This window comes from Benincasa hispida, chromosome 3, assembly GCF_009727055.1.
Source record: "Benincasa hispida cultivar B227 chromosome 3, ASM972705v1, whole genome shotgun sequence".
Classification (NCBI taxonomy): Eukaryota; Viridiplantae; Streptophyta; class Magnoliopsida; order Cucurbitales; family Cucurbitaceae; genus Benincasa; species Benincasa hispida.
This window is the reverse complement of record NC_052351.1, coordinates 11,760,943-11,905,121: the sequence shown is the minus strand read 5'-3', so window position 1 is coordinate 11,905,121 and position 144,179 is coordinate 11,760,943. Positions and strand designations below refer to the sequence as shown.

The window sequence follows — 144,179 nt, the reverse complement described above, 5'->3', positions numbered from 1 at the left end:
TGAAGCAATGGGTGTGAAAGTTTATGGACTTGACGAACCTGGTGAATATTCCTCTAAAAGTGAGATATCCTGGGATAATATTGCTGGTTATGATCAACAAAAACGGTAGGCCCTGCTGTCTAATGCATACTTTTGTGGTTCTCATTCAATATAGGATATATATACGGATAGGCATTGACAATGAACCAGTACCCTGTAATGCAATAAATTTTGGCTTAAAATTGGAACTTATATTAAGGTAAAGAAGAAAGGCAGTCATTCTTTCCTGGACGCAAAATGGATTATATGGTTGCTCTTACTTCTCTTAAAATTCTGTGAATGTTTTGAAATTAGTCTGCAGTGTGTGTGTGTGTATTTTTCCCTCTCTCACTCTCTATAGGGACAAAGAGACTAATGATTAAAAGATTCAAACTCCACCAGGAGTGAATAAGAAAAGCAATAAATAGAAACGATTACATAGGAAGAATAAAGGCATCCCAATATAAACAAATGTCATATGAAGAAAAATCAGCCAAGAGAACACCACGGTGAAGCCTTGAAGCGTGCAAGTTCAAACCGATCATACTAAGACAGATGCTTGTCTTAAAAAATTCTCTTATTCCTTTCCATCCACGATGCTAATAAAAGAGTCATGATCATATTTAGGCATAGTAACTTCGGTTTTGAAGCCAAAAAATGACCAACAATGACCTGAAGAACATTATCCTTTTAACACATTTGAGAAAATCCGCTTTGTGTTTGAAGAGAGAAAGAAGCCTGAACAAACACTTCAACGAATAGGAGCAACCAAATAAGATAATGGACAAGATAGCCTCCATCCTCTGGGCTAAGAGGATAGTTTGCGATGGCTTATCCGTTTCATTTTATTATTTTCTGATCTCTATGAAATCATGAAGGTTTCATTGAAGATTATATAATCTATGGTCTCTGCTTCATGTTTATTGTTTGTAGACATAGGCCATCTATGTTTGTTTCCGAGAATAATGTTTTTCTCATTTCATTTGCTCATAATCTTATTGTAGTGAAATAGAAGACACAATACTGATGACTCTACATAATCCAGAATTATTTGATGATATTGCTCATGGGACTCGGCGCAAGTTTGAATCAAATAGACCTCGGGCTGTTCTCTTTGAAGGGCCTCCAGGTTGGTTACCGAATTGAGAATGTCTGTGAATATGATAATATTTCAGGAAATAGACCACCTTTACTAGGTTGTGCATATTCCTTATCTTAGCCTGTCTTTCGTGTGCTCAAACTCTTATTTTCTCGTCATATGGTTGCCAACTGCCCATAGTTACAAATATGAGAGAATGAAAATCAACTAAATAATTTTATGAAACTTGCAAATATTTCTTTTTTGGTTTCTTCTGTCAGGGTTAAGAAACTACCATTCGTTTGGTATAAGATTAACCATGCAATATGTTAATATGTTATAGATGTTACATTTGGTTTAAAAACCAATGTTAAGGAAAACATGCAATTTATAGAATTTCAATTCTTCCGCTGATTCTGTTCCTTTAAATCAGAGGCAAGAAAGCATTTCAATTATCATTAGCGAAATATATGTTCAGAGAGGATACGAGATCTTCCAAATCTTACGAGGGAGAACATCACAAGTGCATTAGTATTTTCATTTTGTTCCACCGATATTATCTCGATTCCCTTCTCTCTGTCCCCACTATCTTTTTCGGACTAAACGCACTATGGATTAATTTACTTATTTTTCCTGATGCCCAAGTAAAAATAGGATTTGCTGCTCTTAAAATAGGGTGACGAGTGCTACATTAGTAGAATGCAATTATCCTCTTCCGAATATTTTTTCTTTTTTTTAAAAAAAAACAAACAAAACAAAACAAAAAATCACCACATTTTAAACCTTGCTTGCCATTGGCATTGAGATTCGGCAGAGTTGTGAGATCCGTATAGTTGTTTTTTGCCTTTCTATCTTAGAAAATTTGGATAAGTTATGAGCGCAGCTTACATGTATTATCTTTGGTTCAGGTACAGGAAAAACATCTTCTGCTCGTGTAATTGCAAATCAAGCTGTAAGTCATTATATGCTTTTTGGTACTCATGATTGATCACAAAGGAGATCGGACAAAAAAAAAATGGTTGATAGAGAAAATTTGTTATTTTTGCTAGTCGCTTTGAGGATGAAATCATTTACCCTATCCTACTGACTCTCTATATACTTTCAATGAAAAGTACAGTGTAGTTTAAAATATTGTTGTCATGTTGCACTTTGTGTCTCAGTGGGTGTACTCAAATATGTTTTGCATTTCATCTAATCTTTTTCATTCCTAGGAAATGATGTCTGCTTGCTTTGCAAAATAGAGTTTTCTAATCTAATCACGCAAAATGGTCTTGGACCTCATAAGCTGCTGATAGCGTGAATTTAGTATGTGATACGTAGAAGGAACCTAAAAAATTGTACCCTCACGTTTTGTGTCAGGGCGTCCCGTTGGTGTATGTACCACTTGAGGTTATTATGTCAAAGTACTATGGTGAAAGTGAACGTCTCTTGGGAAAAGTGTTTTCACTTGCTAATGAACTCAGTACGGGTGCTATCATTTTCCTGGACGAGGTAAAGGGCTTGGTGGTCATCGCCTGATCATCAACTGTTTTTTTTTAAATCATATTATTATTATTATTTTTTACCACATGTGGAGTGGGAAAATCAGACCTCTAACTTCAAGGCTGATTATATAAGTATTATGCAAGTTGAGTTATGTTTGATTATTTTTATATTTATTTACAATTCACATATGCCTTCCTTCAGATTTTATGATTTATGATCCCCACTCCCCCCCGGTTCTTTCCCATTTCAGGTTGATTCTTTTGCAATTTCTCGAGACAGTGAAATACATGAAGCTACTCGAAGGGTATTATCAGTATTATTGCGTCAGGTAAAGATGAATTTTACATGAATCCATAACTCCACAAGTCATGTGCCCTCAACGCATCTATGAATTAACTGAACATAAATGTTTTGACTCAAACATTTTGCATGCACACCAAGAGCCTAATTTGGATGTCAGTCAATTGGAATGTCATTTGTCATTCACGTAATAAACGTATCGACGTGTCTTGTTTTTTTAGCAACATAGTTTAATTTACAATTTTGTGCAGATTGATGGATTCGAGCAGGACAGGAAAGTGGTTGTAATTGCTGCCACGAATAGAAAGCAAGACCTTGATCCTGCTTTAATTAGGTATGCACATCTGTACAGTTTTTTTATTTATCGGCATTGATTCCGCCTGTACATTAAAAGAAACACACACACACAACCGAAGGCGTGGTTGCTGAGTTTCTGAACTGATTTCCTTTTCCTGAATTTTCGTTTAGTCGGTTTGACTTGATGATCACGTTTGGGTTACCTGATGAGCGGAACCGTGAAGAAATAGCAGCTCAGTATGCAAAGCAACTAACGAAACCTGAATTGAACGAGTTTGCAAGAAACACAGAAGGGTAAGTTAATCGTAGGCCCGAAACTATGGTTTCTTTCGGTAGTCTAGGTAATGTTTGTATTTGTCTGCTAGCCTGCCAATGGACAACATACAATACAAGCCTCCTTCAGTAGAATATAGTTTTGTCGACTTCTTTGTTTCTAGGGCTGTAGTCATAACAATCTCTAAGTCTACTTCACTTTGCATGTATTTTCAGAATGTCTGGAAGGGACATCAGGGACATCTGTCAGCAAGCCGAGCGGTCATGGGCATCAAAGGCATACTACCCATCCTTTATTTCATCGATCCTTTAAGCGTAGAGTTCCTTTGTGGTATTTATAACCTCTCTTTCTGGGTTTCTTTTTACAGATAATTCGAGGGAAAGTATCGAAAACTGGAGAACATGGAATTCTTCCACCACTTGAAGAATATATCGAGTGTGCCATGAGCAGGCGCAAAGCTTTGCAAACTATTGATAACCATGAAATCAAGGACCCCAATTTCCGCACGAAGAAAACTCAATTAGCTTGATTAACTTAATCGACTCAGCTAAGCTAGTTAGCTCGAAATTATTTTTCTTTTTTGCTAGGCTTTTATATGCCAATGAAGCAGTCATACTCATAGGATATAGATAGAAATGGAAAAATATTTCAACAATCCGATCTTTGTTGATCGATACAGTTACAGTTATGCCCTTCATAATACTCCTACGATTCCCATTAACCGTAGCATAGCAGCTTCAAAAGGTGATCATGTTGAGTTGAATTAGACTTAGCAGCAGAGCTCCGTTCCTGTATCAATCAACAAAATCATACAACAGTTTCTAACTACTTGCTGATTAGTTAACGAGGGCTGGAGTTTCTATTCTACCTTTCTAAGGAGGCCGAAGAGGACGGGTCTTCTTCCTGAACTCGCTTCCTTTTCCGGTTGTTGGGGCTCTGCCTGGCCGATAGAAACGAGGCGATCTGGAGCTGACACTGAAGCAGCATGCGAGTCATCTCCGCCTCCGATTCCAGCCTCCTCTTTTCCTCCTCAAGGCGGATGATCTCCCTCGCCTTGAAAATCTCCATTTCCGCCGTCAGCAGCGACCTTGTTAAGATTTGCAGGCTCTCTGCCAGGCCGGCCAACCGTGTTTCCTGGCCGGAGCTTCCCGAACCTTCACTTGTAGAAATATGGGAATCTTCATCCTCAGGATGTGGAGGAGCATCGGAATTCCCAATCGGAAGCTCGCCGGTTGATAACCCTGCTCCATCACTTCCATATTTTTGACGTTTCTGGTCGTCGCTGCACTTGATCGGTTTGGTTCCACCTGTCTGCTCTTCCATTTTCAGCTTTTTTCAGAACCACCAGCTTTCGGCTAGAAAGGATAATTTTGAAAAGCTAAAAGTGAGGTGCCAACAACCAGTTGTACTTTGATAAGATTCCTATATTTTTCCACTAGGTCGAGTGATCAAACGGAGAGCCTACTATTTGCGCACCTAATTTATAGTTATGAACAGTCTCTTTCCAACTTTTTTTCAGAATTTCTTCTTTTTCCCCCACTGGTGCAAGTTCAATTACAGACCTTCAATGACTTGCCTTTCTCGGCTGATCAGACAAACTAGATTTTTACTGATTCCAAAAGTTAAGCATGTGGTCAATCATATTTGGGTTTCCGACATCAATACAGTATTTGGGTAAATTTTGGTTTAGGGTTGTTAAATTTCAATGAAGTAACCCTGCCAATGACATTGGAATATTTTGGTTTTAGCAGTGAATGGGCCTTGAGATGGTTTCAGCTGTGCTTTTAAGTTTATAGGCCTAGCAAGAAAGATTGAGATTTGTCCTATAAGAATAAGATTGCATCGTCTGACCAACTTCGTGAGTTCTTGTTCACAAAATTGACTATGGAGTTAGCTTGGACACTTACAAGTTTCTAGCAAAGTTTAAGAATTGAATTTCACAATCCATCACATCTACAAGGTGGGGATTATCTTGCAGGAACTAAAGAAACAAGAAACGCTGGTGGGGATGAGGCTTGAGTAGAGTCCATTATTTCAAATCTTCCCGTAGAGAAAGACTACTCTAGATTTGTGGATGAAACATTACCATCATCCTCGGCTCAGCGTAGGTTGACTGATGCGACAACCCATGATACGACATTTTATTTAGCACCGCATGATCAGTGCCCATTACTGCCTTTTCATTAATGTGTCTGTCTGGCCCAGAGGGTGCCATGAAAAATATGAACTGCAATTTGTGGGATTTTCTTGTACGTTCAATCTTACTTTCAATTTCACCTTTTTTAAGCAAATTAACCTGCTCTTTAACACACCATTTCTAGAAAAACCGACTCAAAATTTCAGTCAGAGTTGGATTTGGTTTTTTTGGTTCTTTCTTTCCCATTGACACAATGGGGAAGAAGAACAATCCTTCTTGCTTGAAGAAAGAATAGATTATGAGTTGACATACTGATGCTGTTTCAGAGGCTTCTTCATGTTCATATTCTGATGAATTGCAAAAACTGGGTCGAAGGAATACCGAATAACCACACGCAAATTTAATCGTAGTGGCACTAATTAGACAAGAGTCACTTCATTGTCGGCCAACAGAACAATTTGTGGTACCATCTTTAAAAATCTCTTTTTTTTCCTCCTTTATTTCTTTGTTTGGAGGGCTTGGTCGAACAAGGGCCCTTTAATATGCCTGAAACAATGTGCTTGCCACTCAATTTGAGCAATATACCTTCCAAAATATCAAAAGATACGAACGACTTACAGTCACAATTTCCCTTGATTTTCTGATTTATTTTCTTCCAGCTTTTTGATAATTCACCTTAAGAAAGAAACACTAACACCATATGGAAAAACAGAGGTGAGATATCAAGAACAGAGGGCAGTCTAATCATGGAGAAAAACCAAACATCCACCACTGCCAAAACAACACTGAAACTCACAAAAACACAAGTCTCTGAGGCTATATTTTGGTGGAAATGAGAAGTCTCAATTATTCCAAAAAAGAAAAGAAAAAAAAAACAATGGAATCACATCCAGGTTGTGTTATCCCATCGCACTTTTATTTTTTGTTTGTTGTATTTTTTACCATTTTTTAGGCAAGCATGCATCCAGTTCTCAAGTGACATTCATTAATAAGAGGAAGATGGTTTGTCATTTGTGTTAATGGAAGATGATGATGATGAAATGTGGGGCTTTTCCTTTTCTGTGGTGCACAGAGACAAGCGCAAAAGAAGGAGACTATGACCCACCATTTTTTTTTTTTTTTTCCATTTCGTTTGTTTTTTTCTTCTGAAAATTGTCGCCCTTTAAAATGCCTAAAGTATAGATTCAATTATTAAATCATGATCTTCAACTAGATATGGTATTGTTTTCAAAATGGTCACCAATAAATGCCTATCGCTGGGGGGAAAGGGGAAAGAATGACAGAAACAGTTGGAGTTGGAGGGTGATTTTCAAAGAATGACTTTTTACTTCACAATCAATGTCAAAAATATTTTTTTAATACAAAAAAGAATTTTTCTTTTTTTCTTTTTCTTTTTCTTTTTTTTTTTTCCAAAAAAAACTTGGTTTGTAAGACTTCTATGTTTTGGGTAATACAAAGCAAGGTACATTGAGTTTTACTCAACATTCAATAAGCATCGAGAAAATGAGCACATGAAGATTGAGCTAAACTATGTTTATGTTGGTCATCAATATGTACCTTAATCTTTGATGCATTTCGTGATATTTAACTTCACTTTAACCCGTATTACAATTTACTTTCAATACACTTTTGTGTTAAAAAAAATCATTCAAAATATATTTGTATGCACGTCCTAAATTATTAAACAAATATTAGATGCAAAATGTGTGTGGTTTAGCATAAAATTGTATGAAAGTCGATATTTATTAAAATTTACAAATTTTGAGAGAACCTTATAAGTTGAGCAGAACTCAAATTGGCTTTTTCGGTCTTTTGTTTTTAACAATTTTTTTTAATACAATATTAGATTGGGGATTCAAACCACATATTTCGTGGATGTCAATTGAGTTATACTCTCTTGACTCATTTTTAACACGTTAACATCAAATAACATTACACAAAAAGCAAATATATATATATATATATATATATATACACATGTCCGTCCTCCCCATCAACATGAAGCTTATAATACGACACAAATCTGAACGACAGAACCTCTCGGGAAATTGAACATTTTTGGGGAAAAAGTAGGAAAACTCTAAAACAAAAAACTGTTTGAAAGGGCAGATGCATGGGAAACTAAATTACTCTTCAAAGGCAAAATGGAAATTACAAAAGAAAGTAGGGGAAGGACAATTTTGTTTCTGTATAGGCAGTGGTTAAATCAGCCATATATGGACGAAATTGGGAGACAATATTGATTGTAGAAATTTGGTATTTTTTTTTTCTAACTATTTATCTTTATATTTATTATCTCATAACTCTGTGTGAATTGAGGGTTAGATTCTGAGTTGGTCGCATGACTGTGTGAGGAAAACGATCTCATATAAGAAGACAGGAAATGGGTCGAGTCAATTCAGTTGCTTAAATTTTATGAGGTAATATTCCCAATGAAGTCAAGTTTAAAGTAGTTGTGTAATCTTGTCAATATATTTCTATGTATTTTATTATTATTATTATTATTATTATTATTTATAGACATTTTGTTTAAATACTTAGGGGCCGATTTGACACCAATTATATAAGTTGGTAATAAAGAACGGAACTTCAATAGGAAACACTATTTGAATTTTCAATTTTATAACTTTATACTTCAAACATAGACTTAATGACTCCAACATTCTAATTCCAGATTTCATAATTTAATAAGGGAGTGTTTGGTTCCCCAACATGAGTTGCTTTGAGTTGGTATTATCAAGACAGAACAGACGTAGACAATTTTGGAAGATGATTTTCTAATTTCTTAGATGATCATTTATAGTGTTGATAGCCAATATTTATACATATAGGCCCTCAATTAGGGCACAAACAAATGAAAAAAATATTTAGGATACACATGGCATTCGATAAATGGAGTATGAGAATATTCCTCACAGCGGGATTCTAGCGATAGAAGCTTGAGGATTGATTTTGATATTTTCTTTCTCCAATTGTTGACTATATGGAGAATGACACGTGGGCTATGCTGACTGTGCCTTAGATTTTTCTTCATGCTAATTGTGCTTGCTTGTTTTCTTACTACCCCTCCCCCACCCCACCTCTTCAAACGAGAAAAGAGTTCCACTACCTCGAGTTTGGAACGTAGATACTAAAACTGAATGTGTGTGAGCGATTTACTAAGACAATCTGCAACCTGGTCACTTGAGAGGACATATCTTACTTCAAGCAGCCCATTCAAAATTTTGTCTCAAACATAATGTACATCGACCTCGATGTGTTTGGTTCGGACATGGAACATGGGATTAGAAGCGAGGGCACCGACGCTGATGTTGTCACACCAAATTACAGGTTTGTGTTTGGATTTGATCAATAGTTCTCTTAGAAGTTGTTATATCCAACTGATTTTTGCTGTCGCATAAGCAAGACTTACATTATATAACATCGTTAATAGTAGAGACTAACATTTCATCAGGATGATCATAGGTGAATGACCTGAATCCTGAGTGAGTTGTGAACGAGCCTATGAAGGCGGTCCTTTGATTTGCATGGGTAGAGTGGTCAGTTCGCCGACTCAATATGCCTACCATTTTGGGGATTCGTCTAATTGGAAAGTTGGGAACACAGTTACACAAGACGAAATTCACTCATTTCCTGATGTCGGGGTAAGTAGATAAATTGCTCCCTTAAAGGTTGATCCCAGTACTTGAACAATGTGGTGCTTGTTGGGTTAATGCCTGGGTCCTTAGTTTATAATTGTAATGTACAAACAATTTTATTTATTTAATAAAATATGAGATATTTTATTCGACATTTAGTAGCATTAACCCACAAACCAGTAAACTAACATCCAAGGTTATATTTTGTAGCTTAAACATGTATGTAGAGACATACAAGTTGATTATGTTTAAGTGATAATCAAAATGGTTTGTAGTAGATAGATAAGATTGGGTACCTTATCCTGGTGATACTACGAATACGGTCCGCTTTGTAGATGCTACAACTGTTGTAAAGTGCTACAAATGATATGATTTTGATCATTCATGTAGAGACGTGAACGAGCTATTCTATACAAAAGAGTTTGTATAAGACCGGACCACGAAATGAATAATCTCATTATATAACACCGTTAATAACAGAGACTTACATCTTTCCAAGATTATCATAGGTGACATGACCTGAATCCTAAGTGAGTGTATGAACTCCTGCCTATAAAGGCGATCCTTTGGTTTGTATGGGTGAGAGTGGTTAGATTGTTAACTCAATAAGCCAACCATTTTGGGGATTCGTCGAGCTGGGAACACAACTACAAGACGAAATTCACTCATTCCCTAATGTTGGGGTAAGTAGATAAATTGCTCCCTTAAGGGCTGATTCCGGGGCTTGAACAATGTGACGCCACACCCTCTCTTAGTCCGATAGGGGTTTGGTCATAGTTGAACTATGACTTATTATTCATTAAAGTGATCAGGGTACTTAAAGAGTTAGATGTAACTACTGGGACAAAACAGTAATTTTGACCCAGTTATACTTACGAGCAATTTGTGAAGGGTCATTGCGTTATTGATTGGTTATATTCAATGGAAACAAAAATATATTTGTAGTGTGGAGAGTGCGACTGTTGGTCTTTAGTGGAGTGATCGGTAGTTAATGGATATTGAATAATTTAATTAAAAGAGTTTATTTAATTATTTAAGTACCATTGGAGCTTCAATCTACAAGTCTATAAGGTCAATAGGGTTTATTGAGAATTAATTTTGGATTAATTTGAATTGTTCAAATTAATTGAGGAAATTAATTATATGTGAAATATTATGTGTTTGATATATTATAATATAAAGTTTATTTTGAGAGAAATTAAATATTTGAATGTGATTCAAATACTAATTATATGGATGAGATTCATAGAATTAAATTTAATATAAATGTGATTTATATTAAATGTCATGTATTATTGAGAGAAATAAAAACTATAGGTTATATTGTATTTGATACAATATAAAAACTATAGGTCATGTGTTATATTTGATATAACATATAGTTATATATACATATAATAAGTTAGTTATTATATAATTATTTAAACTAATTTAATTTAAATTTAAATTTAAATTATAAAATTAAAAAGAGTGAGTTACTGTTGGGGTTGATGTCGTAAATCTCGTAGGGTTCTGTAGTTTGTAATTGCATTATACAAACTTTTTATTTATTTAATAAAATATGAGATGTTTTATTTGACCTTTGGTAGCATTAAACCCATAAACCAATAATAACATCCAAGGTTATCATCTATAGTTTAAACATGTATGTAAAGACATATAAGTGGATCGTGTTTAACTGATGACCTAAATGGACTGTAGTAGATGGATAAGGCTGGATACCTTATCCCAGGGACACTATGAATATGACCCGCTTGATAAGCAACAATTGTTGTAAAGTACTACAAATGATCTGATCCTGATCATTTATGTGGAGACATGTGAGCGGGGGTGTTCTATGCAAAGAAGTTTGTATAAGACCGGACCACGAAATGACTAGTCTCATTATATAACACCGTTCATAATAAAGACTTACATTTCACCAAGATGACCATAGGTGACATTGCCTGAATCTTGAGTGACTTTTGAGCTCCTGCCTATGAAGGCGGTCTATTGATTTGTATGGGTGAGAGTGGCCAAATCGACTCAATAAAAATACCATTTTGGAGATTCGTCTGATTGAGAAGTTGGGAATACTGCTACACACGACGAAATTTACTCCTTCCCTGATGTCGGGTAAGTAGATAATTGTTCCTTTAAGGGATTATTTCGAGGCTTGAACAATGTGACGTCACACCATCTCTTGGCCCAAGAGTGGTTTGGTGATAGTTGGACTATGACTTATTATTCATTAAAGGGATCAATGGTACTTAAGAAGTTAGATGTAACTATAGGAGCAAAACGGTAATTTTGGTCTAGCTGTACTTACGAGTAATTTATGAAGAGTTATCGCACTGTCGACTAGTTATCTCTAATGGACATAGAAATATATCTGCAATGCAAAAAGTATAGTTATCGGTCTTAGTGGAGTGTCTGGTAATTAATGATGTTGAATAATTTAATTAAAGAAGATTAATTAATTATTCAAGTACCATTTGAGCTTCAATCTACATGTCCATGAGGTCCCCTCTATAGCTCAATAGGGATTTAATGAAAATCAATTTTGGATTAATTTGAATTGAGATAATTAATTATATGTGATATAATTAATTTAACTTAATTATATATTATATAATTAATATAATGTATTTGATACATTATAATATAAAATTTATTTGAGAGGAAATAAATATTTGAATGTGATTTAAATATTAATTATGTAAAATTGATTGGGGCATTTTTAAATATAAAAAACTGGGCTAAACTATTTACAATCTGGAGCAAAAAAACCCTAATGAAAGTTGTAGCCCAACCAAAGCCCAAAAATGGTGTGAAATACCAAAACAGTCCAACCTGATTAATTCAACTGATTTTTTCCTCCAACATTTCATCTTCCTTTTCAACCAATTAACTATTCATCTCCTCTATCGCTGACTTCGATCATTCTTCTTCTTCTTCTTCCACCACGTTGCTTCACACCCACTTGGTTCTTTTCCATCATGCTACTTCATGACACTTCTTCGATCGAAGTTGCTTCATCTTTCCCAACATTTTTCCATTTAGGTCCTTTTCTTCAATCGACTTGGTTCACTCCTTTTTTTCCCTCTATTTACGTCCCTTTTTTGTCCGTTGTCTATCAGTGATATGAACATTTTCTCATATATTTTATGTGTTGTCTATCATTCATACCGCTACCAATGTATATGCATTATGTTTTCTTAGATACGTTTAGTTGGGCCACTTATAGTTGGTGTTTTTATATTTCTTTTATAGATAGTGTTTTTATCATTCATAGGCTACTTACAACTGTCATGCTTTAGTATATAAAGATACAATAGACAGTTGTCGATGATAGAAAGTTATAAATACTATCACTGTTTTATCATATTTCATGGTATGTAATAGACAATGATAGAATTTAGATTTCCATTAGTGTCTATCGATGATAGACAATGATAGACACTATCACTGTCTATCACATTTCATGGTTTGCAATAGACAGTAATAAAATTCAGATTTCCATCACTATCTATCAATGATAGACACTGATAGACTTCCATCACTATCTATTGATGAAATACGGTGATAGAAGTCATTAAATGATAATAGTGAGTGACAATTTATGATAGAATATAGACATATATCACTTGTTTATTGCTAATACTTGTATGTTTAAACAGGTGGAACAAGAACATGAACATCAAACAATAATGCAAGAACAAAACAAGCATTTAAAGATAACAATATGCATCTCATTAGGTGTAATACAAATTATTAAAAACCAATTAGATGATAGGAATTTAAATACTTTTAGAAATGGTCCTTTTGGACACTTTCTAAATATAAAAATTGAGAAAATGCCCACAAGATTCATAAACTACCTTCGAAGAAGACAACGCATCACAAATAAGCAAAATGTCTTGGCTTTTAACTTTAATGGGCATATAGCAGACTTTGGATTAAAAGAGTTTTGTTTAATCACAGGTTTAAGTGGTACTCAACTACCATAAATAGATTTAGAAGAAAAATAGCAAATTTCTAAACTTAGAAAAATAGTCTTTAAGAATGATTATTCGATTGATAGAAAGGACATTTAAAAAAGCTTTAAGTTCTTAAATGATTCTGAAAGTGATAGTGTCAAGGTTAAGTTGGAAAACCTCCTTCTCTTAGAGTTCTTTTTAATCCTAAGGCAAGGACACAATGTTGTTAATTGGAAACATGTTGGCATATTGGACAATGAAGAAGAATTTAAAACTTATCCTTGAGGATGATTGTCATATAACTTGACATATCAATTTTTCAAAAAGCCTTATTCTACTGAAAAGGATTATGTATGCCTTCAAGGTTTCCCTTTGGCACTAGTTTATTGGGCATTTGAAATAATACCAAAACTTTCAATAATAGATATTGGATTTGGAAAAAAAAATTTGCAATCAAAGTTCATAATATCATGGGAGTGCTTGCAACCTGATTATTGGAGAAATCTTGAAGATAATATCTTTCAGGGAAATGATGTATGCATTTTCTATAATTTCATAGCCTCGTTTTTATTACTTGCAATGGTTTCAAACAAAAAACAGATAATAGTCTATTACTGATAGATAATGATAGACTTCTATCATTGTCTATCAGCAAAAACAATGATAGACATATATCTAAAAAAAAAAAAAAAAAAAAACTTGTTAGTATTTTCCTGTTTGTGATCTAATGATTTAACATGTGTTTAAACTTGTAGTTTTGTATAATTCCACTAGTTCCAACAGAAGAAGAATCACAATCAACCACCATCAAATATTTGATAGATTTGAAAAAAAAAAAAAAAAAAGGAAAAGATAGAAAGAGAAAGAAGAAGAAGAAGAAATAAATGAAGGAAGAGATTTAATTGAAAGGAAAAGGCATGGGAAAAATATAATGGAGGAAATAAAAAAAAAAACTGAAAAATGGTCAATAGAGGGTAGAAAAAGAGCAGAAAAATTTGAAACAAGGCCAAGAAGTGATCATCAGAATGTTACAAACTATCATCAGAATGTGTTATTTTATTTTTAAATATAAACATATATTTACTAACTAAACTAAAATTATTTTTTCTTGTAGATTAAACTTAGGAATGAAGCAAAGGTTTGTTTACAAGTTTTTGTACTGATAGACATTGACATATCACTGTCTATCAACGCATTTTTCTTCCATTTGTTTTGTGTCTTTTATTATAGGAATCTCATTCTTTTCGTTATCTTTGTGTTTGATTTATGTTTTTTGTTTTAGAAATCTTATACACAAACACAAGAGATTCAAATACAAGATCATTTTCACAATATTCAAACTCTACCTTTGGAAACCCAAAGACACAAGAATTAACAACAGTGTTCGAGGAAGAGGATGGAAAGGAAAAGGTTTGCTTCGTCGCTTAAGCTATGTGTTTCCTCTGTTAAGCTACATATTGTCATGAAAGTCAATTAAATAGAAGTCAATGAGGTCAATCATTGCCCAACAGTGATAGACACTAATATAATTCACTGCCCAACAGTGATAGACATTCTTGATAGAAATCAATGAGGTCAATCACTAAACTTATGGAATTCTATCAGTGTATGGTATACTTCTATAACTTCCTTAATCCTCCTGTTTTCAGGAAAAAGAATTTGAAGTTGATGAAGATATGGAAAAAACTGATCATTTTCAGCAAAAGGATAAGGTAAATATATAGACGCTATGAAAGAAAATAAAGCGATAGGTTGTCTTCTTAAGTATTATAGAATTTTAAATCTATTGCAGCAAGTTGAGCTTGAAGAAGAAGAAGAATTTGATCTATCTGATAAAAAAAGAATAACAAAAAAGGGGAGAAGATCAAAACTAAAAATCGAGAAAAACGTAAATATAATTAATTAAGGTTAATGATATTTATAAAATACTATCAATATCTAACACTATACTATTACTTTATTTATTACAGCCTGTTGATAAAGGAAAAAATGTTGTTGAACAAGAAGAGCATGTTGAAGAACAAGTTGTTTAGGAAGAAACCGAAGAAGAAAATGAGAATGAAAAAGAAAAAAAAAGAATTGAAAAAAAAAAAAGAAAACAACCAACAGAAAAGAAGGTAACCAAGAGTTGTTGTTGTCAGTCATATCTAACTAGAAATTTGTACATATTAGTTGATATAATGATGAATAGAGTGATAGTGGTCTATCACTATCTATCAACAGTATATAGTGAGAGATTTTATGATAAATCGATTTGTTTGTCACAAATATGTTCATATATTTATTGATACATATATATACATAGTTGATTATATCATGATATGTAGTTTTCAAATTTCTAACATTTAACTTTCTTTCTTGTTACTATTATTTAAGGTTGTTGAAGTTGCAGGAAAAGGAAAACGTACAAAGTTTAGACCAAAAGTATTAGATGATGACAAGAAAATTGTCAATGTGAGGCACAAGAGAGAAAGGAAACAAACAGCAAAGGAAAAGGAAATGAATAAAGCAACTCCTAAAAAGAAGAAAAAGACCGAAATGACTTCATTAATGAATAGTGCTCCAAGCTTAAGCTTAAACATCTCTCGATTAAACTCTCAAACTCAATCTCAACTTTCTCGATCTGAATCTCAACCTTCTCAAACTTAATGTTAGAACTTGATTTTAGAATGTTATTGAAAAAGACTACAATACTACTAACAATGAACTATATTATTTTGTGAATGTTACAATACCAGTGACAATGAGCATTGATGATAGAACTACATCTATAAGAATTTTAGTTTATACTAATGATGTTATCTGTTATGATTGTATCGTTTTTATAAACTTTTGTATATGTGTTGGATAAAATTCTACCAGGTACATGATGAATAAACCACTATCTAATATATGTCCAATGTAATTTTATTAGGTACATCATGAATTCTATAATTGATAGACAATGATAGAAGTCTATAAATGTCTATTAGTAATGGTCTATTAAAAAAGAACATGATTGTAAGCTCCATCTCACTTGGGAAAAGAACTGCTTGCTGGAAATTCTTTTTAATTGTGAGTTCAATCCAAGAAAATATGCAATGTTATTTTAGGTCATGACAGACCTTTGCTCTCCTTGAGTCCTCTCGACTTCATAAGACATCCCGATATTTATACAACATCTACTACTTTTTGCATTATTTGTTGGACCTATTTATGGAGCTTTCTTTCTGGTTTATTCTGTGTACGGAGAATGAGGAAGTTGAACCACCATTTTTTGCTTGAGCTATTTATAATAGTTTAAGTAGTCCTTTCGAGCATTTTTGCAAGAGTTTGGATGTTGATATTGTCAATTTTCTTAACTCAAACAATTTTTTTTGGTTTGACATAAATATATTAAAACTGCTATCAGTGTCTATCAATGTTTAAATATATATTATATGCTTCTGAACTTATCAATTCCATAGTTTACTGATATACATTGATAGACTTCTATCAGTGTCTATCAACTCTCAACTTAATTAGTATAATGCTATAATGCTTCTAGTTTTGATGCCAAAACTGAATCAACCATGCATAATCCTAATATTGTAATAACTTTTACATAAAATATGAAATGAATATATAAATTTTAATAAACAAAACTGATATATTGTATCATATGGTAAAGAAGAAACACTGACTTTCAAATTGACCATTAGACAAGTTCAGTATCAATATCCATGACCAGTTCATCAAGTATCTCCATTTTTAGAATAGCAGAAAAATAAATTACTCTCTATCAGTGATATAATCTGATTGAAAGATATCAGTGGATATCAACACAATGGTATATCTGTATGTATAAATAATAGACACTGATAGAAACATACCAAACATACCAAATATCAAATAAATAAAAAGTTGTAGAAATCTATCAATGTTAGGGTGATAGACAGTCACACTGAATATCATTTTCCTATCAATTTTATAAAGAACACTTACTATGAAACTTCTTGATTGTTCATGTTGGTTGCGTAATATATTCTCTGCCCAAGGAGTCAAAATTGTTGTCATTGACAAACTAGCATTCCTTTGATCATGAAACCATTTTTGCAGTAAACCTCTAATTGCATCAAGTAAACTTGCAACCGGTAAGTTCCTATTCTCTTTCAAAAAAGAATTTACACACTTTAAAGGGTTGTCATCATGTCATACTTTCTTCTTCAAGAATATACACGAGACCACTTCTCAAATCCTACATTAATAATATTAACACCAAGCTTTTTGATAACTAATATTAACACCAAGCTTAGTACAAATCTTATGAACAATATCTCTAGGAAGGAAGTGATCAGAAGCTTGCCTATGACAACTTTGAGTTGTATTCATTGAACAATTATGGTTGAAAATATACTTTCTAAACATCCACAACTCACTCTTCTTGTACCGAGATGCCCGAACATACCATTGACAACCTTTTTGCAAACATTTCAACTCAAGCGACTTTGAATTTGATCGTGTAGTCTGAATTGAAAATTCTTATTCACTGCTATTACATAAAAACACTTAGACAGTATTTCTTTACTTCCAAATAAATCTTTTTCCTTCAAATCACCATTAAAACCAACATTTCGTATAACTTGATCATTTGAAGAACTAGAAGAAGAACCTAAATATAGCAATCTATCACCACCTCCACCACTAATATTAAAGGAACTCTATACAAAGAGAACCAATGAGCAGAAGCAAGATCGTTCCAAACCCCATTGTGACAAAACATACACATTTACAATCAAACAACAATAGTTATGCATAAACTATAAATTACAGCATGCTTCTAAAGGAAATTACTAAAGATTGAGTGAACTTACCCTTGAAGAACTTTTCTTCTTGTATTCCTCGATCAAACAACATCAACGTTCAATCAACACGAACGTTCCACAACACATCAATCTCCTCAAACAACAACGAGCAACACTTGACCCTCGAACAGCAAGCAGACACCACCACGAGGCTACCTTGGTATTCTCGGTGTGAGAATCTAGGAGTTGTGGGCATTGTATGAATTTGGTAGAGGGAAGGAGGAATTGAATGATCGTATACACGATCGAGTAAGTGGGAGAAATCTGGAGTCTATCATATAGACTGAGTACTCGATCATTTAGAAAACGAATGTCTATCATATAGCAAACTCGATGTATGATCGTTTATGCTTTCAAGCTATCATATAGCTATTTCTTTTGTTCATCTTATTACTGTTTGATTATCAATCGCTTAATGAAAAAATGTAAACGATTTTCATTTTATCCATCAGTTACCATAACTGATCACAACTTCCCACTAAGTTGGTTATTAGGAGAAAAAATTGAAATCAATTATCCCATAGTTATTTAATTACCATAATTGAATTAATTACAAATAAATAATATATTCATAACTTATAGTTTTAATATACATCTCATGCAATATATAAACCATAGTTATTTTTCTCCTTTTTGGCATTTAACATTAATTCTCAAATTAATGTATCTAATACATCAAATCAAGTATATCATATATAATTGAAGCAATTTAATTATATCATATATAATCAAATTTCCTCTTGTTAATTTGAATACTTCAAACTAACCCAAAAACTGATTCTCAACATAAATCCATTGAGCTACCAATGGGACCTTATAGACCTGTAACTTGAAGCTCCAACGGTACGTAAATAACTGACTAAACTTTTTAATCACGATATCCACCATCCGTTAACTGTCGGGCATTCCACTAAAGACCAATAGCTGCACTATCCGCGCTATAGATATATTTTTGTATCCATTGGATATAACCAATCAACACTACGATGACCCTTCACAAATCGCTCGTAAGTACAGTCGGGCCAATTTATCGTTTTGTCCCTGTAATTACATATAATTCCTTAAGTACTACTGATTCATAGTCCTACTATGAGTACACCCTTCTCAGGCCAAGAGAAGGTGTGGCGCCACATTGTTCAAGCCCCAGAATCAGCTCTTAAGGGAGCAATTTATCTACTTACCCCTAAATCAAGGAATGAGTGAATTCCATCTTGTGTAGCTAAGTTCCCAGCTCCCTATTCAGACGAATCCCCAAAGTGGTAGGCTTGAGCCGGAGATTTGGCCACTCGCACCCATGCAAATCAAAGGACCACCCTCATAGGCAGAAGTTCCCAACTCACTCAGGATTAAGGTCATGTTACTTATGGTCGTCCTGGTGAAATGAAAGTCTCTGTCATGAACGACATTATATAACAAACTAAGCATTTTGTGGTCCAGTCTTATACAAACTCTTTTGTATAGAGCATCCCCGCTCGCATGTCTAATACATGAATGGATAGGATCAAACCATTTGTAGCACTTTACAACACTTATAACATCTACAAAGCAGGCCACACTCGTAGCACATCAGGATAAGGTTTCCTTTCTTTATCCATATACTAGTGACCATTTAGGTTATCACTTAAAGCACAATTCACTTGTATGTCATCACATACATGCTTAAGTTACAACGATAACCAGGGATCTTAGTTTATTGGTTTGTAGTTAATGCAACTAAAATATCTCATATTTCAAAGACTGTAGTGAATAAAATATCTCATATTTCAAAGACTGTAGTGAATAAAATATCTCATATTATTACATCACGAAATGTTTGTTCATACATGTGTTTACAAACTACAGAACCATACGAGATTTAGGGCATCAACCCCAACAAATACCACTGCAAGATCGTTCTACAGAATGATGACCAACTAAATGATGCTTAGTCCTTGAATCTTTAGCCAAAGATAAATACCATCTAACATCCTTATCTTGCTTTATTTGAAATGCAGATTGAATATTAGTTTGACCAAAATCCAACAATACTGATAAATTTATTGAAACATCCAACTGAATTTCACCCAATATCAAACTAACTAAACCACTAAAGTCTATCATATCATCAACAAAAACTCCAGCAACACTAAAATTCTCATAAGAATTGTAATGAGTCTGTTATCCACCATAAAAAAATGACTACAAGAATATTAACCATAGTATCAATTTACTGCAATAAAAGGAAAAGAAGATTGTATAAGGAAGATGTTAATATGTATATAGCTCTATCATTGATAGATAGTGAAAACTTTATCACTATTTATCAGTAATAGACAATGATAGAGCTCAATCACAGTATATTACTAAAGATAGAGCTCAATCGCTGTTATATAGAGTGATCGAGCTCTATAAATGTCTATCACTGATAGAAGGTGATAGAGCTCTATAAATGTCTATCACTGATAGAAAGTGATAGAACTCTATCACCTTCTATCACTTTATAGACAGTGATAGAAATCTAACAGTGATAGAGTTCTATCACTTTGTATCACTGATAGAAAGTGATAGGTGTTTATCATTGTCTATAAGTGCAAAGCTCTATCATTGTATATCACTGATAGACAATGCTATCACTGTCGATCAATGATAGATAATGATAGAGCTCAATCATAGTATATCAAGCACAATATATCACTAGTGAGAGCTCAATCACGGTTATAAAGAGTGATAGAGTTGTTGGAGTATATCAGCATGCAGTGGAAGCAAGAAGGATCAATAAACATTATAATTAATTAATTTTGGCTATAAATTAAGCATGCTCATACAATAATAAGAGGGTTTCAAGTAATACCTTTGTAGAACCTCTTGAAACTCGAATTCAGCTACAAATCTTCTCCAAATCTCGTTGTAAACCACCTCTAGGTTTTCCCTACTATTCTCTTGAAGCTTTAGATTGAGTTGTGGGACTCAAAATAAGCTTGAATGAAGGGAATTTGGAGAAGAAACACACTGCTGCACCCATTTGAAGAACACCTTCTTCAACTCGAGTTTTTCAGTAAAAACTCAAATGATGCATGCCCGATTTCCATTTCAATTTTCTCTATTTATTGCAGAAGTATCATGCAATGGAGAAGGCTACATGAGGTGCATCTCATGCTTGGAGAATTGAAGCAAGAATCAAGTGGGATTAGTGTAAGCTACTTGATGAAGGTAAGTGGAGTTTTCCAACTTTTCACAAATTTGTGTTTTTCAAATTTTTCTAATTTCAAAATGATTTCTAAAATCAATTTTATTTTCAAAACTAAAAACTTTATTAATTTTACAAAATTGACTTTCTAATAAAATTAATAATAAATAATTCGTTAAAAAATTTAATTCATTCTAAATAATTTAATTTCAAATATTAAATTAATTTTACACAAATTCCACCTGCATGACTCCTTATTCATCAATTTAATATTTCAATCATATTTAAATATTAACTAATTCTCCAATCCCGTTTAATTCCAAAATTAAATGCGTAATTATAACGCATATAACTACTAATTCCCTTAATTCTAATTTAAATGATTCAAATTAACTTATCAGCTATTCTAGAGCTAGTCCGTTACGAGCTAGTAGGGGTACCTTGCAGACCTATAGATCATGGGCTCCAACGATCCGAGATTAATTGGCTAAACTCTTTACACCAAATTAAACCTCATTCGTTAACTAATAGGTCACTCCACTAAAGCCCATAGTTGCACTCCCCTCATTGTACATATATTATGTCCATGCGATATAACCATGATTAGTAAGTTAACCCTTTACAGGTTGTTCGTAATAATGGTTGGGTCAAATGTCTGTTTTACCCCCGAAATTACCTCTTGTTCCTTAAGCCCAACTGATCCTCTAATGAACCATTGGTTTGTGACCCAATCAACAAACAGAGTTCCTCTCAGGCCAATGAGATGATAGGGCCCCTTGTTCAAGACTCAGAGTCAGCACTTAAGGGAACAACCTCTCTACTATCCCTAAAAGCAAATAGGAGTGAATTCCATCTTTCACCCTATGTCCCTAACTATCTACCCGGTCTTACCCCTAAAATTGAGGTTTATTGAGTCGGCGTTGTTGAGCCAACCCTCACCTATGCAAATCTACGGATAATCCCGAATAAACAAGAGTTCATAGTTAGCTCAGGATTAGAGTTACCTAGGTCATCGCTTTGAAATAGTTAATCTTAAACAGAAACAACATTATAAAGAAAGAGTGACTGATTTCATGGTCCGATCTTGTACAAACCCATTGCACAGGATGCCCCGACTTCTCATGTCATAACATGTACAAATTAGGATCACATCGTCTGTAGTACTTTACAACTGCTTGTAACAACTACAGAGTGGGTCGCATCCAATGTTATTATCAGAATAAAGTACCCAACTTCATTCATATACTATAGATTATTTTGACTATTTACTCGAACCTAATCCACTTTTATGTCTCCACATAAAGTTCAAGTACTCATGTAATAGTCATGGATCTTTTAGTTTATTGGATTTATTTCTAAAACAAAATAAGCAATACATATTTTCAATAACAACTTATTGAATTTTCAGAAAGAATAAGTTTTAATGTTTACAAACTACGAGTTTTAGAACATAAAACCCAACAAAAGTTCTATCACTTTCTATCAGTGATAGACAGTGATAGAACTATATCACTGTCAATCACTGATAAAAAATGATATAACTCTATCATTATCTATTAGTGATAGAACTCTATCACTTTGTATAACTTATATATAGCCAGCGATAGATTTGATCATTGTCTATCAGTGGTAGAGAAATGTTCACATCCATATATAGCCACACAAAAAACTATCTATACAACAACAAGTCGAAAATAAAGAATAATAAAGTGATAGAGTGGAAGAGTTCTATCACTTTTCTATCTATCAGTGATAGAGCTATATCACTTTATATAACTGATAGACAGTGATAGAGATCTATCACTATCTATCAGTGGTAGAAAAATGTTAACATTCATGCATATTCAAAGATCTATAAATGAAAAAAAAAAAATATGATATAGATTACTGCAATACGAGGGGAAAAAAGATTGTATAAGTTAATATGTATATAGCTCAATAACTTTATATAAGTGATATACAGTGATAGAGCTTTATCACTCTCTATCAGAACAAAGCTCTATCATAGTGTATAACTTATAGACGGTGATAGAGTGTTATCACTGTCTATTAGTGATAGACAATGATAGAGCTCAATAACAGAATATCACTAATAGACAATCATAGTATATCACTAGTTATAGAGCTCAATCATTGTTATAGAGAGTGATAGAGCTCTATACCTGTCTATCACTGATAGAAAGTGATAGAACTCTATCACTATCTATCAGTAGTAGAAAAATGTTCACATCCACACATATTCACACCAAAAACTATATATATGCATAACAACAGATAAAAAATAAAGAATAATAAAAATTAACGAAAGATTGAAAAGAACACAAATACAATAACCAAATTGATAGAATTCTAACATACTGAAAATCTAAAAAAAATACAAGAACAAGAACAAGAAAGGCTATAAATGATTTGAAAACCTAGAAAAGAAGAGAATAATAAGAAGAAAGAGCACATGACAACATAAAATAAATTGGGGAGAACGAAGAATCCATTATTGAAGTATAGAAGAAGCCATTATCAATGTGGAAGAAGCCATAGATGGAGGGTGTATAAAATCAAAGAAGAAAATCAAGAAAGAAACGTACACTTACAAACAAAGAAAATAGAAGAAAAAAATCGTACCGTGGTCGAGGAAGAATTTCGATGAAGAAGATCGATGAGGAAGAAGATTACGGTGTAAAGAAGGAGAATGGGTGAGGAAGAAGATCACGACATTCAACGAGGAAGAAGGAAGAACAGCGTTCAGCAAGGAATATGGAAAATAACGTGTGGCAAATAAAATTTGAAGACAAGGAAAATCACGGTATTAAGAAGGAGAATGAGCGAGGAAGAAAATCAATGTGTTCGACAATGAAGAAAGAAGAACATAGTTCAGCAAGCACGACAAGTCAAATTTGAAGAAAAGAAAAATCGGTGAGGAGGAAAATCACGGTGTCAAGAAGGAGAATGAGTGAGGAAGAACATTAATGCGTTCGACGAGGAAGCAGATTTCAGCGAATGCGGCAAATCAAATTTGAAGAAAAGGAAAATCGACGAGGAAGAAGGTAATTTAAAAACAAGAAAACTGAAACTTTTTTTGCTATAAATTGTAAATATTTTTGTTTTTTTTCTATTTATAAGAATTACCCAATTTGATTGATTGAATTTGATATAAATAGGATTTATATTAAATACCATGCATTAATGAAAGAATGAAAATTATAGGTATATTGAATTTTATACAATATTAAACTATAGGTTATATGTTATATAACATATAGTTTAATATATATTTTATGATAAGGTGATTATCATATACATATATATATTAAATGGTTTATAAAAATAAATTTATTTTTTAAAAAAAAAATTAGAAGGAATTACAACTCCCTCCCCCCCTTTCTCTCTACTTCGTGCGTGTGTGGGAAAGTGCAAAGCTTTTGTTTAGCTTATTCTTCTTCTTGAGTTTTACAAAAACGTAGAAGTGTTCTCTGAGAAAAAATCTGGAAAATCTCATCTCTCTTCTCCTTTCAATTTCTCTCTCTTCCAATTTTTTCCAAGAGCCCATAACTTCTTGATTCTCATCCCAGAGAATACAGAGGTAATTTTCGTAATGGTGGTCATTTGTAGATCAAATTGGATCGTGATTAGTCTGCAAGGAAGAGGGAATTCGTGAAGATCGGATCTTCAAAGGTAAAGGTTTCCTAAAACCCTAATTTCTAATTTTTCCTTTCATCTTTTATTTTTGGCATGCTATAAATTTTAATTTTGTGTTACTGCATAATTTTGTTTCTGTAATTCGATTTTGTGAAAACAAAAAATTGGAACGATCCACATTTCTGCTCAGGGCCTTCACAAGTTCCTTCAGTTACAACTCCTTTCCCTAAATTATCTTTCGATGAATCATGGTAGGGGAAGTTTTTTGTAACGTAACATTCATCTTCTTCCCCTACTATCTGAAGGTGATAGATAATTCTCTCTGTAATTTTGAAAAAGAACACACAGAAGAAAATTCTTCTCTCAAACTTTGTCTCTCTTCCCAAAAGAATAAAGAGTCCACACCTTCTATGAGTTTCATCCCTTATAGAGAATAGAGAGGAAATTCTTGTGGTGCTGGCCATTGTGGTTTCTTGTTCATGGTTGTTCGTGAATAAGAGGGATTACGTGAAGAACGGTTCTTCAAGGGTAAGCACTTTCTAACCCTAATCATTTTCATCTTGCATACTGTAAAATTATTTAATGTTGATGTATATTTTTTTGTTCTGTAAAATTTGTACTAATGTGAAAATTGGGAATTGTGAACGATCCTCACTTCTATTGTGGATCTTGGGATTCCTTCAGCGCCACACACTCTCTTGGCTCGATAAGAGTTTGGTCATAGTTGGACTATGACTTATTGTTCATTAGAGGGATCAATGGTACTTAAGGAGTTAGATGTAACTATAGGAGCAAAATGGTAATTTTGGCCCAACTGTACTTACGAGCAATTTGTGAAGGGTCACCACACTGTTGACTGGTTATATCCAGTAGATACTTATCTGTAGTATGAAGAGTGCAGCTTTCGATCTTTAATGAAGTGACCGACGATTAATGGATGTTGAGTAATTTAATTAAATGAGTATAATTAATTATTCAAATACCGTTGGAGCTGCAATCTATAGGTCCACAAGGTCCCTCTGTGGCTCAACTGAGATTATTGAGAATTAATTTTGGATTAATTTGAATTATTCAAATTAATTGAAGATTAATTATATATGATATAATTAATTTAAATTAATTATATGTGATATAATTAATATAATGTATTTGATACATTATAATATAAAGTTTATTATGAAAAGAATTAAATATTTAAATATGACTCAAATATTAATCGTATGGATTAGATTCATATTTCATATAATTAAATTTAATATAGATTTTATTTATATTAAGTACCATGGTTGATTGAGAAAATTCAAACTATAATTTATATTGTATTTGATACAATATAAAAACTACAGGTTATGTGTTATATTCTATATAACATATAGTTTAATATATAATATATGATAAGTTGGTTATCATATATATATATATATATATATATAACTTATTAAATTATTTTAATTTCATAAATAATTTAATTAAGGAGGGAGTTATAACTCCCCCTATTTTCTCTCATTCAATCGTGTGGATTGAAGAGAAGTTACAGACAGTTTTTTTCCTCTCTCTCCCTTCTTACGTAGAAAACTCTTTGGGTTATTCTCTAATGTTCTCCCAGTAAGAACACAAAACTCTCCTTCTAAAGTTCTCTCCCTATCCTAAAATCACATAGACAAAGTGAATAAAATATCATATATTTTATTAATCACATAAAGAGTTTGTTCATACAATGTTTACAAACTATAGAACCCTACGAGATTTAGGACATCAACCCCAACAATTCTGTTGATTGTTGCCTAGAACAAATTCAAGATGGTAGCGACTATAGCAAATATCAACAATCTGTCCAATATTCTTGCAAACTTGGCAAATCGGACGATATCGTTCTTGGCCTCGGCCTCTATTTTCATTTCCAGACTGTTCTCCACCTTACTGATTATTAAAGAATGACCGACCTCCATTGTTCTGATTTGAGGATTGAGAACATTGTCGTCTGTTTCCTCTCCCACCGACCATGTTTAACGTTGGAGTGTCGCTTACATTGGCCATCCATTGAAAGTTTTGATAGTTCAATCCTTTTTTCAAAGGACAACTACTTGGATTGGATATCAAGCCAAGAAATGTCAGGTCTCCCTTGAATAGTCACCACTACTAGATTGTAGTCTTCATCTAGGCCCAGAAGAACTTGTGAGACTAGGACTCTCGTCAGAATAGAGCTCCCAGCTTGACCTAGATTATCGTAATGCAATTTCATCTACCTTAAATATTCAGACATACTGTTGTTACCTTTCCTTGTTTGTTTGGAAGGTTTGACGAAGATAGTCTTCCTCAACTCTCAATTGAATGTCGAATAGGATTTTTATAGCCTCTCATGTTTTGGCTCAAGTATATGGGTGGACACTCTTTTTGTCCCCAAAGGTAGGGCTCCAGTCGATAACTCCTTAAATTGGAAGAGCCAAGTTTTTCTAAAGTAAGAAATTACCTCTATCAAGCTTTATCGAGATTATTTGATTAAGTGGCTGATTAAGATTAAGGTTGCTAAAATTTGGTACTCCAACGGTCAAAGGGGCAACATTCGACGAGGAGGAGACGTTAGACATGGTTGCTCTGATACCAAATCAAGACAAACAAAGAAAATTTTGGGAGAATAATTTTTTGATTTCTTAGATGATCTTTTATAGAGTTGATACCCAATATTTATGTATACATGTCCCTAATTGGGGCACAAACAAATGAAACGAATATTTAGGATACACATGGCATTCGATAAGTGGAGGATGAGAATATTCCTCACAATAGAATTCTAGTTGACAAAAGTTTCTGGATTAATTCTGATATTTTCCTTCTCCGCTTGCTAATTGTGTGGGGAATGACACATGGGTTGTTCTGACTATGCCTTGGACTTTCCTTCCTGCTGACCGTGCTTGCTTATTTCCTTAATAGGTATTACCAACTCAATGTTTGGTCCACCAACTTTAAATGTTAGTGGAGTTGAGTTGGTAAATTTTATCAACTCACTTCGACTTTTTCTTCCTCCAAAATTTTCAATTGCTCCACTCATCTGCCACTGATGTGACTGTCGCTGCCACACTCTAGGAACCAACTCTAATACCACCTTCATGCGACCAACTTCAAGTTCCGACAACCACTCCTGACTACAAACTCTGACAAAAATCATCTTTGATGATCAACTTCGTCAACCACTTTCACGCGACCAACTTCGACAACCAACTTTGGGCTCTGAGAACCACCATCAATAACAAACTCCACTGATCAACTCGAACACCACCTTCATGTGTCCAACTTCAACCTCCGACAACCACCACTAACTACATGCTCCAATGAAAATCATCTCCAATAACTTCAACAACCACCACTTTCGACTATTATAAGATTGATGACTGTTAAAGTATATTGAAGGATTGTTGAATGTATAAATAATAGTATTTTCTCTCCGTTAAGTTTAATATTTATATGTAGAAATTTGTAAAATATATTTTTATTTAAATGAATTCACATATCAAATGAGTGTTAGGATATTTAAAAGGCTATGTATATAGTTGAAAAGTATGTAACATATAACCAAAAAAAAAAAACCATAAATTAGAGATCTTTTTCCTAGAATATTTTCTAGTAAAAATTAGTGATAAATGGAGATTTGTTCTCTGATGATCCTCTAAATTTGGAGGAATTGAAGAAATGTGGTGGCATTTCATTGACTGCGAAGATGACGGGAGAGATACAATGAAAAAAATGTTCATAATAGAGTAAAAATAAAGAGCAACAACAAGAAGAAGAAAAAAAGAAGAAGATGATGAAATTAACGGAGTAGTAATCAAAAGTTTTTATTTCTCTTTGATTTTCCATTTTATTTAACTATATTTCTGCAAGAACTGTAGTGATTTAATTGTTGTTCATTACCCAAAAAAAAAAAAAAAGAAAAAAAAAAAACAAAAAATTTAAAAATGAAAAAAAAATTACATTCCATATTTTATTCAATATAAAGATTGGTAGAATTATTTAATAAAAAAAAGTTTCAAAACAAAAATAGTCACCATAAAANAAAGAGCAACAACAAGAAGAAGAAAAAAAGAAGAAGATGATGAAATTAACGGAGTAGTAATCAAAAGTTTTTATTTCTCTTTGATTTTCCATTTTTATATTCAATATAGATTTAAATATTTATACTAGCAAATTGTTGTCCACTGTCTGAAAAAAAAAGAAAGAAAGAAAGAAAAACTTTAAAAATTAAAAGGAAAAAAAAATTACATTCCATATTTTATTCAATATAAAGATTGGTAGAATTATTTAATAAAAAAAAGTTTCAAAACAAAAATAGTCACCATAAAAACAGATTATTTAGAGTTAAAAAAACTACACCGAATACCCTAGACATATGAACTCAACTTAGCACTCAAAACACATATATATGAACTCATACCAAATAACTTTGTACCCTAAACATAGATATATGAACTTTACAGACATGAACTTCAAACATCATATCTCAACTTAACGTCTCAAACAACCTCTAAATGTATAAAAGAGAAAAACAGAGGAAGATAAAGTTTTTCGATAGTTATTTAACACCGACTTAAGAAGTCGGTGAACCAAACGCCTCCTTAAAAAGTCATTTTCTAAATCAATCTTTAATTAAAATGGTTTAAGTCACGAAAAGATGATGTTTGAAATGAGTTGTTTTCTATATGATACATTGAAATTGTATAAAGTATAGCTTATCTGTCTCAAATTTAATTCCATCCAGCAAAACCTCAAACTAAACATCCCCTAAAGATGTTATGGTCACTCTCATTTAAATGCATGGTAAAGATTTTAAAATAAGCACTAAACTCAACTGGAAAAACGAGTCCTAATATTAAATCATCTAAATCCGATCTCCCCATCAAATCTCAAAATAAACCTACTAAATGTAAGTTATGTGACACAAACAAATAAGCTTGCATGACAAGAACTGAGAAGAACTTTATCATACATGGTTATTACATTTAAGCTGAAGAAGAACTTTATCATACATGGTTATTACATTTAAGCTGTAAGTTATGTACTCTGTGTCTGCATATAAAAATAAACACACTAAATTATTCTGCAGTCAATTTTATCTCACTGTCCAACACGAGTGATATGATATCGAGTGGTTTCATTATGTGTGAAGAATAACGTCTTATTTAATCATCACTTCATCGACAATTGGCCCCATCTTTGTAGTTCATAATGTCAACTCCTCCATGTAAATAAAGTAATAAATAAAATTAAATATGGGTTAGTTACATATATCTTTTAATTAACTTAAAAAATTATGTTAGAATAATAAAATTATTAAAAATATTTACTAATAATAGTAATACCATAATAGACTATTATTTGTGTCTATCTTACTTTTACATTTTAAAAATATATTTACAATTTTTATCTCTAAACATTTAAAAAATATATTTAAAATATAAAATTTTTAAAAGTTTGATGGAATATTGAGTTGAATTTAAGTCACCAAATTATTTTAAGTCGTTGTTATATAGTTTTAAAGCTTCAACAGAATGTTTTATTATAAGAATGATTTTGAAACCGTTTACGAAAGTCCATAGATAATATTATAATTTTTAAAAAATATTAACATATTTTTGAAACCATAGATATTTCACGGTTTTAATTTAGGCTTAAATATTTTTTAAAAAATATATATATTTGCTATTTTTTAAAAAAGAATAGTATAGTCAAAAGAGGGTCAAATCAGCTTTTATTTTATTGGACATAACAGAAATGCGTCGAATCAACTGGGAGAAAGCGATTGGAAAAATAATAATCAACCAAATTTTGTGGTTTACTTTTCCTTAAAAAAACTGGTTTAAGGGAAAGGATAGTGTGCTCTCAACTTTAATTATTGACTAACCATTTGTAACTAAAAGTTGAAACAAATTAATTAAAGGAAAAGATACTTTGTGAATATTAGTTATTTGTTCCTATATATGTAAAAGCTTTTTTTTTCCGGCTTTTGACTGCTATTTTTCTTTTTATTGAATATGTTTATGTTCTTCCGAAGTTGTAACACATATTTTAAATCCTATTTCCATATATTAATCTTTGTTACGATGGAATAACAGATGTGGAAATCCACTGTTCGTACTTTATATGGTTGACAAAAAAAAAAAATCACATAGGTAAGAAGGCTCGGGGTATTTAAGAGATTTTATAAAGAGAAATTTTAATCGAATGGGAAAATGTCAGATCATTTATAAAAATGGTAAAAAAAAGACGTTAATAGACTCCTATCAATTATTGCCATAAATACTTTAGATCTATATTGAATAGATATAACCTTACGATCATTCATGCTAAATTGGCAAGAATAACATACTGGATTTCATTGCAAAATTGACGGCAATTATAAGACGGCTATTGTCTTCTTCAACCAAATTCCAAATGCTTAAGTGGGATCTTTCTCTAGATAGGATTCAAGAAAGATTGAGTGCAGTATATCGAAGACCATAAACCCTAAGGTCTCAATTAGAGTTTCATTAAACCCTAATTAATTAGGAATGACTTCTACCCATCAAGTCCCTATTAGGAATCTAGGCCTTAATTACTTAGATCACATAATATGGCACAATCTAATAAAATAATATGATTAATTATTAATCCACGTATTATTATTTAAATACGTATAACATCAACGTCTATCACATAGTATCAATGATAGACTTCTATCCGCTTCTATCAGTTATAAACATTGATAAACTTTTATCGATTTATATCAAAGAATATTAAATTTTTTTAAATAGTTTCACTTAATTTTTTATTTTTTAAAATCTCCCTTTTTTAAAAATAGTTATTTGACAAAATTATTTATTAACAAATAATTCTAATACAATTATTTTAAGGTTTGGTTCTACGTGGTTTAAAGTAATTTTGTACTTAAAAATATGTTTGAGATAACTTTTAGAATAAGTTATTTGAATTAAATTATTTAATTATAATTAATTTTATATGTGTGATAAATCATATTAATATTTCGTTAAATAATTTGCACAAATTATTTAAATGTAATTAAAAATATTTTTAAATGGCTGATGTTTGTTTCCAAGATAGTTTTAGAATCATCGAATTAATAAAAAAAAAATACATTTGAGATTGAAAAAAATAGAGGCAGAGAAAGTTGAGAAAAAAAACATGGGGAGTTAGAGAAAATTTTAGAAAAAAAATATTAGGGGCAGATGAGAACTTTAGCGAGAAAAAATCCAAATATAGAGAAATATAAGGTTAGATATAAAAAGATTTGGGGGGAATAACTTTAAAGAGAGAGAGTTTGAGAGTGAGGGAAACAAATTAAGAGCAAGAAGTTGAAAAAAAAATTAAAAAAAGCTTGAGAGCGTTAAAAACCATTGGACAACAGTTAAGAAGTGAGAAAATTGATATTTAAAAAAAATATAATAAAATTAGAGATAAACATTATAAAAACTGAAAAAATTAAAGAGAAATGAAGATAAATATGGAAAAATTGAAAAGAAAAATATAATTTTTCTAGAAAAAATAGGACAAAATAAAGTGAAATGGGAGTAGAATATCTTTTAATAAGAAATAATGGTAGGCTTAAACAGAAAACCACTCACATACATCTAACGAAAATCCCTTTCAAGCAACAGCTTGAAGTGATTTTGAATGTTTCTAAAACTATTTTTTCATCCTTCAATTTTAAAAGAAAAATGATTTTAGGCATGTCAAATAATTTTGATCATTCTAAAATTACTCTTAAATATGTCATTCGTTTAATCCATTTTTTTACGATAACTTTTAGATCGATGATAGTCATAAATAATCTTTTAAAAAACATAAAAAGTGTTGATATGTATCTGATTTTTTTAATTTGATTAATTAGAATAGATGTGGACTAGGATTTTAGCAGATAAAAGTGGAATAGATGGAACAATTTGGAATATAATAAGTCTTCTTCATATTAATAATAGATTGACTCAAAAAACTATACCTCTCTATATGGTAAGAGTAAGAGAGATGCATACATTTCAAAGCAAAAAAATAAAGGTAAGAGATGCAATAAAGTTAAACGACCAAGCGAGGTAGATACATCTAGCTCCAACTAAGATATGATGGGATTAGTATTACATTCTATCATCGTGACAGTGATAAAACTTTGCACACAAGTTTTTAGTCACTATATACTTTAATGAAATAAACATCTCTCATACACACATTTTTAATGTTGAGTTTTGACCAAATATAAGAATGGTGGTTTTCTATATTAGAACCGTTCGAAAAAGGGATGGACTTTAACTATTGTAAAAGAAGTCTATATCTCTAATTTCAATTCGTTGTAATTATAAACACTTTAATTTTGAGTGTGTTAACTCTAGTTAAATTCTCTTTTTTTGTATTATAGATTGAGAGTAGAGAAATGGGTATAAGTGGTACAAATGCTTCGAGAGAAAAATACTTCAAAAGAGTCTTTTCTTACAATTTAGGTCAGGGAGAGATTTCTATATGATCCTAATAATTTTTTACATAGTGAATTTTTTTTTGAACGGTTGTTTTTTTCTATCTTGATTTGTAGTTTTTTCACGTTAATTGTTGTATTTTTTTAATTTTGTGGTTTTGTTTTAATTTCTCTATTTTTTTTTTCTGCTAGTTCCTTTGATAATAGTGGGGTTTTTTTTTCAACCAGTTTAAACTCTCTCTAAAGTCCAAGCTTGTATGGGCACTTCACTTCTAAGCACACTTCCAATTTTTCACTCTTTTGATAAATGTAGTGGTTGTTCTACGATGTAAATCAACATTTTCATTATATTACAACAAAATATGTGAAACACGAAAAGTAAACAATAAAATATCATTAATATTAATATAATATAAACAATAAAAAACTCGTTTAAAATTAGGTAGAATATTTATTTACTAACTTAAGCAACACTTTAAATTTTTTCTTTTTTTATAATTTTTTCTTAGAAGTATCCATTGGCTTTGACATTTTATCGAAAATTTTTTTTATAGCAAAGAATAAAAAAAAAAATCAAAGAGTAATTTGCCCATAATATAAGGCATGCTTAAAATGATGCACCGAGGTTTAAAACATTTTAAAATATTTGAAAAATCATTCCAAAACCTAAATCTTTTTTAAAAGTAAGAGAGACATAATTAGCATGTTGCACATGATTAAAGAATAGAAAGTAAAAAAGATGATTCAGAGCAAAGATGAAGAAAAATTGAGAATAATGGAGTGAATAATAATCGAAATACAAATACATAGAAGATTATATGAAGTTGATGGGGTTGGTTGGTGTTAATTGATTGGAATGGGGTTTGGAGACCAATACCACGCCCTATGCCAACAAGTATCAATTATCATGCCTCTGTACATGGAAAAGACTTAAAGTGCATCACCAAATTTTTTTTTTTTTTTTAAAAAAAAAAGAAAAAAGTCATTTGGTTAGAACCCTAACATAATGTATTATGTAGGGTTCCCGTTCCCCTACTCTCTTTTCCCTAAACCCTTTCATATCACTCTACTTTATTCTTACGCTCTTGTGACGGATTCCCGTACTATAATTCTATCCTCTTTTCACATCCCTCTCTCTCTCTCTCTCTCTCGAAACCCTAACCCTAATTCCCCAATTTTAGCTCAAACCCTAATTCCAATTTCTACTCTTTTTTTTTTTTTAAATCTTATTTTAATTCCTAAACTTTGAAACTTATTCTATTTCAATTCTTAAATTTTTAAAAGTGTCTATTTTAGTTCCCAAATTTTTAAAAATTGCTTATTTTGGTTTCTATTGTTAAGATTTTGTTAACTCTTAAATATAATGTTGAGATGATTTGTATTTTTTTTACTAGATTGTCAAATAAGTTAGTCGTACTAAAAAAAAATAAGATTTTAATTTTTGAATTAGATGATTAAAGCGATTTTCTATAGGAGGTCTCGAATCATTTTGTGTCCAAGATTTTGGTCGTTCACTATTTTAGCACGTTGGTTGTTGATATTTCATTTCATCTTTGTCTTGCTTAATTCAGGCTAGATGAAATTTCATCCTTAAACATGTTTTATCTTTAAAGAGTTAACATAGGCTTAATAGCAAAGACCAAAATAATTACTTTTTAAAAGTTTACGGACTAAAATAAACGTTTAGTTTATGTTTATGGATCAAAATAAAATAAGATTCAAAGTTTATGGACGAAAATAGAACTTAAACTTTTTTTTGGTTAAATTGCAAATTTGGTCTTTGTGGTTTAAATAAAGTTAGAATTTAAGTTTAAATAAAAACAATCTTTTTGAAAACCTTTTTTTTCTTTAATCAATCCAAACAGACTTTTAATCTCTATGATTTATAAATATAAACTAGTCCCTATAGTATGATAAAACTTCACAAATAATTTCTATAATTTGATAAAATACTCATATATAGTCCCTATTATGAAGACTATTTTATGATTATTCATGACCCATAAATAATCTATACGATAGAGATTATGTATGAATATTTTATCAAGTTATATAAGCTATTTATGCATCGAACTATAATAATTAAATTCGAATTTTTAAAATGGAATGGACTTAGTTTCAATTTTTTTAAAAAAAAATTATAAAGACCAGATTGTAATTAATTATTTTTTATTGAATAGTTGGTGTCTACCCCAAAGAGATAAGATTGGGGATTGACTATCAGTGAGAGATTAAAAATACAGAGGGACAGTGATTTTAAAAGACGTGTGAAATAAATCAAAATTTATGGACTTCATTTTATTTATTTATTTTAATTTAGCTGTCGTTGATGGATTTGTTCATGGTGTAGTGTACGGTCAGATGATTTCGTGTGTACCTGTAACTGTAGGTCCCTTTTTTCATTGTACTCTTTTTTCTTTTTTCTTTTTTCTTTTTTTTTTCCCTAAAAAAAATTGCTTACGTATATTATTCTCCCGACTTTCTCTGTCTCCCTCGTAGAAACCAATTTGCAAATTGGGAGCTGATTGTTCTTCCGCTTTTCTAGATTTACCTTTACTCTATTATAGTATTATGTATATGTTTTTCTTTCGTAATCTTTTTCTAAATGTTTTTAAGCTTTTTTTTTTCCTTCTTTTTGCTGAAAATAAAATGTTTAAGGATTGTTGCGGTCCCATTTCTTTAACTTCTAATTTAGGCATCCCCTTTTTCTGTCTATACTTGCTAAATAGTTGTAATTTATATATATATATATATTATTAATTAGAAAAATCACTCTATGATGATGTAATTCGTTACAATTATTATTTACATTTTTCTTAATTTAATCGTTGGTATGCTCTGAAACATGAGGTGGTAGTTTACTCAATGTTAGGGATGTACATGGGTTAATTAAATTGCGTTGTGGTATTTTTTTTATCAACTCGAAAATTCAGATTGGTGAAGTTGGCAATGTAAATGATCCAAACATAGTCTCCAACTCAACTCAACGCTCGAGTTATTATTTTCTTTTTATTCTTAATTTAAAATATTTAAATTTATTTACAACTAAAACCTCATAAAATTAAATTATTACATATCAAATATTTATGATATTTATTACAAATTTTATACAACAAACACACCTTCTTAAAAGGAAAACATATTTTAAAAAAAATAAATATATATTTTAATAATATATATGTGATTTAGATTGGGTAGGGTCAACCTATTCTTTTTTTTTTAATTCAACCCTAGACCCAACCCAAGTTAAGAAAAATAGAAAAATTCAACCCGACCAAAAATCTAACTCAACCTAATTCAACCCTTATAGTTTGGATTGGATAGTCTGAGTTGTTCTAGTTGTCAGGTTATTTGAACACACCTACTCAGTGTTACAACTAATCATTTTTGTTAGTATTGATCACGTTGATAAATCTATAAAATTGAAATTTTGATATCGATATTAATATCAATATTTTATTTCATGATTTTGAGTGGTCATCAATATTAATGTTGAACTTATCAATTTATCGTATGTCAACGTCTTAATATTTTATTATTTTATCTCAATTTTTATCTTATAGTATAATTGATCAAACTAAAAATTCATAAAATAACATCAGGAGCTAGTCGATTACAACCCTTAACAAATCATAGAGAGTAATTGGTCAATTTCTTTTTTTAAAAAAAAAATCATAAATGAATTGAAACTACATTGATAATTCATCAGTGATTTATTTTAATTTTCCATATCAATTATACTCTACCTTTCCCTACTTAGTAGTCCTAAACTATTGCAATTTGAAGTTAAAATGTTTTATCTTATTAAGGAATCTTTTTTCGCCTAGATGATAAAATAAGGTTCTCACCATTATATAACGACGGCAACATTTCACTCTCTCTTATTACTAAACCTTGGTAATCGGAGCCTTGACACTATTGAAATAGTTTATCTCTAAATTTTATAAAATTTAAGTAAGTTGTTAACTTTGGATTATGAGTATTTCTCTATTGTATTCATTTAGTTGGTATTAGCAACTACTTTTACAACATAGTATAACTATTAGATAAAATATTAAATGATTTAACGTATGACAAGATAAAAAATTTACTAAATAGTTAATGAAAATCTAAAAAGAGTTTGATGCATTGCTTCGATCAAAGAGTGCATTGCACACAACTTTCAAGAACATTGTAACGTTTTAATATTTATATTGATATATAAAAGTTTCCTTATATAATAGAATTAGAAATTTCAACTACCATAAAAATTAAACATCATCATTTGAGTGAAGTTCTTAATGAAATGAAAAGTTATCTTGGGAAGGAATTGTGATGCCAATCCACCTGTCAATAGAGCGATGATGGATGAGTCATGTAAGTGTCTTGTAAAGATAGAATAATTGGTGAAAATTAAATCGTTTGGTGAATATATGACATATTATCTGAATTAAAAGCTAATAACGCGTCCAAAATAGTTTTTTTATATCGTGTGAGTTATGGTGTTCCGACTCTTCATCAGATGATAAGTTATCTTGAAAATGAAGTCTAACGTGTAATCAAATTAAAGATGAGATATAAATAAAGAAAATCTTTTCCACAAAGGATGGATATGGTTGATCACTTGCAAGGCAAGAAGCTCATTGAAATGAAAATTTGAAAGAGACAATGGGAGGCCAAATGGTTAGGCATGATATCGTGGGAGTTGGAAGCTTGGATGAACATGAGTTGTTGAGTGGTTTTGGGTCAAATATATACAAATGTGCGTGAGAGGAGGAATGTGTTTTTAACTCAATATTCATAATATCTTATAATTGCAGGTACATATATATCTATCAATGCCGGAGGGTTAAATTTCACAATCATATTTTTTTTTTGAAAAAAACTTAAGCCACTTTGATTGATCTCATGCCAAGCCTTTAACTTTAAGGTGGTAATAATTTCGACACCTTATTTGTACCTTAGTGAAAAGTTGCACTTTAATTGATACTAAGATTTTTGTTAGCAAGTTGAGGATGCTTTCCAATTTTGATAACTTAACTCTCCTTCATTTTGTTTTTTATTTTTATTTTTTAAAATTAAGCTTATGAATACTACTTCCACCTCCAAATGTCTTCCTTTGTTATCTATTTTTAACCAATGATTTAAAAACCAAGTCAAATTTTGAGAATTAAGAAGAGTAACTTTTTAAAAAGTTGTTTTTGTTTTTGGAATTTGGGTAAGAATCCAACTATTGCACTTAAGAAAGATGCAAATCATTGTAAAAAATATGAATGAAATAAGCTTAATTTTCAAAAACAAAAACCGAAAACCAAATTGTTTCCAAATTGGGTATTACATATTAGCTCGTCTTTTACGTTTGTGTAGTTAAATTGCTCCATTAAGTTATCAATCAACTAAAAAGCTCAAATCTTAATGTTTCAACCATCTACATTACAAATGTTTGAATACAAGACCTTCTAATCTAATATCACATCGTTAAATTACATATCAATTCAAAAGCCTTAATTGTTAAGTTACGATAAATTAACCATATTGATACTTTGGAGCTTTGTTGCATACCCATTTGATTAAACGGGTTTAGTAAATAATGTGTTTGGAATGATTCTTTTATCAAATAACATGATGTCCCATTTCAAAACTAATTGACAATAAGATGAATAAACTCGTTTATCCTATTAGATGACATCTCTTTGGTTTCACCATTATTGGATGGGTTCCCAATTGTTATATATATATATATATATATATATATATATATATATATATCGGATGCCCCTTTGGCTTTATGGGCTACGATATCAATAGAACGTTAAATCATCAATTGCTCCAGAAGCTTAAGCTTATGAGTGAAAGTAAATTCAATAGGAGTAGTTGCAAATATAGCAATCAGTCCCAAAGTATTTGTAGATATAGCACAATGCAAAAAGTTTATAGATATAGCAAAATTTAGATTTCCCTTTCAAAGTCTATCGATGATAAACCATATTGCTGGTAGGAGTTTAACAACGATAGAATTTAACAATGATAGATTTTGCTATAGTTGTAGTTCTTTAAAAATATTGTTATACACTTAATTATTATTTTTAAAAGTGCCACATAATGCAATTGCCCGATTTTATATTGTATCATCTAACACTCTCCCTTGCTGGTAGTTTTGAAAAAAAACCTAACAAATTGAGTTAATATTAATCGAGGAAGAAATAATATTGCAGTGGTTTGAACTCATAAGCTCCTAGACTACCTACCTTTCTCAACGATTGAGATCTATGCTATGCTGCTGGTATGATCCAACATTTCAAAATCGAGAAATTTCTACTCGAGCCAAAATGTACTTCAAAGAAGGTCAGTCGGACTCGGTTAGGACCCTTGATCTGGTTCAGCTAGGTTCTTCCATGCGATAATGTATGCGTATCGGTATCCTCTTCAGGACCGGTTGCTTCTGATTTTGGTTTATACGTTTGGAGAAACCTGCTAAGCCCGCCTTTCTTACCCCTGTCTCTTATACACATCTAGATGTGTATAAGAGACAGGTCCAAAGAAGGTCAGTCGGACTCGGTTAGGACCCTTGATCCGGTTCAGCTAGGTTCTTCCATGCGATAATGTTCTCTTATACACATCTAGATGTGTATAAGAGACAGTATATATATAGTCTAAATAATGCAAATTCTAAAAATAATTCCACGTTAGAAATTTAATTACTTATGGTTCATATTAAAGCATTCGTAACACAATACATTAACGCAAAATAGTGACTATACAAAATGTATGCATGAAATATGTTGATAAATTAAATAATAATAGTTGAGACTCAAAGAAACATGTAGTTTGGTATCGGTAACAACGGATATATTGGAAAGAAAGGGGAAAAATGAAAAGAAAAAAGAAAAGAGAAAAAGAAGGAAAATGGGAACTTCTTTATTTTCTATTTTTCTATTTTTATTATTATTTGTTTTTTACGAGTGAAAATCATACGCACAAGTACTTTTGATTCATATACTTCGAAACAATAATAATTCGACGAGGACACGATCAAAAATTAAAATCATTGTCGAGTAGTCCTTACTTCTTACCAATTAAAATTTAATAGAATGTATTCCAAACAAAAATTGGTAATATAATTTCTATTTATGTGTGCATATAGAAAATTATTTGGAAATAGTAAAGTATTATTTTCTTCTTTAATATTTTTATGCTAAAATTCATTCTATTCGGTCATAAGCCGCCATATATATTACATATCAAGCATTTTGTACTGCTTTTTTTAGTTCAATTATTGTAGGTTGTTTCAAAACATTATAAAAAAGATAATAGGTAAAATTGCTTAAATACACATTTAATCACTCAAAATCAATTCAATATTTAATTATTCTACCATTTTAAACATGTTTCTATACTATTAATATTGATTTTGAATTAATAAAAGTATTTTTTTCAACAATTTTAAAAAAGACAAAAGTGATTTTAACCCTCATAAATCACTTTCAAACATGCCATAAATATATTGATGAAGTTATAGTTAAAATTCAGTACAAACAAAAAAAATAACGTAGGTATTAATATACAAATCAAAATACGAATTATTCCCATGGCCACAATATTCTATAAATGACTTTTTATTGAAGAACTTTGAACTTTTAAATACAAATTAGATTAAAGTTTGAGAAGAAAATATAATTGTAATCAACCACAAAAAGGAAAAAAAAAGTAATATATCCAGATTTAGATGTCATGTTTTTTCTTGCGACGATAAATATAATCTATTTAACTTATTGTAGGTTTTTTTTTTTCCTTTTAAATGTTTTTTCTCTGTATGGTTACAAAATCGTAAATTTTAGAAGCTTCGTTTCAATTTCAATATATCTGATAACATATCGATACAATTTATAAATTATTTATTAAAAAATACACGAAATTGAATATAACTCAATTAGTATCCGAATATATTAATAACTACGATGTATGTAGTTTAAATTTTGATACTCCAATTATATTTTTAAAAAATATATAAAAAAACACTCAAAATATATTTAAATAATTTATTTTTTCAAACAACAAATGTAAAATAATGTGCCTTGAAATCTAGGTACGTGGTTGAATATATTTGAATTCCACTCCCACATTATAATATAACTTGAAATTTGCTGGTCACTCTAGAAAGAACCATCTCCCCCATTCAGCTTAAACTAGTTTACCTATTCAAAATTCAAATGGAAGAGTTGGTTGACAAAGGAAACGGAGGGCGAGAAATCATGGTTAAAAAAACACTTTTGATCCGTATATTTTTATATGGAAGTAACAATTTGATCTTTAAAGTTTAGTTTGTAACGATTTAATTACTGTATTTTTAATTTTGTAATAATTTAATTACTGAATTTTAGTATGTAACAACTTAGTTCTTGTACTTTCAAGTTTGTAACAATTTAGTCCTTAATATTAAAAAAAATCATCAAAATTAGATGTCAAATTTTATTATTTTATGATGTAGACTATGTATTTTATAAAAATATCGAGTCTCTAATTAGTTTATTGTTTTATTTATGCAATAAATCTTATTAAATTTTAACATTAATTTCTACCATAGGGACTAAACCATTACAAACTTGAAAGTATAAAAATTAAATTGTTACATAGTAAAGTCAGCGACTAAATTGTTACAAAATGAAAAGTACATATACTAAATCGTTACAAATCAAAGTTTAAGAACTAAATTGTTACTTTTATAAAAGTTTTAAAAATGATTTTTAACTAAATATCAATTTGTATCTCTATTGAGACTTCAAATTAATAATTTATGTCGAGTTTATGTTTAAACTCTCGTGAGTAATTCGTTTTAGACTTGTTAGAAATGTGTTTTTGGCTAGATATATTTGTTTAAGTTTTTTACTCTATGTTCTTGGGTTGATGTGAAGCTGTCTCATATTTTGTCTCTATGAGTACTTATCTCAGAGGCTGTTCTTCAAGGTATCATCTATGCAAAATATTTCATTCCTTATTTAAATTATTTTCATAATATTTTCTTTGAGATTTTTCCTTTAGGGTCAATCATCAATATTATTTGAGGATTATTTCCATCATTTTGTTGTGCTATTTAAGCCAAATAAATTCTTGTACTAGGGTTGTCACATCTCCAAATAATTATTGCACTACATTGATTTTAAGAATAAGGTTTTATGTTTTGTTTGTGGTGTCGTGTTCTTTACTTGATCTTCGGTGAGTGTTTCAAAAGAGCGAAGATTGCTCGGTCTTAGGGAGAGTATGAGACATTGTTGATCGAAAAGGATTTCTCACACCTTAAGGGGAGCCCAAGGTTTCAATTTTCGAGAAGGGAATTCTCAAGACTTAAAAGGAGTCTAAGTCCTCACGTGAATGGAGTTCATAATAAGAATAAAATATATCTTCAAGTGAAAGAGAGCAACATACACTCAATGGAAGCTTAAGTGATCCAACACTAAGATACGAATATTAGGAGTTCAAGTGAGAGAGAGTCTCACATATAGGGGAACCTAGGTAATTAGCTAAGTGTGTCATTGTAATCTTCTCTATTTATAGATAAATACAACGTTGTAATCACTTGACTTTTATATATTAGTGAATTATCATTCCTAGACACTCTGCCTCTCAGACGTATGTGGTGTATCACCAAACTGGGTTACCAATTTCCATGTATTTATTATTGTTTTACTTCATATTGCTTTCCTGTTGTTTGTGATTTTACTAGGACCTTGTGTGTGACATCCGTATAGTATGTGTGAAACCACATTCCAAAATTAAGACTATTTGTGAATGATCTATAATCATTTTTTTTTTTGTTGCCGGTACTCTAAATATTCTCTCTATTTTGTAATTTAGAGAGCTTTTCTCTTGCTCTCTCCGGTACCTTTCGCCTTTTATGAATGAAGTATATGTCCTTGAAAAAATCTGAGCATTTTTCACTTGTTTTTTTTTTAAAAAAAATTAACTCAAATTCACATGATAGATTTGTTTTTTCTCCTAAAATTCCACCATAATTAAGTCAACAAGATCGAGAAAGATTCGGATTTATAATTTTAATTAATAAATCTTTTAAGACTTATTTGAATTTATTAGAGAAAAAATATTTTAAAACAATCCATTTTTATCTAAACTATTTTGATAAAAAGGTTAAAAGTATATTTGGAGAATATTTCAAGTGATTGTCAAACACTTCATTTTTTTTTCAAGATGATTTATTTTCAAAATTAAACACGTGAAAAGTTAAACCAAACTTATCATTAATTTGATGTTTTAATTGTTGTAGCTCCAATATATTTGCATGTATAAAATTTTTCAAAATAAGCATGTTTTAGTTAATATATATATTATATATCAATGACAAAAAGTACGTAGTTTGAATCTTCTATTCTAATTATGATAAAGAAAGTTATAGAAAATAAATTATCTCTACTAATTTTCGACATTTCATCGAGCAGTAATATTAGAATGAGAAAGTATAGAGAATTGGACTTCGTATTACAAAAATGCCAATATGTATAAAGACAGAAACGAAAAGAATAATCTTTTTATATTTACAATGAAAAAAATATAATAATTAACAATATTAGAAGGGAAAAAGACAATAAAGAAAGCCCAAATCACAACTAATTAACAATATTAAAAGGAAAAAAGAAAAGAATGATCTGTTTATATCTAAACTCAATATGATCATCTAAAACTTACATAATCTTCCACGCATAAAATTAAATTAAATTGGACTTTGCTGAATTGAAGAATCTAGTTGAAGAGATCAATATTTTGACGAACCATTTGGAAAATATCTCTTTCTTATTTTATCATTATGATATGAATTAGGTTGCTCATCGTATAGTTCATTTATATTGCTGATTTTTTAAAAAAAAAAATCTTTAATATTTTTGTTTCTTCCAATTTGATAAGTTATAGGAAAAGTCAAGTTGCTATTTTTTGCAACTGAGTTTATAATATTATTATTGATGATCTTGTTTCGTTTGGTCCTTAGAGTTTGTTTCTTAAAAAAATAAAAATTAATATATACAAAGAGAGAGTATGTAAGAAAATGAAATGGTTGTCATCGTTCTAGGATTTATCTATTTATCCAGCAAGAATTACGCAATGATTTTCATACTTTTGTCTGTTAGAATTTTGAAAAAAAAAAAACATATTTATAATATTTGAGTTGATTTCTAGATAAATAAGGTGAAAATGGTCATAAATCATTATTAAAAAAATATATTTGTTTATTCAATATAAAAACGTGAGTGAACTTACATAATTATCCATGGGAGATTTTCACTGATGTAATCCTCGATTTCTTTTCTTTTTCTAGTCATCTTTACCAATTCGTAATAAAAATTGGTGTAATCGTAATGAAATTTCATTGATAGATCAATTATAATAGACCAAAATCATAAGTGTAATTAGATTACTTTCGGTCGCATTTACTCAAAATTATAAATTATGCAAAACTTATCGTTACCAGCACCGTTACAGTTACCTTTACTTTTGAAGATCAAACGGTAACAATAATAGTAAAAGTGCCAAAATCGATAATTTTTCCTTTAGAACAATAACAATAATGGTAATAGTAACAATACGACGTAATTTCCAAATGTAATTGGATTGACCATCCTCCGCTTGTCAATCATTTTACATTTTTTTATTACATATTTGGAAGTGGTCTAGATGTGAATATGAATACAAAACATAATAAATAAGAAAATTAAATAAGGTTCACTTTTTTTTTGTATTGTCATTGATTTATTACCATTTTCACTAGGGTAAACCCAGTTTAAAATATAAATGGTGTCAAAGAAGAACAAATTGCCTCGTCAGCAGATGACAAGGAGCCATGTAGAAGCTGATATAAATGCTCTCGTTGGTGTATCTCGTTGGTGTGTATGTTCTCGCTGGTATCGCTGGTGTGTATGCTCTCGCTGGTGTCGCTGGTGTGTATGCTCTCGCTGGTGTCGTTGGTGTGTATACTCTCCTAACAACCTCTGCCATATAATTATTCTCTATTAGCTGTACAGAAGATTCGTTAGTTGTTTTTTGTCCTTATTCTAAAACCTAAGTGTATATATTTATACATCACTACCCTGTATTGTGTGTGGGGAAAAGATTTAATATACGAAATCAAATATACAGAAAAGGGAAGAGAAATTGCTCTCCCAGATCTTCATCTTCTGCTGCAACTTTTTCTTCTTCAAGCTTAGCTCATACAGCTGCTCGACTTGGTATCAGAGCATCAGGTAAGCTATGGCAAATCAACCCTCTACAAACTTTTTCTCACATATTTTTTCTGGAGCTGCCAGCAGTGAAATCATCACAGGTCCTCCTCTAAATCAAATTAATAAGACATCTGTTTATCTCATTAAGTCTCTTCCCTCTCCTATCCTTCAGGGTCACAGTCCCATGGAAGTGTTATTTGGAAGCAAATTGGACCTGTTATCTCTAAGAGTTTTTGGGTGTGCGTGCTATCCACACCTTCGTCCACACCAGCACCATAAGTTTGTCTTTCACAGCAACAAATGTGTCTATCTTGGCCCTTCCCCAATACACAAAGGTCACAGATGTCTTACTAAGGATGGGAAGGTCATCATCTCTCGCCATGTCATATTTAATGAAGACGAATTTCCATTCCAAACAGGCTTTGCTAACCTTCAAATTTATACTCCCACAAATATAGCTCCATCAATCTCCACATGGTTCTCTTCACCTTCTGTCCATCCATCCTCTTTACAATCATCACCTGAAACAAATCCCTCTATCCAACCTCAATCTCCTCACACTTTTCCTACACCAGCCACAAGTTCACCTTCCCCACATCCTAGCCCCATTACTGTCTCCGTCAACTATTCTCAATCCCCTACAGTGTCACCCTTAACAACACCTCTACCCTCCTCTCCATTAGTAATCCCTACAACCTACCACTCAACCCATCATCGGCACTCATCCAATGATCACCAGAGAGAAGGCTGGTATTTTCAAACCCAATGCTTGGGTTGCTGAACGTATTGAAGACCTTACTCAGAGTGAACCAACTTCAGTCTCTCAGGCTCTTACAGCTCCACAGTGGCAAGAAGCTATGAATGAAGAACTTGTTGCACTGCAACGTACAAATACCTAGTCACTGGTACTCTTTCATCTGATCAAACTGTTGTTGGTTGCAAATGGGTCTATCGTATCAAACGTGATGCTCAAGGCCTTGTTCAACTGCATAAGGACGTTTGTTTGCCAAAAGGTTTCATCAACACCCTGTCTTTGACTATTTTGATACATTCAGTCCTATTTTAAGATGTCTACTATTAGAATTGTACTTACTTTGGCAGTGTTTCATCACTGACCACTTCACCAATTGACTTCAATAATACCTTCCTCAACGGCAAGCTGAATGAGACTGTCTACATATATCAACCCCCGAGCTTTGAAGAAAAACTCACCTACATTGCGTTTGCAAGCTCAACAGAGCTCTCTATGGTCTCAAGCAGGCTTCTCGTGCATGGAATGATGAGCTCAAAGCGTCTCTTTGTCAACTCGGCTTCAAAGTAAGCTCCTTAGACACTTCTCTATACATATATGCATACCTCATCCTCGCATCATCTATGGCTAGTCTATGTAGATGATTTGATACTCACCGGCAGTGATCCAACTCACATCGATCATCTTGTTGCCCGACTGCATACACAGTTCTCTCTCAAAGATCTAGGACAGCTCAGCAAATTCCTTGGTGTCCAAATCTCTTATACATCCTCCGGCCTACATTTGTATCAAACTCAATACATAACTGAGCTTTTCTCTAAACTAAACCTCAACCATATGAAACCTTGTCCAACCCCTGCAATACCTGACACCTCTCTGTCCTTGAGCATTGGAACACCTCTCCATGACCCATTTCTATATCGCAACATGGTTGGTGCTCTCCAATACCTCATTAATACAAGATTGAACATTGCCTTCATTTTTAATAAGCTTAGCCAATTCCTTAAAGCTCCTACTGATATTCACTGATCAACTGTTAAGCATGTGCTTAGATATCTTGCAGGGACTCTCTACTTTGGCCTAACTATCAACTGTGATACTTACCTCAATTTAACAGCATATTCTGATGCAGATTGGGCCTTAGGTATTGATGATCGAAAATCTACAGCTGTTTATTACCTTTATCTTGGATCGACTCTCATTTCTTGGACATCTAAGAGGCTCGTTCCAATATTGAGTCCGAGCATCGAGCTATTGCTCATGCTGCAATCGAGATCATTTGGGTGAAAAATCTGCTAACCGAGATTGGTTTCTCTCCAAAGGGTATACCTGTTCTCTGGTGTGATAAGATGGGTGCAGGTGTCTTAGCTGCCAACTCTGTCTTTCACGCACGAACTGAGCATATTGAAATAGATGTGCACTTCATCCATGACCTTGTCCTTCAAGATCAACTTCATGTTAGATATATATCCTTTGCGGAACAATTGGCGGATTTCCTAACTAAGTCTTTACCCCCTGATACATTTGTCTACCTTCGAAGCAAGCTCGGACTAAAGGACTTACCCCCTCGCTTGAGGGGGGATGTCAATGAAGAATAAATTGCCTCGTCAACAGATGACAAGGAACCATGTAGAAGCTGATATAAATGCTCTTGCTGGTGTATATGCTCTCGTTGGTGTGTATGTTCTCGCCGGTATTGCTGGTGTGTATGCTATCGTTGGTGTCGCTGATGTGTATGCTCTCGCTTGTGTCGTTGGTGGGTATGCTATCGCTGGTGTCGCTGNGTCGCTGATGTGTATGCTCTCGCTTGTGTCGTTGGTGGGTATGCTATCGCTGGTGTCGCTGGTGTGTATGCTCTCGTTAGTGTGTATACTCTCGCTGATGTTGATGTGTATGTTCTCCCAACAACCTCTGCCATATAATTATTCTCTACCAGCTGTACAGAATATTCGTTAGTTATTTTTTGTCCTTATTCTAAAACCTAAGTGTATATATCTATACATCACTACCCTGAATTATGTGTGGGGAAAAGATTTAATATACGAAATCAAATATACAGAAAAGGGAAGAGAAATTACTCTCCCAGATCTTCATCTTCTGCTGTAACTTTTTCTTCTTCAAGCTTAGCTCATACAACTGCTCGACTAATGGAAGATTGGAACTGGTATATTTTTAGTTTAAATATACCTTGCTATGTTTTACTCTATGTAATAATTTAAAAAATTATAAATAGATATTTTCTTGAAAAGAGGAGGAAAAAGGGAAAAAAAAAGAAAAGAAAAGAAAAGTAGAGGGAACAAAACGTTCAAACATTGAATGGGCACTGTTGCACAGAGATTTACGCAGGATTTTTCTTTTAAGAAAAGCTAATTATTTCCACGACCTTCAATGGAGATTGGAAAGAAAGAGGAGATAGGCTTAGTAGAGTGAAAGAGAAGAAGCGACATTCGGACTGTCCCACTAACTTTACCACCTTTTTTATTATTTTTTCTAATTTTTTTTTAATTTTTTTAATTTTATTTTCACTGCAAAAAAACTCCACTTTTTTCCATGCCAAATTATTAGCAGATTAGATGGGGGTGTCACTCACAACATAGTTACCTTTTTTTTCCCTTTATTTATTGCCTAATATAAAATTCACCTTTTTTTTTATTGAGAAAGATAAGTTTTGAGTTAAAACCCCCCTTTTTCTTTTTCACTTTATTTATAACTGAAGCCATTTGCATAGAAGGTTTTGCTTTATAACTTCAAACCGTGTGGGAAAATAAAAATAGGGTTTTGGACTGCTTTCGTGAACTCAGAGAACAAGAGGACAAACCAAACAACGAATATTAAATGAATGGACAGATTGCAATCAAGCTCCACTAATACTCCTAACTTAAGTAACTAAACTAAATTAAAAATCTATTCATTTATCTTTTATTAATGAATTAATTTAAATTTCAATTTATGTTAAATTTATAATTATACCAATCAAACTCCTAAACCTTTTTAAAGGAATGAATTTAGACTCTTATTTATATTTTTTTTCGAGAATTATCAATTGTCCATATATTTACTCTAATTATTTAATTTCTAAAATTAATATTTGAAAAATGTACACACTTGTTTAAAAATTAATGCACGAATGATTTTCAAAAGTAATTGTAATAGAGAATCTAAATTAACTGTTTAACTTGCATTTGGAGAAATCTACACATGTTTAAGAATGAAAAATACTTAAGTCCATATTGTACATTATCTATCGTTGTCTATGTGGACATGTGATTATCCAATCACAATTTTCCATATAGAAAATTCTTTTTATTTATTTTTTAAAAATAGTTTACTTGCTTTTTTATGTGAGTGAAGAAGAGATGCATGAATGAATTTCAAAGATAATTGGAATGATGAGTCTAACTGGATTGATTTATGCAAATTTAGAATTTAATTGATTAAGGTTAGGAATTTTATAAGATATTAATTGGTTGAACGGAATTCAAACTATAATATAATATAAATTGAAACACAAATTGATATAATTATTAATATGAAATTTTCATAAATAGAAAAAAATCAAACTATTTAAAAAATGGTAAAAGAAAAAAAAAACCTATAAATCTCTATTAAAAAAAATTGTAAATAGTTTTTGAAAATGCCCATTATTAGTCTAGGTGTAAATTAATACCTGGTTTAAAAGAGAGAAAACGTAGAAACAAAAGGCCATAATCTTGCTTGGTTGGCCAGTGCTAAGTTATAGCTTACAGCCTTGGTTTTCCATCTGTATTGCCTTGCCGTGTGCTGCCTCCTCTTCTCTTTTCCCTCGATTCCATCGTTCCTTCTCTCTCTCTCATTCTTTTTGCCAGTAATGGCAGTCCATCATCAGTGCCACTGCAATAAAAGAGGGAGAAGAGAGTTTTCATCGGGAAGGTAAAAAAAATCAAAAATCAAAACTTTGCCACCACCCACTTCTCAAACCCACAAACCCTAATATTTGTTTGTTACATTACAAACAACTCTTCCCACCAACACCACACTTTTCCACTTTCTCTTTAGCCCCTCCAAATAAAAAAATTTTTTTTTTTTTTTTTTTTTTTTAAAACCCTCCTTCTGATCCATAACTGAGATCTTTCTTACAAATATCACTGTTTTTTTCTTTTTTAAAAAACCCCAAAAGCCTGAACTTTTCGAAGCTAAAATCCCGGGAGTGGATTTAATAGAAGAGAGAGAGAGAGAGAGAGAGTAATAATACTACAAGTTTGGGTTTGGAGCTGTTGTTATTATTTTATTTTCAATGGATGGTCCAAGTGGAAGTTCTTCTGGAGGTATGATGAATTTTGGTGATCAAAATAACAATAATAATAATAATAATAATGGGTTATGTTCGACGATGATGATGATGATGCCATTAATTTCCTCTTCTCAACAAGGTGGAAATGGGTCATGTACTCCATTTCTTTCTCTTCCTCCTAATTACAACAACAATAATAATACTTCTAATAATTCTATTTGTAATTACTTCATGGATTCAAACAACAACAACAACAACGAGAGTAGTAATGGAGGCAATTCTTGTTGTGAAGTGAAGGCTAAAATCATGGCTCATCCTCATTACCACCGTCTCCTGGCTGCCTATGTCAATTGTCGAAAGGTAACTAATTAATTAATTAATTAGTTAATTAATTAATTAATTTAGATCTGAGGGTTTTTTTTTTTCTTTTCTTTTTTGTTATTATAATAATAGGTGGGGGCGCCGCCGGAAGTGGTGGCTGGGCTTGAAGAAGCGTGTGCAAGTGCAGCAAGAATGAGTGGTAATAGTAGTGGGTGTATTGGGGAAGATCCAGCCCTTGATCAGTTCATGGAAGCTTATTGTGAGATGCTTATTAAATATGAACAAGAACTCTCTAAACCATTTAGGGATGCCATGCTTTTTCTTCAACGAATTGACTCCCAATTCAAAGCGCTATCTATCTCCTCCTCTTACCCCCCTGGTATTTTTTTTTTCTAAATTTTATCTTATTATGTTGCTATAATATTAATTTCACGTAGTTTATTAGTTTATTATAATTAGTTTCAGTATTATGCTTCTTAATTATGATTTTAAGATCCCTAAAGTGGATGGATAACTGGATATGCTTCTTTCTCACTATTTTTTTTTTTAATTCATTTCTTTTTAGCTAGCGTTTCTACGAACCCTTTGATTTGTGTTGTCTCTCTCTATATATATATTATTATATTTTTTGGCTGTTTGGCTGATTTCTTTCATTTTCTTGCTTTCGAGTTTTATATTTGTATTAGTAAGAGATTTGAGGAATTAATTAATTAGCTTTATAAGGAGATATTGTTCCTAGGGTTTGACTTTATAATATAATGTTAATAAAACTTGTTTGTTAATTAGGCTTTTTATCTAGAAGTGTGCGTTAACTGCCAAGTAAAAATGCAGGAATTATGAGATCTAACATGTGCAAATTAGGAAGTTTTTGTTTTGTTTTTCCCCCTGTAGAGATGAAACTATCTATATCATATATTGTATATTTCACTTACATTTGTTGTTTTGCTTTATATTCATTGGTATTATTATGCATTGTATTTTCTTTTTTATCCGATTATACATTGTATTTAATATTCTATATCTTCAGTAATTATCCTTGTAGTTCATAATTTTCATCCTCGAAATGTGATGCTTTTGATATTGTTTTGATTATTGAAGTGAGGATTCAGTCTTTTTTGGAATGTAACAATTAATCTCTCGTTTTTTGTGTCAATTTTAACATCTACAAGATGATCGGCGTGACTAATTGGCAGTAAATTTGTCCTAACATGGATTATGAATTTGAATTTTGGTTGTTTTTATTGTTCCCATGAGATAATTTGTTAAGAGTGATATCTGCTCCTATGACATGAAATTGTCATTGAAATTTCGTTAAAATTTTTCACGTCCCTAATAACCAATGGATATTAATTCGAGATATTTCTGGTTACATCTAATGGCAGAAAACTAGCAGTCTCACCGAATAATTTCTCTAATAAATGGCCAATGAGTTTGCATGCATAGACATATATATGTTGGTATATCGTTATTTCTTGCATTGTAATGCATCATTGTGTTGCTTTGGATATACAAGATCCTTTTTTATGTTCTTTCTATTTTGTGGTAGTTTACAATGTTTTGAAAAAATTTCAGTTGGAATCATCTCTTGGAACTTGAATTCTTTAGTGTTGACTTGAAATACATTATGAAAGTACACTTTTTTGTTTTGTTTTGTTATGTTTTATATGCTATTGCTTTTTATTTATATTTGTTCAAATGTCTAGGCAGCCAGCCCCCCCCCCTCAAAGAACAAGCTTGGGACACACACTACATAGAATATGCATTATTTTTATTTTTTACCTTATGTATGGGATANTATTTCAAAATTGTATCTAGAAAAAAAGGGGGAAAAAAATTAAGTTGTGTGGTTTGAATCTCTTCGTTCCTTATTTCAAAAAAAAAGAAAAAATCTAATTTCAGCCTAATATTTCCTTTCCCCGGGCTCTATTTTACATAACAATACATCATTTTCTAGAATAAGATTGTGTTCTTATTTTAGTGGATGGATATCTCTGATAGGTTTATGTTATGAAATAGACAAACATAAACATTTTAAAAAAACTACATTTAGGGGTATAGGTAGAACAGTTTTATTAGAGAGTTATTTAGAATTACATAACAGAGGTGTTTCTAGGTTTAGAGAGTTTAAACATAAACATTTACTGACCTAAGGCGTAGCACGCATTTATAATAAGAATTAGTAAAATGTCTAGCTTTTCATGTCTGTATGTTTTGTTGTTTGGTCAATGGCTGACATATCGTGCATGCTACCTAGCTTGTGGCGAGGCATTTGATAGGAACGGATCATCCGAAGAGGAAGTTGATATCAATGGGAACTCGATCGATCCCCAGGCGGAAGACCGTGAACTGAAAGGTCAACTCTTGCGCAAATACAGCGGATACTTAGGCAGTCTGAAGCAAGAATTCATGAAGAAAAGGAAGAAAGGGAAGCTACCTAAGGAAGCCAGACAACAACTCCTGGATTGGTGGAGCAGACATTACAAATGGCCTTATCCATCTGTAGGTCTTAAACTAAATATTTAGGTTGTTTTAATATTATACAATTTGGTGAAATAAAATGTTTTGTGTAATGTTTTTTTGAACACAGGAATCCCAGAAGCTAGCTTTAGCTCAATCAACTGGGTTAGATCAAAAGCAAATCAATAACTGGTTCATCAATCAAAGAAAAAGACACTGGAAACCATCAGAAGATATGCAATTTGTGGTGATGGATGCTGCTCATCCACAGTATTACATGGACACTGTCTTAGGGAATCCTTTTCCCTTGGATATCTCTCCTACTCTACTCTAATTAATTAATTTGCACATTGTTATGATTTTAATATAATGTCACATTATATATATGATGATGATGGTGGTGATGATGGCCTTTTTATTTTTCTTTTTTGTGTATCAATGTTTGAGGAATGTTTCAACTGGTTTGAAAGAACATATATATGCCTTTTTATTATATACTTCATATTATATGTTAGTCCCAACGGAGAAGTTGGTAGTTTAAACATGTTGCAAGTCTTGGGGCTTATGTGGTGTGTGATTTGATTTTATTTGTATGTATTTTTGTATTAGGGCTATTATTTAGAGTGCAATTTGTACATATAAATATATGGTGTAAGTTTTTGGATAGTGTATTATTTGGAGTTAGGATTTGAATTTTTGGTATGGTTTAATCAATTTTTTTTAACAAAATGCAAAAGGGTGAGGAATTAGGAGGTGTATTCGAGTATCTCAATTAAGTTGACATATTCATAGCATCCTCATCACATGAGAAGGATGAGAGTTTATCGAACTTTTTTGAGATAATAAAAAGGTCTATCGTAATGATTTTGTTTCAATTTTATTACACGAGAAGTACATTCTTGATAATGGTTCAAATGAGAGTATGAAAATGCAGTACTTGTTCATACTTTTCATATCCAAGGGAAAATGTTACTTTTAACTAACTTTTATGTTTCAGTTTAATGAATTATTAGACCAGGCAAATTAAAACTTTTATAACTTGTAATCTAAATTAGCTATGTAAATGTAAAACTTGATTGGTTTGCCAACACAACCTATATTATTAAAGATTAGAAGTTTGATCCCTACCTTCAAATATTACTATAATAAGATAACTTAGAATTGAGGCATTGATTTTTGGGATAGTAATTGATATTTTATCCTTGGATATGGTTGGAATTGATTAGGACTTGATTAGTTAGATATTATAATATAGGAATCCTCACTCCACCATGTACAATTAAAAATTTTCATTCTCAAATTGATTTTGTGGCTCCTTTTGGGTTCTCATGATTATATATATATATATAACATTCATTTTACTCAAAATATCAACCATAAATATAAAATTTTAACAATAAAATAAATAGAAATAGATATTTACCGTAATTATATTTAGCTAAATAATAATTTCTCAAATAGAAAATATAATTTTGAGTAATTTGGTAACTTTAAATTCACTTTTAGAATCAAACATAATAATTCAAAATTAATTTTAAATATCTAAAAACCATTTAAAAAAGTTTAGAAACAACCATAAATTTTGACGGTTTAAAAATCAATTTTATAAAATCGATTGTACCAAATTCTATTTTTCTAAAGTCACTACTCCAACTATCACTTTCAAATACACCTTTAGTGGAGTCGGACTATCTTCAAGCAATTAAGTTGATTAATGAAAAAGCTTTATAAAAGGGGGAAATCTCTTGTTGGATAGAAGAAATCCTACCATATGCTAGGGCATTTGAATGTATTGATTTTGTATTTGTTCATGTCTCCTATAATGGTTTAGCTAAATTAGTTAGGAAGGAATCCTTGACTTGTGAGTGGTTGGAGGATTTTCCTTCCAGTTTTCATCAATTGGCTCTGAAGAATGTAAACTCTAATTTTGCCCTAGAGGCTTAATAAAATGAGGTACTTCTTAAAATAAAATATAAAAAAATCAAATATGTTCTTGCAAGCCATTTGATATATTTGAAAAAGATCAATAAGATGGTGTTATAATAAATTTAAAATAATTAATTTTTCAAAATGAACATAACTTGATTGACATAAAGTATATATATCCACTTTGATAGAAAAAAGATATTTCAAATAAAGGAAAATGAATCAAATGATTTATAATTATAGCAAACTATCACTATCTATCAATGATAGACCTTAATAGAAATCTATTCATGGTCTATTGCTCACTATAGATGTCTATCGTGATCCATCACCAATAGAAAATAACATCTTGCTATATTTGAAAATATTTTCAACAATATTACTATTTAAAATAATTTAAAAAAACCAAAACAATATAGAAGAACAGAGAATGATGTTTACTTTAGTTTATTAAAAGAATATAATTAATAGAATTAGGGTTATTTATGTAACAATCCGACTTCTTAGGACAACTAAAAAGGGGATCTTTACTGCATGCATGCATAAATGTTCACATCGAGGGAAAAATAAAATAAAATAATAGGATTTTGGACTGCTTAAGTGTACAAAGAAACTATTTTGACTTTGATTCAAGATTTCAAATCATTTGACCTAGGCTACCCCTTAACATGAAATAAAAAATAAATAAAATAACATGAGAAGACATAAAGGTTCAAATGCGGAAGCGTTTCTAGTTCTTTGACACTGTCACAGATTCCTCTTGTCAGTCGCCTGAGTATCCTTGCACTTATATGAAAAAATATGAAGATAAAGATTGAGTATAAAATACTTAATAAGTGATCCCGGTAGGGATCCAACTATGTATCCACAAGTAGAGAATGTTGGGCTCGTGGCTTAAACAACTACAACTGTTTCAAATAATGAAGAGAAACCAAAGGACGTACTATCTTGCCTTGACTCGCATGTCTAGTGACCTGATGGCACATTGTCAAACATAGAAAAAGAAACATGAACGTGAACTTGTCAATTCACACACATGTCTAGCAGCCCGAAGGCACACCGTCAAACATGGAAAAATAATATGAACGTGAACTTGTCGACTCACACATGTCTAGTGGCACGAAGGCACACCGTCAAATATGAAACTAGACCTGTTGGTCCTCTGAAATATAACATGCATCAAGGTGAGATGGTAAACTACTCTATTGGTCTAATCATGCATCACATACATAATTTCAGTATTGTTTGCACCGCACAGATCATATCATAACATGGAAGTTCAAACATGCTCATAATACTCATAACTGTCATGCAACAAGTATATCACAAAGACAAAATCATGCTTCTAAAGTCCATTAATTATCTTTATAAATCTAATCTAGGCCGTTTGGCACGAAGGCACCGTTAATAGTACCACTTATCTCAAATTTGGCCACGAATATTAGTCCACGAAATTAATCTTCCTTAAAACCTTTGGAAAACTTGAATCAATCCTAAAACATACATTGTCAAATTTAATTTAGCGACCACGATCTAAAATCATGCATCCAAAATATTATGGGTAACCTTAAATTCAAGCCGAACTAAATGGGCAATCAAAACCTTTCAATAAAACTCATAAAACACCATAAAACTTACAAAAAAAAAAACCCTCCAAAAATTAATCCTTGTAACGCTGGACAACTTGGAATGACCCAATCTTCAATCCAAACTCCGATTGCACTGAACGTAAACCAAACGATTCTTAGGGTTGATGTCCTAATATCTCGTGTCCTGTAATTTGTAAACAGTTTGTACGAATACTTGTGTTGTATAATATATGATATTTACTTTACATCTTATTTTTTGCTCAGTTGCATGTTTTATTTGCTTTACCACAAACCAATAAACATAAAATTCATGGTTATCTGTATGTAACTTAAGCATGTATGTGGTGACATACAAGTGGATCATGTCTTGAGTGATAACCAAAATGGTCTGTAGTATATGGATAAAGGAGGAAAACCTTATCCTGATATCGCTACGGATGCGACCCGCTTTGTGGAATGGTCACAAGTGTTGTGACTTGTCATAGATGGTCTGATCCTGATCATTCGTGTAGGGTACATGCAAGCGAGAGCGTTCTATACAAAGAGTTTGTATAAGATCTGACCATGAAGTGTTAACATCTTGTTATATAACACCGTTCATGACAGAGACTTCACTTCACTAGGATGATCATAGGCAACATGGCCTCAATCCTGAGTGAGTTAGGAACTCCTGCCATTGAGGGCAGCCCTTTGATTTGTATGGGTGCAAGTGGTCAGGTCGCCGATTTAAATCTACCATTTTGGGGACTCGTCTGATTAGGGAGCTGGGAACTCAGCTACACAAGATGGAATTTACTCCTTCCCCGAGGTAGAGGTAAGTAGATGGATAGCTCCCTTAAGAGTTGATTCCAGGGCTTGAACGATGTGGCGCCATACACCTTCTCTTGGCCTGACAAGTGTTCACACATAGTTGGACTATGTTGTATTGTTCATTAAAGAAATCAGTGGTACTTAGGAGTGAGGTATAACTATAGGGGCAAAACAATAAATTGGCCCAATTGTACTTATGAGCATCTGTGAAGGGTCATCGTACTCATGATTGGTTATATCCGATGAATACAAAAATATATATGTGGTAAGAAGAGTTCAGTTGTTGGTCTTTAGTGGAATGTTTGACAGTTAACGGATGGTGGATCTCGTGGCTAAAGAGTTTTGTCAGCTATTCACGTACTATTAGAACTTCCAGCCACAGGTCTATTAGGTCCCCTGGGTAGCTTGGATAAAGTCGATAATCAGTGTTTGGGTCAGTTTGAAATGTTCAAATTGACAAGAGGGAGTTCGATTATATATGATATATTTGAACTGGTTGATTATATATGATATAATTGACTAAATGTATGAGATACATTATTTTGGAGGAATTTAGATATAAATATGATTTATATCACGTGGAGGAGAATTACTATAGTAGATATATGATATCAAACTATAAGGTAAGAATATAATACAATTATATTCATTAATTATTAAATTAGTTAATTATATGATAATTGGCCTACAACTTCTCTTGGCCATGCGTTAGTGGGAACAGCCTCATTCGATTATAGTAACTGATGAATAAAATGAAAATTTTGTTTCATTTTGCAAAAGTTCGAAAAAATTGGCATCAGTGTGAAAATGTAACGATCGCATAACTTGAGAGCCTATACGATAGTCGTTCATCGCCTAAACTATCGTACACCTTGCGTCTAAACGATCGCACGCTAGTCCCTAAACGATCGCATAGTGTGCTGTGTTTTCTGAACGATCCTCCACCATTTACTACACGATTTCTTAGTAAAACCTACACGATCGTGTAGCTTCTTCTAAATGATAAGCACTTAGCTATACGATAACTCATTTTCTCTCCCACTTGCTTATCGTCTACACGATTTATTCTTTCTCCAAGCTCTACCAAATTCACCAAAACCCACTCTTTGGATTCTCACTCCGAGAATACCAAGGGCTCCATTTTGGTGGTGTCGTCTCTGCTACAATTCACTTGTTCGTGACCGATCGTGCTGCTGCAGCGGACTTGTTTGCTGGGCGATAGAGTTCACATAGAGGTCTTTCGTTGCGTAAGGGTTCTAAAGCTTGAAGAGGGTCTTCAACTGGTATGAGAATTCTTCCCCTTATATTTTATTGTTCGAAGCATGCCTTTAATTAGTGTGAATTTGCATAACTATTTGTTAGAATGTATATGTTGTATTTTGGTCATAATGAAATCGGAAAGATCTGAATGCACTTATGGATGCTCTTCGTTAAGAGTTCCTTCAATGATATCAAAACTTAATGGGCATCCAAGATATCTAAAACTCATTGTCAAAAAGAACTTACCCTTAACTCCAAAATTTTGACATAACACAACAATCCACGGCAGCAGGCGATGACAGACGTCAAGCGGCGACCTCAGATACGGTAGAGGTGCATCGACTGGCGAAAGGGCAAATGCGGTGTGAACTGCTGGTGAAGAGAGAGGCGTGCGTGAGCTCCGATTGACGGACGACGAGGCTGACGACCCGTATAGCTGAGTCTCGCGAACAACATGGATGAGGGGCTGTCGGCATTCGGCGAAGACCCATACGCGATGGCTGACGATGTTCCAAATGAGATGGCCGACGACGTTCGACTTGGGGGTAAGCAGCGGTGGAGGTAAAGTTTCCTTCGGGGGGGAGGGGGGCTTCACTTTTCTTTTCCTTTTCTTTTTTTTTTTCTCTCTCCCTACTTACCAATACGTAATAATTAACTCTCTTTCCTTTTCCCTTTTAAATTCCAAATCCCATACCTCTTTTCCAAAATATTTTAAATCTTTCAACAAAAGAAATAGAATTAACTCCATAAATAATCAAATCTCCATTGCAAGCCCAAAATTAAACCCAATTAATTCCAAATAATTAAATTGTATTTTAACTTAGCCAAATACATAAATCTCTATTACAATTTATCCAACTAGTCCAACATAAATTAAAGCTTAATTACAAAATAAATTAAAGCTTTTACAAAATAAATTGGGGTGTTATATTCTACCCCCCTTAAGAAACTTTTGTCCTTGAAAGTTCTAGTCCTGAAAAAGCTCAGGATAATATGCCCTCACGTCGTCCTCGCGCTCCCACGTTGCTTCCTCGAACTGATGATTCTGCCAAAGGACCTTTACCAATGCTATCTCCTTGTTGTGCAAAACTTTCACTTCCTTGGACAGGATTTGAATGAGCTTTTCTTCATAGCTCAGTTTCTCATTCAAATGCAAAGGCTCATAATTCACAACATGAGATGAGTCTGCTACATACATCCTCAACATGGAAACATGAAAATCATTGTGAACTGCAGAAAGAGATGGGGGCAAGACCAGTAAGTAAGCTACAGGACCAATCTGTTCCAGGATCTCAAATGGCCCGTTGAACCAAGGGTTCAACTTACCCTTCTTGCCAAATCTCAACACTCCCTTCATAGGTGCCACTTTCAGGAACACTTTTTCACCTACCTCAAATTCTAGATCTTTAAGCCTATCATTAGCGTAACTCTTCTACCTACTTTGAGCCATCAACATTCGGGCCCTAATCTTCTATATTGCCTTATTTGTGGTTTGTACTAACTCAGGTCCTAGCAATTTCCGTTCACCAACCTCATCCCAGTATATGGGTGACCTACAACTCTTCCCATAAAGGGCCTCAAACGGCAACATGCCAATGGGTGATTGATAACTATTATTATAGGCAAACTCTATCAAATGCAGATGAGAGTCCCAACTCCCTGAAAACTTTAACGCACAAGCATGTAACACATCCTCTAGTGTCTAGTTTAATCACTCTGTCTGACCATCAGTTTGTGAGTAAAAAGTCGTACTAAAATCCAAACGAGTACCTAATGCTGCCTGAAAGCTCTTCCAAAAGCTGGAGGTAAATCGAGGGTTCCTATCAGACACGATGGACAACGATACCCCTGTCTCTTATACACATCTAGATGTGTATAAGAGACAGGTCTGACACGATGGACACAGGCACTCCGTGCAACCTCACCACCTCTTTCATATACAATTGTGCCCACCTATTCACTGAATATGTGGGCTTTCCTGGGATAAAATGTGCTAGCTTGGTAAGTCTGTCCACTATAACCCAAATCACTGTAAAATCCTTCGCAGTTCGCAGCAACCCCACAATCAAGTCCATTGAGACATTCTCTCACTTCCATTTTGGTACGCTCAAAGGTTGCAACAAGCCTGTTGGCTTTTGTCTTGGGGCCTTCACCTGCTGACACACTAAGCACTTACTGACAAACTCTAATATATCCCTTTTCATGTCATTCCACCAGTAACAATGTTTTAGGTCCTGGTACATTTTGGTACTGTCGTGATGAATAAAAAATGGGGAGTTATAAGCCTCAAACAACAAACCGACCAAGAACACTGTCCGCTAGTACACATAAGCATCTCTGAAAAGTAAGACCACTATCTGCGGACATGGAGAACTGACCACCCTGCCCTGACTTCACCTATTGCACTATTTCAACCAAGTAAGGATCACTCCGTTGAGCATTGATGATTCTCTGTCTCAAACTCGGTTGTACCGATAACTGTGCTAACTGCGCAGACCTCCCCTACAACTAATGCTACCTTGGCCTACTTCAGGTCCTTACATAACCGAGTCTGTCTGGTGATAAGGGCTGCTGAATGGGCTACCTTCCTACTTAGAGCATCCGCCATTACATTTGCTTTCCCTGGGTTGTACAGAATCTCGCAATCATAATCTTTCACTAGCTCCAACCACCTACGCTACCTCATGTTTAACTTCTTTTGAGTGAAGAAGTATTTTAAACTCTTGTGGTCGGTGAAAATCTGTATTTTTTCGCCTTACAAGTAGTGCCTCCAGATTTTTAAAGCAAAAACCACGGCTGCCAATTCCAAATAATGGGTGGGATAGTTTCGTTCATGGTTCTGTAACTGACGAGAGATACAAGCAACTACCTTACCTTGTTGTATCAATATGCACCCCAAACCTTTCTTGGAGGCGTCACTGTAAATAACAAAACCACTCGTTTCATCCGGTATGGTGAGAACTGGGGTAGTAATCAACCTTTACTTGAGATCTTCGAAACTATCCTCACAAGCCTTACTCCAAATAAAGGAAGCTCCTTTTTGGGTCAATTGGGTCAGAGGGGTGGCTATGTGGGAAAAGTCCTTCACAAATCGACGACAGTAGCCCGCAAGCCGAAGAAACTGTGCACGTCTCCAACTGTGGTTGGACGAGGCCAACTCGTGACTGCCTCAATCTTTGTGGGGTCAACAGATACACCTTCCTTGGACACCACATGCCTTATAAAGAACACCTGTTTTAACCAAAACTCAGTCTTGGAAAACTTAGCATATAAATTTTGCGCCCACAAGGTCTTTAGAATCTTCCATAAATGCTCCTCGTGTTTCGTCTCTTTCTTGAAATAAACCAAAATGTCATCTAGGAAGACTATCACAGAGGTGTCAAGAAATTCCTTGAACACTCTATTCATCAGGTCCATGAATATTGCAGGAGCATTCATCAACTCAAATGACATCACGATGAACTCATGATGCTCATACCTCGAACGAAAAGCTGCCTTAGGAATATCACTGTCCTTTATCCTCAACTGATGATATCCCGATCGAAGATCAATCTTAGAAAACACTGTAGCTCCCTGCAACTGGTCAAACAAGTCGTCAATCTTGGGAAGCGGAAACTTATTTTTTATAGTCACCTTATTTAATTCCCTGTAGTCAATGTAAAGACGTAATGACCCATCTTTCTTTTTCACAAAAAGCACTGGCGCACCCCACAGTGACATACTAGGGCAGATGAAAGCTTTATCTAACAACTCTTGCAACTGAACCTTAAGCTCCTTCAGTTCTGCTGGAGCTATTCTATATGAAGCTTTTGAGATAGAAGTTGTGCCTGGCTTCAACTCGATAGCAAAGTCTATCTCCTGATGTGGCGGCAGACCTGGGAGATCATCTGGAAAGACATCCGGGTAGTCTTGTACTACTGGCTTTGAAGTCAAGGAGACTTTAGGCTCCTTAGTGTCAACAACACTAGTCGAGATACTCCAGATACCTCGGTTAAGTAACCTCTGGACTTTTATGGCGGAAATTACTTTGGGCAGGACCATGGTCCCCACCCCTTTAAATTTAAAGCTGACTCCCGTGAGAGGGTTAAAAATCACCTCCTTGCAAGAGCAGTCTATATTGGCATCATTAGCAGCTAGCCAATCCATGCCCAAAATCACATCAAAATCTCGCATGTTCAAGACTATTAAAGTCACATCCAGTACGACTCCCTACTTCAATCTGACATGCCTTTATCTTCTTCTTTGCTAACATAATTTCTTTAGACGAAGTGGATACCGACAACACATCAGCAAGGGCTCTAATTCTAACATGGCATGCTTAACAAATATTTATGATATAAACGAATGGGATGAACCAGAATCAAACAATACTAATGCAAATTATCCCAAGACTGGGAGTGTACCTGTCATAATAGTGCCTACTTTCTCGACCTCTTGCCGGGTGGTTAAGTAAACACGACCTTGTTGATGCTGAGGTCTAATCGAACTCCTCTGTTCCTAGCCTACAGACTGATTCCCATAACCGTACGTGTTTCTATTAGGGCATCTATCCATCAAGTGCCCCTCCTGTTTGCAATAAAAATAGGCCTCAATGCCTGCTAAACATCGTCCTCAATGGCGTCTTCCACACGAGCTACACACTGGCCAATTTCTTTCTACCATATCTACATCGGTAGCCTATTGTTTAAAGTGTCGAAGTGGTTTTCCTGAGCTTTGAATCTTCTTATGAGAGTGAGGCTCAAAAGCCTTCTGAATTTCCTTCCTCTTTCGACCCGAGGAAGGTCTCGCCCCAAATGCCCATGAATGCTCGTCTCCCGACTATGAGTCCACCTCAGCTGCCAAGTGAAATGCCTCAGCATAAGTGGTTGGTTTGAAAGCTCGCACGATACCTCATATACTATCCTTTTGACCTTGAACGAACCTTCTCTACCTTCATAGCTTCCGTAGCAACCAACTCCAGGGCAAAACGGGAAACTTCTGGTCATACTCCTCCACTAACCTTGTCCCTACCTCAGGTCCAAGAACTCCTTGCTTATTGTACCTCAAGTTGGAGAGAAGTACTTCGTGTGCAAGCGCTCCTTGAATTGCTCCCATGTCACCAGTTCCCCTCCCCCCCCCCCCCCCCCCCCCCCACCACCCAACATTCTTTCTACCGACTCCCACCAAATTTGTGTTTTATCAATGAGTATGAAAAGGACACATTGCACTTTCTGATCTTCTGGCATTTCATATAACGGAAATTTTTTTCAATCACAGATATCCATAATTCTACATTAGTAAGGTTCTTTAACGACCCATTGAAGGTGTTGGGGTTATACTTCCTGAAATCTCGCAAATACTTGGCCTCAACCGAAAGGTCCGACATGCTTTGATTTTGGGTCATGTTTTGAGTTTGGACTTGCGGTATCTGAACCTGTGGTGGTGGTATCTGTTGGGACTGAGCAAACTAGGCCATTCGTTCATCCAACTAATCATTCACCTTACTCAACTTAATTGATGTGACTGCTTCCCTAATAGTAGTTGCCTAATCGGTAAACTCTGATGGTGCGACTGCGGTGGCCTGCGTCGTCTCTGGGTTCGCTGCCACCCTGACCCTGAAGGGTCCCTAGGCGACAAGGAATCTTCTGGTACCAGAGGGTTTTGAACTTCTGAATCTTGAATTTTTGGATCCTCATCATGAGGATCTTGATCCTGAACTGTTAGATTATGCTCTTCGGGAACGCGCCGCCTTTCGGTAGCCCTATGACTGCTTCTTCCCATAACATGTACCATTTTCTGACAATTGTTCGCAACCAACCCTTAACTACTTTCCTTACTGGTAAAACACACCAAATGCAATCATAAATTCTACATATTTGGGTGCGTATTATCCTAGATTCTTTTCATAAGGGACATACCTGGCAATAACGAAGAATGCGTTATAGGTCAAAAGGAACAACCTGGACTTACATAGTAAGTCAGTCTATAAAACCCAAAACATGGTCTCTGATACCAACTGTAACAACCCGACTTCTTAGGACAACTAAAAAGGGGGGATCGTTACTGCATGCATGCATAAATGTTTACATTAAAGGAAAAAATAAAATAAAATTATAGGATTTTGGTGTGCTTAAGTGTATAAAGAAACTATTTTGACTTTAACTCAAGATTTAAAATCTTTTGACTTGGGGTACCCCTTAACATGAAATGCAAAATAATAAATAATAAATAAATAAAATTACATGAGAAGACATAAAGGTTCAAATGCAGAAGCATTTCTAGTTCCTTTAGCACTGTCACAGATTCCTCTTGTCAGTCGCCCGAGTATCCTTGCTCTTACTTGAAAAACATATGAAGATAAAGATTGAGTATAAAATATTCAGTAAGTGATCCCATTATCGGGATCAGGCTATGCATCCACAAGCAGAGCCCGTGGCTCAAACTATCAAAGTTGGGTTTTTGATATTCCAGCCCACTTTGTGAAATAGTTACAAATGTTGTGACTTGTCACAGATGATCTGATCCTGATCATTCGTGTAGGGGACATGCGAGCGGGGGCATCCTATACAAAGAGTTTGTATAAGACCTGATCACGAAGAGTTAACGTCTCCTTATATAACACCGTTCATGATAGAGACTTCACTTCACTAGAATGACCATAGGTAACATGACCTCAATCTTGAGTGAGTGGGAACTTCTGCCATTGAGGGTAGTCCTTTGATTTACATGGGTACGAGTGGCCAGGCCGCCGACTCAAACCTACCACTTTGAGGATTCGTCTGATTTGGGAGCTGAGAACTCAGCTACAAAAGATGAAATTCACTCATTCCCCAAGGCAGGGACAAGTAGATAGATAGTTCACTTAAGGGTTGATTCTAGGGCTTGAACGATGTGACACCATACACCTTCTCATGGCCCAAGAGGTGTTTACACATAGTTGGACTATCTTGTGTTGTTCATTAGAGGGATCAGTGGTACTTAAAGAGTGAGATATAACTACAGAGGCAAAACGGTAAATTGGCCCAACTATACTTACGAGCATCTGTGAAGGGTTATCGTACTCATGATTGGTTATATCCGATGGACACATAAATATATCTATGGTAAGAAGAGTTCAGCTGTCGGTCTTTAGTGAAATGTCTGGCAGTTAACGGATGGTGGATCTCGTGGCTAAAGAGTTTAGTCAGCTATTCACGTATCGTTAGAGCTTCGAGCCATAGGTTCATAAAGTCCCTTTGGTAGCTTGGATACAAGGTGAGAATCAGTTTTTGGGTCAGTTTAAAATGTTCAAATTGACAAGAAAGAGTTCGATTATATATGATATAATTGAACTGGTTAATTATATATGATATGATTGACTAAATGTATGAGATACATTATTTTGAAGGAAATTGGATATAAATATGATTTATATCAAGTAGAGGAGAAAACACTATAGCTGATATATGGTATCAAACTATAGGTTATGAATATAATATGATTATATTTATTATTTTATTAATTGGACGGTTATGAGATAACTGGCCGGTGTTTTCTTCGAATTAGTGCATTAGTGGGAAGTTCAATTCAGTTTTAGTAACTAAAGAATAAAATGATTTTTTTTTTCCATTTTCCACAAGACACGCATATCCACTCACGGTGTGTTATCATTCTATCGCTTAGTGTTTGAGAGCCTATACGATAGCACCCGCTTACTAAACGATCGCACATTCGCGCTTGCGCTTTCCTAAACGATCACCCATGCTTTTCTAAATGATCTCTGTCCTTTTCATAAATGATCACTTAGCGCCTGTGCTGATCTAAACGATCGTATAGACGATAGCTTAGCTTTTATTACACGATCGTGTACCCCGCACTAAACGACCAAGCACCCGACTATACAATAGTCTTTTCATTCTCCCATTTACTTGATCATAGTACACGATAGCCTTTCCTCCTCCCCTCTACCAATTCCATCAAAGCCCACCCTTTGGATTCTCACTTCGAGAATACTGAGAGCTCCGAGTGGTGGTGTCGTCCCCGTTTTCCTGTTGTTCGTGCGAAGCTATTCGTGTAGACGACCGAGCTATTGCTGAGCGATTAATCGTTGGACGAAAAGGAGTGAGAGAATTCGTTCGCGGTGAGACTAAGATTTGTAAAGAAAAGTCTTCAACTGGTATGTTCTCCCAGTCCTTTTTTTTTTATCTTTTAAGTATGCTAGTAATTTAGCGTTATCAATGCATATTTGTTTGTCTAAATGTATATGTGTAAATTCTGTCACAATGAATTGGAAAGACCCGCTTCTGCCTATAGGTACTCTTGTATAAGAGATCCTTCACAAACAACTACAACTGTTTCAAATAATGAAGAGAAACCAAAGGATGTACTGTCTTGCCTTGACTCGCATGTCTAGTGCTCATAAGGCACACCATCAAACATAGAAAAAGAAACATGAATGTGAACCTGTTGATTCATGCATGTCTAGCGGCCCAAAGGCACACCGTCAAACATGGAAAAATAACATGAACGTAAACCTGTCGATCCACGAATGTCTAGCAGCTGAAGGCACACAGTTAAACATGAAACTAGACCTGTCAGTCCTCTGAAATATAACATGCATCAAGGCGAGAAAGTAAACTTCCCTATTGGTCTAATCATGCATCACATACATAATTTCACTACTTCTTCCACCTCACGGAACATATCATTATCCATCTTCTACTTGCTCACACAAAAACCATTTCCTCCTCTTCATTTACTCCAAGCATGAGCTACAACCCATGCATCTATCTTCCTTGCATGATGGTCTGCAATATATTGAAGAGATCGGAGTGATTTTGGAAGAGGCAAGCGATAGAATTTTAATTGAAAATTCGTGGTGAAGAAGATATTCTTCAACTAGATTGTTGCCCACAACTCAATCTAGAGTACCAAGAGAATAGTGGGGAAGATTTTGAGGTGGTCTGCAACAAGATTTGGAGAAGTTTGTAGTTGGAGAATGAACCTTGAAGAAGTTTTACAAAGGTATGTCATGAAACCCACTTGTTTCTCCAAGAGCATGCTTTATATTTTGCAAAAATTAATGAATTAGAGTGCTTAATGATCCTTGTTGCTTCAGCTGTGCTGATACAATCCTTCAATTAGTATCGAAGCATCATATAAGCATTCAATTCGGTTTAATTTTTGTGTGGTGGGTGTTTTTTCATGAGTTATATGAAACTGATGCATTGATATGGTTTTATGAGTTTTGGTATTTAATTTCTCTTTGATTTCCCAATTAAATTTGTAATTAGCTCTTGTTTGATGAGCTTATATGTGTTCCCAAGAGTCTGAATTTATTTGGAGTCATTAGAGTTGAAATTAAGTTGCAATTGAAGAAACACGTGTTCGAGCTGCTGTTTCCAGTTTTTCAGCTTCTGCACATAATCGTTGTTGAGGTTCAGATACTAAACGATCGTCCAGCTCCAGGGTTTACATGATGTAAAGAAAAACTACACGATCGTATAGCTATTGGCGCTGGTCGTTGTGATGTTGGAAGTTAGACGATCGTGTACCTGTGGGAGCTAAACGATGCGTTGAAATGCTATACGATAGCACTACACGATCGTTTAGCTTTGCATGGGAACTAAACGATGCATTGAAAGTGCTATACGATGGCACTACACGATCGTGTAGCTGTGGCGCGTGCTAAACGATGCGTTGAAATGCTATGCGATGATGCTAAGCGATCGTCTAGCTATGGTGCTAAGCGATACGTTGAAGTTCTATGTGACAGAACTAAACGATCGTGTAGTTGCACGCTGAACGATGCGATGAAGTTCTATGCGGCGGATACGATGACAAAAAGCGCTATGCGATGGTGTTAAACGATCGTGTAGTTCTACCCGAAAGCTAAATGATTGCACTATGCAATAGACAGAAGACACTAAGCGATTGTGTACCTCTTCTCAACACAAGGCGATGGTGTTAGACGATAGCCAAGTGTTACACGATCAGCCTTAGCGAGATTTTGAGCTTGGATCGAGAGCATCCGGTTCGACCAGTTTTCTCAAGGTCCAATTCGGTNAAAGCTAAATGATTGCACTATGCAATAGACAGAAGACACTAAGCGATCGTGTACCTCTGCCCAACACTAGACGATCTTGCTAAACGATAGCCAAGTGTTACACGATCAGCCTTAGCGAGATTTTGAGCTTGGATCGAGAGCATCCGGTTCGACCAGTTTTCTCAAGGTCCAATTCGGTTCAGCCTCAAAGGGTTTTGGTTGGTTCAGTTCAGATTTTGTTGGTCCGGTTCAAGGTGCTAGGGTTTGCTTTGGAGCGGTTTGAGTGGTTCAAAGACGGTTTTGAAGCTATTTTAATAGTTAGGTTTTCGTTTGCTTGTTTATGCCAAAACTAAAACCATATCAGTCTGTGTTTAATTATTTATACATTTGATGTATGTTATAATGAAATAAATCTTATATGTGCATACAGTATGCCATTTATATTTAAAATTCCATCATAGGAAGCATGTTATATGCATTGAAAGTATGTTATAATTTGTTATAATATATAGTATGCATGTTAGGGTTTCTTGTATTTAATATAAGCGTTATATTAAATATTGAATGTCTTTATGTATGTTATGGATGTTTAGTATGTCTAAAGTTTTATAAGTTGTTATAAAATTGGTTTAGACATTGAATATCCATAAAGAACAGTTGCATGCTCATATAGGTTGACCACTTGTTTTAATAGTTAAAACTTATAAAATTTGATTACAAACTCATATTGGTACATAAACATGTCTAAGGCTGGGGTACATAAGTTGGCGGTTTGCGGAACACCTCCTACCTGGGGATTATGATCGAGAGATTGAGTGTTAGTAACCGGTTTTATGAGCATACGTGAGTGATGTGAGGTAATAAAATGGTTTATCACCTAGAAATCGTAGGTTAAAATCCAACTATAAGCGTTATACTTGGATAAACCACATAGACTCAGGGTTGTTTTTATTAGTCGGAGAAAACCTAAGTATAAATCTACCCAATTAATAGAACACTTCAGTGGAAATTTAATAACTTCTATATGATAAAGTTATTAGAACACTTCAGTGGAAAATTAATAACATATACGATACATTATTTTTAGCTTTCACGTCACTAAGAGTTCACAATCAAGATTTAAGTGGTACTTCGTGTCACCCTGGGAGTGACCTCCATATGGAAAACATTTTTTTAGCTTAAATCTAGATTGCGGTGAATAAGGGGAAGTTGTTCAAACATAAATCAATTATTCGATATATAGATTTCAACTACTACGTCTCCACATAGTTTACACCGTAAGGTTCATATAACGCTTCGTGTCACCCTGGGAATGACCACCATACGGAAAGTGTTTGTATGAGTCAATAACAAGGTAAACAGAGGAAGTTGTTTATAGTAAGTGGGTGAAAGATGTGTCAATATATCTTGCGATCTTTTTCGTTAGTTTGGACCGTGAGATTCTTATGTTGCGCTTGCTGGTTTGCTTTAGGCGACCCTTGCTAGTCGTTTAACGACGGCTATCCCCTCGAAGGGTTGTAACATAGGATTCACAACAACTCAAACTCTAGAAATGGATAGGATTTCTTAGGTCCATTCCCAACTTTGCTCTCCATTTCGGTAGCATCGAGGGGCCTAACCTCTGATATCTGAAGACGGAGAATTACACTTATAGAATTATTAAGAATGTTAGTAATTTCTGACAAAAAACGGTAACTATATGACTATAGAAATAAGAGTTATTCTGGGGATAGTGTTTGGTCAAAATTGTTTGTTTTAGTGAAGGAGTATCTGACTACCCCTCGGTAGAACGTATTCTGACTCACTAAAGTATCGTTGCAAATAAATAATGGTTATGGGTATATTATTACTTTTTGCTAAAACTTGATTTTGAATTTAGTTACAATTTGCTAATTAGAACTTATTTAAATTTTATTAGCGTGTTGAATTCTTCTAGAATACTCACTTCCAAATTAAATAATAGTAAAATAAAATCAACAAACAAATTACTAGCAGTTGATTACACCAAAAGAGTTTTAACAGAGGATTGTTCTCTATCTCCCAACTCATCTAAAATTTTGAATTATATAGATGATAATGTAGAATTCGAACAACAAGATAAATATGATTTACTTATTATCGAAGCATGTTTAGTGGAAAACGATAAAATCTGGAAAATTGATTCAGGTGCGGCTAATCATGTTTGTACTATCTCACAGGAAACAAGTTCCTAGAGACAGTTGACAGAAGGTAAAACAATCTTTAAGGTAGGGACCAAGAGGTTATTTCAGCTAATGTAGTGGGAGACATGAAGTTATTTATAGGAGATAAGTACATTTATATGAAAAATGTGTATTACATTATTTCTATGAAAATGAATCTAATATCTATCTTTTGTTTGCTATAACAAAATTATAAAGTTTATTTCGAAAATGATGAAGTGTTTATCAATAAAAGAAGTAAACGGATTTGCTCTACAAAATTAGAAAATAACTTGTATATGTTAAAATCAATTGGGATTCAAGCCCTATTGAACATATAGATGTTTAAAACTGCTGAGATTCATAAGAAAAGGAAAATTTCTCCAATTCCTATCTTTGGCGCTTGAGATTGGGTCACATAAATCTCAACAAGATTGAGAGATTGGTTAAGAACGGTCATCTAAATAAGTTAGAAGACAGTTCATTACCACCTTGTGAGTTCTATCTCGAGGGTAAAATGACAAAAAGATCTTTTTCTAAAAAAGATCTTAGAGCCAAAGAACCCTTAGAGCTAATTCACTCAGACCTTTGTGGGCCTCTAAATGTTAGAGCGAGAGGAGGGTATGAGTATTTCATCAGTTGTGTAGATGATTATTCTAGGTATGGACATATTTACCTCATGCACCAAAAGTCTGAAATTTTTAAAAAGTTCAAAGAGTATAAGGCTAAGGTTGAAAACCAATTTAGTAAAAAGATTAAAACACTTCGATCAAATCAAGGTGGTGAGTATATGGACTTATAATTCTAGAACTATTTGATAGCACATGGAATCTAGTCTCAACTCACAGCCCCTGACACACCTCAACAAAACAGTGTGGCAGAAAGGAAAGCCAAGGAAATGATCAAGGAATTCTCTATACACGGCTGAGACAAGTAAACCAGATATAGAGATGGCAACTAGGGTTGCTGGAATGACTGATTGAACAACCGATGGATGAAATACCAGAACAGAAGAGGTCTTTTGACTTTCGTTTGGGCCATGGCGGCCGCATCGACTTTCTCTGCCTCTAACGGACAGGGCTCAACCACGCCTTTGCCATTTCTATGAATTCTTATAGTATAGAATTTTGTCACTATGCAAATTTGATTTATATATATAATCAATATCATCAGTGAGTATTTCGAGATTGGAACAGAACCTTGTTGGCCATGGTTCGTTCCATGATGAGTTACGCTCAGTTACCAAATTCTTTCTAGGGACATATACTTGAAACTGCAGTGTATATTTTGAACATAGTTTCCTCAAAAAGTGTTTCTGAATCACCTTACGAGCTCTGGAGAGGATGTAAAGGAAATTTACGTCACTTCAGAATTTGGGGTTACCTAACACATGTGTTGGTGCAAAATCCTAAAAAATTGGAATGTCGTTCAAAAGTATACCTATTTGTAGGCTACCCGAAAGAAACAAAAGGTGGTTTCTTTTACGATCCTTAGGGAGACAAGGTACTTGTATCGACAAATGCAACCTTCCTAGAGGAAGATCGTATGAAGAATTATCAACCTCGTAGTAAGCTAGTAATAGAAGAAATGTCCAGAGAAACGACAAATATATCAACAAGAGTTGTTGATAAAGTAGGTCCATCAATAAGAGTTGTTGATAAAGCAGGTTCATCAACAAGAGTTGTTGATGAAACTAGGAATTCACATCCTTCTCAAGAGTTAAGAATGCCTCGTCGTAGTGGGAGGGTTGTGCAACAGCCTGACTGGTACATGGGTTTGACTGAAGCTCAAGTCATCATACCAGATGATGGTTTAAAGGATCCAATATCTTTTAACCAAGCAATTAATGATGTAGATAAAGACCAATGAATTAAAGCCATAGACCTTGGAATGGAATTTATGTATTTCAATTATGTCTGGGATCTTGTAGATCAACCTGAAGGGGTAAAACCCATCTGTTGCAAATGGATCTACAAGAGAAAACGAGACCAAGTTGGTAAGGTATAGACCTACAAAGCAAGATTTGTGGCAAAATAGTTTACCCAAAGAGAGGGGCTAGACTATAAAGAAATTTTCTCTCCGGTTGTCATGATAAAGTCAATTAGAATACTTTTATCTATAGCTACATTTTATAATTATGAAATATGGCAAATGGATGTCAAAACAACTTTTCTGAATGGCTATCTTGAAGAGAGTATCTATATATCTCAACCAGAAGGGTTTATACAGCAGGATTAAGAGCAAAAGGTTTGCAAACTTAATCAATCCATTTATGGGTTGAAATAAGCTTCTAGATCCTGGAATATGAGATTTGACACTACGATCAAATATTATGGCTTTGAACAAAATGTTGATGAACCTTGTGTGTACAAGAAAATCGTTAACAAAACTATTGTTTTTCTGGTGTTGTATGTTGATGATATTCTACTCACTGGGAATGATGTAGAAGTTCTAGCTAACGTTAAGAGATGGTTGGCTTCGAAATTCCAAATGAAAGATTTGGGAGAAGCACAGTATGTTCTTGAAATCCAAATAGTTCGAAATAGCAAGAACAAAACATTAACATTATCTCAAGCATCTTATATCGACAAGATATTGTCTAGATATAAAATGAAAAATTCCAAGTAAGGAGTGTTACCTTTCAGACATGGAATTCACCTGTCTAAGGAACAGAGTCCTAAGACACCTCAAGGGGTTGAGAAGATGAATCGAATTCCATAATGCATCAGTAGTAGGGAGTTTAATATATGCAATGTTGTGTACTCGTCCCGATATATGCTATACCGTAGGAATAGTCAGCAGATTTCAGTCCAATCCTGGATATGATCATTGGACTGTTGTTAAGAATATTCTCAAGTATTTTCGGAGAACGAGAGATTATATGCTTGTGTATGGTGCTAAGAATCTGATCCTTACTGGATACACTAATTCTGACTTCCAGGCCGATATTGATTCGAGAAAATCAACTTTGGGATCAGTATTCACTCTAAATGGAGGAACAGTTGTGTGGAAAAGCATTAAGCAAAGTTGTATTACTGACTCCACAAAAAAAGCTGAGTATGTAGCTGCAAGTGATGCAGCAAAGGAAGAAGTGTGGCTTAGAAATTTCCTTACAGATCTGGAAGTAGTTCCTAATATGCACATGTTTGTCACTCTCTATTGTGACAACAGTGGAGCAATTGCAAATTTAAAGGAACACGAAGCCATAAAAGAGGAAAGCATATTGAGTGGAAGTACCATCTCATCAGGGAGATTGTACACAGAGGAGACGTAATTGTCACCCAAATTGCTCCACCAGACAACTTAGCTGATCCCTTTACAAAGGCCCTATGGGCTAAAGTGTTCGAGGGTTGCCTAGTAAGACTAGGTCTACGAGTTTTGTATCACTAGGGCAAGTGGGAGAATTTATGGATATTGTAATGCCCTAATTTATTGTATTTGTACATTTTATTCTCTCCATGTAAACTTAACATTGTATATTTTGTATATATTGATCCACGGGAGTTTTAGTCCAAGTGGGAGTATTGTTGGGTTTTATGTCCTAAAAACTCGCAGTTTGTAAAATGATAAATATTTTCTATAGTTAAATAAACTTATTATTGATTTTATAAATTGTATACATGAAAGTTTAAATCCAATAAACTAAGACTCATGATTATTACACGAGTACTTGAACTTTGTATGGAGACATAAGAGGGATCAGATTCGAGCAAATAGTCAAAATGATTTATGGTATATGTATAAGGTTGGGTACCTTATTCTGATAACGCTATTGGATGCGGCCTAAAAGGTGTAAAATGCTACATACGAAGTGATCTAATTCATACATGTTATGATTTGAGGAGTAGGGGCATTCTATGCAATGAGTTTGCATAAGATCGTACCAAGAAATAAGTCATTTTTACTTTGTAATGTCGTTTATTGTATAAGACTGACTATTTCACTTAAATGACCTAGGCAACTCGATCTTAATCCTAGCTAACTATAAGCTCCTGTTTATTTGAGATTATCTTTAGATTTGCACAGGTGAAGGTTAACTCAACAGCGTCGGCTCAATAAGCCTTCCATTTCAAGGGTATGACTAAATAGATAGCTGGGGACATAGGGTGCAAGATGAAATTCACGCTACTCGATTTATGGATGAGAGAAAAGTTGTTCTCTCAAATACCGAATCCAGGTTTTAACAAGGGACCCCACCCTTTCACTGGGCTGGAGTTTTGGTTTAGTGATTGAATCACAAACCAATTGTTCATAAGAATAAGAAGTAATCTCAGAGGTAAAACAGATATTTAAATATGATTTAAATATATGAAGATGAATATATGTAAAAATTAATTTAATATTTAATATTAAATTAATTAGTATTATTTAAAAATTAATTTAAAAAATTAATTTTAATAACATTAACTTTTTTTTCCAATTTTAAATTCAAAATTGATTTTAAATTGAAAAGTTGGTAACATCCATCTTCTACTTGCTAACACAAACACCATTTCCTCCTCTTCATTTACTCCAAGCATGAACTGTAACCTATGCAACTATCTTCCTTGCATGATGGTCTGCAATATATTGAAGAGATCAAAGTGATTTTGGGAGAGGCAATTGATAGAATTTTAGTTGAAAATTTGTGGTGAAGAAGGTGTTCTTCAACTAGATTGCTGCTGTGAGCATTTTAAAAAACCCTTGATTAAGTTGTTTTGAGTCCCACAACTCAATCTAATGGAATAGTGAGGAAGATCTTGAGGTGGTATGCAACAAAATTTGGAGAAGTTTGCAGCTGGAGATTGAACCTTAAGAAGTTATGCAAAAGTATGTCATGAAACCCACCTGGTTTAAACATGCTCATAATACTCATAATATGGAAGTTCAAACATGCTCATAATACTCATAATATGAAAGTTCAAACATGCTCATAATACTCATAATATGGAAGTTCAAACATGCTCATAATACTCATAATATGGAAGTTCAAACATGCTCATAATACTCATAATATGGAAATTCAAACATGTTCATAATACTCATAATATGGAAGTTCAAACATGCTCATAATACTCATAACTGTCCTGCAACAAGTATATCACAAAGACAAAATCATGCTTCTATTAATTAGATTTAATCTAGGCCGCCTAACACGAAGACACTGGTAATAGTACCACTTAGCTCAAATTTGGTCACGAATATTAGTCCACGAAATTAATCTTTCTTAAAGTCTTTGGAAAACTTGAATCAATCCTAAAACATACATTGCCAAATTTAATTTAGCAACCACGGTCTAAAATCATGCATTCACATTATGGGTAACCTTAAATTCAAGCCGAACTAAACGGGTAATCAAAACCTTTAAAGAAAACTCATAAAACATCGTAAAACTTATCAAAAATCCTTCAAAAATCAATCCTTGTAATGCTGAACAACTTGGAATGATCCAATCTTCAATCCAAACTCCGATTGTACTGAACGTTAACCAAACGATATCAAAACTTAATGGATAACCAAGATATCTAAAACTCATTGTCAAAATCCACTAAGAACTTACCTTTTAACTCCAAAATTCTGGCATAACACAACAATCCACGATAGCAGGCGACGACAGGCGTCGAGCGGCGGGCTCAGATATGGAAAACGGCGCGTCGACTGGCGAAGGGGCGAGCGGCGGCGCGAGCTGTTGGCGAGGGGAGAGGTGTACGTGGGCTACGATTGACGGACGACGAGGCTGACGACTCGCGCAGCCGAGTTTCAAGAACAGCATGGACGAGGGGTTGTCGGCGTTCGGTAAAGACCCAAACGCGATGGCTGACGGCGTCGGCTTGAGGGTGAGCAGCGGCGACGACAAGGGTTTCCTTCGGGGGGGAGGGCTTCACTTTTCTTTTTTTTTTTTCTCTCCCTACTTGCCAAAAAATAATAATCAACCCTTTTTTCTTTTCCTTTTTAAATTCCAAATCCCACACCAAAATATTTTAAATCTTCCAACAAAACAAATAGAATTAACTCCATAAATAATCAAATCTTCATTGCAAGTCCAAAATTAAATTCATTTAATTCTAAATAATTAAATTATATTTTAATTTAGTCAAATACATTCTAATTTATCGTCCAACATAAATTAAAGCTTAATTACAAAATAATTGGGGTGTTACAATTTACATGATTTTTGTACCATTATTTTTCTTAACAAATAGCAATACAAGGAGGCTATTTCGGCTTCGAGCCATCTCTCTCTATTTCTCCCGATTTGGGCTTGAAGGCTTCGTTTTCGAAGAATCCGGAAAAGGTCTGTAAAAGTGTTCACAGCACACCACGAAGAACGGCCCAGATTTGGAGTTTGAATTCCCGAAGAAGAACGAAGGTGGCCCAAATTGTGGTCTCTGCATCCTGTCTGGCCTGTTAATGCCTTCGGTTTCCGCATCTCTTTTTGTTCTGCGTCTCCCTCGTAAAGCTCTGCGCATCCTCACATTACCAGCCACAGCAGCGCCGCTCCTTCCGGCCGCCGTCTCAGCTGTTGCCGCCGCCGCACGCTGCTCTCTCATTTTTCGACCAAAGCCCCGCCGCCTCTCCCTCTCACCCTCTTTCGCTCTTCGAGCTATCAGAGTTTCTTCTCTCTCTTTTCCTTTCTCTCCGAAACAAAGTCGTTCAGAACCTTGCCGTTGTTGATATTGCGCCGCCACTGTTCTTATTTCAGATCCTCAAGGTTTTTAATCTCTTTTATTTTGTTTCATTGGGTTATTTTTGTTTATCCGCATCATTAATGTGCAACTAGTCTAATTGAAAATATAAAACTAGGAATTCATAAATCACAAATTAGAATGAAAAAAAGATCGAATTAATGTATTGAAAGGAACAAAGAAACATATCACTATTATTCGAATCCGTAAATATTGAGTGAAAAAAGATGAACAAGGCCAAAAGAAAACTCACCTAGTTCAAGATTTAAATTATTGTTATAGATTAAGAAAAATAAGGAAAATATAATGGGCAAACAAAATTGAAAACTAACTTTGAGTTTGAGTTCGATCGAATGATTTTTGAGTTGGTATAGGAAGGCTTTTGCATATGAACCAGTGTAAATTTAAAAGAAAAATCTCTCTTATGTGGTAGAATTAGGAACAGATTTCTGAAGTAATCTCTTATGTGGTAGAATTAGAAACAGATTTCTGAAGTATAACATGAAAAATCCTGTCAAATCCGAAATTTGTTTTCAAACAAACAAGACTTCAAATCACAACTCATCTTAATATATATATTTATTTTTATCCATTCCTAACACGTGCAATATTCCAAATTCAGGGGTTCAAACAGCGGTACGTGATCTTTATTATTATTATTAGTTTCGATATAGTTTTTATCATGGAACTAGATTGTGAGGTATATTGCTAAACTTTTAGAGAACTTACTCTTGTAGATGACTAGGTAGCTGTCTGATTGTTGCATAACCACTCCACCGATTCTTTTAGTGGTACGCTGTTAATATGGCAATCTCAGTGTCGAGAAGACTGTTGCGCTCTATGGAGTCCTTGTCAACATTTGGGCAATGTAATTCTTTGTGTACTATGAGTCAGTCATTTTATAATTCCCATGGTAACGCATTCTCATTCCCACCTTATTTCAATAAAATTTCATTGTGCAATTTTTTTTTTTCTTCGACGTACGGATGCTTTCATCTAATTCATTAACTTTTATCATATGTTTGAGTAGAAATTTATGGTCGTGTTAATGGGAGTAGCTCTGTGTTTGCGGGCTGTTCTACCCTTTTGAAGGTACTCTCTCGCCAAATGCAATCTCTCTGTTCAAGTTCTAACTTCTTTACTCAAGGGACATGATGTTGAAGTTTGTAGAATGTGGATTAAAAGCACATCTTGATATCTAATGCACGTCATTTCTTTTTCTATCGTTACACATCCACATTTATTTGTCTGATCATTGTGTATGAAAACAGGCTGGATCCTTTCTTGCCTCCCGAGGGTTTTGCAGCTCAATTTTGACTCCTGAGTCCAGCAATGCTGCATTTCCTTCTCACTTACTGTCCGCTAAGCCGGTGGTATTAGAAGAGCGCAAGATAGGTAGCAATGTTTTTCCTCATTTTGCATCCTCCATAAGATTGTAGGCAATATTCTGTTCTACTCTTATGGTGATAAGAATTGGCATATGGAACACTTTTGTGGTTGGATCGCTTTTGTGGTAAATAAATTATGTTGCATTGTTAGGACTTCTTCAAGACCTGATGATTCCCGTGACAAACTTTCAAAATGAAGACAAAGGCTTTATGGTCTTGGCTGGAGATGTTTTTGACGTTCCAATCAGGAAGGACATCATTCATCGGGTTGTTAGATGGCAGCTCGCAAAGAGACAGCAGGTATTAGTTGTTGTCTCCTGATGCACAGTTTGAGACTAGAGACTGATCGGATAGAAATAGTGTCTATTAAGGGATTTATTTTTCTTTATGAGTATCTATTTTTGTTCCTTTCTATTTATTTGATTAATAATTTAATATATTTCCTTAATTATTTGCACCAGAGGATGATATTATGAGGAATCGCCACATAGTGACTGTCGATCTTGCATTTTAATTTGTTTTTAAATGAAACTAATATGCTTGTACAACAAAGGAGACAAATCCATTTGTAATTTCATTAAAATATTGGTCCTGTTGAAGGAACCAATTTTTTGGAAAAGAGAATTGTATGTGTATATATATATAAGTCTTGATCAGCTTACGCACACTTCGATTAATCTCTGAGGAGTTTTGTAATTATCATTAAGATGTTTAGAAGGTAGTTAATCTATTATATTGAGTGTCATTATACGCTTAGAAGTTAGTTAATCTGCAAGATGTGGGTTTTGGGTAAGTTCTTAGAAGTGATTATTAAATACTAAGCATCTCGAGTGATGACAGGGAACACATTCGACAAAAACAATTAGTGAGGTTAGTGGAACAGGGAGAAAGCCATGGAATCAAAAAGGTACTGGCAGAGCAAGGCATGGAACACTTCGTGGTCCTCAGGTAGCTAAGATTTTGCTTTGAATAACGTTCATAATATTATTACCAAAGTTATTAGACAATAGTTGCTAATGTACTGGATGATGATTATAGTTCAGAGGTGGTGCAGCTATGCATGGCCCTAAACCGCGAAGTCATGCTTTTAAGCTTAATAAGAAAGTTCGTCGCTTGGGTTTGAAGATTGCTCTTTCAGCTCGTGCTGCAGAAGGAAAGGCAGGTGTTTTTTTTCTTTCTATCATTTTAGCTGTATGGATTATTTTCTAAAATGGTTTAGCTCACGTGCACATCCTAACTCATGATATTTTCCTTCCATTTGCTTCTGAAACCTCATTTTGTGGGAATTTTGTGGCTCGCAGCTTCTGATATTTGATAATTTGGACGTCACTACACATAAGACGAAGAACATCGTGAAGTATGTCAATGGAATGGAGAATACTAAAAAACTACTTCTAGTTGATGGTGGCCCCATAGATGAGAAGCTGAAGCTGGCCACGCAAAACCTTCATTACGTCAATGTTTTGCCTTCTATAGTAAGTCTGCTTGATTGCTCCCCGTTTTTTGTTAGTTTCGTAGGCCCTAGCCTAAATCTACCTTTTATTTGTCTGCTTTGAATGTCGCCATGTAAGATTTCCATACCACTTCTCTCTTATAAAATCATATTTTGAGAGATACTTTAAATTGTAAAATATTTTATATTTTTCCGGCTCATTTAAGCATTTTTGATCTTTCACTTGGTGTAATAAGTTATCGAGCAGTTACCATTTCAGTTCTGTACTGTCTTATTAATTGTTATCCTGAATGTCTAGATGATGCTCTTGTTCACCTGAACTGTCACATCGAACATATTTTATATTTGATGGAAATGCATATCTTGCTCAGATTGTCATATTGGATTCCATCAACATTGATTTGTCGCAAGTGTTTAAATCCATCGACTTGATTACTGACTCTCGTTCCCAATTTTATTCTACAGGGTTTGAACGTTTATGACATTCTTCTACATGATACTCTTGTGATGTCTCGTGATGCTGTAGAAAGAATTGTTACCCGGATGCACACTCCAATCAGCCGCTGAGGCCGCAGTGCATTTCTCCTGAATTACATATGTTCCAACTTCAGTTTTAGATCAGATCAGCAATAACCTTCATTGATATTTCCGCCCTTTTGTTGTTTCCGTTAAAGTATTTATCACACTGGAGTTTGAAATTTCCCTTGTACTGATCGAAGGCACTGGATAGTGAGTTTTGAAGCTGTAGTTTGTGGGGTTCGAAAATAACAAAAAGAACTATTCTTACCGGTGGATTGTCAATTTCTGCAAATCTTTCTTTTACATATCAAAATTATTCTGTTTTGATAAGATGATATGACAATATGATGATGTGATGGATGATATACAACTTTAAAAACAGCCTAAATGAAACAAAAGAAATTGGGGGAATGAGAGATGGAAGGATAGTGTTTTGCTCTTCCGAGCCTATCTATATATGAAGATCCAACTATACTGGCGTCTACGTTGGCCAGCCACTGATTTCCCAACAAATCACTTTTAATCATGCAGATTATAATTATTTCCCCAAGTTAAGTTGGCAAAAAGTCTCTTGCATTAGCTTCTGCTTTGAGCCAAAGCATTTCTGAATTCATTGATCGTCTCTTTGCCCCATTGAGGTCTGTTCTGAAATGCATTGCGTTCTCATTCATCCCATATTTTGGTTCTTAGACATCCCTGAATCTTATTGTTTCTTGATTTCTTTTAAGCAAATTACTTGGTCTTTTTAGTCTTCTCTAATACTTATGATGTGCAAACCACAAGACAGTGTTTCAGACGAGCTGTTTCACAATTTTCTGAACTTTAGGTGAGGCGTAGTTAATCTTCTGCAACGAGTGAGTACTTTGAAAGCTTTACAACCATTGAACAATTTAAATTGTGATAAATATTATTTTGTAGCTCGCAAGAATATTTAGAATGAATGTTTCCGTGTATTACCATCACTGGGGTTACTACTTTTTCTTTGTTACTCATCTCATATCATACACACACTGGATTTATGTATCCTCTCTTGTTTTACTGCAAAAAGTGAAGACAATGCAGGATTTCATCACTTCTCGGTGTCTGATGGACTTGTCTCCGTCACGTATTCTCTCATCAGTCTCGTGTTGGATTCACTAACCATCTGAAAAACAATGAATCTCAGCTAGGGTAGCAAGCAACTGATCATGATGCTGTTAGGAAAATGGCAGAGAAATGGACTAGTTTTCTTACTTTGAAAGCTAATCGCTTGAGGTTGTCCCACTCAAAATCGTTTTTGCAGTATGCAGATCGAACCTGGAATCAATGATTTGCTTACTTATGAGTATTTATCACAGTGGGGATGCATTCATCAACTCTCAAGTGTAAAGAACTAACCTCTAGAATGCGCAATGCTGCCCAAGCCAAGATATTCACCAAGATTAGAAGGCTCCTTGTTAAAACAAGATACGAAAACTTGATTTACAAAAACTTCATTTTTCTTCATACTTTACTAAATTAGAATCTACTAACTATTGGCTTCCCATGTTGACAGGCTTTGTCCAAAAGAAACTAGGAAAAACATCTGAAGGAAGATCATGCATTGCAGTCCTCTTTCTGTATGCTCCTAAGTATCTATTTTTACATTTTTGGTCCCTAATGAACTCATTGTAGATTTGGGCCAAAACTAAAGAAACAAAGTGGATTTGGGTTTTACCAAGAGATTTATGCCTTGACGATTCCCGCATCAAACTGGCCAGGAATTTGTCCCCATCATTCAATGAATGTCTATCAAGAAACTCCATTAACTCCTGGTACGCCTCTGGATTATAGCTCTGTTCCACCAGAACAAGAATCAATACCAATGCAAACCCACATAACATGACAGAGCTATTAAAATAAAGCAATTGAAGAGCAACCTCAAGCTGCGCAGTCACTATCCTAACAGCAACATACGTGAAGAAATTATGCAGATTTCTGGCTGCCTTTGATTCTGGTGAGGCTTCTCCAAACCCTAATTTTGAATATAGATAAACAAACAAACATCTGTGTATCCCAAATAGAAAAACAGAAAGAAAGAGAGAGAACCCACCGGGGACATACATCTTACTGCAATGCAAGCGCATAGACTTGGTAGCTTTTGGCTTTTTTGGCCAAACTGGAAAAACATTGCTTCTGTTTAAATTGGGCAGCGGGAAAAGAGAAGGGAACTGAGTAGAGGAAAGAATCCTTGCAGATGGTTCCATTGATAATCTAGAGCTTTATCAAATTTCTTCAAAAGAAAACTAGAACCAGAGAAAGAGAGAGAGACTTCCAAGTTGGAATTCAAATATCTTTTGCAATCCACCACAAGCTTTCCAAATATCTTTCTAGTGTCTAGACACGTGGAACTCTCACCATTAAGATATCCAATGACACATCGTTTTCAATACTTAAATCTCAATTTTCACTATCAACATTTTCATTTTTCCATAGAAAAATTGGTGAAATATAAGAAAATACCGACAAAACACTGTTAGTATGGATCTAATATTAATGTTAAGAAATTTAGTGATAAAGTTTTTATTATTTATTTAAATATAGTTTAAATTAATTTATGTTTATAGTTTTTCAGAACTATCTGCATTGACATTTTACCGACATGTTGACAGTTCCAATAAGCAGTCGAGATATCGGTCTACTACTAAAATTAGCCCAGAATTAGGCCCACTCGATTCGGCCCAAAAGAGAAATCCAACGAACTGAAGTTATTTAACTACGCTTTAACCGCGAAATGTACCAAATCCTATCATCTCAATCTTCTGCCGTTGGTCGCTGCACTATCCATTTTCTTCTTCTTCTTCTTCTTCTTCTTCTTCTTCTTCTCATGCGAAATGAACGTGCAGGCATTGCATTCTTGTGTACATGGCCAATTCGAAGCTTCTTCCTTTAGTCCATTTCGGTTCTTTTCTTTTTCTTCCCCCTCAGTCGGACTGTCCAGGAGACTCTCCATTGTAGCTTTTAGAAGAAAGTCTTCTGTTGGTCGTTTATATGGTAGTAACTTAAGCTGTGGAATTCGTGTTCCTCGTGGTAGAATCAGAAGTGCCTTGACAGGGGAAGTGAACGGCGTAGAGGATCAGAAGCAGCAAGAGGTGAGGAGAGCCTACCCGTTCCATGAAATTGAGCCCAAATGGCAGCGATATTGGGAGGAAAATCGAACTTTCCGAACTCCTGATGAAATTGATACTTCTAAGCCTAAGTTCTACGTGCTCGATATGTTCCCTTATCCCAGGTTTCTTTTTGCTTTCTGTTGGATTCCGAGTCTTTGCCTAGTTTCTATTGGTACCTTAGACTGAACAAATACTCTTATCTAAATAGATTGAGCAAATACTGACAGGTTTCGAGTCAATTCGTGCTCCTTAAGAATTGAGAATTGATGTCTATTTTATTCTGTTTTGCTTGTAGTGGATCAGGGTTACATGTTGGTCATCCTCTAGGTTATACTGCTACAGATATTCTTGCAAGATTCAAACGCATGCAAGGTTACAATGTTTTGCACCCAATGGGCTGGGATGCATTTGGATTGCCTGCGGAACAATATGCTATTGAGGTTTGGTTTCCCACCTTCCAGTTAGATTACAGTGTACGTCATGGCCAGTCTTATACCAACATGTACTACCTTTTTGCCCCGCAGACTGGAACTCACCCCAAAATCACTACTTTGAGGAATATTAATCGCTTCCGCTCTCAGGTGCAGCTGTATTTCTTTTCCCTTCTTGTCTCTTGTCTCTTTTTTGTTTATTTATTTGGAATGATTTCAGCTTTTGCTTACTGCGAATTAGTTACAATACCACTTTTTTTTTTTCTTTTTCTTTTTCTTTCCGTTTTTCTTTTAGTTTTGACTTTTATTTTCTGAACTCCAAGTTGAAGCACATTAGAATGGCGCTATCAATAGCACATTTGGAACAAATTGTGCAAATTTCAAGTTGTAAAGTTAAATTTGAGGAATAGTTTCTCTTTTGGTTCAATTCCTAACCGCTGAGGCTTGTCATTATGGCCTTTACTATGATTTTAGTTGTCTTTTAATTCTGAAGAACAGCAAATTATTTCAGCTTCAGACTTTTAGTTGCCCAATATGCAGAGTTTTTAGAGATTTGATCAGAGTTTCTATTCCATTCGCCTTTTGGGGAGAATCGTTGCTTTTACTGGTCAGTGATGGTGTATGCTTTGTTGTGGAATTTTTGGGGGAAAAGAAATAATAGGACTTTTTAGAGGTGTAGAGAGGGACCCTAGAAATGTTTGATCCTTGGTAAGGTTTCACGTTTCTCTTTGGACTTTAATTTCGAAGAATTTTTACATTTACTCTATAGGCAATATTAATGATAATTGTGATAGGAATGGTATTAGAGGGATATTAGGGGTATATTAGTCAAAATGATAGAACCGGAATATATTGAAAGATAAACGATAACGAAAATACAAGGTAAACTAAGTGTTCGAGGTACTTGGACTCTCTCATCTTGAGATACTCTCAAGCCCTAATTCATTCACCAAAATATTGCCTATCCTTTCCACTCCTCTCCCTCTATTTATAACCAACTTCCCTAACAAACTCCCTATCTAATTACTAATATACCCCTAATAGTCCTCTACTACCATTCCTATCAAGTTGGACTTCTTATCTTTTAGTGGGGTTCTTGTGGGTTTTGGTTTTTTGTATGCCCTTGTATTCTTCCATTTTTTCAATGAAAGTAGTTTTTTATGTAAAAATATGAATATACACTGCCCCTGGCTGGGAAATCAGTAATTAGTAATTGGTCCCTATTTACTTTTTAGTGTTTGAGACTGCTTTTAGTTTGATGTTATGACTGGTTGTGTAATTATAGAAATTCTAGTAACATATGTGTTTGACTTTACCTGACATTACAGCTTAAATCATTGGGGTTTTCCTATGACTGGGATCGTGAAATTTCCACAATTGAACCAGAATATTATAAATGGACTCAGTGGATTTTTCTTCAACTGTTGAAGAGAGGATTAGCATACCAGGTCACAACTATATCAAGTCTTCTTGGTTTCCCAGCCATTCCAGCTAACACAAGGATCTTATTGTCAATTCCTATACATTCAGGCTGAAGTACCAGTTAACTGGTGCCCTGCTCTTGGCACGGTCTTGGCCAACGAAGAGGTAATTGATGGTGTCAGTGAGCGTGGGGGTCATCCGGTTATAAGGAAGGTTTGTGTTTGTTGTTGTTTTTGGATTTTGTTTTTTATAAACACAGAATTATATTATTATTTTAGAGATCCTGTAATGTTGTTCAAACTAACCTTTTTTCCAAAGTCATAGAGCTCTTTTCTTAGTTCAAAACTCTTGGGTGGTTTTACAATTTTACTGTGTCATTATTTTTTGCCAAGCAGCCAATGCGGCAATGGATGCTCAAGATTACTGCATATGCTGATCGTCTTCTTGATGATCTAGATGATCTTGACTGGCCTGAAAGTATAAAAGACATGCAAAGAAACTGGATTGGGAGATCAGAAGGGGCTGAGATTGAATTTTGTGTTCTTGGCAGTAATGGAAAAGATAGTGACCTCAAAATTACAGTTTATACTACCAGACCGGATACCCTCTTTGGAGCAACGTACTGATAGCACCCTTATCTCTATCCAAGTTCATTGAATTTCGTGGGAAAAAATTGTTCTTGTACTTCCAGGATAATTTATTGATGCTATTTTTCTATGTAGGTATTTGGTTGTTGCTCCAGAGTACTCCTTACTGTCATCTATAACATCTCCAACAGAAAGCAGAGAGGTAAACTTCTTCGTTCACTTGCCAACTTTATCTCATTTTCTCTTTGTAAAAGATAAAGATTAAATAAACAAGAAGACTTAGATTTGAACCCAGGTGGAGGAGTACAAAGATCTTGCTTCGAGGAAGAGTGAGCTTGAGAGGACTGAGCTCCAGAAGGAAAAAAGTGGGGTTTTCTCTGGTTGCTATGCTAGAAATCCAGTTAATGGGGAAGCTGTCCCAATATGGGTTGCAGATTATGTCTTGGGGAGGTCAGTATGGGTTTATGCCTCATATTGTTGTTATTTACCGTTGTTTATAATTTGCAGAGATGATTGAAATTTGATGTTCAGAAGTATATAATAACAAGAAAGCATGCATCATTTGACTAGATTGCTTCATTAAATTTTGATAGGCCTGGAATAAGAGGAAGTTATGTGGTTGTCTAGTAGACTGCTTCATTAAAAAAATTGTGGTTTGCAGTTTTGTGGGGCATCAAAATTGAGAGGAACAATAGAATTTTTAGAGAGATGGAGAGATCGGGTGAGGAAGCTTAGGAGGTGGCTAGTTTTAATGCTCCATGTGGCGTTAGTCACTAGGCCTTTTCATAATTATGAGCTTGGCCTTTTCATAATTATGAGCTTGATCTTGTTGTTTTGGATTGAAGTCTTTTTTTCCCGTAGCAAAGGCCATACTGCATTTTTTTTTTAATAAATATTCTTTCGTTTCTCTCCATGGAAGTGAAGTTTCTCAAGGGGAAAAAAACTTAAAGGGGAAGTATAAAGGGAAAGTCGGTTAGTCAGAGTTAGAGGAGAGAGAGAGTTCAAAAGAGAGTTACAAGAGGTAGTAGGGAGGTAGAGAGGAACTATTGGAGAATGGCCTTCTCAAATGGCCAATGCCATCTATGCCTCTTTGAGTGGTTGATTGTGCCAATGTAGCTTTCATAAACTACCATTCTCTAATTCTACTTAGTTCAGAACCTATAATTTCTCTATATTTAGATCATTCTTAATCTGGTATTTTACAGTTATGGAACTGGGGCAATAATGGCTGTACCTGCGCATGATTCACGTGATCATGAATTTGCAACGAAATATGATATTCCTATAGTGGTGGTGGTTGTGCCAGAGGATGGAAGTCTTGGTGACTCAAGTAAGGCATTTTCAGGAGTGGGTATTATTACCAATTCATCGAGTCCAACGTCAGGGCTTGACATCAATGGGCTCTCAAGCAAGGAAGCAGCTTCCAAAGTCATTGAGTGGGCTGAGAAAACAGGGAATGGAAAGAAAAAGGTATTTTCCTAAATATTTGTGTAGGTCATACATGGTTTTGTTGGAAGGTGTCGTTGCTTATCAGTGCCTGCTTCAACTTACAACAGGTGAACTACAAACTGAGAGATTGGCTTTTTGCTAGGCAACGTTATTGGGGGGAACCCATCCCTGTACTTTTTCTGGATGATACTGGTGAGAGTATTCCCCTTTCTGAAACCGAATTGCCCCTTACGTTGCCTGAGTTAGATGATTTTACACCCACGGGGACGGGGGAACCTCCACTTTCAAAAGCGGACTCTTGGGTATTTCTCTATATCTTTTTGATCAATTTATTTTAATGTTGCATTGTTTTATTTCCTATTGTATGAATTGTAGGTTTTCAAGATTTACAAGATAACGAGAGCTAATTTTGAAGCGAGAAGAGATTTATTTAGGGGTTAATCACCATTCATATGTGCACATGCAAAAATTTCAAGAACAATTTTATTTAGTTCAATGACATATGTGGTGGGGGGATTTGAACCTCCGACCCCTTGGTAGAAGGCATAAAAGATTATGACCTTATAAAAAATTATTCCCCATTACCATTCTCCATCTCTTATCTTCTTCTTCTTCTTCTTCTCTCTTTCTCTGTGTTTTTTTTCTTTTTTTTTATATATATTATATATATATATATATATATATAATTTTTTTTAAAATTTTTTAGTTTCAGTTTCTAAATAATTGCATATTCTTGAGCCTGCTTCACTGTTTGGAAGCTAAGTATACAACCTACCGTCTGGGTTAGTGCTTCAGATTGGACTGGTTACTTCAAAGTTATTGCTTCTCACATTTTTAATCAATGTAACATATAATGGCAAAATGACACTGGTGAAAGAACAATTACTTGCGTACCTTCTTGAGTAGTTATTCTTCTCTACTGGCTAGGAGCTTCTCTTATAATTGTATATATTGGCAGATGAAGTATTATGGTTATGTGATTGTGAACATGTTTTTGCAATAAGGTCTGTATATGATCTATGGACTACTTATTGAGGGTCATCTATAGGGGAGAACATTCACCTATTTGATAACATGAGGTTTCATCTCAAAACCAATTGGGAATGAGAAAAGTAACTCATTTATCTTATTGACATTATAAGATCCCTGATTTTTCTATTGTGGGATCCGCAACACCACTTACCTTGGATTTAATATCCTATGACTACGAACTTTCATGGAAACCAAATGTCATATAGTTAGATGGTTGTTCCGTGAAAATGGTCATGTGCATGTAAGTTGGTCTGGAAACTCATGGATATTTATACAAAATCTAGGGGAGAACACTGGAAATTTCTTATAATACACTCTAACTAGTTTACTTTATCATCTTATATATATATATATATATACCTGTCATTTCTATTATGTTGTTAATGTCTCAACTAATGAATTTCAGGTTAAAGCCACTGATTCCCTATCTGGAAAACCTGCCAGACGAGAAACAAGTACTATGCCACAGTGGGCTGGTTCATGCTGGTATTATTTCTTGCCTAAATTTAACCTCACTATTCATCCTTTTCTTGCTGGAACAATGAGAACTGCAGATTTCGACTAAGGACGCAAGAGAAGGATGATTGTGTAGGGTATAATGAATGTCATCATTCACTCTCATTGTTTTTAATTAAAAAATAAAATATTTCTATTATTATTATTATTATTATTTTTAATTATGATTAATATTATTAGTTTTGTTTGATTTCATGCACAAATTACTCGAAATCTTCTCTTTGAACCAGAAATTTTCATCCTATTGATTTGCAGGTACTATTTAAGATTTATGGATCCAAAGAATTCCGAAGAACTTGTAGGGAAAATGAAGGAAATGTAAGAACTGCTGTGTATGGATAATCCATAGAATTTCTGTGCTTCAATAGCTGCTTTTTAATTTGTGCTTATGCAGGTATTGGGGGCCCGTTGATGTATATGTTGGTGGGGCTGAGCATGCTGTTCTCCACTTACTTTATTCTAGGTTCTGGCACAAGGTTTGAGAGTTGATTCCTGGCTTCATTTGATAATAATTTTGCTTTTATTTTTCTATTACTAAAAAAAGTGTTTATAATTGTTGGAAATAGGGTTTTTAACCTAGGGGCATTTATGTAGTTGTGTAAGACCCCTAGGGTTTCCTATTGTCTATTTATACAGTGAGTCCCTGTGTATTTAGTGTATCAATTTTAAAACAAATAAGAAAAGACTTTATATCGTGGTTTTTCTCCTTGCACTAGGGTTTCCATGTAATTCTGTTGTTTTTCTCTTCCCTTTTCTCTTTTTTAACATGGTATCAGAGCAGGTGACGAAAACCTAGCCGTTATAGAAGAGAATCAACCTCAATCCTCCTCTGTTGATGGGTTTTCAAGTTTTGACATGAGAACGACAATCCGAGTAGCGGTAAAGAAATGTTTTCAGGATGCCCTACCAGAATCAATATTTGCCATTCAGGTACAATCCTTGGAAAATCGCCCTCAGCCAACCAGGTATCACCATTCCGGAACCAGTCAGAATCCGATCGGAGCTGGAGTCGGCCGCGAGGAACCATCAATTCATGATCGGAGCTATCACAATCATGGCGGGGTCTCGGACGTGAAGAACAGGCTGGCCGCGAGGTGTTGACCATCGATCGGAGCTATCGGGGCAGAGGGAGAAGTGTCGGGGGCGAAGAGCAGAAGAGTGATGATCTGATTAGGGTTAGTACCGGTCTGGGGCAAACCGGACCGGTTCGGGTTGAACTAGGGCAGACCAGCTAGACCCGGTATGTTGATTTTAATTCCGACCCGAACCGATCCGACCCACGCCAAACCCAACCTGAGAATGCAACTTTTAATTCCGACTCGCGATCCGACCCACGCCTAGCCCGACTCAAAAGTTCAGCCCGACCTCGAAAACTCATCTGTCCAGTTTTTTGCGCCAGCTGATCCACTTTCAGCCCATCCAGACCGACCCGGTGATTCGGTTTCCTTCAGCAGCCGACCCGATGGTTTTTTCACATCCAACAGCCGAGGTCTCAAGCAACCAGGACCTGTTCCAATCAATTGTGGTTCAACTCGTCACCCAGACAATGTGAGACAACGGTTGGCTTACCTACAACAGCAGATTTCTGATTTGGATACGATGTTCGGTGTAAATCCTCAACCGGTTTATTCAGAAAATCCGGTAAACTCATTACCTATAGTGCCTAACGTTTCCTACTTATCTGGTTCGATGGGTAATTCTGCAGGATTTATCATTGGAGAAAAATTAAATGGCCAGAACTATTTTTCTTGGTCTCAATCGATGGCCTTGGAAGGGCGTCACAAGTTTGGATATCTGACAGGGGAAATTCCAAAAGCCGGCCCCAGGTGATCCTCAAGAACGAATTTGGAAAGGAGAAGATTCGTTGCTACGGTCTGTCTTGGTGAACAGTATGGAACCCCAGATAGGAAGACCTCTATTATATGCTACCACAGCCAAGGATATCTGGGAGGCGGCACAAGATCTATATTCTAAACGACGGAATGCCTCTTGGCTATATATGCTCCATAAATAGGTTCATGAATCCAAACAAGGGTCTATGGATGTTACCTCTTAACAAACTGTTGATGCTGTGGCAGGAAATGGACTTGTGTAGAGACATTGTCTGGAATAGTCCATAGGATGGGGCCCAATTTTTGAAGATTGAGGAAGCAGATCGTGTTTATCTGTTATTGGCTGGATTAATCCAAAGTTTGATGGGGTTCGTAGTCGGATCTTGGGCCAGCGCCCGATTCCTTCACTTCGAGAAGTCTGTTCTGAAATACGACTGGAAGAAGATCGGTCGTGTGCCATGAATAATACCACCTCAACTACTGATGCAGCCGCTTTCGTTGCCAAGCCGTCCAGTACTGATGGTGATAAGAAACCTCCTCCCGTTTGTGAACATTGTAAAAAGCTTTGACATACGAAGGATCAATGTTGGAAATTATACGGGAAGCCCCCAAATAACAGGAGACGACAGTCTCATGAAAAATCTAATACTAGTCGTGCTCTGGCAAGTGATTCAGTAGATGACCAAACTCAGAAGAAATCTTCTGGTGACGGTAAACATAGCTCAAGTTCAATTGGGGTGAGTGCAATTGCACAGTCAGGTAATTTTCCTTCTTTTGGCCTAATTAATGTGAATGGTAAGAAACCATGGATTGTGGATTTAGGGGCTACTGATCATCTTATGAGTTCCTCAGAGTTATTTATGTCATATAATCCGAGTGCTGGTAATGAGAGGATTCGAATTGCAGACGGATCTTTTGCCCCTGTTGCAGGAAAGGGCAATATCTCTCCGTTTCATGGTTTAATTCTACGCGATACCTTACATGTGCCTAAAATACCATATAATCTGTTATCTGTCAGTAAACTAACAAGAGATTTGAGGTGTAAGGCGATTTTCTCACCTGATTCAGTTTTATTTCAGGATCTGAAATCGGGGATGACGATTGGGACTGCCCGGTACGATAGGAGACTCTACTTCCTTTCTGACGAGGCTTCCTCTAAGAATGATCACCAATCGGGGTTTATGTTTTTAAATTTCTCTGTCTGAAAATGATGTTATGTTATGGCATTTTCGCTTAGGACATCCGAATTTTCAATATATGAAATATTTATTTCCTCATTTATTTCGTAATGCTAGTACTTTTTCTTTTAATTGTGATGTTTGTATTCGTGCCAAGCAACATCGTGTTTCTTTCCATTCTCAGCCTTATAAACCCTCGAGTCCTTTTTCTCTCGTTCATAATGATGTCTGGGGTCACTCACCAGTTACTACTTCCACGGAAAAACGGTGGTTTGTCACGTTTATAGATGATCACACCTGTCTCACCTGGGTTTTCATGCTCACTGATAAATCTGAAGTGTCCTCTGTTTTCCAACAGTTTTTACACAACTGTCGAAACTCAATTTAAAACAAATATTGGGATTTTAAGAAGTGATAATGGGCGAGAATTCTTTAATGTCTCTTTCAGAGAATTTCTCGACTCTAAAGGTATTGTTCACCAGAGCTCATGTGCTTACACTCCGCAACAAAATGGAGTAGTTGAGCGTAAAAATCGGCATCTGGTTGAAGTAGCCCGATCTCTTATGTTATCCGCCATCCTTCCGTCATACCTCTGGGGCGATGCAGTCCTTACTGCTGCTCATCTCATTAATCGGATGCCCTCTCGTATTCTTAATCTTCATACCCCTTTAGAATTGCTTAAAGAGTCTTTTCTTACTACTCGGATGATCTCTGATGTTTCTCTTCGGGTTTTTGGTTGTGTTGCTTTGGTTCACTCCCATGGTCCAAACCGCACGAAGTTTTCTCCTCGTGCTTAGAAGTGTGTCTTTGTTGGATATCCACTCCATCAACATGGATATAAGTGCTATCACCCGTCATCTCGAAAGTACTATGTCTCTATGGATGTCACCTTTCTCGAGGATCAGTCGTTCTTTCCTGTTAGTCATCTTCAGGAGGAGAACATAAATGAAGAGACTAACCGGTCCTCTTATGCTATTCTTTTAGAGTCAGCGCCCATTCAGATCTTGTCTAAACCTAGTCCTGATCATGATATTATGGTTCTTCCTATCAATCAAGTTCCTTGGAAAACGTACTACAGGAAGAATCTCAGGAAGGAAGCAGTGTCACTTGTTGAACCAGAACTGCCGGCTCCAGTGCAGGAGTCAGACCTGTCATCAGGTCTAGGTACGTATATTCCTAATGATGTTGATTTATGTATGGAGAATAATGAAGGCAGGCATGACAAGGGGAAAGGAAGCAGCGATACTAAGAGAGTGATAGAAAGGGAAACTGTAGAGGATGAAATGATTGAAGCTACGGAGGATGAAATGGTCCATGCTAATGATGATGTGGAAGATACTATTGAAGTTTTTGATACACAGATAGTAAATCATAGTGAGAAGCCTGAAGAGGTGAAAGAACGTGATGCGTCACTTGATCTTCCTATAGCCCTGAGGAAAGGTACCCGTTCATGTACTAAATATCCTATGCATAGTTACATGACATATAGTAATCTGACATCCGAGTTCAAGGTTTTTACTACTAGCTTGGACATTGAGGTGGTTCCAGATAACATAAGTGTTGCAATGAAAAAACCAGAATGGCGGTCTGCTGTTATGGAAGAAATAAGAGCTCTGGAAAAGAATAAAACCTGGGAACCGGTGACTTTTCCCGAAGGGCACAAAACAGTAGGATGTAAATGGGTGTTTACTATAAAGTACAAGTTAGATGGGACAATTGACCGATACAAGGTTAGACTTGTTGCAAGATGTTTCACCCAAACATATGGAGTGGATTATTCTGAGATGTTTTCACCTGTGGCTAAACTTAACACGATCCGAGTGCTTCTATCAGTAGCTGTGAATAAAGGTTGGCCCCTACACTAGCTTGATGTTAAAAATGCGTTTTTGAATGGGGAACTTGAGGAGGAAGTCTATATGAGTCCCCCTCCCGGGTTCGAGAGTCAATTTAAAAATAAAGTGTGTAGATTGAAGAAATCACTATACGGATTGAAACAGTCTCCAAGGGCCTGGTTTGACAGGTTCACGACGTTTGTGAAAGCACAGGGATATGTTCAAGGACATTCCGATCACACTCTTTTTGTAAGAAGATCAACATCAGGAAAAATAGTTGTTCTTATTGTCTATATTGAGGATATTGTTTTATCTGGGGATGATGATGTAGAAGTCACAAGACTAAACACAGAAATGGCTAGAGAGTTTGAAATTAAAGACCTCGGGAAGCTAAGATACTTTCTGGGAATGGAAGTGACTCGCTCAAAAGAGGGTATATCAGTTTCTCAACGAAAATATACACTGGACTTGCTAAAGAAAACATGTATGACTGGGTGTAAACCTGTTGACACGCCAGTAGAATACAATGCGAAAATCGGTAATAAGAATGATGGAATTCCTCTTAATAAAGAATGGTATCAACGGTTAGTTGGGAAGTTGATATACTTGTCTCACACAAGACCAGATATTTCTTATGCAGTAAGTGTTGTGAGTCAGTTCATGCAAGCTCCTTGTGAGGATCATATGATAGCAGTTGAACGTATTCTTCGGTATCTGAAAAGAACTCCTGGTAAATTCCTAATGTTCAGGAAAACCGATAAACGATCGATTGAAGCTTACACTAATTCTAACTGGGCAGGGTCTGTTGTTGATAGAAGATCTATGTCTGGATATTGTACGTTTGTCTGGGGAAATCTAATCACCTAGAGAAGTAAAAAATAAGGAGTTGTTGCTAGAAGTAGTGCTGAGGCAGAGTAACGAGCCATGAGTCTAGGGATTTGTGAAGAAATCTGGTTGAAGAAAGTATTATCAGATCTCCAGCAAGATAAAGAGCTTCCAGTGAAATTATTTTGTGATAATAAAGCTGCCATCAGTATTGCAAACAACCCAGTTCAACATGACAAAACTAAACATGTGGAGATAGACAGATACTATATTAAGGAGAGGTTGGATAGTGGAAATATATGCATTCCTTATATTCTTTCGAGTCAACAAGTTGCTGATGTACTTACAAAAGGGTTATTGAGACAAAATTTTAATTATTGTGTAAGCAAGTTGGAGCTTGTTGATATCTATGCACCAACTTGAGGGGGAGTGCTGGAAATAGGGTTTTTAACCTAGGGGCATTTATGTAATTGTAGAAGACCCCTAGGGTTTCTTACTATCTATTTATACAGTAAGTCCCTGTGTATTTAGTGTATCAGTTTTAAAACAAATAAGAAAAGACTTTATATCGTGGTTTTTCTCCCTGCACTAGGATTTCCACGTAATCCTGTTGTTTTTCTCTTTCCTATTCTCTTTTTTAACAATAATGATTTATATATTTTATTTTCTATACTTTGAAAATAATTTTGAAATATTGGTAAATTGTGGGAAAAAGAAGTGTTTGAAGACTATGGTGTTATTTAGGGTTTTACATATTTTAAATTTTTTAAATCTGTTGTCTACTGTTCTTTCACTTTAAAATGGTTGATGTTTTCTCCTCTTCTTCTTCTTCTCTACTTTTATATTTGTTCTTTCTCAGCAATAATTTCAAAATATAACACATTTATTTTGAATTATGCTTGAAAAAGTTCCTTCCGATGATATATGGTTAGTTAAATAAAAAAATAGCAAAGAAAATACTTGAATATTAACAAAAAAGTTTACACAGTTGTCTGCTCTATTTTGTTCTAATATACTCAGGAAATTTGGATGTCGAGTGAGAATTCTGCTTCAAGTGATTATTATTGAAATATGGGAAATCTTTTAAATGTGGTCATTAAACAAAGTTACTTTTTAATTCTTTAAATTTAGTTTAAGATTTGTTAGTGGTTTTGAAAAGCAAATTACAGATTGAATAAATCGTTAATAAATAATTTTATTTCTTATTAATAAAAACAAAATGTTTATTATTGGCCATCGGTTTTTTGTTTGAGACTTTGAGGAGAAGATTGGTTATCTTATTAGTTCATGCTTCATGAAGATGCTTATGTCGTCCTATACTATCTTATTTTTGACCTGTCTGATTCAGGTTCTCTATGATATTGGCGTTGTATCCACCAAAGAACCCTTTAAGTGTGTCATAAACCAAGGAATTATACTTGGGGAAGTAAGTGTTGTTTATCTAAACAAGATTATATTTCTTCATCACAGGTTTCTAATGTAGTACTTTTTATTAAATGGCAGGTTCAGTATACAGCTTTAAAAGATCCAGATGGGAATCTAGTGTCTGCAGATTCCGTTGATGTTTTGAGTGAATATAATCAAGAAAGAATCCCCGAGGAGAAGGTTTATGCTCCCTATACCTTGTGTATCTCTGTTTTCCTTAACTTGTATGCCTGATTTAACTTTCAGATTATGATGCAAAAAATGTCTCTCCTGGTTTGAACTAATCATATCCATTACTAAAAATCGAGTATTGTTGCTTGTTTTTGGTTCCAGTTTTTCTCAACTGAATATCTTCTTACGCAGGTCATGAAATCTGGAGATTATTTTGTACTGAAAGACAGTCCTGATATCCGACTGATTGCTCGTGCTCACAAAATGAGCAAGAGTAGAGGAAATGTTGTGAATCCTGACGATGTTGTTTCTGAGTATGGTGCGGATTCTCTTCGCTTGTATGAAATGTTTATGGGTCCTCTTAGGTAGTTTTGACATATAACTTTTAAAATTTCTAATTTCTAGCAATTCAATCTATGTGACTGGTCTTTCTTGATCGGTCGGAGAAGGGGTGTATGCTATTTTTCTAATTACTGTCTCATTTTTCTTTCAGAGACTCAAAACAATGGAATACCAGCGGTATTGAAGGCGTCCATAGGTTCTTGGGAAGAACTTGGAGACTAATTGTTGGACCGCCTTCAGCTGATGGTTCATTTAATGATGGAACTGTGGCAACTGATGAGGAACCAACTCTGGAACAACTTCGTTCACTTCATAAGTGCATTATGAAGGTCATATACTATTTGAGCTGTCTCACATTCTTTCCTTTTACGTGTCAGTCAAATTGTGGTAATGAACTAAGAAGATATGTCATTGAATTTCTTCTTTACTCATTTCTCAGTTTTTACTTGAAGCTTTTTTTTAGTCCTTTTGTTATGCGAGCATTTCCTTGACACATTTATCGTGAAGGATTACTTTAATAATGAAAATTCTTATTCGAGTTGTTAAGAAAAGTTGACAATTATTCATTCACATAGGTATCTAAAAGGAGGAATCAAACAAAAGGCCTCCAATCTAAGTTCATAGAGAAAGACAGAGTTGCAAAAAGATTTGTGGAAGACACTCCAAACACAATTAGAAAAGGTTCTGAAAAGAACGTAAAACTTATCTGAAAAGGATCTTGGAGTCTCTTTTGTTCCAAGGCAGCCAAAGGAGAGCTCCATATGCATTTGACCAAAGAACTTTCCTTAACCTATGTAACAGATCCTATTCAAGTAAGATCGCAACTTTCCTTTATCCTTAAACCATGACCCTGAGCAAAATTCAAGCAGACAATCTTACACCCTGTTGGGGGAGCACCAAACAAAATCATGGATTTATCATCCTTTTATAAATTTCATGCATCAATAAAATTATTTCTTGTCGAAGAAAAAGGAAAAATGAAAAATGAAAAAAAAAAAAATAAAAATAAAAAGGTTCGGGAGATAGAGCTATACTCAGGTTTCTCATTTGCCCTTTGTTCATGGTGTTAATTCTGCCATGCACTAAAGACCAAACACATAATTTTGTGTTTTAAGGACTACTACCTTTCCAAATTAGTTTACTGAGTTTATGATCCAAGTAGTGGCCAAAATGGAGAACCTTTTGTGCAAAGTTTACCGAGAAAGATGCAGACAGGTCAGGCGTCCACTAAATCTGCTGGAATATCCTATGGAAGGATCTAGTTTTGGATTACCAAAGCCTTTCACTCTAGATTGGTCTGGGATCCAAATACTGTTGGCTTGACCATATTTGCTTCCAGTGATGCCTTCCACAAAGCCTTGTCATCCTTGGAGAATCTATGCAGCCATTTGGCGGAGGGCCTTGTTTCGCGTTTTGTGTTTCCCTTTGAGAAGGGTGCAGCCTTTGACTAGTTGACTAGGTGGCTTCCACTGTCGACCCGAAGGAAATTCCATAAAAATTATCCAAATTGTTGCTAACCTTATTTGGCATCTGAAAAATGGGAAGGAATATCAACAAAAGTATATCACACGATCATTAAAGTCCACCTTCCGAGTGCTGGAGGAATAGATTCAGATTCCATATAAATATCCCATTTGATGGGTTATATTAGCTAGTATAAATGTTATACCGAAGTTGTGTTTCGTAGATCTTTCTTGACTAAACGATGATTTAATTTCCAGGTAACTGAAGAAGTTGAAGGGACACGGTTCAACACAGGAATCTCAGCTATGATGGAGTTTGTTAATGTGGCATATAAGGTTATTGTAAAATGTGCATTAGTTTTCTATATTATCTTTTTTGCTTAATCGAATGGTCATTGCCTGAATTTCATGTTGTTAAGGTTGAAGGGAATGCCATTGTCTTTGTTTCATACAAATGATGTCACATCCCCTCCCAAATTACCTTTTTAACCGAAGAGGAAGTGTGAGACAGCAGATACCAACCCTCTTATGACATCTTCTGCCAACTGAACTTGTAAAATATCATATCTTATGAGCCTGTATTAATGAGGCCTTAACTCTACGAACCTGCTCATCAGTATTTCAATCATAGTACACAACTTAACTCATCCACACGATACTCTAATTACAACATCATCGTTATGGAGATATCTTATTACAAACCAAACCCTGACTCTAACTCTGTAGAAATTACTTAATTACCGACCACTTCTAGGTTAACATATGACTAACAAGCAAACATTGGAAAATGTGAGTTGGGGAGCCGAGTGAGTAGCATATTTAAAAACATAGGCTTTTACTATGGAAATCCATTTTCAAACAACTCTCTAACTCGTTAGCATGTTCTTTCAGCTTAAACTTAGAAAACTCTTTGAACGTAAAGCAAATAAAAACATCGTACTCTCAACTAATTTAGTGAAAACTAGAGTTCACTTAAATCATAGACTTCCAAACTCAGAACATAACATGCTAAACTGGAAGTTCATAATTCAAAAATCAACCGAAAACATCCTCATAGTTTCAGGGTTTAAAATAGGCTTTTCATTAAACTCATGATGATAAAATATCAACTTATAACAATAACAACTCTGAAAACCGTGAAAGCATCTTACGAGACCATCCTATAAAATCTTTGTACCTTTCTAACCCATAGTTGGGTGGAGTTCCTTTTGCTCAACATCTCCAACATCGAAAACCTTAGCTGAGTTGGAATTCTACATCACCAACATCGTCGATAATACTCTTACGTGCACGTAGAGATTTTCCCAAGTTACCTTCATCACCTTCAACATTAGAGTGAAATCAACTCTACATGCCTTCATCTCCTTTGGTAACGGGGACCCTGATACCTTTACAACCTTTGGTACTAGGTTTCATATAATTTCATAACCAAGCTTTGCATAGCAAATTAGCATTCCTCATAAAACATAGCATTTTAAATGGTTGTCATCATAAAATTAATTATCATTAGGAATGCTTATGCCTTTCAAATCATATTTAAACGTTGCATTAACTCATGGTTCATAAACCTTCCTTTGAAATCATTCATGCATTTTATATTGAAGACATGGGAGCTTCTAGCTCAACTAAGAAATATTTGTGCATTACCATACTTCAATGGTATTCAAGTACAAAACTCATGAAAGACTAACTCATTGTTTAGTATGCTTTGAGAACATCAAACTCATATAACTTCAAACCTTGAGTTGACATGATGCTTGACACCAAGCCATGTGTTTAGGTAAAACATCATCTAACTTTGTTAAGAAATTCATGCTTTAGCTTCCTTTTTAAAACTATGATGTCTTAAATAAAACATGAGTTTGATACTTAGTCTCCATAAAACTCTTGTGCATTCAACTCTAGCTTTTAGGAAAACTTCAACATGTTTTGGTACTAACTCATTAAAGCATGCTTTGATTTTATTCATCAAATATACTATACTTAGTCATTTTCAAACATGCTAAAACTTGAAAACTAGTGGTAAAAGGATACACCTTGAAATACTTTTAAGAGTTAGAAGCCACTTGCACATAGTTAGCTCCCTTTCCTAGCCTTTTAGGCCTTGAGCATCCCTTAGGCCAACACATACTTCTTCATTCTGTAGCATAGTTGGTCGCATGGTCCCCTCTTGGACGCATGGTCTCTCCTTGGACGCATGGTCCTTCCTGTTTTCCTTCATTAATTCCAGCTCGAATTAGACAAAACTTCCTTCATGAAACTTGTTAGGAATTGTCTCAGAAAGCTTACGTCCAAATTTGAGCCTCTAATTCCTCCTCTAGAGCTCATAATACTCCAAATACCTTAGTCTGCTCCGGATGCTTCGAATTCTGACCTTCATCGAGTTCCCTTTTCTTTTGGGCATCCTTCTGGCTAAATCTTCTCATGGCAGCCCAGGGTTATATTCTACACTCAAAGAGCTTCAACTTAGTTGAAAATCTCCTTTTTAGTACAAACCAAATGCTCACACCGCTTGCTTATGTCAACACTTAATCAGTTGCTTGCTTCTTCATCACCTAAATCCTAGGTTTAACTTTCAGAACATATAACTCGAAATCTATTCATTAAAATCCGAAAATTCTTTCTATGGACCTCTTACATATTCTTTTAATAATTTACCTCAAAATTGGAGCTCTTAATTCTCCTTGAAATGCTCGGAATTCATCAAACATACGGACTGCTTGATTGAACTTAGAACCTGCACTACCTCGATTCTTCTTTGATTTTCAGCATCAAATCGTGGGAGTTTTCTTTCAGCAACCCTATATTTTCTTCCTCCGTCATCCAGCTTTCAGATGGCTCTGAGATCACCTCTTTTGCCTGGCTAAAAAGGGCCAAACCGATCTCCTTTCAACAGCCCCAATTTATAGAGAATTCTGCATGGATTTCCAGCCTTTATAGTTTGCCAAGTAACCTCCCAGCTGGCATTTTCTTCAAATTTGGCCAACACTCCTGAAGCCACCTCATGCTTCAGCCATGTTGTGTCTTGTACCGCCCAACACTTCACTTTCAACGCATGGAAGCTTGCTTCAATGCATGTATGTTCCTTTGCTCTCGACGCGTCACTAGGTTTCAAGCTTCTCAACGCATGAAGTGTCTCCAAGCCCACCTAACCTCTAGGGCAAGCCAACCAACGCATGGTTTTCTTCTCATCAAGCCAAAACCTTCAAAAGTAAGGTTCCTTCACCTCATAACATAACTTATTTCCTTTCCTCTCAACGCATGGTTGTTGCATAATTCTCAACGCATGAGGCTTGTTTGAGGTGTCTTGCATGTTCTACTTGGCCCTACTCCTTAGGTATCCTTTACTCAACGAATGGTGCATCAATTTTACCCTTTCTAAGGCTTCTTTGGACGCATGGTAGCCCTTGCCATGCATTCAACTTCCCCTCTTTTCCTCCTTCCTTAATTTTTAAACTATTCCTCCGAGCATGGACTACCTCCAAAGCATGGTCCCCTCTTGGCAACACTTAGCAATTTATTTCCATGCTATGTATCTTTGTGTGCATCCACCTCCTAGAGCATACCTATCCTTGACTTAGCTAACTCACCTTCCTCAAACTCTCCAAGGCCAACGCAAGTCTTGCTTTCAAGCACCTCGGCTAACGTTCACAAGTCACGCCACCTCAGAATCCTTAGGGAGAAGTTCTAGGGGTTACAAATGAAATATAAAGTCAGCCGCCAATCAATACTATTAGAGTATTAGATGATGACTTGCATTTTTCCCCATGTTGGAGGATCCTTCCCTCCAATAGCAATGGTTCTTTATTTTTCGATTTATCTCTTAATCTTGGATGCCATCAAGTTAACTATATTATGTTGTACAAAACTTAAGTACCCCTTGAAAAGCTGTGTTGGTCCTATTTAAATTGCTGATTGTAGAATGAAATACCGAGATTTAAAATCTTGATATTTTGCTTTATCTCTGATCGCATTTTGACAAAATTTATATTTGGTTATTAATGTTTAAGAGCGCGATCTTTGTCAATTTACATTATTTCTTGCCATGTCACTTCTTTTCTAATCAGCCTGATGTAATTTCGCAGCTAATTAAATTCATCTTAGTCTTTCCTGTCTTTTATCACTTTCCTATTTTCAGTGGGATAGATACCCAAGGTCTATTGTTGAAGCATTCACTTTGTTGCTTTCACCTTATGCACCTCACTTGGCCGAGGAACTTTGGTCTCGGTTAGGACATTCAGAATCATTGGTGTATGAGCCCTTCCCCAAGGTTTGGACTTCTTTTCCCCTTTCCCTCCCTCGAATACTTGCATACTTTGTCTATATGGTTGAATAAGTTTTAGAGGCTTAGAGGCTTTATGGTTATCTTGTACCTTTCTTGCATTTAGAAGGTATGCAACGGTATCAGGGTCAGCCACTTACGCCTGTCGATTTATATTGACATATAATGTAATTCTGCGTCTTGGTGTATTTTTGGAGTAAACTTCTGTTAGGAACCAAGGTAGTATGGGTTGCTATTGGTTTAGAATGGGATGACCAATGTGGTATTTAAGTGGCTGGGCTCTCCCACCCCAATAGCTGGCTTTTAGGGTGTGGTTTTTCAAGATGCTTCAATACCTAACAATGGTATCAGAGTCGGTTGTTGACGTTCCGAAGTAGAACCGACGGAGGATTTTGATCGGCTATGGCCGAGTGAAGTACCACCCGAATAGTCAGTGGGACGGCGACTTTCCGAAGTTGGGGTATTGTTAGGAACCAAGGTAGTATAGACTGCCTTTGTCCCATATTGGTTAGAATGAGATGATCAATGTAGTACTTAAGTGCTTTGCCTTTCCTACCTTTGCAAGAGATGATAGAAATTTATATTTGAGAAATATGTTGATTGTGGAGGCTGATGAAGTCGTGGGGTATTTATAACAGCATATTGGAGCTTCATTGTATCTCTTAACTCTTTATCAATTACAGGCCAACCCAATTTACTTGAAGGACTCTACAGTTGTCCTACCAGTTCAGATCAATGGTAAAACTAGGGGTACCGTCCAGGTTGAGAAAACATGTACAGAGGAGGATGCTTTCCAGGTCGCAGAGCAAGATGAAAAACTCTCCAAATATTTAACAGGGCAGTCAATTAAAAAGCGAATCTTTGTTCCTGGCAAGATCTTGAATGTTATATTGGATCGTCAAAGCTCCAAAGTGGCCCGCTGATAATGTCAAACTTGCTTCAATGACAGAAATCTCTTCCAGAAGAGATAAGCTGATCAATGAATACAACCGATGTTCAATGTAATCTTCTGCATTAATCAGAACGATTCAGTTTAATGGATGGAAAAAGAAAGTTGCAGCTATTATAAAGTCGGATCATCGAGACTGGAAATTTGCAGCTATTCAAGACATTGATTGTGGCAAGGGCACTAGAGGTTCCTGTATCGGCATTCTGACTGTTCCATCAGTTTTTCAAGTTTGTTATGAAGAAATTTGTTGATACAACAATATGTAAACTCACTGTCATTCATTAAAACAACAATGCCATGCCCATTAAGGAGAGTAGTTATTCCCTATATGGGGATGCCATTTAATGTTGAAGGCGATAGGCAATCATTATTGCTGAGTTATCATGTTGGCCTCTTGTGTTATTTTATGTACACGAATTTCTTTCTAATGAAAAGAAAACTTGTGTTCTAAAAAAAACAAAATGCTAATTTATAATGGTGACGTATATCACTTGATTATTTCAATAAATTAACATACCAATCTTGTATTAAATATCTTCTTCAACGGGGTGGAGTTGGGCTGACGTATATATGTTATAACTTTCTCTAAACTTGACCTTCTGATCTCCAAAATTTTTCCTGTTAAAAAAAATTGTAATCCAAATTTCTCAAATTTCAAAATTGATCCTACAAGTTAACGTTCACAGAAACGCCTCACTAGCTTTTTCCTTTTTCTTTCTTTTTTTTCCATAGAAGAATAAGATGTATATTTCGAAAATATTGCATTTTATAATTTTTCATTTTTTATTGTAAAAAAAAAACTAATTTTTGTGATGTTACATATTAGGGGTGTTAAAAAAAATCGATGACCCGAAACAATAGATCAACCTAATCCAATCCGTATGGTTTGGATTGATTTATCAACTCAACCAATCCGAATTTATTATAAACTTTAAAATGTATATGTTTTTACTTGAATAGATATACATATATTTATTTTATTTTTATTTAGTTTCATTAGTTTTTGTTGGATAATTTATTCTCTAACAACTCCTAAAAATAGTTTTTTTAGCACTTTGGAAAGAGATTGGAAAGAGATTTTACATTATATAGAGTTGTTAATCTAATCTAATATATGAATATAATTAAGTTAAAAATTTTATGTATTAACATTTTACTTTCTTTTATAACACAAATTTAAATAAATGATCTGAGTAATTCGAACCAATTCAATCAAACATTTAATGGTCAGATTGGGTTAGTTTATTTTCTAATAGGTTTTCGACTCTTGAACATTTCATTTTTTTTATTTATAAAAAATGCTTATTGGATTTTATTTTTCCACCGATGTCAGTAGTTATTTACCATTTAGGTTTTGATTATATAATATATATATATATATATATATATATATATATATATATATATATATATATATATAATTCTTTCTCCTCCATGCAAGCCTTCACGTTTATCCATATTTATTTTTTAAAAAAGAAAAAATCATTTACTCCTCCACTTTCTCTTTCTTTTTCCTTCCTCTCTTTTCTCCTTCCTCCTCCATTCTCTTTCTCTTTTCGGCGATTTCACACTCCTCCACTATTGTTGTTTGCCCATTGAATTTGGTTGACCGCCACCTCTGTTGTTCACCAGTTTGTCGTTCACTGACACCATTCGGTCGACCGCCACCGCCGCCATTCGCTTGTTGGATTCGATTGTCGACTTTTGCAACAACACCGGCTGCTGGTTGCCGAGGGTAAGCCGCTAGTCTTCTCATTGAATCTCTCTCCCATTCCGGTTTGTTCCCTTCGTTTGCTGCACACCAAGATCCAGTCGCAGATCCATGGCAACCATGGCTGAAGAATAATAGATGAAGATAGGGGTTATGTGTTATAACCCTCCATATAAAGATGGAGAGATGAAGATTGACTTTGTTTGTGCTGCCTATACAAATCTACCACACAAAGATCGAGGATAACTTTTTTTTACCCTAAATATATATGTTATAAAGAAATTCGATGTATATTGTAATATCTACTAATCTTTAATTCTGTATATATTCAAAGGTCTATTGATAATATTATTTAATGTGTATTGACAATATTTCAAGGTATTTATAAGAATATAAAAAGTAATTAAGAGTTTTTTTGTTTAAATTTTATAAATTGTGATATATACAAATTTTGATGTGTTGGAATTTTAAATGGATATATATACCATAAATGAAATTCATGATATATACTTTAATGTATTTTCATATATTAGATTATACGTTGAATTAATCTCTAATTTACACACTCTGATATCTTTCATATATTGGTTATAATATTTTTAAATACCTAACAAAAATGTTCTGAGGTCTATTTTAAAAAACCATGAATCCGCCAAAAAAAAAAAAAAAAAAAAAAAAAAAAAAGTGAAACCAACAAAATATAGAAAATAAAATTTCATTAAATGCATTTTCTCTCTCAAATTAAATTAAATAAAGGGAAAAGTCTAAAAAATAAATGCATTTTTCCCCTCCAAAAAAAAAACATTATTAAATGTATATTTTCTCTCTATAATAAATAGAGTTTCCAAAATAGGTAAATATATCTAAAAACCAAAAATAAAAATAACAAAAAGGGTAAACTTTAAAAAAAATCGAATTTAAAGAATTCCTTTCTTGAAATATTTGGCCTAAAAAGGATATTTTATATGAAAATCGAAGATTATTTAAGTTAAACAAATTTATAACTCGAATAATTGAGTTGGAACTAAAATTGAATCCAATTCAATCTAACCCACGGAAAGTACCCCTATAAATTTTAAGGGGCCACGAGGCCTGGTAACTACGCCCTTCCCGCCATACGCCCTGTGCTGGGAGCGGCACGACACAAATGGGAATGGTAGCCCAGATGGGATGGCCCATTTAACAAACTCAACCGTACGACGACGTATTACAGTTGTTGCCTGTTCTGTTCATGGAGTTCCCGAGAAAGTCTTCCAAATTCCGTTCACATTTCGCTACCGTCATCCCTTTCTCTGATGCGTTTTTGTTTATTAATTATCTCCCCGGCGGAACCGCCACCTCTTCCATGTATTCCATTCTCTCTCTCTCCTTTGTTTTGCTCCGTTTTCTTTCCGATTCTCTGCATGAGTCTTCTTTTGATCATTTCCAGGAAGAACAATGAAGAAGAAAGCTCCTCTAGCACCTGCCCGCAGCCTTATCTGGTTCAGTTGGAAGCTTCTCATCACCTTCTCTCTTGCTATTTGCATTCTCGCTCTTATTAGGCTTCATTCGTCTTCTCGGACCGACCTCGCCTCTGCTTCATTATCTCGTCGATTGCGTCCTCCTTCTGATTCATTTTTAGGCCGCCCTAAGATCGCCTTCTTGTTTCTCACTCGTCGGAACCTTCCTCTTGATTTTCTTTGGGGAAGCTTCTTTGAGGTTGTTAGTAGTTTCTACTCCTGCAAAAGTATCTTCGATTTGGCATTCTCTGCGAGTTGGGAAAATAATTTGCATTTTTTTTTAAAATTCCAGAATGGCGACGTTGCGAACTTCTCGATTTATATTCACTCGGCGCCCGGATTTGTGTTCGATGAATCGACCACAAGGTCGCATTTCTTTTTTGGACGACAATTGGATAATAGCATACAGGTAACATGATGTGTGTTCTGATGAAACGAAGTTCTTTCTGTAATGTTTTTCCATAGCATTCGCCATCCGTGTATGCTTTACCTTCAAACTTGAGAATAATGGATAATTTGTTCCTTACCCGTTTTTGTGTGTGTGTGAGGGACGAACTCTTCGTCTAATATGATCTTTTGTACAAGTTTAGCCTAGCTGGTTGGCGTATCTTGGAATGGGCAGCTTATTGTTTTCTTTATCTATACTCTTATCGGCTTCTGATGTTATGTCGATGTATAGATTATTTAGGCTGACTGCAGATATAGCATAGTGTTAGTTGAGAATCTTAATTGACGACAAGATTCCGCCAAAAGTTATTCCCGAAACTAGTTGTCCCGTCGCTGGGGAAGGAAACCCAATAGGCCTACTACATGTACTGGATACAGAGTGCAATCAATTAGCCTCCATAGGGCTCCAAATTGGCTATGAGATCTTCTTCTATAGCATCGTAAAGACCTCATTAGCTACCACCACTATGGAATGGGACACCATCATTATGGGTGAAGTGAATCTTCTGGAGAATTGTGTGCCTACATGTCACCTACCATTAGTTCTATGCAACTTAGGACAAAACGTAGCACATCGAGAAGTTCTGAGTCTAACAAGAAGGTCCTGACCCAGAAGTACATAGGATGAGCGCACTCGGCCTTGAATAATAGGTGTGCGTACTTGGAAAATCATAGGAAATTTAACTCCAGAGGCTTGACAAGGCATGAGGTCATCTCAAAGTGTGGTGTTCCCTTTGTATTAATTGAAGAGCATATAGGCTATTCCCCAGTGAGTGGTAAACTCAGTGATCAAACAAGTCTAACCTTAATCAAGGTGAGAGGATCTCTGTAAATACTTCACCCTAGCTAGTCAAAGGATGACAATGTCCCTTGGGCACTAGGAGTATTGTTCTTTATAGGCAGGTTTGGTACCATAATTATGATGAAATTATCAATTACTCTCTATTTCTAAATAGTGGGGAGAAATCATGTTGAGGTATGTGATGTTTTCCTTGTATTCAAATTCAATTCACAATACTGGTGCTCAGTTTATCTTTCACTTAACGTTTCTGTTCAGCTTGGGTGGCTTTCCAACTAAAATTTAGCAATAGTATAAAAATTTGCCAAGTTTTTATTTTTTGAAATCGATTGCATTAAAGTGATGTTACGTTGTAGGTGGCCTGGGGAAAGTCAAGTATGATTGCTGCAGAGAGGTTATTACTTGAAGCAGCACTTGAGGATCCTGCTAACCAGAGATTTGTTCTTCTATCAGACAGGTGTTTTACAATCCCCACCGCCACTTTCCAGTGCTCTTTGAACATTTTAATCTGTGAAGTTAGGTTCTTCACAACGTCTTTTAAGATTTGGATTCTCATGCTGCAGTTGCGTTCCACTATACAATTTTAGCTATATATACAGCTATCTCATGGCTTCCCCAAGGAGTTTCGTGGACAGGTAGATGGAGGGCTTTGACTCTGAGGTGCCAAGCACTGATTCTTTGTTGACCATTTGCTGCCAAATTTTAGATATTAGCCTAATTTTATAGCTTTCATGGTGAAATTTCTATTTATGCGACCTTAACTGTTTGATATGTATTTTCTCACTTTTATTGTAGTTTTCTTGATGCAAAGGAGGGTCGCTATAACCCAAAAATGTCACCTGCTATACCTAAGAGCAAATGGAGAAAAGGTTCCCAGGTCATCCATCACAATTTTCACACTAATTTTTCTTGGATATTTTTTTTGTTTACTTTTTGGTCCTTTGCTTGGTTATCCAGATTCAACTATGAGAAATAGTTTTTGTATCCATGTTTTGTGTTTCAGTAGTTATTATTTTCATTTTCAGCTGTAATGTTCTTTGAAGTATCCAAAGGAAAGAAGTATGTCCTATTTATTACTTAATATTTAAGATGCATTAGACAAAATAGTTTCTACTCTCGTGTGTGTAAATGCCAATTAGTTGGATTATAAACAATCATGATGAGTGGAATTATCTTGATCTGTGGTTAAATTGCAGTGGATCAGTTTGATTCGTAGTCATGCAGAAGTAGTTGTGGATGATGATATCATATTCCCGATCTTTGGATTATTCTGCAAGGTATGTGTTCTGTGGAAAATTCTTTCATTTATCAACTACGATCCAAGTGCAATTACTTATTTCTTCTATGTGAAGACTATCATTCATACACACATTGACATGTAACGCATAAAAACAATATATAACATTTTCATCTTTTTGGTATTGTTTATAAAATTTATACTTCTTCTAAACTACAGCGAAGGCCGCCTGTGGATGCCAGCAAAGGAAATATGAACATTGTAAGTGATTATTTGAGTATATGAAGAACTTCAATCCAACAAATATGCATGTTGTTAAGAAACGTTTATTCATTATTTTGGATATTATCTACTAAGATTGTTCTGTATGGTACTGTTATCCATTTCAATTCTTTCATTCTGATTGTAGAAACTTCAAAAGCAGCACAACTGTATTCCAGATGAACACTATGTCCAAACATTGCTTGCTGTGAGTACAGATTTGTCTTCTGAGGCCGTGATATCTTTTCCTTCTCCATGGACTCTTCTCTCTCTCTCTTTCTCATCCCCATCTTGGGACATGAGTTTGTAACCCTTTCCAGGCAGTGACTGTAAATTTGTTGTCTGAGATAGGTTGAGTTTCACAAATAATTTACAACGTAACAACACACTTTCTTGTGTTTACTCTGTAGTTAAATGAACTCGAAGGTGAACTTGAACGAAGAACAGTAACTTACACGCTGTGGAATCAGTCAACCACTACAATGGAGAATAAGGGATGGCATCCTATTACGTTTAGCTATGCTAATGCTGGACCTCGGCAGATTAAGGAAATAAAGGTTGCTATTACATTGCGTTATTTCTCTCGTTTTGTTTTTGTTTTTGTGATTGTGTTAGTTTATTTAAACGTGTGGATAAACATGGTTTCTTATGAAATTAAATGCTTTAGCTTTTATTTAATGCCGTCATTCTATTTTCTTCATTGTTTGTTGAAATTCTTGGTTTATGATGATGCTATAAGGATTGACGTCTATTTTATATGACAAAACCAACCATATCTGAATTACTCTATTGATTGGTAAATCTGTTTCCTTTTTTAAATTTATGCATTGTCTAGTGTATACTATGTTGTTTGACGTGTATTATTTTGACAGGGAATCAACCATATCTACTATGAGACTGAATTCAGGACGGAATGGTGTCGAAATAATTCAACTTTTGTCTCTTGTTTTTTATTTGCCAGAAAATTTTCTCAGGGAGCTGCTATGCGATTATTAAGTGAGGGAGTAGTGAGCCACTTTGATGCCTCAGCATTATTAGACAAAAAGATCTACTGAATTGAACTATTCTCATTCATCATAGTCACCTAGTTAACAGATTAAATATTCCACAAAGTTTTTAACCATAAATGTTGTCTCTTGAAATTAGTTAAAATTCTTTGAGGCCTGCGTGAGTTAAATACTCTCCTGAAATTAGTTTGCCCATCTAACTTAAACATTTGTTGGTCCCTGTTTTCATTTGACTGTATCTTCACATGAAAAAATGGATCGTTTCAAGGTAGTCTCTCTGTTCAAGGTGTATCGGCATTGTCAGCCATTTTAGAAGAGGAACTGCCCTGTACATGTCGAAAAGATGGTTGCTGTACGCTTGATTTTGATGTAATTTCGAGGGTTCTTTTTTTTTAGGCCAAGTGTGGGATGCGAGACCAGAGTGGAAAGTCGTGTCAATTACCAACATTAAAGTTCAATTTGACATGTAATATAGAGTTAATTTGTTCATTTATATGCTCGTTTATTCATTATAGTGGCTACTTTGTTGACATTATTGTTCTTATCAGGAATGAAAATTTTGATATTAATTAATCCGAACTGGTAATAATATTCTTTCCCCCAACGACTGATTTCACCCTATGGTCCAAACCCTTGGGTCACCTAGCTTTACCTTCAATAAAATCAATTAAAAAGATTTGGATTTTTTGGATTTTTTTTGGGGTAAAATATCAATTTATGTCCCTAAATATAAATTTAAATTTGGTAAGTGATATCAATTTAAGTTATAAATTAATAATTGTATTAATTTAAATTTTAAATTAATAATTNTGTATAATTATAAATATATCAATTTAAATCCTGGATTTAATGGAGCGTTTAATAATTAAACATATTTATGAAAGTTCAAATTTAAATCGATACAATGATATAATCTAAAATAGTTTAAGTCGATATAATTATTAATTTATAATTTAAATTAATATCATCTCTAAATATTTATCCTTTTTCGATTCTGGGTTGTCACAAATGATTGTCTGCATGGTTTTGCTTTATTATAATTTTAGTCAAGGGGATAGGCTAGATGATCTCAACTTTTGAATAGATAATTGTCCACCAACAAATAAAAGATGTACATTTTGTTTTTTTGATTAGAAATAAATTTTATTTTTAAAATGTTTATCACTATAATATTTTACTAAAACCAAATTGACTAAGTCAATTAAAAAAAAATATATAAAATGAATGAAACTTATCTAAAATATTGACGGAGTATTTTTGAAATATCCAAGAATTAAAATACTTCTTAAATTTTACATCCCAAATATAAGTATTCAGATCATTATTTTAAAATCATTAAAAGAAAAAAGAAAAAAAAAACCCTTTGCAGTTGAATCCAAATCTCAGTATAATCATATCTCCATCTATCTTCAGAGGGAGCAAAGATGTGTCGATCTGAACATAAAGCCTTCACTTCAGTGTTCTTTGCTAATAATTACTGAAGTTGGATGCTTTCTTTACTGATATTTTATTCAAAGATCGGTGTATATATTAGACAAAGACTGTTTCATCAAAATGATTACCACGAGAAGCTCATAGATCTCTAATATGCAAAATTCACTTTTTCTTGGGATATTCCCTCGCTCCAAATATGGTAGATCCGATCCTCACATTTGTACTTCCCATTTCAACCTGCAAGACATGCAGAGTACGAGTTAACAATCGTTCTATAAAGCGTCCCCCTGTACAAATTCTACCCTTCTGTGTCTAAAAAATTGAAAAACACTTGGCCCATCCAACTTTTTCGAGTTCGTTCAGCTTGGCGATGCTTTAGGCCAAGTTTATCTATATGTATTCAAGCAGATACTACATTCTAAAGATGATCATTCTTACAGCTTGTTCGAAGTCTGCTGACATTCCCATTGATAGCTCACATTGTTCTTCTGATATTTCAAGTGCTTTGCAAACCTCAGTTCTACAGTTAGCCAATAACTGCAACCAATATATAACCAATTAGTAAGAGCATAAGATGCAAACAAACTTGATAAGTTTCTCGTAACAGGGGAATGGTGGGTAAGGTGAAGTTGGGCTTTGGAGTGAAGGGTTTTATCACCTTGAAGTTTTCTGGTGTGGATGTATAATCTAACATTCCAATTGTCATTAGCCCAGAAAACTGAAGATTTGGGCAGTTCAAGCTAACATGTTTAGCAAGCTCCACACACCCAGAGGGCTCAACACCTGATTTTGCTGCACATAATTAAGGGAAAAACATTACTCGAGGGACTACAACATTCTATGATTAAGTTAAAATCTAGCGTAATAAAGTTGCCTGACGTACTAATAGATAATAACATCACCAGTGTTCTACAAGATACACTATCAACAATCTAGTTTTTTGAAAAATGTCCCGATATTATGCTAAGGTTACTAACAAATGGAAAACCACACGATGAACGGTATAAAAAACCGAACAAGCTTCGTCATTCTAAATTCTGATCTGGAAAATTCTCGAAAGAAAAAAAGGTTAGAGCTCTGTTGAAAAGGAACCCTTATGTCTAAATGTATTGTGAAATCAGGTAGCTTAAGTTAACTGAGGACAAAAAAAGTACGTAAAAAGAATAATTAGAGCATGCTTTATGCAAACAATTACAACACTGTTGCCTAATCCTGTAGGTCAATAAGATAATTTAAAAAATTTTGCACCAGAATCTTGCAAATCAAATCTCTTAAAATTATCATTAAACTCCACTTAAGTGGTGACCATCAATTTAGAAACAGGAACTAATAGTCTCCGCAAGGAATAATAACATACATTCTTCTCCACTTGTATTCACTTGGATAAACACTTTAAGAGGCTTCCTCCCAATACTTTCAACCATCCGATCCAAACGGTTAGCAATCTGAGAAATTTTTTTAAGCAAATTGAAAAGGAAGTCATAGTGTACAGCATAAAGAAAAACAATGTTAATCATTTGAATTAAAATTTCTTATGAAAACATGAAAGCTTAGTGTTAGGCATGATCCAATGAGACAAGACAAGGCAGGCCTAAATCCAAAATTGACGGAAAACCATCAACAATAAAAACACAGAGAAAAATTCTTGAAAATGGACCCCACGTTGGTTGTTTCAGTTAGTAAATCAGAATCACCAAGTTCAATTACCACTCAATGACAGTTTTTCAACTGCATGCTAAAAACCAAATTCAACGCAACCCAAGGAAAGAGAAACAATCAACGCATAATTAAAACAAAATATTGGGAAGTGACTTTAAGAATTTCCAATTTAACTTTGAGGTGAAGATGACCTTCAACTCAAAGAATTTCAGACAACTAATAAGAAGAGTACCTTTTCATCATCTACACTCTCTACAACTGCCAGGTTTGGGACGCCAGCTGTATGGTTATTGTAAAAGTAACAGTTAGAAATGAAGGAACAAAAGCAGATGAAAAGAAGCAAATAAAAGTCTTGAAAACCATCTGCTTAGATGAAATGGCAGAATATAAAAATTTATAGTCCAAAAAACCAACTAATTATCCAATTTAATTATTTTTTTTAGGAAAGAAAATGACAAACTCGGCATCACATTTAGTACACGTTTGTCAATTATGCATTTGGTTAGCTTTAGTTGAGTATTGTTTGCTGTTGAGTTGAGCACATCAGATGCAAGATGACTTTATTGATGTATTGTGTTAGGCCCCCACTTATCCATACTAATGTTAGGAGGGGCAGGGGTGGAAATCCATCCCCTTAGTTAGTTGTGCAGTTAATTATATTTATAATGTGTGTTGTATTTTGGATTTATGCTTATTTTGTATTTGTTGGTGTAAAACCAGTACTTGGGAGATCTCCACCCTCTTGAAATGTGTGAAACTTGTATTTTGTTGATCCTGGAGGCGTCCTTACATATTGATATGAATAGAATAATAAAATTCCTCCTAAATGACAAAGTTGAGTTGAGTTTGTAAAGTTAACCATAAAGAAACAGGCTCTAATTTAAATAAACTTAGTCAAACTACGACCTAAAGCAGATCTGGCTGCTCAAGCTCAACAAAATGAAGAAAATGGCAATGATGGAAACCAATGGAAATACTGGAATAAAGCTTGTTAATCAAGAAAATTATTTTTCTCAAGAGTTATGGAAAAATAAGTTGAAACTCACGAGATGGTTGATCTTGAAATGAAGGCAAGTTCGGATTTCAATGGTCAAATGTTACTTCTTTTCTAAGCAAAATTTTCATGGTTTTAAGTTTTCAAGAATGATCTAGGACCTAGACATGAGTTAAGCAATAATCATGGCAATGTGAACACCTCCAACATTGTTCATTATGGTAGCATTCAACAAACAATCTACAGCCAGCAACTAGGCTCCTAGCTTCTCAAGATTGGATCAATAAGTACAAGAGGTTTAGAGTATCTAGACTAAAAACTGAAGAGGTCAGTGGCTGCTAATTTCAAATGGATCCCTCCCTTCTGTGGAAAGTTGAAACTATTCTGCTATTGGAATGTACGTGAAATGGAATTTATCCCCAAATCTTTCAAGGCTTCACTGAAGAAATGGACTCAAGAGTTTGACTGAATTCACTCCACTAAAATCAGCATTATTGCTGAGAGTAAATCTTTAGATGACTTGGAAGACTCCTTTCCTCTCTTCCAGCAAAAAAATCTTGGAAGCTTCCTTAAATATCAGCTCCATGATGCAATCTTAAATGTGAGTTTTAGGAGCCAAAAGTGCAGGTCTAAATAGCTTTAGTACGGGGATGAAAGCACAGATTTCATCAATTTTTGTGGTCAATTATAACAGGAAAATTCTCTCTTACAATGAGATTGTGAATGCTCTACTGGAGAAATATGGTGAATAACAAAGATATAGAACGCAACAAGCATGAAAACAGACCAATAGAATCTTAACTCTTAAAAGAGAATGTCACGAAGCCTCTTGAAATTTGATTGAGAATGGAAAGCCAAGGAGAAAAATATCAGCCTCTAGGAGTATTAGACAAGCAATCCCCTCAGAACTTTACTCATGACTCTCGTAGTGGATTCTTAGCACACTTCTCTCCAAATTTCTTGATTTAGGCTTAGCTAAAGGCTTCGATGTGAAAAATTATAACCCTCTTCATGTTATATTCAACAGTAAAAGCTTCTGCTTGTGCTAAATTTGCAATGTTGATTTCTCTAATGGATCTTGACGTTAAGAGGAACTTAATGACACGAAAGCCAAGAATGGATTTATTTCATGTAGCCCATACTATAAATATTTGCCTAGTTCTGATCAAGATAATTGGCTTTGGCTAAGAAACCGTACATGTAGTTTAGTTGTAAATTGCAATTAAACGATGTCTTCAATAACTCCCATAGTCCCATGCTCTTAACCAGGACCTTTTATGTCAATTTAAAAGGGGCTCTTCTCCTTAAAAGTTGAAAATCTACACTCAGGAACTCTAATATACAAACTAATCATGAAGATCCTAAAAGAAGAATCCCAGTAGCTGTGTATTTCCTAATTAAGGCATTATGTACAGAGTCAGTAATGAACGCCTCCATCTTTCCACCAGTTAATTTCTAGCCTCTTGATTTTAGCAGAAATTTTTAGTATGTTTAAATGGTCAACCACATTTCCAAGCAACACCAAAAACCTCCTTCATTTTTGTTTTGGAGTACATTCCTTTGAAGCTAAACCTAAAATTTTCATGGAAATGTGAGAATTTTGGGAGGGAAGATAAATTGTTTTATCTTCTATGTAACTATATTGCTTTTGAAGCTTTGACTTAGTACAAATTCTTCTAACCTTTATGTAACTATGCCTCATCAAGTCTTTGTACTTGAAAATTCCCTTTTGCAACTTCAATAGCATGGGTTGAGGCTTTCCTCCCCTTTCTGTAATTATGACAGAATTCAATGTCTCAATGACAACATTGCTTATTTCCCTCCATCACCCCCAAAAAGGACTCATCCTATAGCTTGAGATTCCACTGAAGGCCTGATATAGATTTTCCTAGATTTTCAATTTGATTGTTGAAGCAAGTTAGCTTGTTATTCTTTCTATTGGATTTTATAATGGTTAGCATGAACTAGTTCGATATTTATATTTTGGCAAGCTTATTGGAGCTACCGGTGCTATCTGTCCAGCCCAGCATTATTTTTTCTGTGTTAGTTAATTGGTTTCATTCAGCTGCTTAGTTCCGTTAGGCTGTCATGTATTTAGATAGCTTTAGTCGAGGGTGGCGAGCTCTCAATAATTGGAATTGCTGCACTGTTATACTGATATGAGCACAGCACAATATTCTTGTGTGATTACAAAGTAAGTTGAATTGTACACTCGTATCATGTGCAAACTTAAACTCATGTAAACAAGTTTTATAAGATTGCCTGCACACTGCACTAAAAATATTATTTAGAAGAAGGATTTGATCATACACAGAAGTGGTTTCACTTTGTTGCTCTGCAAATTCCCGATGAAATGCCATTCAATATCCTCTGGAAGCTGCAATTTCCAATGATCGTAAGGTCAAATAGTTCCAGTCCGAATCATCGACGATGAATTCTCTCCAAAATTCCACTAATTCTCATACAATAGAAAGGTTTCAACTCAATAGCTAAATTTGGAATCCGTTGGAAAGTGAGCAAGAAAAAAAAACCTGAGGAGCCTTTTCAACGAGTTCCTGAACGTAATTCTCGCCAAAGCATCGGTGGCCAGCATCGTAGACTTGACGAATGATGGAAACCGGCTTGGTCTTGCTAACAGCTACTACTCGGATCTGCTGAGGCCCACGACCGGACCGTTCGGCCGCTAGCTGAACGCGCTGAAGCACAGACCTGAGCGCCGCCGATGCGGCGGCGGCGCCTTCTATGGCGGCTGAGGAGGCCATGTCCGTACAAGAATCTTCCTGCTCCAGATTGTTCTAAAACAGTGAAGGGGAGAGCTCTCGGCGTTTCAGTTACGCAATCGAGGGACAAGAAGGCAATGCTATGAAACGACGTCGTGGCCAAGATTCCCCTTCCAATCTCATCGCTATACGCAATTCCCATATCTTTCAGTTTTTCATAATTTTTTTAAAAAGAAAAATAGTTAATATTTATGGATTGTTTTCACATGTAAGAAAATCAGTCTATGATCGTCCCATAGACAATAAAATTTTATTATTATTTATAAACAGTTTTCTTATTTAAAATAATTTTATATAAAAATACACGTTTATTTGTTTAAAAATATTTGTATACTTCTAAAAATAAAATTGTATTATTGCTCCTAAATTTTCATAAACTTTCAAAACCGAGATTTGAAACAATTATTAAGTCATTGTATATTCTGTTAGTCAATTTTTCTTCTTGTTAGAAAATTAGATATTCTTTAAATAGGCAACTGTCAATTTATCATTTGTGAGCTCATTGTATATTGATAAGGGATGGACTCTAATCTTGTGAGTTGAATGAATGAAATCATTCTTCCCCTTATTACACCAATAACATCATCGAAACATGATCGATGTGATGATCTAACACGATAATTTTGAAACATATGAGGTGAATGAGCAATAATGTAGCTTTTGATAAAAGTATTTTTGAAATAAAATATAAATTTTACGAATATTTTTTATAATTTAACCAAATAAATATAGAATAATACTTAACTACGTCAAAAAAATTTCTAATACATTGTGATTTCCATGCTACCTCAATTTATTGTTTGCCATAGTATTATTTAAGAATTGTGTGAGATCCAAGAAACAATAAATCAATTAATCTATTACTTGATGAGGTGTCAGTTTATGAATGAAGATAGAATTAGTATGTATTACTGTAATTTCGATGCATTTTAAGGTATACTCATTTGCATATTTTGTCATATAATAAACCATTTCTTACATTATTTTAATAAAATATTTTTTAATTTATTTTTTGTATGTGATTGATTAGTGTGGGATACACAAAAAAATGATGTAGAGATGAGGAAATTGTGGTGGAGAGATGAGGAGGATGATGATGAAACCTGAAAATCAAGTAGTGTGAGAATACATATTGGCATTTAATTTCATAGCTTGTTTAAAGAGTTTAAGCTTGATGCATCTGTTGAGTTCCAAAGCCGCGGCCACAAGTGCAAGAGCTGAAAGTATACCGACGTAAGCCCATCGCCACTTTTCTGGGTGGCGCTGTGCATTGATTCCTTCAAATATGTCTGCTATTATCAGTGTCATTATCACATATCCCATAACATGATGGTATATTTCCCACCACCGCCGCCTCCCGCTCTCCTTCTTCGGTTGCACACATATGGCAAACATCTGCAAAGTTTTCTAAGGTAAACTATCTCACCATAACTACGTAATCACAAATACTAAATAAAGTTGATACTTTATATTAAATTACTTACTTGAATGGTGGCGAGGAGGATGACGAAAATGCCGAGAATTAAGAATGATGGGTGAGAGCGTTTTGAAGAGTTAAGTATAGAGAGTCCAAAGCCCCATCCGACAGTGCCCATAATATAACCACAAGTTTGGCAGACAGCATGAACGGAATACCATTGGTCGCAATTCATTGGGAATTCTTGTCTGAAATATCTAGCAACAATAATCCCAATGGGCATTAAAGTTCCCCATCCTATCATATTCAGAACCCCATGAACCTGTGATCAAACTCGATACTTCTCTCATAATCAGTATTTAATCTATTTTCATTTCTTAAATCACTCCTTTTTTGTTAACACTCACGAGCATTCCAGAATCATACTTAGCTACTAACTAATATGCAACGCCCAAAACAAAAAAAGAACCAGTCACATGACATATTAAACTTCAAGTTGGAAAATGGAAAATAGGTGCAGTCGAGCTAACAGCTAACTATTACTTGTTTATAAGAACACAAAACAAATCATCAAAATGGTAATCTAATATGAATATTAAGATAAATCCTTCAATTCTTACGTGTCTTAAAAGAGTGGTGTATCCCAAACCAGGGCTCTTCCATACTTTTGAAGCTGATGTTACTTTGGCATCTGGGTTGTGGACGGAGGTGGAATTTGCCTGTTGCTCCGCCCTGGCCTCCGTCGGAGTTGAGCAACCCATGGAACAGATAGCCAAAACTACTAGGCTGAGAATTAGGAAGAAGTGGAAACGGGAACCCATCCTCTCTCCTCCTTTCTCTCTCAGATACAAGCCCAAGTTTTAAAAGAAATTAAAAGCAAAATTGGCAGCTAGAGCCTAGCTGGTGGTTTAAACAAGTATGCTGATCAAGTTTGATGGTTGATTTAATTTGCAGGGAAAACTTAGGTGTTCCGTGTAGCGGAACTGCACCCAATGAAAAATCGCTTTTTATTTTTAAAATATTTTTTTAATTTTTTTAAGAGGAGGAAAGTTAGGTGCAACCTAAGTTACACCTAATAATTATTTTTTACAAAATAATTATACATGTGAACTTTTAATTTAACTTCTTAACTTACGACATGTCCTAGCCAACCCATTTGAAGTAGTAACTAGAATCTGGAGTAATAACTTTTGAAAATGAGTGATACTAACTAAGTTCCTTTATAACTAAGTAACCAAGTATTATTTTAGGTAAAGATACACTAGATTGTGTTTGTGATCAAAATTTTTTCATGTGACCAAAATTATTTTTGTCATTATCAAAAATAACTTTTGGTTCAAATATTGATGTTTTGAAAATGTTGAAATTGATTTTATTAAAGTAATTGACCGAGAATCATTCCTACAAAAATTTAAATTAGCCCCACTTATGTATTAGTCATTTTATTAAAAAAATGTCTCTTTGAGTAATTTTTCTTTCTTAAATCACTTGTGAAACCATACATAATAGTTTAGAATCATTTTTAAATATCTGAAAAATCAAATAAAAAAAAGTTGGAAATAAACATCAATATTATTGCTAACAAAATCAATTGCCTTAAATCTCTTTTTCTAAAATCACTAATATCTGAGATCTTTTATCACTTTTGGTTATTTAAACCAAATAATGTGGAAAAAATAATCTACAAAAAAACAATGTTTTTCCAATAGATCAGAATATGTGCTTTTCTTCTACGACTAGAGAATAAATCATTTGGAAGCAGGTTTTTCATAATTTTAGGGAACAATCAGAATCGATAAATTGATATGCATATATAATTAAATATATAATTTGTTCTTTTACAGTTCCTTTTTTTTTCTTTTCTTTTTGGTAGCAGTTTCAGGGAAGCTGGCTAATTAAGAGATGTTAACATTACAAACGGTTTGCTTTTTCTTTCTGCATATCTCATAACTTTTACTTTAATCGAGTTTTTCCTTTTGGCCGTAAAGAAAGGAGCTCCAAATCAAATCAATGTTTCAGTCACACCATCCAACTTTTCGGCTGTTTTCTATATATATATATATATATACATGCACTCATATTTACTTGATTTCTTTCAATATTTAAATTAAAGCGAATAGCCAAATTAGATTTCATAAAATGTACAAAGCATATTTTAATATGTGCTTTTAAACTCTATACACGTTAGTTGCTTTTAAATGTCTAGATAGAAGAGGGATACACGAATGAACTGATACTTTGAAATGATAGAAAATCTTGAGACTTATGCAAAGATCATGGTTAAAAAATATTAAAAGAATAATTGATATAGGGTTAAAATAACATTTTGATTCATAATACTTTGATGTTTTGTTCAATTTTAACATTATACTTTTAAATGTCCAATTTTAGTTCATATACTTTTAATAAATCTTAAAGTTAATTTATTGTTGATTTTTGTTTAACAAAAAACTTTTTTATCTATTAGAATTTTTACTATAAAAATTAGAATACACCTTATTATTATATAACCAATTTCATAAAAATTCATAAAATAACTTTGATATATATATACTTTGATTTTCATCAAAAAAAAAATTTTTAAAAACTTAAATGTAATTTTTTTAGGGGAATTTTTAAAAATAGAAAAATAAAGGAAATTATTTACATAAAATAACAAAATTTTATTCTTATTTGATAGAGGCTAATAGAAGTCTATCAGTCTATCGGTGATAAAAACTGATAGAAGTCTATCACTGAAACATTTGTTATAGATACATTATAAATTTAGGCAAAAGGTCCCTTATAGATACGTTTGCTACCAATTTAATCTTTTATTATAACCAATTTAATCCTATTAAATTAATTAAAAAGATTAATCTAATTTCTAATCTTATTAGAAATTTATGACCTTAGGTCTATGTGAATCAAATTTTAAAACTATTTAAAAAAATGAATTACCTAAGTTTGCATGCAATTATGAATTATTGATTTTAATTTCTAATTTCATTTTGTTATAATGATTATAAACAAAAATGAAACAAATTAAAAACATACATTGCATCGAATGACATACTTTATAAAATTATCTAAAGTAATGTCATGCATCATGCAACTCTCATTTCATCACTATATACATATAACACTTAATGAAGTAAATAACATACATTGCACCCATACATCCAAACTATATATTATAACTATTACTATATAAAGGATGCATGGCTATGTTATTTATGCATGCAAGCATATAGTATAACATTTATATTATATGATGCATGTGCATGCTATAAAAATAAATCATGCAAACATATATTATAACATTTATAATATGAATAATGCATAACCTATGGTGGGATTTTACTATATGACACACATTATGACATATTTTAAAACAATTAAACCATATATCATATGCATAATTTAAATAACAATTATGGACTGGGATTGGACTCCAAAAAGCATTAATTAAATTAATATAATGCTTATATTAATTTAATTAACTAAAAACTACCTATTACAATAATAAATAGTTCAACCGATTCGAAACAAGTGAACCTAGTCTTGAAACAGCTGGAACCGGACCATCCAGCTATCGAACCATCCTCGAACTGCTCGAACCAAGCAAACCGGACCTAAACCAGCTCCAAATCGAGCCGGACCACTAGTGAACCGGTCGTTCTTCTCCGTCCCAGAGCATCACGACGCTATGCCCTAGTGTCGCAACGCTACAGAGAAAAAACTTTATTCGCCACTTGCAATGTCGCGGCGCTACTGTGCAGTCGCCTACTGTACAAATTCGACCTTCTTGGAATCGACGTCCGATTTGAGCTTAGTTTTTTTAGAAATTCGCCGGGAACAACACGAACGACTCAAGACACCAAATATACAGACTCGATAACATTTATGCCAAAAAAAGGGCCTTTACACAACAAATTTGTGAAAGGAAATTTGTAAAAACAAAGAACCCAATCCCGAAAACATCCATATTCGCAAAGCATTCAAACCACATTCATCAATATGAAATATACAGAATACACCCACCATGCTATAATTAAATTCTGGAATTTTAAAAAATTGGGATTAATACAGCGCTTTGATACCAATTGAAGGGAAACCAACAAAGGTTTTGATGCAGAAGCGGGGATGGATCCCAATTTTTATTTTTTTTATAGAACTCCAAATTATAGAATGAACAAAGAGGAAGATTATGCATTAATCAAACCTAATTTTACAACATGTTTTTGTATAGAATTAAGGAAGAAAAATATTACCTTTGAAGAACACTTCTTCACGTATTCCCTCGAATGAATCTCAAACTCGAAATCCCAATTCAGGACACCACTATAAAATAAACCTTTTGTATTCTCCTTGGGATTGAGAAAACACAGGAGTGGTGGGCTCTGTTTTAGATTTGGAAGAGGGAAGAAGAGAATGAGAGGAAAAGAGGAAGATTTTCTTCTCTGTAAAATACTGGAAGAGAATTTCAGATTCTATAGAATTGGAAGAAGATGACTAAATCTGATTCTCCACACCCACTGCACGTAAAAATGTTGAGAAAATTAGGGGGAGGGAGTTCTTTAATTAAACTAATATATATCTATATATCTATATATATATAATAACCACCTTATTATAATACTTTATATTATAATGTATCAAATACATTATATTAATTATATCACATATACAAATTAATTTAATTAATTATATCATATGTAATTAATTCCCTCATTTAACTTGAACAATTCAAATTAATCCAAAATTAATTCTCAATTAAATCCATGTTGAGCTACAGAGAGGGCCTTATGGACCCGTAGATTGAAGCTCCAATGGTGTTTGGATAATTAATTGAACTCTTTAATTAAATTACCCAACTTCCATTAACTATCGATCACTCCACTAAATACCGACAGCTGCACTCTTCACACTACAGATATATATTTTTTTTCTATTGGATATAACCAATCAACAATGCGATGACCCTTCACAAATTGGTCGTAAGTACATGTAGGCCAAAATTACCGTTTTGCCCCTGTAGTTACATCTAACTCCTTAAGTACCATTGATTCCTCTAATGAACAATAAGTCATAGTCCAAGTATGACCAAGTCCCTCTCAAGCGGAAAGAGGGTGTGGCCACATTGTTCAAGCCCCAAAATTATCCTTAAGGGAGCAATTTATCTACTTACCCCGACATCAGGGAAGGAGCAGATTCCATCTTGTGTAGCTGTGTTCTCAATTCCCCAATTAGACGAATCCCCAAAATGGTAGACGTATTGAGTTGGCAATCTTGCCACCCTCACCCATACAAATCGAAGGACTGTCTTCATAAGCAGGAGTTCACAACTCACTCAGGATTCAGGACATGTCACCTATGGTCATCCTGGTGAAATGTAAATCTCTCTTATTAATGGTGTTATATAATGAGACTAACCATTTCGTAGTCCAGTTTTATACAAACTTTTTATATAGGATACCCCCACTCACATATTACCACATGAATAATCAGGATCAGATCATTTGTAGCACTTTACAATACTTGTAACATCTACATGGACCGTATCCGTAGTGTCACCAGGATAAGGTATCCATCCTTAACCATCTATTACAGATCGTTTAGGTTATTATTTAAACAAGATCCATCTGTATATCTCTAAATGCTTGTTTAAATTACATAAAATAACTTAGGATCTTAGTTTATTGAATTGAGTGTATACTCATAAAATAACAATTATTTTATTAATAATAATTTATTTATACAATGTTTACAAACTACAAGAATACAAGAGAATCAGGACACCAATCTCAACAGCTTCCAACTCTAGGGTGACTTCTCCCGTACTTAGTATTTAGTCCAAATTGCTTCTTCTTCCTTGGATTAGGCATTCACCTTGTCTTTCCAACTCTTAGATCAACCACATGTTTCCAATACATAAAAATTTTTCTAAGTACTAATACTTCCTTCAAGACATAGTTTAGATACTTATCCAATCTTTTCTTTCCAAGGATTTTAAGTCTGAACTCTTTTCTTAACCTAAGGAATCCTATGGGAACTTGGGTGTCACAAATCCATCCTCCTTAAAAAAATTCGCCCTCAAAATTTCATTAAATAACTAATTATTCGTCCTTAAAATTTCACTAAAAAAAATAATAGTTTTGTAAAAATAATAAACATATATTGTAGTAGTTATAGATTTGGATTCTTATCCTTGTTTCCTGGTTCTTGTTCTACTTAGGTCATGGTATATAATTTTCCTAAAGGTTGTGACGGTTCCACTCTTCCTTTTTGTTTCGATTCGTCTGGTCATCCTTTACTCATCGTCGATGGACCTATATCTTGATTAATTGTTTGAGAAGTAACTCTTCCATCTCTTGTCGCTAGTTGTGGACATTCTCTTTTATATTGTCCCATTCGTCCACAATTATAGAAAACATCTTCTTTTTCAGGACACCTACTTCCCCAATGATATTGGTTGCAGTTGGGACACCACGATCTCTTATTATTACTAGCGATTGATTCGGAATAATGTTTTCCTGAAGATCTATTTGCCTAATTTGTTCCTCCCTGTTCAAACCGGAAAGTACCTTTTTTCTTGAGTATCTCTTTTTGTACCATTCCAAGAACAAATTTCCTATTTCCTTTTTTCCCCATTCCTTTTAATATTGAATCCTTTGTCCTTCTTTATTTTTCAGTGATCAAACTTTTCTTTACTCTCATTGCTATTTGACAAGATCAGGGAATTCCTTCCAAGTGGTACAAGTAGTTACTGGGTTCAGATTTCTTGTCTCAATCCAGCCTCGAATCTCTTACAACGTTCATTCTCTTCCTCAATAATGTTCAGGGCGTATTTCAAGAGCTCAATATATTTTTGTTCATATTCTACCATTCTCATGTCCCCATGTGTAAGTTGTAAAAATTCATTTCGTTTCAAATCACAAAATGATCATGGGAAGATTTTTCGTAAAAATCTTCTCAGAATCCAGCCCACGTTGGTTCATCTCTTTCTCTTCTTTTATTCTTTACTATCCTTCTCCAGTCCTCCACTCGTCTTTGTAATAGGAAAGTGGCTAAGGTTACCTTTTGTTCTTACGGACACCTCATAACCTTAAAACATTTCTCAAATTGGGTGATCCAAGGTTCAGCATCTGTCGGATTAGTGGTCCCTTCAAAAGTACCTGCTCTTAGTGCCTTAAGTCATTTTATCCCATATTTCTTCTCATGATCTAACTGGATTGTACCTAGACTTTCAGTCAAGCGGTGTGCAAATCTCTCCAAATATTGTTCTTCCGACATAATTTGTTCTTAGGAATAACTTGCTCGATTTTCATTACCTTCTCCTGACTTACTAGCACTTGCTTGGTTTCTTTGTCTCTCATTTCTCAACATGGTTTCTATAAAAGAACTTATCAACACATAGATCAAATACTAGAAATTTTATTATTAACACAACTACTTTTACAACATTATTATTTCTTTACTTACATTCGTAATTTACATCCTATTTACACATTTTATATACTTATAAGTTTACATCCATTATTTATTTATCACTATTCTACTTTCTCTTTCCCTTTTCGTGTTATTCCATATTTTTCTTCTGGTTTCCAGGCACATTCTTCCAAGGAATATCTTGTTTGCAGGCAAAAGAAATAAAAAGTGTTTTGAAGGTTTGTATCTTCTTTCGACAAATTCTCCATCTCGTCTTCAGTATCATCGTCGGTCAATAACAAAACATCACTCGCTGTTTGACTAGGTCATTCCTTTATTTTAAATTTCTTCATACGAATCCCAAGTTTCTTTGTCATCCGGAATTCATGGTGTTCTTTGTCTGAAAACGGATTTCTTCATGGTAGATCATTTTTACTTACATGTTTCTGTTTCTCTTTACCCTTCTGCTGATAGACATGCAGTCTCTCCGAAAGTGTCCTCTTTTACCACATTCGAAACAAGTCCTTAAGGGAGTTAGACAGGGTCCTAAGTGCTTTCGTTACATCTCGAACAATCCGGTACACATGGATGTTTGATTTGTTCTATTAATTCCAATTCCATATAAGGACAAAGAGCCCATTAATATTTTTGATTTTCCTTTGATGTCATAGTAGATTATTCTACTTTCCAATCTATCTATTTCTCAAACATGTGATTCCTACAACATTAATTAACTTATAATTATAACAATCATGTAGTTTCAAATAATTCATATTTCCATTCACATCATTTTTTTCTAGTCTGGTATCTCCTAGATTCCTTCCAAGTTTCCTCCAAATTATACTTTATCTCCCTTTTCGAATTGGTAGCGTTGTGTGTTCCATCTTGAATTGCTCTAGTTCTACCACTTTTGTACTGTCTCCCTAGTTTAACTTTTTCTAATTTCCAGGTTTCCTTTAACCTACGAACTCTATTTTCTATGCTATAGTCATAATCCCCAAGTTTCCCTAAGTCCAATAAACTAACATCAAAGGTTGTCTTATGAGTCTTGAATTGTATGTGAAAACATACAAGGATCAATGTTCAAGATACAGCCTGAAGGGTCTATAGTATAGGGATAAGGTTGAGTACCTTATTCTTGTGACACTATGGATATGGTCCACTTTGTATTTAATACAAACGCAATGATCCAACACATTCGTATAGGTGGCACGCGAGTGAAGGTATTTTATGCAATAAGTTTGCATAAGACTGGATCGCAAAATAGTAACCACTAGATGTAACACCGTTAACTAGTTAAGTTTCTATTTCAATAAGATGACCACTTAGGCAACTTAGTCTTAATCCGAGTATATTATGAACGAGATCACGAGGAATTGTTCTTTGATTTATATGGGTGAGGGTGACTAGTTTGCCGACTAAATATGTCTACCATTTTGGGGACAAGACCAAGTAGGGAGTTGAGAACATAATAATATAAGATAGAATTCACTCCTTCCCTTCTTCAAGGTAAGTAGATTTGTATTCCCTTAAGTGGTGTCTTCAGGACTTGAATAAAGGGTCCTACCTTCTCATTGGCCCGAGAGGGGTTTGTGTTTATTGGTTGGACTATAAACAGCTTTTTCATTAGAAGAGCATTGGTACTTAAAGAGTCAGAGGTAACCCAAGGGCAAAATGGTAATTTGACCCAATTGGAGTTACGAACACTCATGAAGGACTAATTTATTGTTATTGATCTATATCCATGGACACAGAAATATATCTGTAGTGTGAAGAGTGCAGCTATGGGTCTTTAGTGGAGTGTACTTGTGAACCCCGAATCCTAATTTCTCTACTTGAGTATATTCCCTATTAAGATCAGTGTGATGAGTAGGTTGATGTGGAAACTAGTGTGAATAGTAGAGAAAAGAATGAAAAATTAGAAGAAAAGAGAAAATTTGGAAGTTTGACTTTTGGCAAAATTTTGGAAAATTTGGCTAAGTATAGAATTTTTTGTGTTGATGCGTTGAAAGGGTTGTTGGTGAGGGTATGTGGCTGAAGGAAGGAAGATGGAAGTGACGCATTGGAAGGCAGCCCATGCGTCGAGCAACCTCGGACAAATGCCCAGCAATCCGTCGAGCAGCCTCGGCCAGCGCCCAGGCCATGCGTCGAGCAGCCTCGGCCAGCACCCATGCCATGCATCAAGAAGCCTCGGCCAAATGCTTTGCCAATGCGTCGAGCGACCACGCCCATGCAGTGAGTGACCTACTGAGTAGCCATGCCGTGCGTCTAGGTGCCCTGCCATGCAGCCAAGCGCATAACCCATGCGGCCAAGCACGTCCATGCGCCCGAGCGAGCGAGTGATAGCCAGCATACACCGCACGCCCATGCATCGAGCGACCAGCTTATGCAGGGCGCTTATGCATTGGTGGTCAGCACCATGCGCCCATGCCAAGCAAGCTGTGCAATACTACCTAGNCTCACATGAGGCTTGGCCAACGCATAGCCCATGCCCAACACATGGCATTACCCTCAACCAACACTTAGTCACCTACTCCATGCTTCATGCCCATCATATGCTCATTTAACCTCCACGAGCATGGCTGCCGCATACCCTTCAACGCATCAAGGCCTTCAATGTAAAGCTTCCACACTTAGCCAAAAATTTCTTATCAAGTGCCTACACACCATACCCGAGAGCTTCATCTTCAACACTTAGAACACTTTCTCTTTCTTTAACCATCCTCAAGCTTTTCCCTACAAACATAACACTAACTTATATTTAACCTTAATTAACATACTTAAGTAGGAAAAATAGGGTTTGAGATTTACAATTTACCTCTATTTTAAGAAATAATTTTGCTTCAAACTCATCAACTAATTAGCTGAGGGTATTTACTCCGTATTTGCTCTTTAGTCTCCCAAGTGGCTTCTTCAACTCCATGATTCTTCTATAATACCTTTACTAGAGGTATCATCTTGTTCCTCAACACCTGCTCTCTCTTATCAAGGATCGCTACTAGTTCCTCTTCATAAGTCAGATTTTCTTTTAACTGTACTGGTTGCTCTGGTAACACATGAGTAGGATCTAGTACATACTTCCTCAACATCGACACATGGAAGATATCATGTATACGAGATAGTTTTGGAGGTAAATCCAACCTATACGCCGTTGGGCCAACTTACTCTACTATCTCATAAGGTTCAATATACCTTGGACTCAATTTTCCTTTCTTACCAAACCTTAGCATTCCTTTCCAAGGGGATAACTTAAGGAATACCTGATCACCTATCTCAAACTCCAATTCCCTTCTCTACTTGTTAACATAACTTTTATGTATTTCGAGCTATTCTTAGATTTCCCTGGCTAACTTAACACTATCTTATGTCTGCTGTACAAGTTCTAGGCCTATCAATTTCCTTTCTCCAACCTCATTCCATCACAAAGGTGTCATTCAAGGTCTTCCATACAGAACTTCGTATGGAGCCATTCCAATATTGGAATGATAGTTGTTATTATACGCAAATTCGATCAATGACAAACGTATATCCCAATTTCCCTTAAACTATAATACACATGCTCTTAGCATATCTTCCAACGTTTGTATCAACCACTCTGGCTAACCATCTATCTGGGGATGGAAAATTGTACTAAAATGTAACTTAGTACCTGTGAACCCCGAATCCTAATTTCTCTACTTAAGTATGTTTCCTACTAAGACTAGTGTGGTGAGTAGGTTGATGTGGAAATTAATGTGTAATGGTAGAGAAAAGAGTGAAAATTTGAAGAAAAGAGGAAATTAGAAGTTTAATTTTTGGGGAAAAATTTGGAAATTTGGCTAAATATAGAAATTAGTGTGTTGAAGCATTGGAAGGGTGGGGTGATGCGTTGGAAGGGTTGTTGGTGAGGGCATGTGGCTGAAGGAAGGAAGATGGAAGTGACACGTTGAAAGGCAACCCATGCGTCGAGCAACCTCGGCTAAATGCCCAGCAATACGTCGAGCAGCCTTGGCCAGCATACACCGCACGCCCATGCGTCGAAGCAACACGCCTATGCATCGAAGCACCCGGTCAAGCATCAAGGTGTTGCGCGCAGCCCATGCGGCCAAGCACGCCCAATGCGTCGAGCGGCCAACGTGCCCATGCATCGAGCGACCAGCTTATGCAGGGCGCTTATGCATTGGTGGTCAGCACCATGCGCCCATGCCAAGCAAGCTGTGCAATACTACCTAGTGAGCTATGCATCGAGGACGGACGGTCACCCTATGCATTGGTGATGGTTAGTTCTTGCGATGGCTAGATTGAATTGTGATGGTAGTGATTTGGCTTGTTATGCGTTGATGATAGGCTATGCGTTGAGTATGGATTATGTGTTGAACATCCAAGAGTTGGACGCATACAAGGGATGAGATCAACAGAAGAACATCATCAAAACCATATGTCTTCTTGGAAGGAAAGCCTTAAGCCTTAAGAATTTAAGGAGGTGGAATCTGATTGGAGGCTCATGCGTTGGCTACACAAGAGGAAGACACTTAGCTTGCGATGATCACAGTATTGCGTTGATGGGGTGAAAAGGAGACACTTGGCCATGTAGCCAAGTAGGTGGTGTCAACTCTGTAGAAGCTTTGGACGCCTATAAATAGAGCCAAGAGACATCATTTTTAGTTCACAATTCAGAAATACCGTAAAAAGAGTGGGAAAGTTGAGCAAACCTTGTATTGGAGCCAAATCCATGCGTTAGTCATAGAGGACGCATCAACTTGGGACGAGAAGTTCTCCTAATTTACTTATGCATTTGAAGTTATTTTAAAGCCACCTGAAAGCTCGGAGAGTCTAGTTTTTAGGGTAGGGCTACCGGAAGAAAAGCTCAAAAGGGTCGGGCTGGAAACTGAGAAGAAGAATGAAGGATCAGGCTGTCAGATCAGTTTGGGCCAGTCTTGAAGATTCTGTGATTCCGGCCAAACCACGAGGATTTCTGAGCTCAAAGTTTAGGGTGAGCTTCCTGAGACATTTTATAATATGTTTGTAGAAGGAAGTATCTAAAAATAAGATTTAGAACTATGAGTAATCTAAGCTATAAATTGAATTTGGATTCTAGGGGTGAAAAGGGAGCCTGAGGTAGAAAATGGAGCTACTAGAGTGAAAAGCTCCTAAGAAATCAAGGTGAGTGGCTAAAACGTTTTGACTAAAACATTTTCTTAAAAGGTTTGATTACAACGTGTTATAGAAAGCATGTTCTAAAGAAGATTATTCTCATGTCAGCTAGTTTTACAAAGTGAATTCCAAGCAAACCATGGGTTATGTTTTAAACGCATGCATGTGTGAGAAATTGTTGAAAAACGATTTATATATGTTAAATATACTTAGCATGCGTTAGTACATTTAAAGCCATGTTTTTATATGTGTTATATTTTACATGCTTTAAAGAGAGAGTCATTTATGACTAGTTTTACTTAAAACACGATACCAAAGGACATTTGAGAAGGTATCCGCCCAACTAGATACTGAAGGACATTTGAGAAGGTATCTATTGGTACTGAAGGACGTTTGAGAAGCTATCTGAGCAGAAGTACCTAAGGTATGACGGTACTTAGTATGGCCATGTGCACATAGGTAGAATCAGAGATTGAGCAAAAGGGTTCTCTCTTGACTAGTAGTTGGTGTTGGGATTGTTTTTACCCACAGCAAGGTTATCCTCAACTGAGAAATAGTTTTACTATTTTATGATTAAGATAAATTTATATGTTTTATGCTTGGAAAATGTTTATATTGCAGTACAAGAAGCTTATATTTTAGTTAAACTCTTTATTGAGATTTTGCATGAGAATCAATTATCTTTCTTAAGTCACTCATTGGGCGCAAGCTCACCCCGTTTTCAAATGTTTTCTTTTTCCTCTCCACAGGTAGCGGTCAAATCCTCTGAAGATAGCTTTGTATCTACTCTGCTACTAAAGGATAAAAAGATTTGTAACCCGTTTGTTTAGATGATTACTGTTAATATTGTACACATGTTACTGTTGTTCATATAGGGACTAGGGTTTGTGGGTTTTGGGACATGTGAATCTAGTGTTGTAATGACTCTAAATATGCTATACTTCTAAATTAATAAATTTTGGCCTAAAGATATTCCGCTATATGTGAGTTATATATTAGTGTCAGAGTTATTCCGCAACAGTTAGTAGGCAGTAAGTGTCAGCCACAGGGTTGATAACTGCTGCAGTCACGCCCTTTCCTAGGCTAAGAGGGTGGTCTGGGGCGGGGTGTGATAGCTTGGTATCAGAGCAAAGGTATACGTAAAGTTGGGAAAGGTTTAAGCTAGTTTAGTATTAAAGCATAAGGTATTGGGTGAAAGAGAGAGTTTGTGCATTAGATTAAGTCCCATAGATAAGTCCCTAACATGTGTACCTAATAATTAGGCAAAAATGCTAAGGAGAAGTGGCAGGCGGAGTAAGCAGACTGAGGAGAGGGATGTTGACCCTACCAGCGAAGGTCCTGAAGTTAGACGGGACCCAGATCCGAAGGGAAAAAGAGTTAGAGACTCAATAGAGCAGAAAACGACTTCTGCAAATGAGTCGAGTACACCTAGGGTAGATGTAGAACCCCAAATGGAGGATCGGGTATTTGATAGAATCACTCAAAGCTTGGCGGTAAGTGTTGGATCGATTCAGAATGATCCAGAAAAGAAATTCGACGTCGAGAGGCTGAAAGCTTTAGGTGCCACGACGTTCGATGGAGCCACAGATCCAATAGATGCTGAGATCTGGTTGGACTTGATTGAGAAATGTTTTAAGGTTATGAGGTGCCCTGAGGACCATAAGGTCGAGTTAGCGGCATTCTTGCTGCAGAAAGGGGTTGAGAAGTGGTGGAATGTTCCTAAGCCACAAAAGAAATTCTCTCTACCCTCCCAAAAAGTTTTCCTCCTCACCCTCTTCCAATATTTGGATACCACTTATCTTTCTATTGGAATCTTTGAGAATAACAAGGTTACTCTCGCGGTCGTGTTTAAGATTGTTCGAGAAAACGTTCGTGTTCAAGATTGTTGGAGAAGTCGTTCGTTGAACATCGAGAGGATCATTTAGAAGCTTAGGAATCTACTAAGGTAAAAATGGTTCTATCATTTCTCTACAACATGCTATTTACATGTTTGTTCTACGTATATTCTGCTTTAGTTTACCGTTCTTGTTTATGTAAAAATCAATTTACGGAATGCAAGGTATTCATCACAACGCTTCCACTACGGGATCTGATCCCTTCCAGTTATAATAAAAAATCTTGTCCCTTTTATTCTAAATAAAACAGTATTAGACAAAAACATTCTATCTTAATAAAAAAACTGAAGGCAAATTAAAACAATAAACCTCTACAATTATTTTTCTTAAAATACACCGTGTTATTTTTAGTTTTATAAGACATTCCACATAATTATTTGTGTTATTATTTATTGTGTAAGACTCTGGCTTTTGCAAATTGTGTTAAGATCATATTCAAAACTTTTACATGTATTATCCTCATAATTCCTTCATGTACTAAGGAAGTGATCATCGTACTTGCCAAAATTTTATGGAGTAGAATTGTAAATCTTCTTCTTCATAATAATTGTTAACCTTCATCCTAACATTTTTAGAAATCCTTGCCTTAAGAAAAATCTTCTTAGATAACAATTTAAATAAATTTGCTTAACATATTAATTAAAACTCTTTAAATAAAAAACTTGATCAAAGTCTTTTACTAATCAATGTACTAAAAGAAAAATTACCTCAAAGATTTGAATTACTTGTCTTGAAAAGACAAGCAACATGTCTAGTGTGATATGGAGGTCAGTCGAATGTCAAACTGTGCAATATCATCGATTACTCTCTCTGATCTGAAAATTTTAATTGTGTGTAGTTGGTTGGGGGGAATCTGTATAAAATCAAGAAATAATTAGAAAATATTTAATATGTTTAGCGATAAAGTCGAAAAATTAGAAACCCATGAGATGGTGATTTATACTAACCTAACTGACACTCTCAATGAAGACATGCAAATGTCCATCACACCAGTAGCTTTGTCTTTGTTACTCTTGAAGGCATCTGAAAAAACAACAAAACAAAGCTCATATCAAAGAAAAAAATTAACATTACAGAGAAATATAGCGATAAAAAATCAAATGTTTAATTGAAGGAACTCCAACGATTAAAATATCAGATTCCCTACCGAAATCAGATTCAAAGAAAAAGAGAGAGAACGACAAAACAAGTGAGTCAGATGTGGAGAGAAATAAGAGAAACGATGAAGGATATATACAATGAAGCCTCTCACCGTTCTCGTTGACCAACTCCTTCAGCGTTGACACCACCTTCTTGTCCTTAAAATCCCAAAAGAATGCAATTGATAATTGATTGACCGTCGGTCGCCTCAAGATCACTATGTTCTTTGATGACCTCAGCCTGTCGTTACTCCCAAGTTTAAGTCACCAATGTTCATCATGAGAACTTTGGTCTTGGATTTCAATTAGGATTTTGATTCTTCACATGGGCTTTTGTCCACCCATTTTCTTTTGCTTGATTTCACTTGCAGACCACTTGTTTGATCTTGGTACACAATGGTCGAACAGCTTATATCCTTGTGCTTTCCAAGTTCTAGTCCTTCGTTGTCTTCCAAGTTTCTAAAAGGGCATAATTGTTTATTTTCAAATATCTAAGGCTGAGAGGAAGTAACGTTTTTCACGTAGGGAGATGAAGTAGCTGATAAAAGAGACGTCCAATGGTTTGTACTTTTAATTTTTTAAACGGAATTTCTCCATTTTTTCTCTGTTTTCTTAAGCTTCCCATTTTCACTATTTGATTGTTAAGTTTTATTCTTCTCTCTCCTGGTTGTTATTTTCGGCCTATATTCTTGTGCCCAGTGGCATCTTATGTATTAATAAATAGCTACTATGTGATAGCCAATATATCGTGTAGAGTTCTTCATCTAGTAAATTTCCATTTTTCTCTCTTCTGTCTCTTCGTCTTCTACATGGTATCAGAGCCATAAGCATCCTATTTTCTTCCTTCATGGCATCAAGCTCGGGAACATCAGAAGAAGATTATACTCTTTCAGTGACATCAAACCCAGGTATTCATTCGACAGTCTCATCTCCAACCAACATCTCCATATCCTTCCCATTGTTTACCCCACCTACTACTCAACGAATTCCTCCTCCTACTCGAAACCCATTCTATCCTCCCTAATATGGCCCTCCACCACGACTCCATCATCCTTTTTCAACCCAGGTACCCCTTAATTTGTTCTCCACACTCCCATCCCTGCAATCTTCAGTAGTAAACTACTCTCACATGTCCCAATCCCTCACTGTCAAACTCAATGATTCCAACTACCTTCTCTGGAAAAATCAGCTTCTCAATTTGATCATGGGTTACGGCCTTGAAATTTTCATTGACGGCACCTATCCCCAACCCCCTAAATACCTCGATCCTCAACAGACACAAATCAACCCTCATTTTTCTTATTGGCAAAAGTGCAATCGCACAATTATGAGCTGGTTTTATTTCTCCCTAAATGAAGATAAAATGGGTGAAATAGTCAGCTATGAGTCAACATTAGAGATTTGAGAAGCGCTTCGAACAACTTATTAGTCGTCTTCAACAACTCAGATCATGGGACTGAGTTCTCAACTTTAGAAAATAAGGAAGGATGGTACCAGCGTGTTCTAGTACCTAGCAAAGATCAAAGATATTGCTGATAAATTTGCCGCCATTGGAGAACCTCTGTCTTATCGTGACCATCTCGCCTATATTCTCAAAGGTCTCGGAAATGAGTACAACCCTTTTGTGACCTCTATTCAAAATAGAACTGACCGCCCCTCCATAGCTGATGTTCGAAGCCTGCTGATAATGGGCAGAAATGCACGTTATTACAACGCAAAGATAAAAAATAATGAAGGATTGCAACGATAAAAATATATAAAATCGCGTAAAAAAGCATTAAGTTTAGAACATTGCGATCGCATGCGTCCATCACATTAAAATAGCTAATTTATGTATTTTGTGCAGGAAAATACATTGGTGCAAGGCAAAGTTGTGATCCAAGGAATTCAGCGTCCGAACGCATAAAAGATTGCTACCGCAAGGCTATGCGATCGTATGCGTTCACGAAAATCTGCTCAAGAAGGTGGCCGCATAGAGACGGTGTATCAAGGTGAAAGTTTAATAAATCACGATGGGATAGAAAGCTGGTGACGGTCGAATCTGAATTAAGTGGACAAGCCATTAACGACACACTTTAGCAAGTACACTCAACTTTTTGGTGACAATTAATCGGTGCATCAGACAGAGAATTAATGACATCTCATCAGTACAATCATTTAAGAGAAAAAACTCTTCACCCTAAAGCTCTATAAATACCGAAAGCCACCTTCGTTAAAGAAGTTCGATCAATTCGGTTTCGCTATTCAAAATTTAGAGTTCTTCTTCATCATATACTTAGATAGCCTTAATCTGTAATTTAATATACTTAGAAGGCGGAGGTGAGCGAAGGGAGAATATGCTGGAAGATCGTTCTGGTTAACTCGGAAGAGTGCCGAGTGAGAACAGAGAGAGGGCCGACTCTTGCGGAAGCAAGAACATTCATTGAGTAGAGTAGAGAGACTCAATGTAAAAGCCTTGGGACGCAAAAAATTGTTACCATGCTCTCTATCTCTATTTCTATTGTCATTCTGTATTCTAGTCTTATCTATAAAATGGAATTTGCATCTCTATATCTGTTCACTCTCTTTATATTACGCATAAGTAATTAAACTGTCGAATGGGTTGAAAAGCACTTAGCTAGTCTGACCTGAGATCTTCACTTTAGGCGATCATCTTGTATTATGTATGCGTCATTCGTTCTTTAGAGATGCACGAGAGGGTGGTCTAAGGATAGAATCTAGGTTTGGAAAAGTCAAATTAGAAGCTAGGCTTGGGAGAGTTAGATTAGAACCGTATAATCAAGAGATAGAAGCTTAGGAATAAGTTCTATTTGCTATTAACACATCGCATGTACCCTAGAGATAGGATATGATGGTATGCAGTCACCTTATACCTGTATGCATCATTCATCATCGCATAGGCAAGAAATAGAAGCTTAGGAATAAGTCCTATAGACATCATCGCTTACATCGCATGTGTCTTAAAATTAGAAACCATAGCATTTACATTGGAAGATGAATTGTTGAAGTATGTGTGTAGCATGATCGCATAGCTTGAACATAATCTTAGAAAGCGCTAGCTAAATACCTTATCAACCCGTTCGCCCGCATACTCGTTGTATCTTCGTATTATTAACTCTTTTCTCAATTCCGCCGCATAAACTTTATACCTTAAACAACATACCAACCAACGCATTATTTTATTTATCAACATAAAGAGATCTGAGATTACCATCGCATACTGTTTCCATAGTCTCTGTGTTCAACCCTGGGCTTACCAGGAAACTTAGTATGATTTATACTTGGATCTTGCTAAGAAAACTTGTATGCACAATGCATACACCACCACCGCAATTTACACCATTATTTCATCGCATCAACCACGCATCACCTGCTTATCGCATATGATTCTCGGTTGGAAACAGAGTCTTCCATGGATCAACTTCAACACATCCAAGCCAATGTTGCCCATTTTTCTCTACAACCTCGACGACCTCATTGGCAGCAACATACCAGACCATCTTTCAGACTTCCCCCCCTCTTCCAGGTATTCTTCCTAATCCTCATTTCTTTGCTATTAATGTTAATGACCATACTTTTCCTCGATCCCCTGCCCGAGATCAAAGACCACCCCCTCATCAACCATCAAACTCCTCCAATATGCCTCAATGTCAAATCTGCAATAAACTTGGCCATACAGCCCTATCATGCTATAATATCGATAACCCCAAATACATAACCATTCACCTTCCCCAAGCTCACTTTGCTCAAACCGCTTTAACCACCAATCAACCCTTATCATATGTCACTGCTTCCCCTGTTCTCAAATCCAATCATCTGGATGAAGGCTGGTATATGGACTTCAGAGCTACTCATCATATAACCCCAGACTTGTCCAACATCCAACAGCCTACTCCAATTATGGTGGTGAACAAGTTGTGATAGGAAATGGTAAGTCTCTTCCCATCTCTCATACTAGGTCTTCACATTTTCTGTCCCCTATATCTTGCACTTCTGTCCACTTCACTCTGTCCTTCACACACCTTCCATCTCTCGAAATCTCACTAGCGTAGGTCGTTTATGTTATGACAATCACACTTATGTTGAATTTTTCCAAGACTCGTTTATTGTGAAGGATCTTCAAACCAAGAGTCCACTCCTCCGGGGCACACTTGATCGTGGCCTATACAAGCTCTCTATCACTCCAGCTGCTCCAAGATCATCCACTCTTTCTCTTCATCCATCTGCCTTCGTCTCAACATGTATAGATTTTTCCTTGTGGTATAGTCACTTGGGACACCCTTTCACTCCAATAGTTCAATCTGTTCTGTCCAAATGCAGACTGAAGTACAAAAATAATACAAATGTATCAGTTTGCAAGCATTGTCAAATGGCCAAGAGCCATCGTTTACCTTTCCATACTTCTACTTCTCGTCCATACTCTCCCTTTGATATTGTGTATGCCGATGTATGGGGTCCTTCCCCTATAAATTCAGTGAATGGAGACAAATATTTCCTATAGTTTATTGATGCTTTCTCACGCTTCACTTGGATATACACCATAAAAGCAAAATTCGATGTTCTCCCATGTTTCATCAAGTTTCAAACAATAATATCAAATCAAATTTCCATCACTATCAAATCAATCCAAACTGATGGAGGAGGAGAATTCAAAGCTCTCTCACCTATTCTAGACAAACTTGGCATACTCCACTGTTTATCTTGCCCTTATACCCCCCCAACAAAATGGCATGATTAAGCGAAAGAACAGACATGTTGTTGAGGTCGGATTATCCATGCTTGCCCATTCCTCTGTTCCATACACCTTCTGGCCTTTTGCCTTCCACACAACCACATATCTCATAAATCGATTACCCACACCTCTCTTTGCCAACAAATCTCCCTATGAAACCCTATACAATAAGCTTCCAGATTACCAACTTCTTAAAGTGTTTGGTTATGCCTGTTTTCCCTTCCTTCGACCGTTTAATGATCATAAGCTTCAATACCGGTCTCATGAATGCATATTTTTAGGATACACCTCTTTACACAAAGGATATCTCTGCCTTCATCCCACATCAGGTTGTATATATGTCTCTAGGCATGTGCATTCAATGAAATTGCTTTTCCTTTCATAGATAACCTTCAAACACAAACTCCATCACAGTCTCCTCCCTCCTCTGTCATTTCCATTTCTATTCTCATCAATCCTCACTGCTCCTCCTCACTAAATCGGTCTACTGCTAATCCTCAAAGCAATACTGTTCATCACCATGATTCCCCCCATCTATCTTCTTCCATCCCCTCTCCCTTCTTCCAACGTACACCAACCAGCTAACCTACTATCCCTACCTTTTAGCCACCTGATTCTTCAACCAGTTCACCAAATTCCCTCATTTCTTCTTTTTCACCAACACTCACACCTACCTCCTCAACTAACTCTTCTTCACCACACCTAACCATTTCCAACATTCCAGACCCACCACAAGCCCTCCCTCTCACAACCAATAGCCATCCTATGATCACACGATCCAAAATGGGCATCTTTAAACCAAGGGCTTGGCTATCCATTGTCACTGACTTGGACAAAACAGAACCACAGTCGTATAAGGTAGCACTTCTTCATCCAAAATGGAAACAAGCTATGCTTGAGAAATATGAGGCATTCATACGAAACAACACATGGTCTTTGACACCTCTTCCCTAGGATCGCAAGGTAATCGATAGTAAGTGCGTGTTCAGGCTTAAAATGACTTCATCAGGTGAAATTGCTCGATTTAAGGCCTGCTTGGTCGCTCAAGGCTTTAGTCAATATTATGGTATTGATTACTGATAATGAGCAGAAATGTACGTTATTACAGGCCTTTTATTTAAAATTATAAGGGTTGTTAAGTAGTATATGTGGTAATTATACTAAGAATTCATGAGAAAATGAGCTTGCGACGATCTGCAATGAAAATCTTGGCTAACCCACTATTATGCATTATTCTGCGTCCAATTGTCTATTTTTGTAGCTAATGCAGGAATCGACCACATGCAGTGAATCTCACCATCGCAGAGGCGATCGCATACGTTCAACGCATGGATGTTATGGCCATTAACTGCATACGTCCATCGCATAGAGGTTACAGCTACAGAGTAATAACCGTAATAGAGGGATGAATGCATGGGTGGTGGAATGCGATGATACTTTGGAAACCAAGCACGAACGCATACCTTGGGAGTCAAAAGGTGATGTTGACATTTCACCTACCACGTTTTTAGTAGTAGAGATTCAGAGCAGATCCATCACGCCGTTCAGAGAAGGACCATTAATGCTGTCGGCGATCAAGCTCTACAAATAAAAGCCTTAGAGCTTAATTTCAAATCATCCGAGCTTCTGCCTTCGGGCAGATCCTTGTGATCCAGATGAAAGCGTGAGGAGATATTCTTGAGAGTTCTTCATCCTTCTACCATTCTAAGTGACGACCGGAGCTCCGCCGGAGATAGCTCTCTCGAGAGATTACTCCACCGCCCATCTATGGCACCATCAGCAGCCTTGACACACATCTGATGGAAGCAAGACATTGCCCATTTGGCCCTCCATATCTCTTCTATCTCTGTATCGTATTACATTGTGGCTTAAGAGATTAATACATTTTGTGATCAATGCGTTTCTCTACTTCCTTCTATTCCATTTTCATTTACCTCTTCTTATCATCCATTACTTTCATTGCAACAACTAAGTAAGATTGCTAGAGTATCGCATACTTAATCATGTGGCATAGACATATGAAGCATGTAGCAAACCACCGAGAGGTGTGCGTTGTGCAGGTATTGTGAGAAAATCCTATTTTCTTAGTGTGAGACTGAGGCAACGCTTGTCTGTGAGCAGACGCAATGTTTATCTACGAGCTGATCAGCCACGACTAACTGTCTGAGAGGGTAAGTAGTGGAACGCATTAGGAAAAGTAAGCAATGTTCCTAGAGATTGGAATAATCTTTTGTCAACCATGCTTTATGTTGATTACCTTATCTTATGAGCGCATCATTCATCATTTGGGCATACTTGAGAGAGTAGTCTAAAAACCAAATCTAGGCTTGAGAGAGTCAGATTGGATTGCATAAGCAAGAATAGAGGCTTAGAAATAAGTTCTGATTGCTATTACACAATGTATGCACCCTATAGATAGGATATGAAAGCATGCGGTCACATCGCATGCGTCTAGAAGTAGGATACGGTGGTATGCAGTCATCTTGTTTGTGTGTGGGAGCACGTGAGCAAGAATAGAGACTTAGACATAAGTCCTCTTGCGTCTTTGTCAAGTGTGTATAGCATAATCGCATAGCTTGCGCTGGCTAGGGTTACCCTTGCGATCAAGCTTATTGATGCGGTGAAGACATCCTCGCCATTTTATCTATTTTCCCATGTATCTTATTACGTGTTAATAGTTTCCGTGTTTCTAACTCTCATGGTCATACTTCCATTGCTTAATCTGTTAGTTAGAAGTAGGAGTAGCGCATAACCCTTAACTTCAATTTTCTTTTATTCTTCGCCGTAACACATTACTTCATAACATTTAGCTAAAAGTCCTTGAGTTCGACCTCAGATCACCCGAGAAACTTGCGATCTCATTATACCTGGCGAGAGAGCAAGAAGACTTGTGGCAGGAATGCATGGTCATTAGACGCATATTGCATATCCCTTAGTCCAACGCATGACCAGTGGCGAATGGAGAACGAATAATGAACGCATATTTATTTACTCCATTTTCCAACCATCAATTACTTTGAAACATTTAGTCCAGTGGTCAAGCCTACTACCATCCGGATTGTGCTATCCATTGCATTATCTAACAATTGGGTCATTCGACAGCTTGACGTGCACAATGCTTTTCTTAATGGTGACCTATCTAAGGAAGTGTACATCAAGAAACCACCGGGTTTTATAAGCAATCAACACCTGGATCATGTCTTGCTTCTACATAAGGCCTTGTATGGTCTCAAACAGAGCCCTCGAGCATGGTTTTCAAAGCTCAACACTTGTCTGAAATAGTGGGGCTTCTCAAATGCGCAATCTGATACGTTCATATTCATCTTCCGCAACTCTCACACCCTAATCATCTTTCTCATTTATGTTGATGATATCATTGTAACCGGCAATAGTTCTGCAACCATTCAACACTTTATCAGTTGGTTACACACTCATTTTGCACTTAAAGATCTTGGTGATCTATCTTTTTTTCTTAGTATTCAGGTAGCCCACTCATCAAACCAATTACACTTATCTCAGTCTAAGTACATTCATAGCCTACTTGATCGTGCACATCTTACCAACTGCAAGCTCATTCATTCTCCTATGGCCGTTAGTACCACATTGTCTCTCACTGATGGACAACTACTGGACAACCCCTCTAAATACAGAAGCTTAGTAGAAGCCCTTTAATATTGCACTCTAACCAAACCCGACATCATTTTCAGTGTCAACAAACTCTGTCAGTTCATGCACGGCCTAACCTCTTCACATCTTCAAATAGCAAAACGGGTCTTCGCTACCTCAAAGGCACGACCAGTCATGGTATTCTTCTGACAAAATCCTCTATTTTGGCCTTAACCTGCTACACCAATGCCGATTGGGCCAGCTTCTCGGATGACAGACGAAGCACAAGCGGGTTCTGTGCCTTTTTAGGTTCCAGCCTCATCTCATGGAGCTTCTCCAAGCAAAAAGTATTCTCTTGTTCTAGTGTCAAATCAGAATATCGTAGTCTTTCCAACGCTGCCGGTGAAGTCCTCTGGATTCAATCAGTTCTGATTCAAATTGGCACTAACCGCATATCAACCCCTCTACTACTCTGTGACAACCTCAGCGCCACATACATGGCTACCAATCCTGTTCTTCACAACCAAACAAAACATCTTGAGATTAACCTTCATTTTCTCAGAGAAAATGTTGCATCCAAGCAACTTTCAGTCAGATTTCTCCCCTCCAAAGACCAACTTGTAGACATCATGAAAAAAGCCTTACCAAGTCTTCGCTTTCTTAGTCTCAAGACCAAGCTTAGAGTCGCGGCAGCTCCTCGTTCACTTGTGGGGGGATGATAAAAGAGATGTCCAACGGTTTTTGCTTTTCATTTTTTAAACTGAATTTCTCCATTTTTTCTCTATTTTCTTCAGCTTTCCATTTCCACTATTTGGTTGTTGAGTTTTATTCTTCTCTCTCCTGGTTGTTATTTTCGGCCTATATCCTTGTGCCAAGTGGCATCTTATGTATTAATAAATAGCTACTATGTGATAGCCAATATATCGTGTAGAGTTATTCGTCTAGTAAATTTCCATTTTCTCTCTTCTGTCTCTTCGTCTTCTATAGTAGCAACATAGAAAAGAAAAATGGAGGAGGTCTGCCGAAGGTTCATCTATGTTTTGATCAAAATCAAAAGATTGATCGTAGTATCAAATCTAATGTTCCAAGATCTTGAT

The 144,179-nt window shown here is 35.0% G+C and overlaps 10 protein-coding genes and 1 long non-coding RNA gene across 16 annotated transcripts in view; 5 read left to right on the top strand and 6 right to left on the bottom strand.

Moving 5' to 3' along the window:
* LOC120073738 (ATPase family AAA domain-containing protein 1-B) overlaps positions 1 to 4,960 on the top strand; it is a 7,323-nt gene extending 2,363 nt beyond the window's left edge. For both annotated transcript variants that reach the window (XM_039026556.1, XM_039026557.1), the window contains exons 6-14: positions 1 to 105; positions 1,023 to 1,147; positions 2,005 to 2,048; positions 2,456 to 2,587; positions 2,832 to 2,909; positions 3,133 to 3,215; positions 3,350 to 3,472; positions 3,668 to 3,728; positions 3,820 to 4,960. The exon at positions 1 to 105 is cut by the window's left edge and continues 167 nt beyond it. In XM_039026556.1, coding sequence (XP_038882484.1) covers positions 1 to 105; positions 1,023 to 1,147; positions 2,005 to 2,048; positions 2,456 to 2,587; positions 2,832 to 2,909; positions 3,133 to 3,215; positions 3,350 to 3,472; positions 3,668 to 3,728; positions 3,820 to 3,981 — 913 coding nt within the window. In that variant the 3' untranslated portion in view covers positions 3,982 to 4,960. The remainder of the gene's footprint in view (positions 106 to 1,022; positions 1,148 to 2,004; positions 2,049 to 2,455; positions 2,588 to 2,831; positions 2,910 to 3,132; positions 3,216 to 3,349; positions 3,473 to 3,667; positions 3,729 to 3,819) is intronic.
* On the bottom strand, positions 4,042 to 4,813 carry LOC120073739. Its single transcript, XM_039026558.1, has 2 exons — positions 4,321 to 4,813; positions 4,042 to 4,241 (listed from the first exon to the last, which is right to left on the bottom strand). The coding sequence occupies exons 1-2, from the start codon at positions 4,773 to 4,775 to the stop codon at positions 4,190 to 4,192; spliced, it is 507 nt and encodes a 168-aa protein (XP_038882486.1). The 5' UTR covers positions 4,776 to 4,813; the 3' UTR covers positions 4,042 to 4,189.
* Positions 4,961 to 50,282: 45,322 nt separating the features above from the next.
* On the top strand, positions 50,283 to 53,862 carry LOC120074352 (homeobox protein knotted-1-like LET6). Its single transcript, XM_039027442.1, has 4 exons — positions 50,283 to 50,847; positions 50,941 to 51,187; positions 53,063 to 53,307; positions 53,396 to 53,862. The coding sequence occupies exons 1-4, from the start codon at positions 50,491 to 50,493 to the stop codon at positions 53,597 to 53,599; spliced, it is 1,053 nt and encodes a 350-aa protein (XP_038883370.1). The 5' UTR covers positions 50,283 to 50,490; the 3' UTR covers positions 53,600 to 53,862.
* A 5,955-nt stretch (positions 53,863 to 59,817) lies between these two features.
* On the bottom strand, positions 59,818 to 60,207 carry LOC120073449. The gene has a single exon (XM_039026299.1). The coding sequence runs from the start codon at positions 60,205 to 60,207 to the stop codon at positions 59,818 to 59,820; it is 390 nt and encodes a 129-aa protein (XP_038882227.1).
* A 16,137-nt stretch (positions 60,208 to 76,344) lies between these two features.
* On the bottom strand, positions 76,345 to 77,089 carry LOC120073114. Its single transcript, XR_005480678.1, has 2 exons — positions 76,573 to 77,089; positions 76,345 to 76,489 (listed from the first exon to the last, which is right to left on the bottom strand). It is a non-coding gene; the product is annotated as an uncharacterized LOC120073114 (long non-coding RNA).
* A 235-nt stretch (positions 77,090 to 77,324) lies between these two features.
* Positions 77,325 to 81,387, top strand: LOC120073112 (50S ribosomal protein L4). 2 transcript variants are annotated; one of them, XM_039025735.1, is made up of 10 exons: positions 77,325 to 77,724; positions 78,321 to 78,334; positions 78,436 to 78,611; positions 78,729 to 78,790; positions 78,970 to 79,093; positions 79,238 to 79,386; positions 79,927 to 80,034; positions 80,125 to 80,244; positions 80,388 to 80,561; positions 81,005 to 81,387. In XM_039025735.1, exons 3-10 carry the CDS (start codon positions 78,503 to 78,505, stop codon positions 81,104 to 81,106), a joined length of 948 nt encoding a protein of 315 aa, XP_038881663.1. In that variant the 5' UTR covers positions 77,325 to 77,724; positions 78,321 to 78,334; positions 78,436 to 78,502; the 3' UTR covers positions 81,107 to 81,387. The 2 variants fall into 2 exon arrangements, with proteins under 2 accessions (XP_038881663.1, XP_038881662.1); XM_039025734.1 differs by lacking the exon at positions 78,321 to 78,334 and having other exon boundaries at positions 77,328 to 77,724.
* A 533-nt stretch (positions 81,388 to 81,920) lies between these two features.
* LOC120073113 (chaperonin-like RBCX protein 1, chloroplastic) lies at positions 81,921 to 83,377 on the bottom strand. Of its 2 annotated transcripts, none has more exons than XM_039025736.1 (6): positions 83,130 to 83,377; positions 82,957 to 83,051; positions 82,755 to 82,872; positions 82,436 to 82,452; positions 82,292 to 82,354; positions 81,921 to 82,202 (listed from the first exon to the last, which is right to left on the bottom strand). In XM_039025736.1, exons 1-6 carry the CDS (start codon positions 83,281 to 83,283, stop codon positions 82,128 to 82,130), a joined length of 522 nt encoding a protein of 173 aa, XP_038881664.1. In that variant the 5' UTR covers positions 83,284 to 83,377; the 3' UTR covers positions 81,921 to 82,127. The 2 variants fall into 2 exon arrangements, with proteins under 2 accessions (XP_038881664.1, XP_038881665.1); XM_039025737.1 differs by having other exon boundaries at positions 83,141 to 83,372.
* A 533-nt stretch (positions 83,378 to 83,910) lies between these two features.
* On the top strand, positions 83,911 to 104,379 carry LOC120073111 (leucine--tRNA ligase, chloroplastic/mitochondrial). The gene is made up of 20 exons (XM_039025733.1): positions 83,911 to 84,308; positions 84,482 to 84,626; positions 84,711 to 84,767; positions 85,946 to 86,065; positions 86,148 to 86,252; positions 86,435 to 86,658; positions 86,762 to 86,828; positions 86,922 to 87,076; positions 87,832 to 88,096; positions 88,183 to 88,377; positions 89,514 to 89,593; positions 89,879 to 89,941; positions 90,018 to 90,099; positions 96,639 to 96,716; positions 96,794 to 96,895; positions 97,079 to 97,251; positions 97,380 to 97,557; positions 98,950 to 99,027; positions 102,830 to 102,961; positions 103,657 to 104,379. Exons 1-20 carry the CDS (start codon positions 83,911 to 83,913, stop codon positions 103,894 to 103,896), a joined length of 2,937 nt encoding a protein of 978 aa, XP_038881661.1. The 3' UTR covers positions 103,897 to 104,379.
* Positions 104,380 to 106,759: 2,380 nt separating this feature from the next.
* On the top strand, positions 106,760 to 111,415 carry LOC120074686 (glycosyltransferase BC10-like). 3 transcript variants are annotated; one of them, XM_039027900.1, is made up of 11 exons: positions 106,766 to 106,980; positions 107,063 to 107,331; positions 107,425 to 107,541; positions 108,735 to 108,835; positions 108,942 to 109,013; positions 109,174 to 109,255; positions 109,575 to 109,655; positions 109,835 to 109,876; positions 110,025 to 110,084; positions 110,287 to 110,433; positions 110,749 to 111,415. In XM_039027900.1, exons 2-11 carry the CDS (start codon positions 107,071 to 107,073, stop codon positions 110,929 to 110,931), a joined length of 1,146 nt encoding a protein of 381 aa, XP_038883828.1. In that variant the 5' UTR covers positions 106,766 to 106,980; positions 107,063 to 107,070; the 3' UTR covers positions 110,932 to 111,415. The 3 variants fall into 3 exon arrangements, with proteins under 3 accessions (XP_038883827.1, XP_038883826.1, XP_038883828.1); XM_039027898.1 differs by having other exon boundaries at positions 106,761 to 106,980; positions 110,287 to 110,890; XM_039027899.1 differs by having other exon boundaries at positions 106,760 to 107,331; positions 110,287 to 110,890.
* An 837-nt stretch (positions 111,416 to 112,252) lies between these two features.
* LOC120074570 (pyridoxal phosphate homeostasis protein) lies at positions 112,253 to 117,865 on the bottom strand. The gene is made up of 7 exons (XM_039027727.1): positions 117,502 to 117,865; positions 117,281 to 117,347; positions 114,209 to 114,255; positions 113,675 to 113,762; positions 112,976 to 113,109; positions 112,756 to 112,854; positions 112,253 to 112,554 (listed from the first exon to the last, which is right to left on the bottom strand). The coding sequence occupies exons 1-7, from the start codon at positions 117,730 to 117,732 to the stop codon at positions 112,480 to 112,482; spliced, it is 741 nt and encodes a 246-aa protein (XP_038883655.1). The 5' UTR covers positions 117,733 to 117,865; the 3' UTR covers positions 112,253 to 112,479.
* Positions 117,866 to 118,777: 912 nt separating this feature from the next.
* Positions 118,778 to 120,125, bottom strand: LOC120074608 (cytochrome b561 and DOMON domain-containing protein At4g17280-like). The gene is made up of 3 exons (XM_039027775.1): positions 119,788 to 120,125; positions 119,235 to 119,489; positions 118,778 to 119,145 (listed from the first exon to the last, which is right to left on the bottom strand). Exons 1-3 carry the CDS (start codon positions 119,986 to 119,988, stop codon positions 118,861 to 118,863), a joined length of 741 nt encoding a protein of 246 aa, XP_038883703.1. The 5' UTR covers positions 119,989 to 120,125; the 3' UTR covers positions 118,778 to 118,860.
* Positions 120,126 to 144,179: the final 24,054 nt, after the last annotated feature.

What these genes read in the sequence shown, in the direction of transcription:
- LOC120073739 (XM_039026558.1), bottom strand. Translation starts at nt 4,775, where the DNA reads ATGGAAGAGCAGACAGGTGGAACCAAACCGATCAAGTGCAGCGACGAC. An exon ending in TCTTCGGCCTCCTTAGAAAG is followed by an intron (nt 4,242 to 4,320) that starts GTAGAATAGAAA and finishes TGATTGATACAG; the next exon opens with GAACGGAGCTCTGCTGCTAA.
- LOC120074352 (XM_039027442.1), top strand. Translation starts at nt 50,491, where the DNA reads ATGGATGGTCCAAGTGGAAGTTCTTCTGGAGGTATGATGAATTTTGGT. An exon ending in CCTATGTCAATTGTCGAAAG is followed by an intron (nt 50,848 to 50,940) that starts GTAACTAATTAA and finishes TTATAATAATAG; the next exon opens with GTGGGGGCGCCGCCGGAAGT. An exon ending in CTCCTCCTCTTACCCCCCTG is followed by an intron (nt 51,188 to 53,062) that starts GTATTTTTTTTT and finishes CATGCTACCTAG; the next exon opens with CTTGTGGCGAGGCATTTGAT.
- LOC120073449 (XM_039026299.1), bottom strand. Translation starts at nt 60,207, where the DNA reads ATGAAGGGAGTGTTGAGATTTGGCAAGAAGGGTAAGTTGAACCCTTGG.
- LOC120073112 (XM_039025735.1), top strand. Translation starts at nt 78,503, where the DNA reads ATGGCAATCTCAGTGTCGAGAAGACTGTTGCGCTCTATGGAGTCCTTG. An exon ending in GTCATTTTATAATTCCCATG is followed by an intron (nt 78,612 to 78,728) that starts GTAACGCATTCT and finishes ATGTTTGAGTAG; the next exon opens with AAATTTATGGTCGTGTTAAT. An exon ending in CTCGTGCTGCAGAAGGAAAG is followed by an intron (nt 80,245 to 80,387) that starts GCAGGTGTTTTT and finishes TGTGGCTCGCAG; the next exon opens with CTTCTGATATTTGATAATTT.
- LOC120073113 (XM_039025736.1), bottom strand. Translation starts at nt 83,283, where the DNA reads ATGGAACCATCTGCAAGGATTCTTTCCTCTACTCAGTTCCCTTCTCTT. An exon ending in TAGTGACTGCGCAGCTTGAG is followed by an intron (nt 82,873 to 82,956) that starts GTTGCTCTTCAA and finishes CTGGTGGAACAG; the next exon opens with AGCTATAATCCAGAGGCGTA. An exon ending in TCAAGCGATTAGCTTTCAAA is followed by an intron (nt 82,203 to 82,291) that starts GTAAGAAAACTA and finishes ATTGTTTTTCAG; the next exon opens with ATGGTTAGTGAATCCAACAC.
- LOC120073111 (XM_039025733.1), top strand. Translation starts at nt 83,911, where the DNA reads ATGAACGTGCAGGCATTGCATTCTTGTGTACATGGCCAATTCGAAGCT. An exon ending in AAAGAATCCCCGAGGAGAAG is followed by an intron (nt 96,896 to 97,078) that starts GTTTATGCTCCC and finishes CTTCTTACGCAG; the next exon opens with GTCATGAAATCTGGAGATTA. An exon ending in ATGTTTATGGGTCCTCTTAG is followed by an intron (nt 97,252 to 97,379) that starts GTAGTTTTGACA and finishes TTTTTCTTTCAG; the next exon opens with AGACTCAAAACAATGGAATA.
- LOC120074686 (XM_039027899.1), top strand. Translation starts at nt 107,071, where the DNA reads ATGAAGAAGAAAGCTCCTCTAGCACCTGCCCGCAGCCTTATCTGGTTC. An exon ending in TTTGGGGAAGCTTCTTTGAG is followed by an intron (nt 107,332 to 107,424) that starts GTTGTTAGTAGT and finishes TTAAAATTCCAG; the next exon opens with AATGGCGACGTTGCGAACTT. An exon ending in CCAAGGAGTTTCGTGGACAG is followed by an intron (nt 109,014 to 109,173) that starts GTAGATGGAGGG and finishes CTTTTATTGTAG; the next exon opens with TTTTCTTGATGCAAAGGAGG.
- LOC120074570 (XM_039027727.1), bottom strand. Translation starts at nt 117,732, where the DNA reads ATGGCCTCCTCAGCCGCCATAGAAGGCGCCGCCGCCGCATCGGCGGCG. An exon ending in TCGTTGAAAAGGCTCCTCAG is followed by an intron (nt 117,348 to 117,501) that starts GTTTTTTTTTCT and finishes TGGAAATTGCAG; the next exon opens with CTTCCAGAGGATATTGAATG. An exon ending in GAATACAAGTGGAGAAGAAT is followed by an intron (nt 113,110 to 113,674) that starts GTATGTTATTAT and finishes AATTATGTGCAG; the next exon opens with CAAAATCAGGTGTTGAGCCC.
- LOC120074608 (XM_039027775.1), bottom strand. Translation starts at nt 119,988, where the DNA reads ATGGGTTCCCGTTTCCACTTCTTCCTAATTCTCAGCCTAGTAGTTTTG. An exon ending in ACACCACTCTTTTAAGACAC is followed by an intron (nt 119,490 to 119,787) that starts GTAAGAATTGAA and finishes GTTTGATCACAG; the next exon opens with GTTCATGGGGTTCTGAATAT. An exon ending in TCCTCCTCGCCACCATTCAA is followed by an intron (nt 119,146 to 119,234) that starts GTAAGTAATTTA and finishes AAAACTTTGCAG; the next exon opens with ATGTTTGCCATATGTGTGCA.